A 144179-nucleotide genomic window follows, 5' to 3' on the forward strand; every position below is an offset into this window, starting at 1 on the left:
AGAGTTCCCTGTCACAGCTCTTAATTATGTTGTGCAGAGCTCCAAGCTTATTTAAAGTTGCAGCAGACAAGTATGATTGGTGTGTTTAGGATCAGGGTGATTCACTCAGACACATGAAAACCCATGGCCTGTACTGGCAGGGGGACAGCCCAAGGACAGCTCAAGGTCTGCTGAGGGTAGGCTCTGCTGGTATCAACTGTAGTTATTCCCTTGCTTTATTTAAAGCCAAAAAGAAGAAGCAATTTGAAGGCAGAAGATTTAAAAGAATTACTATTATAAATCAGGGGAAAAAATCCAGCTAAATGGAGAAATCTCTTTTAGGGGCTGCATCTCCTACTGCCCCATCAGCTGTGTTTCAATTTTTTTCCCCAGACAGAAAAATAAGATAGGACCTAAACCAACAATCCCATTATTAACTTGCAATTTATGGCATAGCACAGCTGTCCAAAAGGATGCTGGATTACTGGCTCTGTTTGCTTTTATCTGTCCACATACTGGAATGATTCACTTAATTCAGTATTTCTTAAGTTTTAACTGTGGTCATGCTTTGATAATTGAACTACACCCTGGGAATGGGATACATTTCTGACACCTGGCTATCACACCCTCCACTAAAAAAACACAGCAAAGGTGACATCATGATTTTTTTGGTAAATGATGTAGAGACTCCACATACCTACTGAATGGATGAATCAAGCAATTCACCTTTCATCAAAAACTCTTTAAGATAGCTTTACAGGATTAGTAAACTTCATGGGAAATAACAGATGAAGGGTAAATGTGCTCTCATTTAAGTCAATTGCACTGGCTATGACTGCATCATTACTGGCACCTTTGCAACCACTTTTGTCAGTCCTGAGACTGACTGAAACAGAGTTTCCTGTTCCCCTCTCCTGGCCTGAGAGAATGGCATTAACAGGTCTGTATCGAACAGTGAATGAAGTTCAAAAACATCCCAGAATTTTCCAGGGTCCTTACTACCTGTGGTTACTTGCTTCTACACATGTGATTTGACTTGTTAGCATTTTGATCTTGCTTTTCGTAGAAAAATCTTTGCAGCTTCTAAAATATGGCCGAGTTCATGAACCCTCTGGTACAAATGAGAGATGAAAGCCTGGCCAGGGCAGTTTTCTGGCATCCCAGGGTTTCATGGCAGGTGTAAGCATTGCTAAGTGCAACCAGATGACACTGTAGATGAGCTAGGCTCCCAGAGAAGGCACTTGCACTTTCAGAAAATATTTGGGGAATTCTTAACCCTATATATTTTTTGTAGATGCCTTTCAAGAATGACTTGTTCGCTTGTAACATGAAAGAAACCTTGAAATGGCTTGATAAAGCAAGTTACTTTCACAGTGGTAAACTACCTATACCCGTTTCACCCATTAATACAGACATGTGAGGGGAGGAGGTTTGCCAGAAGCCTGTGCTCTGTTACAGTTCAGGGTTTGGTTTGTTATCCTGTGTAATACCCCAGCCCATCCACTCACAGTGACTACTTCACTAGTCAGAAGGATCAAATGACTGGTTTTGCTTTGCCCTTCCACAGAAAGCAAACTAGAAGAACTTGCTTGTACAAAATGGCTCTATTATTAATATCTTATTTTCCATATCAGGGAATCGAGAGAATTACTGCATTTTGTAGATCAGGCATCCTGATTGCCAGCATCAGCTGCAGTTAATAACCTCAGAAAGATGGCATGGTGTCTTTTGTGCAAGCTGGACATGTACGGTGCTGACTGGACTCAAACACTACTTGAAGAGAACAAAGTGTTCCCAACCTCTTTCCAAAAATAGAAAAGGGAGAGACAATACTCCTTAAGGCATTTGCCAAAATGATAAGGGAGATGAACAGAAACCACTCCCAGCAATACTTCAAGCTCACCAGAATGCTGCTTTACCCATTCCAGTGCTGACACTGCCGATCCCAAACTCTCGGCAGTCCCATCCCACCTGTGCAGGGCAGCAAGCAAGAAACAGCAACATTATATTGCCTGAATTTTGAAATAAAACATTTGAGGGGGGAAAATGTTAGTGAACTTCTGTAGGAAGTGACAGGCTCTTTGATGGTATCACCTACGTAGGCATGCCCGGGCCTGAAACCCCACCTCTCACATGTTGTTGGCTGTACATTTAGGTCACTGAAGTACATCTCCAGGGAGGGGCTGGCTCCTGAAAGCTTCAAGATACATTGCTTCCTGTCTCCCTAATCAGCTGTGCAACAGGGTAAATTTAGAAACAAAAGGCAGCACAGCAGTGCTGGCAAATGTGTTTAATGCACATTAAAACCTGTTCTGGAGAAGTCAGAACAGGTTGTGCATGTCTTCAACTCAGGCTCTGAGCAAAATAATAAATGACTTGCATACATTTAGCACCTTTCATCCTGAGAGAGCCTGCAGTGTTTTACATAATAGGAGTTATCACCTACCCACCCATGAGCAGGCACCTGTGGAAGGCAGGGCAGGCTGCACAGGCCAGATGGGGAACAAGCGTGGTGAAGGGGCAAGAGAAGATGATCATCTCTATTCAAGCACACAGGAGGAATTTAGGTGGGCACATGAAATAGCCAGGTTGGAATTTTGCCAGGAAAACAGTGTATGAAGGAGTGCTTGCTTGGCAGCAAGTACAGTGAATTATTTAATGACCCTGAGCCAAATACAGCATTTCATCTCAACTTACTGAAATTGCTCCCAAACATGTTTATATTCCACAGAGTTCTCTTTCAAGTCTTCTGAAGCTTATTTATTCAAGGGTAGAAGTGCAAATAGCAGAAAGCTACAAGGAAGACTTTCCTCAGTTGGGAAAAAAAGAAAAAAAAAGTGCTGTAGAGCGAAAGTTTTGAGGTGAAGGGGGTGGGAAATATGCCACTCCCTTAAGGGAAATACATACCAGTAAACAAATGATGTGTAAGTCTGCAGGCCATCATTTTTACCACACTGCTTTACACCAGAGAACGTGCAAAAAAGACTGTTCCTTTAGAAAAGACCACACACTTCTTTGGCTGGATTTTTTCCCCTCTTACCCAGTTTGATGCTTTTGTTTTTGCCAAGACTGGTATCTGGGCTTAGCTTCAAGCTCATCAGTACTTCTCCCCTAGAGTTTCAGCCAAAAATACATCTTTTCCACAAAGGCTGGATGATTTTCAGGATGATTTTACTTCTCTGCAGGAGGTTTTTCTCCTACTAAGTGGGAGCTGTGCTCAATCTATTGTATCTTGGCCACATTCAAACTTGTCTTGCTGGTTTAATTCACAGACAAATTGCACACATGCAGTACATTTAGTTAGAAGACAGATAGCAATAAAGCACCCCTTACCACAGTGGAAACATTTTGTCCAGTTTATTAAAGCAGCTGACCTTATTTAAATATGCAAATATTTTCAATAGAAGAAAGGAGGTACCAAACGACAGCTTAAGCAGAGAAATAAAGCTGGACAAATGGAAAGTTTTAGCAACTTATTTAGCAAATAAGATTTTCTTTATGTAATTTTTTGCATTTTTGTGCTATCAGTATAATTGCAGGAGTGACAGGAGTTACTAGCTGATATAAAGAAAGGGCCCAATGATCTGAAACTCTAGGAACCTGCACTTTCTAACCTAGTCCTTGAGCTCTAGCAGTGGCCCCAGCTCTTTGGCTTGGTGCTCAGGAGTGGAGCTCAGAGGTCAGCTCGATCTTTCAGCCACCCTGAGGCCGGGTCAGCTCCATCCCGTTTCTGAGAGACGCTCAGCAAACTTGTTCTTTGAATGCTGCCACAAGAGCCTACTACAGCCTCCTCAGGCACTGCAACCAAACAGCCAGAAGAATAAAAGAAGGTTTTCCTAACCTAAAGTTTACTTTACTCCAATGTAACTTCTCACCCTTTACGCCATGGATAATAGATTCATAGTAGCACTTGCCTTTTACACGAAGTTCATCTTTCCCCATTTAGTCAGCTTTTCTGTAGAAAAACAGCGCAGCTACTTTAATGTTCCTCTCTCACATTTTCCTCATCATCACTGCTTGCCTCTGGACCATGTTCAGTGCCTGTCTCTCATCAAGTGCTGTACGCAAAAGCCTGACCAGCGCTCCAGCTGCTCACTCATATGAACCAGTGCAGGATTCCCTTCTGCCTGTTCTACTGGCATTTGTGCATCCCATGAGAGCATATACATTTATTTGTCAGTTAAATAACAGGTAAGTCAATTTTGTGTCAATCTCCTGAGCCACAAAAACAATTTTATCTATTGAGCTAGTAGGTCCTAATTTAAGATTCCTGTAGCTGACTACTTAGTACATATGTGCATATCTGTCTCAATTGGTTTGTCTCCCTTTTTTCTCCAAACACTTCATTGTCTGATCTTGTCTTATGGCACACTCAAAAAGCCCCTCTGAATTTTGTGTATTTTTAACTACAGTTCCCAAATATGTGCAAAGTATTAGTTCATATAAATGCATAAAATGTAAACATCTCATCTGAGATCTGAGTATTCGGATAACACAGAAAGTATACCATCCATTTTTACAGATGACACAATGAGAAAAAAAAAAACCAGAAGAAAAACAAAAGAAAAGCCTTAGGAGCTTTTCTTTTCTCTTCTGACTCCAGCCACTGGAGTCAGCTCTAGAAGCAGTCAGAGTACTGTTTGACTATTATGGGATATAAAAATCTCCTGTTCGTTTCAGTAGCAAGCTAGGTCCAGTACAAGCACAGCATGGAGTCCGAAGGGCTGATTCAAGATCTAAGGTCACATAATCATAGAATCATTATGGCTGGAAAAGACCTCCAAGATCACTGAGTCCAACCCCCTTGTCAACTAGACCACGGCATTGAGTGCCATGTCCAGCCATTTCTGGTACACCTCCATGGATAGTGCCTCCACTGCTTCCCTGGGTGCTGAGGGGGCACTCCATCCCCTCATCCAGATCATTGATAAAGACATAAAACAGGTCTGGCCCCAGTACTGAGCCCTGGGGAGTGAGGGACTGAGTCCCACTTGTGACTGGCCCCCAGCTGGATGTGACTCCAGTCACCAACTCCGGTCCTCTCTGGGCTTGGCCATCCAGCCAGTTCTTCAGCACCCAGCAAGGAGTGCACCTGTCCGAGCCGTGAGCAGCCAGCTCCTCCAGGAGAATGCTATGGGAAAGGGTTCAAAATCTTTATGCAGCACAGGCACACAACATCCACAGCCTTTCCCTCATCCACAGGCAGGTCAGGTCACCTGGCCATAAAAGGAGATCAGGTTGATCAAGCAAGATCTGCCTTTCCTAATCCCATGCTTCCCAGATTTCTGGCTTCATAAGTATCCTGAGTCTGCTTCAAATGCCTGAACATCTACTAGGCATTTTATGTTCCAGTGCTGCTGCTCTAACAAAGACATACCTAGCAACAAAGTCAGAGCACAGAAGTAGCTACACTCAAGTGCAGAGTAAATCCATGTTAATACATTTTAAAACAGTCTAGGCCCACCCATGGAGGCATCTTAAATCTTTAAAACCAAAACAAAGCCCAGCAACTTCATGGGATCTTAGGGATAGGGAATTAATGAAAAAAAATTCCTAATCTCTATTTAAAGAGAATAGCTCAAGCAAGTAGCACAGTCTGTGCTGTGTATCAGTTAAACGTGGCACTCCATTGTATTAGGCACCCATTAGGGGTTAATCCTTGCTATGAGTAAACTCTTTGCTCTCTAATGTACCAGTTCGTGTCCTGATAGCCACACACACACCTCTCTTTGTGACTGTGCAGTGACAGAATGCACACATACTAGGGTGCAAAGCATGGATTATGCATTAAATGTGAAGGTAAACATCAGTGTAGACAAACCTGACCTGCAGCCAACCTCCCTTCTGTCCCAGCTTAAAAGCAAAACAAGCTCTCTCACAGGGAGCAGAGACTGGCAACCCAACTTCTCTTACCCCAGCTCTTTGCTTTGGGGTTGTTGGCAAGGTGCCTTCAAGTCCCCAGAAGCTGACTACTCAAGACTGGTTTCTTGAGAGGCAGCACAATGGAATAACACATGTGTTCATATTCTCTCATTATTCATTCTGGTTTTCTGATTGAAATTATTCTATGTCACATCTAAAACTCTAAATATTTAAAAATAAGCAACAACCATGCAGACTTTGTAACTGAGATGACACTTTTACTGGTTTTTTTTCCTTGTGAAGCCTAGAATAAATATAATGCTCCTGAGAAACTGAGTTGCCTTTAGGCAGGAAATTAGTGCTTATATATAGAATATCTATATATAGATACACACACATGTAACAATACTCTGTGCCTCTATATATGTATAATGATGCAAGACTTCCCCCCCTTACATTCATGATCATTCAATGTACTTCCACACCTAAAGGGTCACTCTGGCTTCCCAGAAGCAGTTCAACAAGAAAGCTCAACCTAAAAAATAACTAAGGACTTAGGCACAAAAGTTTTCAGGGAAGGAAGAGCTGGTGCATGTTAATGTGTCAGTGGTGACTGTGCACTCTTTTCTACCAAACAGAAGGGAATAGAAGCTAACTGGTGAGCAGCACAGGAGGGCTCACTGGAGTCAGTTCACCCTTCCTACTGAGTGTTCACATGCCAGTAGAAAGCATCATTTGGTACGCATGAATGTATGACCTTCTTATAATGCATTTGTGAGTTTAAACTTGTAGAGTCAGATGCATACCTTAGTGCAAAGATTATATTCATATGTGGTGATGTCACTGAGTAGAAGCCCCAGAATAGCACAGCTTGAGAATGAATTAATAGGAAGCACTTAATGCTTAACCCTCAAAGCATTTTGCAAACATTAACATTTCAGTACTGCCAGGACACAAGTAAAACCATGCACACAGCTTTCCTGGGAAATGGTAAAATGCCTCACTCAAAGGCTCAGCAGGAAGTCAGATGTGCCACTACAAGGTGGGAACTGTCTTTATCCAGGGCAGTGTGTACCCAGGTAGATTGTACCTGACTACATTTTAAAAAACATCTTTACCCTATTTCAGATGTTGCCAGTGCAATCACTTCAATAAGGTAGTCATCTGTTAGATGTTAGTGACATTGAAAATAAAATGCAAGCAAATGTGAAGTGCCAAGACCACCAGATGTCTTCAAACTGAGACATTTCCAAAAGGAGGTCAGAAACACAGCCCTCATGCTGCAGCAGTACATGCCTGCTTCCTTCCTGTTTTCATGAACCTCACCAGCTCCATTACTTCCTTTTCAAGGTGATGATAAAGTAAAATCCACATATTGCAATAGCAAAGCTCACCAGCAGAGATGACAGCTGTGAGGAACCTGATCCTTACTGCAGTCATGGATCTTCATGTAAAACCAGCTTGTTTTCCAAACCATGGCTCACATATGGATGAAAAGAACTTGGATGCAGATACTACTGTTTGGGTGACAGATTTTCTAGCATTCTTGCCACTAAGCTGCAAAGAGAAATTTCTATTTCTTATAGTATTAAATTAAATTAGTATTAATTAGAAAAATCTATATTCACAGAAAGATTACTAGATCCCGAAAGGCTGTTCACAGGAACAAAGACCTTTAAAAGGAGAGTCATGTTTTAAGTGAAATATAAACATTAGAAAAATAAAGGAAGTCACAGTTTCACACACTGGCAAATACAAATCTAAATCCTAGTGCTCTAGAGCAGTTGCTTGAATCACCTGCAGGCAGGGATGAAGGGGGTGGCAGGTACAGGCTGCATTGGTAGGAGGGCCTTAATCAGCCCAGCAGCTGTCACCTTCTGTAGCAGTGACACTTTTCTCAACCACAGACTGAATCTCACCTGTATGGCAAGAGCCATGCTGCCCCAAAGGCTTTGCTTTTGCCAGCAACTTCTTGGACTACACAGCCACCGATAACCACTTTCAGGTTGAACCCCTGGCCAAACCACAAGGTACCTCACAGTTACTGCCATTTGCTGTGAGGTATCACTACCTAAGTCACACAATTTCTTAGCACTGTGGGTTTGGGATTTTGTCAAACACAAATACAACCAGTTACCTCGTTTCCACTGCAGACTCTGACAGTCCAGGATTGCAGCTGAACCTCTCCGAGGTCTCTGGGTCACACTTCAACAGCAGATGATGGGTATGAAAGGGTTACATCGCTGGGCAAAGCCTGAAAATGGCCCCTTGTCAGTCAAGAGCTGAGACAATTGCATTGCACACCTAACAATGAAACTGTGAAAGACTGAATTACTCCATCAGCTTAAAAAACCCATCATGGCCAACACCAGGTTAAATGCTGGGTAGGAGTATTCCCACCCAGGAGGACTGCTGTCCCTGCTCCTGCTAGGACAGCTGGCTGCAGAAGTCAAAGCAATGACACAGCCTCTAACAAGAAGAGGAATCCACTATGGTTCAAAAAAATCACGCTTGCCCATAACCATCCTGTACCAGAAGTTGGGCAGCATCACATTTGGAGTCAGACTGTAATTCTGTGCTATATTACAGTCTTGAAACACGATGGCAGCTGCATTTTAGAACTCTGCTCTCCTCTGGGGACAAACTGCACTTAGTATTACAGTACAGTCAATAGGTGTTAGGAAAGCAAAGCTCACAGATGGTAAATACAATAAATAATTTGGAACACACCAGAGCAGCTCGGAATCGACATATATGACAGGAGGAGAAAGAGCATTTCAGGTGAGATTGAATGTAGCATTTATCTGGAGCTCCAGTTTGTTGTTGCAGAACAGTGAAAAAGAAGCCTCTTGGGCTGCTCCTGACCCCTCCCCTTAAAAAGAAACCTAAGCCAAACAACCCCTCCCCCCCCAATCACACTTGCTAATAGACAGGAAAATTCCATAAAACTACTTTGCCTCTCATGTTCTAAGTGGAGCCAATTTAATATATAATATTCTATCATTAGTGACCAACTGTATTCCCACACAAAGAAAATTAAGTCAGTCTGTGACAGCCTAGATCTATAGCACTCACTGTTACAACCTTTGCATTAAAGACAGAGTATGTCTGGAAAAGTAAAAACCATGAGTTTTCCACAAAATTTGTTAGGCAGCTTTGTCAGATGTGTCAGTATTTATGTGTTTCTCACTCAACATGCTCCCTCAGTGCCTGGAAAAGAACACATTGGCTGTTTTATTTAAGAGGCATTCAGCACTGGGTATGGTAATTGGTACAAAGCTCTACCTCTGTTCTAAAGACAATTTGATTTTTCAGTTTAAGAGCTGGACTCACCATTTCTTGGCAACCAAGATCTCTCATCCCGTACCGACATCTTCCTATTTTGATGATACCTAAGTTTAGAGGGTGCTAACAGATAACCACTTCCTAATGCTAACAGATAACCCCTGTTAGCATTAAGAAGTGGTGGCAACAAAGGTCAAGAAGCCCACCTTTACTCTTAGGAGGAACATATAAACTCTGGATGCTGATACTGTAAACAGAATCAGTGCCCTGGTTTATCTCTGAATGAACCTCTAAAACAGGAGGTGCTACACAGATCATAGCCTGATCTCAATTATTCTGTTGATGATCCAATATGAAAAATGCTTTCTTTGGCTGATAACTGGCACTTGCTTCCTTGGAAGCATATTATTTCTGGCTTACTGAAACAAATACTTTTTATTTTTAACTAAGTGTTGAAAATATTTCAAAGAGAATTGCAAAGTGAGCCTGTAATACCTGGACCAAATATCCTGTTTTGCAGTAATACAGTCTATTTAGGGCTGCCTCAGAAGGTCACTCATACTTCAACTACTGCAATATGTCACCACCTTATAAATGAGAGTGATATCAGCAAACAAAATTGGTACCTTATCATTCCCTGGTATTGGCTGCCTACTCCCAGGTGGAAGGTGTGATGTTACATTTAAATTTAAAGGATTTGGGTGACTAAAGCTGGCTATGAACTCAGAAGTACAAGACAAACTGATAAATCCATCAAGGGCTGTACCCTTAACCAAGAAAACACACAAATTTGCTGAATTCCACAGGGTTGGGGCATTTGGTGCTGAGCCATAACAACTCTGGAACTGCTAAAATGCAAACAGTGTATGACTTTGGCCTTTCCAAATTGCACTACATTAAAAAAAAAAATCCCATCTTTCAGACTGTTATACAGAAGGTCAAAATTAATGAAACCTGTCAAGATATTTTAACCTGAACTCTTCAGGCACTTTCAAGGTATATCATTACATATTTCACAATTCATAAGTCAAAACTTGGAAATGAAAATAGTGTGTCTTTATTGATAGTCTGCCACAAATTAATGCATAAACTTAAGAGTTAGCCAAAAATGTATCTGCCATCCGAACATGGCAAGCATTATCTGCAAAAAGTGGTTGCTTTCTTCTAGTAGATACCCAGATGTCCTGTTACCAGGTCTCACTACAGTGCCATCTGCAATTAAAGTATTGTTTTACACAAGCTGCATGATGCTCACCAGAGTCACTGTCTCTTCATTCCTGCAAGCACACAGATATGTACACTTTAATGTTAAGCCTTTACTGAAGCCAGTGGAACTCATTTGTCTCTCAGGTGAGCTTGCACACCGTATTTGCAGAACTGGAGTTTACAACTACAAAAGCAATGACAAGGGGGACAAGAACAGACGCACTACAATAGGCATTCCAACAATTCAATGCATCTATCTTACTGAAGGAAATCATATCTTTACATACTATTGAATGTTAAAAACGAACAAAGATGTTTAAGCACAAAGTATATATTTATACCAAATAAAACAACTGAAAAAGTATTACATAAAGAAAAATAATGTAACAGAATGTACTTAAGTACCTAGCTTACAGTCATGCTCATATCTAAAAATAACATTGTTAAGTAATATATATAATTTTGGACATAATTCTCTAACATACAACATGATTCTGTGATTCTAAATGTGGAGAGTACTTTTTCCATGATACAGAACACAAATTGTTTTATACAAGCACACCTGCTAATTTGTATAAAAAACATGCTTGTAAGTGAAAAGGTCACTGTAGTACTAATTTACCATGTAGTGTTAATCATGTTGAAATCGTCTCTTCTCCTTTTGCATTGGTGAGCGCCAACACTGAATGGTACAATATTTGATCCATATGGTTCACTGACACTGCAACCTGTTCCCAAGCAGCAGCCCTAGCCGGGTGTTAACAGTACAGCTCTGTACAGCCCCATCTGTCTGCATATAGTGTATTTAAAACTAACAGCTACTACAATTATTACAATGATTTCTGTTTCAATATATACATCAGTATAAAATACTACCCAAAACACTTTTGCATTTCAAACAATTTTAACCACTTCATCAAACAATGCATTCGTAGAATTAAAAAAAAATCCGAATTAATATTGATTGCCAACAGTACAGCATCTCTATGGTATGTTTCCTAATAAGTGAGAGAACGGAAATGTCTTAATTAAAATAAGTATCACAAAACATAATTAATGTTAGAGCTGTTCAAGGATTCCCAGTTTATCAGTATCTACCCTAAGCCATGCTATCCAAGTACAGTATAAGCCATTTAGTGTTTCTACAATGAGAATAAAACATTCAAATATTAAAGCTGTGACAAACACACAAAAGCAAGGAAAGAGAATTTGTTCTGTACTCATTTCTGTTGTAGTGAGGTACAGCATGTCAGGAGCTTGCACTCAGTGCATCAAATCTGGTTTTGTGCATGGACTGGGGAATGACATGCTGCAGAGAGGGACCTGGGGGTTCTGGTTGATGGCAAGTTGGACATGAGCCAGCAGTGCCCTGGCAGCCAGGAGGGCCAACCCTGTCCTGGGGGCATCAGGCACAGCACGGCCAGCTGGGCAAGGGAGGGGATTGTCCTGCTCTGCTCTGGGCTGGGGCAGCCTCACCTCCAGTGCTGGGGGCAGTTCTGGGTGCCACAATATGAGAGGGATATTAAACTACTGGAGAGTGTCCAAAGGAGGGTGAAGGGCCTTGAGGGGAAGCCACTCTTCATGGCTGAGGTCACTTGGTCTGTTCAGCCTGGAGGAGACAAGGGGCGACCTCACTGCAGTCTGCAGCTTCCTCATGAGAGGAAGAGGAGGGACAAGTAAGATCTCTTCACTTTCAAGACCAGGGACAGGACCCAAGGGAATGGCCAGAAGCTGTGTCAGGGGAGGTTTAGGTTGGATATCAGGAAAAGGTTCTTCACCCAGAGGGTGGTTGGGCACTGGAACAGGCTCCCCAGGGAAGTGGTCACAGCACCAGCCTGACAGAGTTCAAGAAGCATTTGGACAACGCTCTCAGGCACATGGTGTGAAGCTTGGGGTGCCTTGTGCAGGGGAAGGAGTTGGACTTGATAATTCTGATGGGTCCCTTCCAACTCAGCTTATTCTGTGATTCTGTATGTGCTACGATACCTGGATACAACTGTGGAAGACAGCTGAAATAAAATCAACTCTGAATTTCCTTGCTGTTGTGGTTTTATGTCAGATCGTTCAAGTTAGGAAAACTTAGTGTCTTTTTCTTTTCCTGAAGGGAGGGAGAGAGAGGAATTCATAATGAATTTAAAAAAATGCTACTAAAATCCCTATCCTGGACACAATAACATTGCTTTAGGAGCTACTGTGTCATTGCACAATATAAGTGGCCTATTACTCACTGAATTATTGGTGTAGCAGAATACATATAATTGTGAATGTGTTTTAAAAATTATTATTTTAAAACTTGCCTGTATCCCATAACAAGCCATAAATTTGTGTTTTTCAAACACTAATACATTTATGTAAAGTAGTAAATGTACATTTCTAGTGGCAAATTTCAAATCTCTGCCTCTGCTGCTTCAGTTTTTAAAACAGGATTTGTTTAAGAGTTTTCATTCTTTACATCATCCTAAACCAGAATTATTTCTGAAGCATAAAAGAAATCCAAACTGCAATAGTAATATCATGGGGTTTTTAATTTGTTTTGCTGATTTGTTCCTAGCTTAAAAAATAATCAGTGTCTTGAGAAAAAATGCAAAACAGTAAACCCCAAAAAATCTCTCCTCAGAGAAGTCCCTGCTAACTGAGAGTTTTTTCCAAAACTAAGTTTCACACTTAACAGTATCTTTATAGTCATGTTATACACCCTTTAAAATAAAGGCTCACTGTTGAGAATGGTGATAGGCCCTTAATTTTAGAGGTGTTAACTGGTGACACTATTTTTCATCAGAAAAAAACTCAAAAGCCCCACAGAAATTCATAGCTTATATTGAAAGTTTGATTCACGCTCATTTTGTTCATTTAAAAATACTCTTTGGAAACTTGTGTCAACTCCTGCAGACAACTTAGTGATACATCTTTTCCTGTTAAAATAAAAATGATTCATATTCACCTCTACCCCATGCTAAACTCTACTACTAATATACACTTCATTACCTGCTCATGTCACCATCTAACACATATCTTTACATTCTTCTACATATAGTGTCCAGGGCTTATTTTTCACCAAACAGAACTAGACAACTATTACAATTATAAGTTTTTATCGAGAAGTTTTTTGGTGTTCTAGCCTTTTCATTGCAACACACAGTGATATTAATAGTTCAGGATTTTTGTCCCTGTTAACTTAAGAGAAACTTTTCATAAATTTTTTTTCCCATTAAGGATTTTAAAATCTGAACTCACTTAAAGATCAAAACTGAAAACCAGAAGCGAGATTAGATGTAATTTTAAAATGGTTCTGCTACTTTAAGATGCATTTAAAATTTGTACACATGACAAAGGACTCTTTAACATTGCTGTAATCAGATTCTAATTCAAAGTCTCGCAAATACACATGAAAAATAAGCCACTGGTCATGAAATCTAATGATTACATTCAAAGCTAGCCTTTAAAAAAATAAAAAAAGTTACAGGCAAAACATACTGGTTTATGTACTCACTAGCTTATCAGGCTACAATAGGCATGGTTTAAGTATAAAAAAAAGCAGACAATTTAGATTTAAATAAGACTGTGTGAAATCAGAAAAAAACCCTTAGATTTCACTATTAAAAAAAACAACCCAGAACACCTATAATTACTTCCCATCCTACAGCTACAGTTAAACCAACTAACAAAAATAATCAAAGTATTTTTGAAAAATGGAAGTTAGGCTAGAGTATGTGGCAACAATCAAAGTTCATATATGTTTCTATGTAAAATGACTCATGATTTACTATAACATAAAATACAAACAAGAGCACTTCGTGGCTAATGCAAGAGCTACTAGTAGGAACACTTAATGCCAAACAGTCTCTTCAGCCCTCCTTTACGTCTTATCTCCAAATCAGTATTGACTTCTTTTGACCAGATACATCATTTTTGGCTTGTCACCCCAGTATGTCATGTTTTACCACTTGCCACAGGCAGCAGGAGACAACTAGCTGAGCAAACTACAAGCAGTGACATGCAGAAATTAACTCTCAAATCTGAGTACTTAGATAAAATGATACGCAAGCGCACACTAGGACAAAAGGAATGGCATTCGTCATCCAAAATAGGCTCATCATCCCTCCCCACCCCCCTCCAACAGTAGTTGCAACAGCAATAGAAAAAGATCAAGAAGATGTCTGTTCTTCAGAGTCAACTGTGAAAAAAAGTCAGCAATATATAACAGCAGCGATGGACAAGGAAGAGCAAACCCAAACAAACTTGCTGAGTATTTGTTCATTTACTTTTTCTGAACACAAGCCAAAGTGCATCACACTGGCTTGTTCTGAACTTCAGATACAGATGTCTTAATCTCCTTAGATCCTTCACAGATTTAGAATTCAGTCTCCCTGAGGCCCCTATAACCAAGTAAGAAAACTCTCTTTATCTAGCTTGGTGGCTGCCAAGACAGATTCCATGTCATTAAGGATGTCAGAGCTCAAAGCCTCTTGCAGACTTGGCATCAGTTCTTCTCCTTCTATATTCATTCCATCTCCTTCCAGTGTCCCAAGGTCCACATTTGTCCCTGGAATGCCTTCAAGGTAGTCTGGGAAACGGTTCTGATGGGATGGTATGTTACTTTGGCCGATACTGTCACCTAGTTATAACACAAAGATGGATATTAAGTATACTGGAAGTACCAAGCCTACAATTTATCAGGACAACTGGTTAAAGGTTAATCATGTACCTCTTGCATCATACAAGCAGCATGACTCACAGAAATCCATCACAAACCCCAAAGATAACTTGGCTGCATGCAGACGTACAAAGAACATGCCTTTGTTTCCAACTTGCACCTACTGACCCAAATCTTACAGATCTTTGATGGCATTTAGCACAATTTAATTTTGACACTTGAAGGAAAAAGACAATACTGAGTCAAATACAGTTTTGGAGTGGTATTAACAACTCTGGATGAGGTACTATTCTTAGCCCTGAACAACATTACTTCAAAAAGCAAACACACTTAAATTCCTTATAAAAACAGGAGTGATACTACTTACGAGCAATTTCCCCATCCTCCCAATACACTTGATTACAAATATATTTTTTCATAAATCTAATGTTTCTATCAGAGAAACAGGGGAAATAGGAAAAGGTAGAAAACAATGCAAAGGGTATCAGAGCTTTTCAGAACTGCTTGTTTTCACGGCAAATGGAGACAAGTGTATTTGGAAAACATGCATTAAAAATGTACACAAACCAGACCTGTATCCATCTCATCAACACTGTTCAGGAAGTCATCTGGGGTTCTGGGTACACTGTAACTGCTCATGCTAAGGCCACTATCTGTGCTTTCATCTCTGGAGTGATATGTTCCACTGTAACAGAAGAAAAGGAGGAAAAAAAATGAGGGTAGAGCACTGAAAAAAAATTAAAATAGATGCTTGTTTTGAACTAATTTATGGCCTTTGAAAACACTGCTACCATGAGAAATCCCCAATTCTAATAAAAAACTGAAGCATTTGTTTGCATGAGACCACCTGGGTTTTATTTTATGCAGACCTTTTCCAATGAAAACCATATTATTTAGATTCAATGAAACTTGATGAGAACATATGTAAGCAGCTTTAAGAAATGGCCTACTGTGTGTTGTGCATAATTTTAGTCTTTTCACACCCACCCAGCTAAAACCTTTCAAAGCATATCAGATAATCAATAATGATTATAAAAATAATAGTAATTATGGTGCACCCTTTTATGTTTCCATAAGGATAAAAAAATACTTCTAACTAATGTTCCCATGTTTAATCAACCACTGAAGTGTATTTTTAGGTCACTGCTGTTATAAATAGTTGGAACTCCTTTAGCAATTCTTCAATTGCTTCCCACTGCTGCATTACTGCTTGTTCAGTCACACATGTCAAGGCAAGAGAGCACCCAAATATAAATCAAACCCTGGTACAGAAGCCATCCTATAAACAAACCCTGCTCAGAATGATCTTGCTGACAGAACAGTTAACCAGACTGATGGCATGGGGCCTTACATGCCTTCACTTTCTTACTTGCCAGCGCAGCAAGCAAGACCAAGAGAGCCAGAGTGGAAAATGTGGGGAGGGGAAGTAGGCCACTGTGTTGAGATTATATAGCATGGTTTTAGAGCAGGGGTCTGCAGGGATCACTGTGTGACACAGCAGGAGGAGCTGATCCCATGTCAGCCAGCTGCTTCCAGGTGTCTCCAAAGTGGCCCAGCTGCCCAAAGCTGAGCCCATCAGTGACGATGGTAGTACTTTGGCATAACATATTTAAGAAGAGGGGAAAAATGCTGAACAGCAGATGGGAGAGAGGAGTGAGAATATGTAAGGGCAACAGCCTGCAGACCCCAGGGTTGGGGCAGGAGGAGGGGCAGGAGGTGCTCCAGGCACCAGAGCAGAGATTCCCCTGCCGCCCTTGGTGGACAGACCATGGTGAAGCAGCTGTGCCCCTGCAGCCTGTGGAGATGCCAGGGGGAGCAGAGATCCACCTGCAGCCCGTGGAGGATCCATGCCAGAGCAGGGAGATGCCTGAAGGAGGCTGTGACCCCGTGGGAGGCCCATGTTGGAGCAGGCTGACAGCACCTGCAGCCCCATGGTGAGAGAAGCCCATGCTGGAGCAGCTTTGCTGGCAGGAGCTGTGACCTGCATAAGCAGTTGTTGAAGGCCATCATTACCTCCCTCCCCCTGCATCCTCTAATATTCAGTATTCACAAAATGTTTTCAAAATCTGTATTTCTTCAGGTTATGTATTCTGAGATTCACTGAGAATCCTTACTGATTTTCCACGTGGCATCCTCAATGAACATCAACTTGATTTACTGTTCAAATTATCATTTGAAGACATACTAATCCTCCTCATGATGTACTTGTGAAGTATATACTATATGCCTTTTTGTCAGGTATGAATAACCAAAAAAATTATGAACAGCTATTCAACATCAGATGCCAGAAGAATGCCTTCAGCTATGTATATAAATATATATATTTGATTCCATGAAGGCAACTTTGCCATACAAGAAAGGAACCTAACAGTTCTTTATAGATAAATCATAAATACTTCTCTGTTTTTAGACTGATTTAAGAACTGAATCACCACACATTCGATACAATCCTAGTAATTAAACTTAAACAATTTGGAACTTCTGTGAACAAAAATCCGGTTTACTTTATGGGACAAACTACTAAAAACAGAACTGAGACTATGCTGAACTAAATCACTCCAGTGGAGAAGGCTTTTTGGCTGTTGGTCTCACACTTGGAATATCCAGCACTTCTCTTCAAATCGCTCCTTAATACACATTTCCTCTTTCTTCAGCAAGGATTTGTTCATTTAGTAGTCACACCACCCAAAATTACCACATGCAACTAAACAGCATTACCCAAAATAGAGTGGATTCTTCTTCAAATAATCATTGTTAAAATATGTGTATACAAAAGAAGAAATACCAATTTAGGAGTTAAACAGAGAACTACCATCACTACCAGTATAAATCTAACCGACAAAAATATATAAACAAGTGTGGCAAATCAAAAGGTGAAATAGTCTAATGAAGTCTGCATTGATGAATATCCATTAAAAAAATAAAAAATCAAATATACCATAATGATGGTAAGTACTGAAGATAGCAGGCAGATTTGATTATGCATTTTAACCACTACTGAGCAATTATCTCAAATTGCTCCAATGTAGTGATTCTCTGAGATTTTTTAATGCTTCTATTATATAGGCAGCAGAAAATATCAAACAACCTAAACTCTGAATAGATAACTCCGGGGCCTAAATTTAGTACTGTCTCACGAGGAACTTTATATACACCCTATAAGGACAGAAAGGAGCATTTCCTAAAGTCTGAACTTTAACTTAAGGAGTATCAACAAGACCTTTAGGTCATAGTCCAAAACTATTGGACTGCTTTCTGAGACAGCAATGCATATTCACAGATGTCCTTTCTTAAAAATCCCTTTCCCTCACCCATATGGCAGAATTAAGTGCAGTGCCACACATGCACCTGCCTAGGAGACAAATTTTCAGACCAAAACACAAATTAAGTTAATCTCAAGTCAAATATAGATTTGCAGTATTTTGTCTGGGGTAAGGGCTACATTAAAAAAAAAAAAATAAACCCAAACATATATGCCACCAGGCAAGCAGTATCTTTTTGTACTTTGCAGTAAATATCAATCTGCCATAAAATTACAGAATGCAAATTTGCCCCTTCTAGCTTTTTCCTCTGTTTCTAGTTAATGGCAAAGATCCATCACTTTATATTTTATGTGTGTAGACTCACAATGGATAAACTGCATCAGCCATTTGAAACCCAAAGACGCATTTCCTTCAGGTCAGAAGACAGGTTTTGAAGATGTGAGGACCTGTATGATGTGTGATGGCAACAGCCTTCCAGCAGTTCAAGCTAGAATTTTACTACATCACATTGATACCATCACCTATCTACAGAGGCTTCTCATACAAGAGCAAGTCAGGTTTAAATTGTCTTGTCTCTTTTATTTCATAGGACAAAGCCAGCACAGTCAAGGCTCACCCAAGAACACCCTACAGGATGAATTCCATGTAGGATTATCCCTCCAAAAAACATCAAGTTTTCTAATCATAATTGTCAGTGTAGGAGATAAATCTGCCCAAAGGGATTACCTAAAATACAGATATCACTTATCTCAAGCTGCAGCAGTGTCTCTAAAGTTGTAATGTTTGGTGGGAAGCATTTGCAAGCTGAAATTTGAACAGTATTTCCAACAAAATAAACATTTCAAGTCAGAGGGATTTGGGAAAAAGTTTTATGAAAGACTAGTCTATATTGTAAGATTCTACATCTTGAATGAAAATACCCACTTCAAAATAATACAGCATTTAAAATGAAACATGCCACTATTTGTAGACCTAACATTAGCAGAGTAAAAATACTGCTAAATACCTGAAGTGGAAGGGAGGGGTGAATGGGGAAACCTTAAAATGAACCTCAAGCTGTAATCCTAAATGTGCCTCACAGTTCATTTGATCTCACAGCGAGCTATTCACAAATTGAGTCAGTAATTTGAAATGACTGTTAGTCAACACATTATGCAGAGGCAAACATGTTATGACTTTGAATAAAAACCTTCCTACAAGTCTGAACAGACTACTTCCTCCCACAGGAGACAGCTTTTAATCTTCAGCTTTTACTAGACTTGCCATTTAAGGAAAGATTCATTTACAGCTGTGGCTCTTGGCACGGACAGATGTTCAAAATAAACTATTACATGTACCAAACAGAATTTTAAATCAAATTTCTTTCCTCTAGTAGCTATTCGTACAAACCTGTTAAGAAAGGGATCAGAACTATTTGTAGTCATTGTTCTCAGTTCCTGAGACATTCCAGGAGATGACACGGGGTTTTGAGATCCACCGTCCTGTTCCATTGTTGGAAGCTGGCTACGGAGAGCCAATTCCTACAACAGCAGGAGAGGGAGAAAGAGAGATCATGTTAGGCATTTGAATGCACTTTCTAGATACATAAACACATGACATTATAGATAATTGATGCTTTTACTGCTTCCAGTAACAAGAGTTAAATGAAATGAAACTAAAGTTTCTGAGGACAAAGCAAGAATCTGTACTGGCTTCAATGAAAACGCAAGTTCCAGCAGCCATGACCATCATTACAGAGACTGCACTGTACATGTATTTATGGATATAAATATCTGTATGCTTACACAAAGATTTTCTAGTTCACTTCAGTATCTTTCTGCTAAGTCTATACTTAAACCAAAACAAGAATTGTTAATACTATCTGACCCCTAATATAACCTGTATAGCTTTGCTAAATTTCTTCAGATTTCTTTTAAATTCTGATTTAGTTCTTGGCTCCCTTTGTACCTTTGAAAGCAAACTTTCAAGTCTTTCCCTAAAAGTTTCCATTCATTCCTCCTGTTTGAGGCATGCATTTGAAATTTCTGACTGATCAGATCCAGGATCCCTATGTAAATTCCGTAACTCCTCAAATTCAGAGTAATTTCTTAGTAAGGCCCAGACACTGCACTTCTGAAGCTACAAACCTAATTGCATATAATTTTTTACCCATCTGAATGTTCACCAGCTTGAATCAAACCATTCACTAGGCTTGTAATTACTAATTGATGAAAGTGTTAACATAAAATGCATCACATTAAGGGCAGATGGAAATAAGCAACATTTGATGTTATTTCCAGTGATCCTTCTCCCCTTTTTAAACAAGTAATACATGAGTTACACATGTGAAAATACAGTAATTTTCTTCAAGCAACTCTATTTAAACATCATCAATGTCCCACCAAGACTGAGCTTTGTTATTGCAGAGACTGATAAATCTATTGACCATCCTGTCAATCGCCATTGCTGGTAGTATGTGACTTCTAGGCTGTGCCTGGGAAGATAATCTCAGGCAAAACCAATCCTGTCAGTCTTGACAATACTTAGTATTTCTCACTTGTAAAATGAGAGATCTTCATCCATTTTCAATGATAAGCTTAAGGACTACTATACTGTAGTCTTTTAGTAAATAAAACTAACTTTGCCCCTATTCTTTTTCCAAGTGATTTCTTTATAAGAAATCTAAGGTTATTTCATTTTATTTCCAGCAGACTGTGTATTGAAGCTTCCCTGCTGACAGGTTTTCTTTTCTTTTCCAATCTTCATATGCTTCACTCTCATTCCTGTGGATTACTATTCTACATATTCCTTTAGGTTTTATGTCTTGTATTAGAAAATTTTCTCACTACAGCTAATTAGATCTCTGCAGAAAGTGTACAAGCATACCAATGGTTTCTGTGTTCATCACTGTGTTCAAGTAAACCTAGCCCTCTGCTCATCAGCACTTATCTGGCCACTGTTCTAACAAACAGTAATAATACTCCATCCCCGTTTTCAGATCACAGGACATTAAACATATTTTAATAATTTCTAAAGGCTTATCCACATGATTTTCAATTGGTTATGTAATAAAAGCAAATGTGAAGCCTATATAATGACCTCTTACTTCACAGCTAAGTTTGCAGCCTTGTATCAGTGACAAGTTACCTGATATACAGGTAGACTCATCCATATCTAAAAAAGAAAGAAAGAAGCGTTCTTTCCTGGAATTTCCCAAACACTGATCTGAAGAAGGTAGAAGGTCTTAGACCAGCTATCCCAGAGACAGCTCAAGAACTGCTCACCCATGTGGTGTGTCCTTTTGCCCTTCCCTCTTGGTTTGATCTGTACATTACATCTTTATTTCTTTGGGCAGCAGTCCCTGATTTGGATGAAGAGGAGGAGCCAAAAGTGCCAGCAGACTGCAGAAGCAGCTTCGTGACACACCAGTGCCACAAAGAGTGGTTACAAGGCAAAGTCTACATGGAGTCATTTCTGTATAGGAACTAAAGTGATATTTTATCTCCTTTGTGTGGCGCCTTTCCAACTGGAATTGCCTCCTGATTCAATAGTTGTGAGGAAGATAAGAAATCCAGATGTCCCCTTTACAAGAGCTATTGACACCAGGAAAGAAAAAAAACCCACAATTTTTCTTCTGTTACTATGAGAAAAAAAATCAGTACAAAGGAACAAGAAATTCAGAAAAACAGTGAAATTACCTTTGTATTTTTCTAAATCCTCAGAGTGTAGGAGAGATTGAAGTTTCATCAATACATAAACTCAAATAGTATGGTAAAAATAAATGTAGCTCAAGATGCTAGCCAGCTAAAACAAAAAAAATCTCATTTCTTTAAAGGCCCACTATAGAGATGTATTAAACCAGGAGAGAGAACTATATTTTGCCTATTCTTTGGCATGTACTATGTAGTGAAACTAGTATTTTTAAAATCAGTACTGCTTTTATCTCTGTTTTAACAACATTGCTAAAAAATGGAAAACTTCAACTATTTTTAACTATTTATAAGTAGCATTACTGCTACTTTTACAGGAGTCAGAAGCACTTTCCCTTCAAAAGAATGTTATTACTCATCTAAGTAATAAATTTATGTCATTCTGGGAGTCTGAAAGAGAAAGGAATTACCAAAAAAGACAAGCTATTGAGAAACAAATACAGGGCAATTTTTAATAATTTTGCAAGACAAGCAGAGTTTCCTAAAGGCCTAAAGAGTATGTTAAGACTATTTTTCCTAAAAGGTATAAAAATGGAAGCTGAAGTTGTGTTGCTTAAAGAACAGTCTTTTCATTTCTCCTTCCTTATAAACCTGTTTTGCAATAAAAAAACGTTGTAGGTTTTCTATACTTAAAAAATGTATGGGAGTGTCCAAGTCTCTCCCAGTTCCAAAACAGAGCAATGTGAACTCAAGGCTTTTAATTCATGCTTTGAAATATGTGCTTTATTAGAAGTATTTAAAGTCTGGAGGCAAAAACAAAACTATGACAAAATCCTGGCTTAGATTTCTATGAATTGATCTCATCCTATTTTTAAAGTATGTCAAACTTGTTTTAAGTACCTCTGGGAAAAGAAAAAAAAGTAGCATTCCTACTGTTAGCAGAAAAGCTGAATTTTAGTTATTACACACACCAAAATGATCTGTCATCTCCTTAAATAATTTTTAAAATAAGGTCAGCACTGTGTAATTTATCTGGCTGACCTCATGCACTTTTTTTTTTTCATAATTCCAGACAGATTAAGTTTTACATTAAGTTACAGGTCATTCACACCATGTTCAAATTAACTTTATAAAACTACCCTTTTAGGAGCATTTTTATCTTCACTGGCTTTTGAGGAAAGGCAGATGTCTTGTGCAACCCACTTATATTCTTACTGTATTAAACCTATGATATGCTAGTCAATTTTACTTGGTATATCCTGATAATTGGTTTTGCAAATTTACTTTAAAGGTGCCAATTTCAACATTTCTGCCCCCAACCATCACTTGACTTTCAAATGATCCATAGGCTTTCCTGGGATGGGACAGAAGTTTTAGGGGAAAGAGGAGACCACAACACTTATGGGCAGACTTACAGTTGCTTCTTCAGATTAAGTGCCTGCATTTTTGTGAGGGCCACAAAGTTCCAGCACACACACAAACAGGGAAGACACGGGGACTGATGGAAGACAAATGAACTCAGCAATGAGGAGCTGGGCAATTTGTGAGGGCTGAGCAGGAAATGGACCGTTCACTGCTTCAGTCACAAAAACCAGCACAGCCAGTGAATGCAGTTCTGATTTACTATACAGACTTTTAAACAAGGTATTTATCCATAAAGATCTACACAAATGAGCAAGCAATACAATTATTTTGTTGATCTGTAAAGCTTAGAAACAAGCTAGAAACGAGCAGTAGATACAGGATCAGCAAGCATATAAAGAGGAACTTATAAATATGTAGTATGCTGATCTCATTAGCAAATACTCTAATATTAGCAGCAAATAAATAAGAAATCTTCCATTCTCAGCACAAGAAAATAATCTGCACAACATCCAAGAATAATGCCATCAGTACCTCGACATTATTCGCCTCTATTTCTTTCCACAGCACACTGTAAGGGAAGAAATCTGTTACTTAACTACCTGTTCAATTTTGTGACATATACAAAACTTGATTGACATCTGCTCTACTTTAGAAATTGCTGACAATCAGATGCTAACTGCAGGAAAATGGAAAGAGAGCTAGTAGGGATGGAGTGAAAGTCAAGTCATGCAGTCTCTTTACTAGGACAGACAGACATTTTTAAGGTTTCACAAATAACTGATGATGATAAGCACAAGTAACTGAACAGATGCTTGGTGTTTTTAAATTTCCTGGATGTATCAACAGTTCTTGCTGATACACAGTAAGTCTGAAAGTTGTAATTTTTGCTACAGGTACCTTTGACCTTTAGAATTTCAGTAAAATACATCCTCATTCAAACCAGAAGAGTCTCTTACAGTGCTTTCTATAAAAAATTAAGCTGAGCAATTAATTATTTGCTCTTTCCAGAAGGTAAGGCTTCCATACACAACACTTGGAATGTTAGTGTCACCACAGGATACTGCAGTTCCATGGCAGAGTGACCACAACCTGGCAGGAACACTGTGGTTACCCAGTACCAAAAAACCTGATCACAGATATAAATACAACCATGGTACTGTACCCAGGCTACATGGGGAAAAATGTCAAGAAGGATCAGGATGTTGGGCTAGATGACCTCCACCAGTCCCTTCTAACCTAGTGATTGTGTGACATGAAAAGTTCAGATACAGTTAAAAGTTAAGGAACATTTCTCAGATGTTTTTAATCCATCCATACAAGAGATTTCATTGGATGCAAGCTTCAAGAATGCCAGTGTTACATAATTTCTTTACAAACGAAAGACCTTGGCAATCCCTCTGTAAAACAGACTTAGCTGTCCCAGAATTAAGAGCACTGAATATATGAAGATTTATTTTTTATTATTCCTTAAAAGAATATACAAAAGTTAGCAAGAGAAGCAATTACTCTGCCACCAAGCACAGCTTTATCATCAGGGAAGCAGGTAATTCCTCCAAACTTTATTAATTTTATTCAAAAAGAAAGAAAGACCTGTCTGCAAGAAAAAGTTGACCAAAGAAATTTTAATTCTTCCTATACATTTTCCAGATTAACTAGGTCAGCTGTGATCTGATCAGATGTACAGACTGGGACTTCAATAGCAGCAGCATCAGAGAAGACAGACTACATTTGCCTCTACAGTACAAGGCCTCAAGAAGCATTTAGAGAACCAGAACCCTGAAGCAGTTCTCTAAGCACTTTCTTCCACCTGTGGCTATTCATTACTTTACTGAGGTGATATGAAAACACAAAAAGTACATTTAGATGGTGTGACACAAATAGTCTAGTATTACAGAACTTTAAAGGTGACATGATTGCCCATTCTTCCACCCAACAGATCTCTCACACACACCTTGACTCATTAGCAAGTGCAGACTAATAAAACTGATGCCAGGCAAGAGGTTCAGTAGGAAGCAAGTCTAAATATAAATGGAATCCTGATTTTTGTATGGCTCCTTGCATTAGTTTCCACTCCAAACAGAGCAGAGTGTGACCAGTACATATACATTTAATGAATTATCAGTATAGTCCCTTTGAGTTTTTGCTGTTTTGTAGGATTTAAAGCCATAATTTCAAGAAGTTCCAAAAACCGCATCTTACACAGTACGGTATGAAACTGATAACAAACTTCTCCATTTCCTGTATTTTTTTGAGTTGGCAACAGGAAGAAATTAGTGGAAGAGTGAACAATGACAGGGCTTCAGGCATAGAAGAAAACACAGAATAGACTTTTGGCATTCTGTAAGAAAAACATCCCCTATGAATGACCTAATTATGCCAGAAGATAAGGTATTTTACTCCACTACTGTGGAGTAGTTCACCTTTGTTTATTCTCTTGTATACCCATTATTCTTGAGGACTTTTTTTCCTCCTCCAGAACAGAATCTAATATTGACTGGTAAGATCATTATGTGGCTAATGCTTTGTTAATTAATCAAATTACTACATCTCAATTAAAATGCTTCTGTTTAAGAGCAGCTCTGGTATTGCCAAACAAGAAAGTATTTATTCCAGGGTGTCAGCACTAAGGTCTGAGGTTCCTATATCTCAGAACCAGTAACATTCAAGGTTGTGGTACTCAGAATGCAACAGTACATCAGTACTCATGGCTTCCAAACAGAGGATACTTTCATTTATTCTGTTTTTCTTGCCTAGTGCATACAGAGGTTTTTCTTAAAAAAACAAAGAACAGTACAAGCTAATATAAATATTGGTACTAAGAATCAGTAGATTAAAATACTGTTATCATTAGTAAACATGAAGTTCTCTGAATATATCCATAAATCCACCCTTCCAGAGATTCATTCTATGTTCAACTTCTTTAGCAACTGAAAGAAGACCACATTAAGCTGTTTATTATACTTCACATTTTGAACAATTGTATTTTGGTCTGAGCTTTTCATAACTATACAGTTGTTTCTTATATGCATGCAAGAGCCAGTTAAACGTCCAAATGGAAAAACTATACTGCATAGCAATTATTTTGTTCCTCTAATCTATTAAGTAATTCTGTTATACTATGCGTGCTTAAAAATCCTAACTATTTCAAGTGACTCTTCATTAAGTGATAACAGATATCCTTCTCTAAGATCATACCTGCTTTAATGAACTCATAAGAACATTCATATGAACAGTACTTAAAAGTCACCAACTACTACCTTAGGTAATTTGCTTCAAACAAACATCTTGATGACATCAGGACTGGAACAGCAGTATCCTCAAGAATGCTAAACAAGAAGGCTGTTTTCAATGTAAAAAGATGTGCAATGAATTCCTTGTTTGCTCTTAAATATTGATATAAAGTTGTGGTAATGGAGCACTCCTAAAAACAGTGTTAGGGCTGTGACCAGAAAAGTGATTCAAAAATGTGCATGGCAGAGGCTGGTTTTTTGTTTGCTGGTTTTGGGTTTTTTCCCCTTCTTTTTTAGAATGTTTTCATGTAGCAAAAAGTTCCCTGCTAGCCTAATTTAATGCTTTCATTTTTCTAATTACGCTGAAACATCAGTTTAGAGCCTACCTGATGTTTTGGAGAATTTGCTGTGCTGGGATTGATATTCCGCAATGCCTAAGAGTAAAAATAAGATGGATAAAAATTACTTTAGCTGCACGGTTTACCTATGCAGGCTGTCTTATAAACACCATCTTGTAGTATCAAGCCCCCAAGACAGGCCAGATGAGACAGGATAAGGGAGTTAAGAACTGTGAAAATCATGACACAGTGAAACAAAACTCACAGTTTTACCAAGGATGCATATTTGACAGACAAGCTTAACTAAGGAGAACAACATGAAGAGAATCGGTTGCCACCTGCTCCAAAGTTAGTCAGGTTCTCAATGACAACTGAGGCAAGAAGACAATTAGAAGGCCTACCTAGACACATGCTAGCACAGGGTAAAATGTCTGTTTGTGGATTAATTGCAAAGCAGAAACAGCAGAAGCCCAGGTGCTTAAGCAGAGAGAAAGTCCTGATGCCACCTTTGCAATGTATTCTTACCTAGAGCACTATAAAAAGTAATGGCTGTAAAGATGACCCATCTTACACCAAGAGATGCTGAAGATTCCTACAAAATAGTCCTTGACTACAAAGGGGATACAGAAGTCAGATTCCAGGACAGAATACCGCAGGTGATGAAGGAAGAGAAAAGCTGTCTTTGAAGACATTAAGATGTTATCCTCTTCTGAAACAAGACCCATCACCCAAAGTGAAAAAGGAAAGATTTTAGAAGGTCTTCCTCAAAGAAAAGATTAGTGCTTTTTCTGCCAGTGTCAAAAACCCAAAGAAATATCTTAAGTATCTAGCACAGATAGTTATAACTATTAAAACACTCAGATTGAACAATTGAAGCAGAAGGCTTAGAGTAAAAAGGAGATCAAGCCCGAATTCCAGTCCAGAGATTGCCAAGTCCAGCCCTACACTTTAATATTTGCTACAGCCATATCCATATAGTAGAAAACACTGAAAGGCATAGTTTGCAGCCTTATTATGAAGTTTGAAATTCTTCAGGATAAGAAAGCCACAGGCTCAAAATGCAGCACAAGTTATTCAGTTGTTTCATGCTCACTCTACTATTGAAGAGGTAAGATTTTGGCAACAAGGCGTTTCCTCAATGTATCTTATATAAACTTTGAAAATACTTCAAAATCCTACAGACTGCAACAGGTTCTAAAACTGAAGATTTTCCTCCACTTAAAAGGGAGAACTAAAGTAGCTGTGGGAAATAACTTTTTGCATGACTTGGAACTCAATGAATAAGAAATATATTATTAGGAGGAATATCCAATCATATCAACAGTCCACACTGTCATCTTTATAGTTTGTGAAGCCTGCTCTGTAAGAGTTTTGTTAAAGGGAGGAATGAGGGAGGAAAGCAAAATTCTTCAGTCTTAAAAAATTAAATACTTTCACCACCAAGCTGATATCAGTAAGAGAATGAATTCAGACCTTTTTAGATCTCAAAGCATTTTGTATAGTCACTGGTCTTTAGGACTTGCTGAAACAACAACTTAGAAAAATCAAAACATAACATACAAAAGAAATAGTGGAAGTAGGTGTCTAACCTGTGGCCTCACCTGCCGAAGCAGTTCTTGATGCTTCAGTCTCAGTCTTTCTTTCTCCATCTGTAGCTGCTGAAGTCTCATCTGCTGCTGCTGATTGGAGCTACTCCCTCCCATTACACCACCCTGGGGACTCTGAGGAGCCAGAGGAGGTGGCTGTTTGACTGGAGCACTTTGGCTGATTCGCTGATTCATGGCTAAGGAACCAAAACAATAAACATTTAAAAAATAAATTCAAACAAATACATGCAACGAAAGTAGTATTCATGAAAGGTATACATTAAAAAAATACAAAATTACAAGGCATGACAGTACAAAACATGCAGCTACATTAATATTCAGAGTGTGAAACATATGCTCATGTGTGAGCAATTGATGTGTGCAAAATTAACACAACAGTCTCATGGTTAAGACCATGTACTTATTCTAAAAGATTCTAAAAACAGTTTAATGGGCTAACTGGTGAAAAATTCAGAAGTGGTAGTAAAAAAATATTTCAAGTCGAATTAGAAAAATCTGTCTTCTTTCTAATAAACTATTCTCACTACAGACATGAACAGTAAATAACTTGCTTTATTCATGTGGAATCCTAGGTGCATTTAATTTGAGAACACACAGAACAACAAACTGGATCATTTCACTTTTACCAAAAACAATTAAAGGCTACCTGTTGTGGTGCAAGGTCATGCAACCAGCATTCACATCCTTGTCACATCACTATTTTAGTGTTAGAGACTTCATTTAGAGCTTCTTGATAAACAAAATTACATTTGTTACAGAAATGGCAGATGAATTATATAGCCATAAATATGGACATCAACATAGAAAACATTTTGCTAGTGCTTCATTTTCTTTTATCCCCCAGAATAATGCATTGCATTTTTCCTGGGCAGCGGAGCCCAAAAATGGAGCTTTGAAAGCATAATGCACAATGAGAACCCATCTTCCCTTCCCCTATAAAAGCAAGGCCTAAGACAATTTTATTTTATAAAATAATACATAACTGGGATGCATGAGGCCTGATTTCTCCCTCACATGACACCAATATGGTTAAAGTCAACAGAGCACTGGAGTTCCCAGAGTGAAAGAGAGGGTGGGAAAAGCTAACTGTATTGCAAGGGCACTATTTTCAGGGGCTTTCAGCTTGGAATTAGCTCTCCATCTCCATGGTGTTCCCTGTAACAGACTGAATCTGTTAACACTCAGTATTCTGCAAAATGCGTTTGCTGAAGCAATGATGGGAGAATGGCAGGGATTTTTTTTTTTCTGGGAATGACAATTATGGTTTACAGAAACTAAGAAAAAAAAGAGAGAGGTTCTTTTAGGATGACAGGGTGAAGTGGGAAAAAAAAATCTGTAGAATTAGTTTGAATTAATGTTTTCATCATATAGAGGATTCCTGGAATACTAATATTTCTAACTACCATAAGAAAGGAGATTTCTCTCATAAAAAAATCTGTATAATCTTTTCACTGAAAAGCCCTTCAGTCTCCACTGAAGTGGAGAAGTGTCTTTGGCGTGTTCAATTTAAGGTAAAGTAGTGCTGTTCTTCTGTTCCAAGAAAGCCAACATATATTTATCACATAATACTAAACCAATTAGAGACCCAACCCTGCAGTCTACCCTTTCAACTAATCCACTGGTCCAGCACAGACTCAGCAGTCTAACGGGCAGAAGGGTCATATTTTCATGAGTCCAGCCAACATAAAATGCTGTAAAATAGCTTACAGTTTTTTGAAACAGTACTTCATGTAGTTACTAGTTAAAGAGCTTCATACATATAATTGCTAATATGATAGAACTTCCTATAAGGTAAGTGAACCTGTGAAGTAGGAATACAAACTGGATCCCAGTACCAAGTAGAAACAATGAGGGCTGCAGTTCAGTTCCAACCTACAAGTCTCATCCTGATGCAGCATGAAAAAGAACCAGTGGGAAAACAACATTCCTGTTGATCAAAGGCTAAAATCAAGCAGTTGATGTTACAAGATATCCAGCATCACTTCACCATCAGAACTGAACTTCAGGACAGAAGGTGACCAGAGTGAGCCAATCAACCAGCTTTGCCACGCGTGCTGTGGTCTCTGGGCCAGTGGCAGGAAGAACAGCCCAAGACACCACCAAGAAACTTAAGCAAAAGTCCTAACACCATCAACACCTGCCCTGTAAGGATGTCGGCAGTGAACATTTAACTACAAGCACCAGGAGCTCCACTGGGCAATATCTGCTGGAAGCTTGACAGCAATTACTCAACCTTCATTTATCAAAGTTGAAGCAAAGTTGAAGCTAGAGAAAACAATGCAAAAAGCAAGGCAGCCCATCTAGCAGCTTTAGATAAGCTAGACAAGATATTGCTGGAGTGGGGAATAGATCTCCTTTCTTTCTTTTCAAATCTGGAACCAGGACCATGCCTTTTGCTCTATATATGTTACTCTCTTTCACAAAATAAGCAGAAATGAAGTTAATAGGGGACAACAGAAAACAGCGTTCTCCTGCTGTTAGTTAATTCTGCAACCCTATCCAAAGTCTGTGCTACCTCTCAGATGTTCCAGGATCCAAACCCTGCTAATAAACAAGATGGAAGGTCAATTACAGTGTAAAGTCAAAAGGGAGAAAAATTCAAAAATTACAATCACCTGAAATGAGCACATTTAAGTTAAAAGCAAACTAGCTTGTAGAATTTAAGTACTCAAAGCTGGAAAATGTCAATTTTCTTTTGGTTAAAAACACTCTCTTTATAGTCTTTAGCTAGTCCTTTTATATATATATAGTCCCTTTATGTAATCATGGTTTCAGAGTCCCACCTCAATGCAGTCCACAGCCAAGTCATGTCACAGATAACCTCATAAAAATGTAATAGTGTCTAACCCTAGTTAAACACTTCAGTGCAGTATCACTAACATTCCTTTAACATGTTATGAATTTGTTTTTCCTGCATGCACCATACAAGTATCTCTTTTCCTCAAAGAGGCAGCTTTGTATTTCCTGCTCATGCCACTTTCTGCTTTTTTTATTTCTGACCATTCTGCCCCATTCTTCTCATCTACTTCTCATCTACTTTGCAATTTTAACTTTAAGAAAGAAATCACGTTTTTTCTGATGTTTTTCATTTTATTCCCTCATCCTAGATCCCCCAAATGTCTTCTAATGTCCACTTTGAAAGCAGTCTTTCTAAGAAAAAGCATATTTAAGCAGAAATATCGTAAGATATTGAGACTTTGGTGTATACTTAAAATACATCAATAAATATTAGGGGATCACTTAATTATATAATTTGATAATTATTTGGAAACTGAATCTAAAATTCCACTATTACTACTACTACTACTATTATTATCATCATCATCATCATCATCATCATCGTATAATTGAAAGGATGTTTCTGAACATTTTATTATTTCAGGAAAGTGCAAAAGACTTCTAATTGATAAGATTTTAAACTGTCCTCAGATTTTTTATATGCGCGAATTCTTTTTAACAGTGAAATTAAACTACAAGTCAGGATATTAGAAGAAGATGCTGCCAACTCAATTTACTGACTTAACATATCCAAGTGAAAAAACCACAACAATAGTATCTATGATTTTTATACACTTTGGTGATTACACAAGCATGCTATCTTCAAGGGAAACTCAAAGAAGAATGTAATTATCTATAATTTTCAACACAGTATTTAATGAAAAAGTGGGGCGGAAACACATCTTGTTTCAAGAGACAGGAAAAAACAGAGGGTTTTAAAGCTTTTTGTTGCTGATTTGCTGTTGAGGTACTTTTGCTTGCTTGTTTTGTTGGTGAGCTTTTTTTTCTTTATACATTCCCAATTCCCCATTACTTACATGGACACGACTGCAGAAATCTGCACTCTAAAGAACATGCTCATTAATGTGATTTCAGATAGCCGATTTTATTTTTTGTACACCTAATGTATTTGTAATGATCCTGACACGCACAGCTCTTATGAAGTAATTCGAATTCAAAGGTGAAGAGCTTCATTTTATCTGTTAGCTAGGACTTACGAGTTTCTAATACATTTTGTTCCTTACCTTCCATGGCTATGGAAAGCATTTAAATAAGGGGCTCTGCACCCACACAGCGGAGGATGCAAAGACCTCACAGGCAGAGCAGGAACAAACAAGTCTTTGTTTCTAGAAGAGGGGGATTTGAGGGAGGAGGAGGGGCAGACAAGTTAAAAAACATGGGCAACTTAAGACAATAAAAAAGATCTTGTCCTAAAATATGGCTTCACAATCTGCAGAATACAGTCAACTGCAATTGCTGCAATACAGCTTTGAGAAAATTACTGGTCTTTAAATGCTACACATTAAATGTTCTACTGTCAGCAGCAGAAATGCCTCTTCTGTACTATACTGGACAATACCTGACAATTCCTGAAAAAAGTTTAGACTGTTGTCGACATACATGAAAAAACCCAAACAACCAAAACCCAAAAAAAGGACGAAGAGAGAGAAGCAATTACCAGGCACTGGTGTTAGAGAGAAAAGGCCAACAAATTTTTAACAACTCAAGCATAAAAGGCAAATTTCTCTCCCAAAATCCTCTGTCAGCTGAAAATCCCAAGTCCCAGGGCAGTGACAGTTTGCAATAACACAGCACCTCTCTCCTATGCAGAATTACATGCAGACATTGCACCCTTAGTGATTAGGACACACAGCTGAATGTTGTTGTTTCTTTCCTACTTATAATTCCACCCTTCAAAGCTAAACCTAATTTTAATCAGCCAATTCAGAGATACTACTTAGCTGAACAAACAACAACAAAAAAAGTTCAGGATGTGACCATACTATAGCTGAGTGTCCTTACTAATAAGAATCAATGTTTTCATTGGGGGAACTAAAGAACTTGTCCCCTTCAGCTCCATTTTGAAACTAGATATTTTGAAACTGTTGTGCATAATTTTTGGCTGTAGTCAGGTTTTAACCTGGTGCTAGTTTGCAACACTTCAACAAAGGCAAAAATCCTCTTTGCTCACATTTAAAAGAGCAATGAAAAAAAAATACCTGTAGGATCTGAAAGAGTCGCAGAAGTAATAAAAAACATGTTCCGAGGGGATTTTTAAGAAAGGCTTTCTACAACAATTTGTTGTTTAATCAGGATGTAAGTCATGTTTCTGCATTGTATTCTTTATAATATATTGCTATGTTACTCTAAGGAAATTCCACTCACAGTTTCATAATGCTGCTGTTATGAAACAACCTAAAAATTAGCAAAATAAAATATTCCATTGCTTTCAGTCTCTGATTAATCTGACAATCCTGGGTCTTAGAATATGGGGGAAACCACAAATAGACTGTTCTCTGGGCTCATTTTGCTGCTTTAAGTGAACAAACAAATCTTAGTGTCTTAGGCAAATAGAAATATTCACAGACTCCTGAGCTGAACTTTTGGTTAAAGCAAGATATATCCAATGAAAATACTATTACAGAATCATGTCCAAACTACAGACTGGTTACTCTGCACTTATCAACTAGTTTCATTCAAATTAAATTAGTATTTTTCTTTTTGTTTTAGTACCACTATCACACTTGCTGGTTAAAACAATATAAATTAAGTTCCTTTTTCTTTGATAAATCTGCCATTGTTTTTGAAGTCTTTCTGTATTGTCAAATGTACATTTGCAGACTGACTTGAGCACCATTAAGACTACAGCCATGCACAGACTCTTGAATCAGTGGTAACTAAACTGGAGTAAAAAGCTGCGTCAGTTCTTTTCCCCCCACAGCAGTAAACAGCAGTGTTTATAAACCACTTTCACTCAATGTATGCCAGTTTCAGAAGAACCAAAATATTCTGGCCAGCCAGAAAAGCAAATATAAATTATATTCAGCAGTAAAGTAAGTAGCTTTTAGGAACTTCAGTGCACACATATAAAACAAAACTCTTTAAATAATGGGGTCTTATTAGAATTCTCTTTTAACTCTCTACATAACTCTTTTTCACTTTTTTTAAAAAAATCAATTTTAATTTTGGAAGGCTAAACGAGTTTTAAATTCCTTCACTTACAGAATGCAACTGACACTGTAAGTATCAGCACTACAGAACCATGTAAGACAGAGTGCACTGGACAGATTATGAGTAGAAACCTGAACTAATGTTGTTTAAATTTAAATTTTATGTATGAAACACTGAAAACTACAGCAAGTGCAGGAATCTGAGCTAAACAAAGCCTCACATGCCTGTCCACTGACTCTCTGGCAAAATATATTTAATGAAAGCTAGTCCACAGGTTAGACCAAAGTTTAATCAGCAAAGAGTCCACATAAGGCTATTAGCTGTGAACAGGTTCACTGTTTAATCACCACATAATACTTCCTGGGTTAACTAACCAAAAGACAAGCTTCTTTACAGTTTCTTATAAAATAATATGTTAACTTTTTTAAATGCAGGTTTCCTTTAATTTGTTTGGGTGGAACAAACCCTATATATACACATCTGCACATCTTCATATTTTTTTTAATTTGTCATATGCCCATCAGAAATAATTAAATAGAAATTACAAAATCCAGTAAAAACTACCGCCAAAAAAAATCAACAGTATACTGTCAAGAAATACTTCTATATAAAAGAAACTACCATCATGTCTCAACACGATTGAATTCAAAGACAAAAAGCCTGATGTCTTTGAATTTTAGATCATATATGATTAGATATAGACCATACAATTACTGTGGGTACATATATTTAGATTACAGTTAATGAATCATGTTCAAAACGATCCACCTTCAACTTTTAATACAGTATGCTCATTAACAGGAAAGTGCAAACTGCTGTGTTAGAAGGATATGAAGGAAAAAGTGTCCCTGTTAGGAGTGCAGTTTCCTTTCATTATCACAGCTGCTTAGCACAACACTACAAGCATGCATTATTTTTACTGGCACCCAGACATCATTAGCAATAAATCTCCTTTCCCAAACAGGATTCAATTACTCTGAAAACAGAACAAACCACAAAACAGGTGTAAACTTACATAAACCTACTGTCCTGATAAATTCTTAAGAAAAGTGTGGGTTTCTCTCTCTTTCATCGTCTAGAAATATTCTACATAAAGTAGGTAACTGCATCCTGACACAACACTTGTGGACAGATTTAGTGATTTCTTCAGTGAACTTCAGTTAAGAGGTAGAAATATATCCTGCTTTCAAACAAACCCAGATTTCACTTTCTGATATAATCATACAACAAATAATTATTTATTGTCATTACCATAAGGAATCACCTGCCTTTTACAAAGGGATGCTTACCAGTGAAATTTCATCTGCCTCTGCAGATTTGCAGCAGGCTTTGACAGAAGTCACTGGTTCACTGAAAACTGATCTTCTTCATCTGTAAACATCTCTGACACACATACCAAAATACAGAAGTCTTTACCCCATCCTAAGTGATCTCCTGAAACTGTTCTTCTGGAAAAACAGAGACAGGCAAGTGAAAAATCTAATACCACTGGACCTTTTTAGATGGAGTCAAATCCTCCTTTGTTTTACAGGGTATATAAAGAGAATATGCCATTGCATTTGCAGACCAAAACTACTTGTGGTCATGCTCTGCTTTTTGTGCAAAAAACTGAAGGCAGATCTGGAACTTAACAAGTCTTAAATGCTACTATGATCAGACACAAAGTCTGGGCTTTTTTTTTTTTTTTTTGACTAGACAAAGGCCAAACCCCAGTTTTCCATTCTATAGCTCCAGTTCTATACTGTCCAAAAATCTGCATCTTGAAAGGCTTCTATAAACTAATTTGAAGGAATTTATATTAAACAAAGTGCTAGATAGGTAAGGAATAAGAAAGCAACACTACGGAATACCTCCTTTTAATTTCAGATACTTAAAAATTAGCAGATGCTCTGAAGCTTAAGCTTTAATTGAATTTCAACCTTGTTGTGTGTTTGCTTGTTTTTCTTTAAACAGAAATGATAAATATATATTTCAATTAAATGTATACTTGACTACGGTGTTTCTGAACAAGCTCTTTTCACTTTTTCAAAGACAGTTTTTATACTACAAAAAAAAGGAAGCTGCAAAACCTGGTGTACCTTCTCTATAATCATGTTATCATCATCACTTTTATTTCATTTTCTAATTGTGCAGTCAAACAGCTACTGTACGGAGGGCCCCTATGGCACTTTTCCTAATGATATTTAACATTGTTTTGCCTTACCTTCCCCCTCATCCAAAATTCATGCAGAACTTCAAAGAACATTATCTCTAAGTGGGAGTGATAAAAGTCATGGCAGTGATTTCAACCTGAGGTCACATATTTTGCTTCATACCCCATTATCACAGCTCCAAGAATTGGAAAACCAGAAGGAAAGAAACTGGGAGTGTGCAAAATCGGTATGACCATAAGTTACAAGCCTTTAAAACCTAAGAAAACTCAAACATTATCTTTTTTTACTCCAATTCCTAGAGACACTTGTCTGACTACTCTACTGGAGCAGTAAGGTCTCCACACCAAACTTAAACCAGCAGAAATCAACTGCCAGTTTCCAGAGTTTTCCCACTTTAACTTCATCTTTGAATTTAGGACCCTCTAAGGGCAAAGTACTTAAGGTTGCATTTCAAAACAAAGTCCTAACATTGGCAAACTTAAATAAGACTTAAAATACCTTTAATGGTATTTGATACAAAAGCCAATTCTTGGAAACTTACAGTAAAAAAGCTAAACAATTTTAAACCTCAACTGGTTCTAGGAAATTTGATTTTATAGGAAAAGCAGATGTTCTACTCCACCAACTCCAGCCACTCTGAATGCATAGCTGACCTGTTTCCTATCCAGATGTTTGAATATCAAGAAAATGCATTATGTTAGCTGAAAGGCTCAAAAATCCAGTAGGATCTGTGAAGACTGACCAATGAACAACAGCAGAAAAGACAAAACGGTCCCAAAAAAAAGTTCAACCCGACAGTCCAATTCCATCAAGGGGAAAAACCCTCTTCTAAATAAAATGAAAAACCAAGGCAATTTGAGGCCTCTTACTTTGAGGCCTCAAAGGCACTGAGAAGGTAGGACAGCATGTTTTTACCACATGCTCCACCAGACAAGAATCCTGCTGACACAAGTCCAAGGACCAACCCCCTCCCATCTCCCTACTCCTTTGATCCCATGTCATCTTTACGACTGCCTGTGCTTGGCATCAGAAGACCCTCCTTTCCTTCTTAGTTCTTTCCTAGATATTAAAGTTTGTGAATTACCCTTACACAAAACTGTTTTAAAGTTGTATTTGTAGACTTGGAGAACGAAAGTCTGAGCCACAGGACTTCACAGACACTTAAATGGTGTAGCTGAGGACCTCTAACCCATTTCAAAGATGTTACACTTGAGTCTTGGAATGAAGTTCTTCAACTTGGAGCGCTCAGGTTTGAGACCCAGCCTACCCAACAGCTATTCTGACAGAGGCTCTTTTTTGATGCATTATTTCTAAAAGTCTGTTGCAAGAAAGAATACATACTAATTACACTCCTTTATTTTTTGTTTAAAAGCATGAATGCTATACCAGAATGCTCCACACCAAATCAGTCCACCTAAAATAATTTTTCCAACTGATTTTCCTTCCACTCACTCTTTTCTAGCCACAATAACGGAAAATTCCAAGCACTATTTAAAAAAGAGCTATATCCACATCTACTAGAGAAAATGAAGATGAATGCAAAGCTTCCATCTGATGAGGAACATACAGAGACATAAAGGCTGTCTACCTGGAAGCTGGGAATTCAGAAGCATAAGAAGGGCAAAAACTCTTCATACCTTCTGCTTCTGAGTACTGGAACAGAGGAGTATGTTTGCACATACCATTGAATAGATTTGTTTTCCTCAATGGTTCTTAAGATTGGTGCAAGTGGCAGAGAGAGACATTAATTCCTTCTTCATTTTCAATCACCGTTAGCATCACTGTAATAACCAAAAGCTTCCACAAGACCAAGATGAATTTATCCTGCTTCTGGAAGTATTAGTAGTCACAAATATTGAAAACCAAGCCCTTATATTAAGGCATGGTGATAAAAAAGGGTTTGGTCATCCTCAGGGGAAAAATACAAACAGAAGTTTCTACCTATATTAAGCACAGAAAGGTAAACTTCTGAGTCATTCACATGCTATTTAGGGTCACAGCACACATTTGCTGAGGATCTCCACATAGTAAATAAATGCAAGCTCAGTAATTTAACTCTGTCAGAGATTTTTTTTGTTTCTTGACTGGAGTGACTTAAGGAGGTCACAAGTAAGAAAGCAACAGGAAAAGAATTTTGTATTTTCTTGGCTCAAATTATAAAAACATAAGCCACAATACAATGTGTACAACTTAGGTTTTCAAGGAAAACTCCTTCAAGCTCAACAGCAACTAGCAGCTTGTCTCTATTTGCCGTCACTCTAGATCAGAAGAGCCCACATGCTTTTTTTTTCCTTTCCTGCCCCTTTCAGTTACACTTGAGCTCTTTGACTGAAAAGGTCTGGAACAGATTAAAAGTCCGACCACAAAATAAAGAGCCTTGGCATATACTCAAGCCTGTCTGGGATACACATACACAGTGGGCCCAAAAAGGGAAGCTATGCAGCAAGAAACCCTTAATCAGTCTTTTGGACATTTCTAACTTCTTTCAGTTTAACTGCACAGCCTTAACATTTGATAGAGTTTCAGTACACACAAGACAAGCAGCTTTTGCCCTTACAGTTGGACCACTATTTACCAGAATACAAAATAGTTGTGAAAAGCAAGATTCGTCTCACTCACAACCTCTGTCTATTAAGGCATTTTCCACACCCCTTTTTAATTCCAGTTAATCTTTAGAAATGACAAAGTAATGCATGAAAAGAAAAAAATGATACTCTGGCAAGACTACCTGAGTAATGTAATTGCAAAAGGCAACACTGATTTTCAAAATGACTGCTTCCTTTTCAGCCTTACTCATATACTAAGTAATTGTGAAGTTGCAAATTACCCACACACTCCTCTTGCAATGTGCAAACAGGTCTGTAGCTCTGGCTGGTGTTAAAGCCAGCATGGACATTTGCCAAAGCTGACACCCCACCTTTGGGCTCAAGTTGCATAGTGGTTCAACCTGTCTACAAACTGGTGAGCAGTTTATAAACAAAGCATGACAATCTGGTGTTCTCCGTAAGTGTAAACGGATGTTGTAAGTAAGCACTCAAGCCTACAAACTAAAATGCAGAATTTCTAGCAGACATTCCAGAAAACAAAACAGAACAGTGACTGTTGAGTTTTGTAGCTCTGTATTTATAAGGCATTCATGGAGTTAATGCCTCTCCCAGAAGGGGCCCACAGTTGTTGTTAGGTCAACCCCTGTAAAGCTTCAAAGGTTTTGCATCCCCTCAGCCTGACCTACTCAGTGATCTGCACACTGTTTTCATTTAGCTGCACTGAGTCCAAAAGTAAAGCCTGAAAACCACAATGATCTCTTCTTTTTTTTTTTTACTCCTACTGTTTTTCCATGGCTCTGGAAAAATAACTAAAATCCAAAGGAGTTGAAAATAGTAAGTAATTGGGAAAACAAATCAAGGGCAAGCTAATAAGGCTGACACCCACAGGTCATGGCTTTACAAAAAACCAGAAATTTTAATGCCATACTAAATACATCTTGGATAATCTATGAAAGTAGTTTAGAGTCTTCATATCATATGTGATTTCTATTCACAGTCATCAGTGTCAATACTTTATTGAAAAGCTTGCAGTTCAGCTCTTCATATAGATCAAAAATATAATTGAAAAAAATCACATAAAAGTTCTGTTTTGTTTAATTTCTCCATCCAGACTTTGTGATCATTAAGTTACTATTTCTATTTCCAAAATTAAATAGTCTTTATCCCACAAAAAGGTTATTACCTTTTATAGTAGGAGCAACAAAACTAGTAATTCCTCATAATTTGTTTAATACAGGAAAGTTTCGTCATGATAATCACTGTGACAAGCTGGAATTATAAGCTGGTATAATTTTCAAGTGTATTTAAACAGCATGAACTATTATTTGACAATGCCCTCTTAAGATAGCACAAAGGAAAGTAAATATTTGTTTAGGAATTAAAAGATTCTACTGCAGTAAAGTTTTGCTAATTTAAAGGGATGAATGAGCTTGTCTGAAACCATCTCAATAAGTAATTTCTGAATGTCACCACTCTGGGGAACTGTATGGATCATGTGGCAAAATACCAACCCGTAGCATTAGAAACTTGGGTAACATACAGTCCTGGAGGATATAAGCTAATAGTATTTATCTTAGCAAAAAAAGCAAAAAGTTATTTAAATAAGGCCTCTACAACTTAAAATATATTTTAATCATACTATAAAAAGTTTTCAAAATATGCCTGCAAAATTAAAGCTGAGTGAACTGAAGCAAATCAAGAATTCTGAATTGAGATGAACTTTTACCAAAGCGTGGGTCAAGCCTTGGGTCTAGCCAAGATGTGGTCTTGTTCTTATGGTTTATGTAGTAAATTTCTCCATCCTGGGTCATAGCTTGTTCCCATCCATCGGGGAGTGGGCCTGCAATATAGAAGGAAGGAGTTGATGGCGGGCTCTTGCTTGCTCCACCTGAAATTGATCTAAAAAAAATTTTAACATTCTACATATATAACAATACATGAAACAGAAGAGTTTCAAGCTTATTTCTGGGATTAAGGGCAAAAAAGTGCTGGGTGGAAAATGAAGGAACAGGAAACACTTCTATCATTTTTATTTAGGATTTGGACTTTAATTTTCAAGTTTGTTTGCATCCTTTCATATGCTTTTGACATATCATTTTGCTATAGCATTCTAGTATAAAACCAGCAATAAGTCAAGCCTGCCAGAATGAAACCAGCATGTGCACCAGGAAAAAGAAGCATAGAATAATTCTACCTTTCACAGAAAAGTTCATCTAGTGATTAAGACACAGCAGCAGGAACAAGCTAACACTGAGGAGATCCTGAAATGATCCTGTCTTTCACAAACAATTAAAAAAAGAAGTGAACAAAACTAATTTGCTCTTTACCTCATACTCTTACTTTCGGTGAAAGCATTCAAAGCTTAAGCAGACAAAAATGCAAACCTGAAGAACAAGGCGGGCAAACAAGCAATGACACAGCAAAGGCAAGGAAACACCATGAGCAGTCACAAAGACACAGGGCTACGAACAGCAGTGCAATGTCTCTACAAGCAGAAAGGCACACACAGGAAAAACTACTTCTAGAAATGGTCAAAGGGAAGTACATAATGATGTTGTAGAGTCCATAGTTGAGGTCTGAACACAGCCTGAGGAATGGTTCCCATATGCTCCCATCAGCAGCTTTCAAGAAACTACCTTTCATTCCTATACCGATCTTAAACCCCTTGTTCCCATCTCTATATGATCACATACAGTCACCCATACTTTGCTTAGACTGAAAACTATTTAAAAAAATAAATATTTATCTCATCTTATCTGGAAGGTGCTTTACAAATACATGATTTTGAATTTTTATGCTCACATTGACATGAACCTTTAAAAATGTCTAAATTAGATAGAGGAAGATCTTCCCCATATTTTAGATTTAAGTACAATCCTCAAATTATACAACAAAAGATTCACTGCACATGTTAAGAATGCAAAAGAAATTAGGATAAATCTGCTGTAGCAGCAAGCCATTGTATTTCAAGTTCTTCTACTCTTAGTCAGCGTAATACAATAATACAACAGCAGAAGCCATCTGGCTGTTAGACTTGGACGAACAGATTATTCCGTATGATGTAAGATACACTAAGTGTACACAAATATCATTATTTCACACATGAGATTCAGGTATAGCCAAAAATATCTGCCCATCCTGTAAATGTCTACTACATCCATCTTCGAACTACATTAGCTCTTGACTGTAACTCTGTCCTGAAGTCATGCTCCTGCTGAAGAATTCAGTCTAAAGCTGGGAGAAGAGGTAGGGAGGATAGATTAGTTTGCTTAATCTCAAAAGATATTCTTGTAGAAATGTCAAAATGAGTAAAAAAATAATTCAATTGCATTCCAGTAATATCCCAAGGCATAATCAGGACAAGAATTTCTTCCAGTGGTCTTTGAAGATCCCTTGCAAACTACATTTCTAATTTAAACATTCATTTTGGCTCCAAAAACAAAGCCTTTCTCTAACAACTTCACCACTCCATCATTAGTGCTACAGATTAATTTCAAGTGAGGAGAAACAGTGAACTCTAGGTATTTTCTTCCCACCTCTACTGCTCTAAGTGTTGCCTCTACAAGTAACGAGTACCTCAGCTTCATCAGAAGCTAGTGAACAGAACAGGCAAGAAAGGGTGACAATACTGCAAATGATGCTTAAAGCCTAAGATACTCACTGTAGAAAAGGACTTGGATGGAGAAATGAGAGCTCCAGTGCTGTATTTTGAATGCTGTGTTTTGTTACCATACCCAAAGACCAGCCAGCTAACCAGTGAGATGTTTTTTGACAAAGCTGGAGCACAGGACCACAGCGACATGCCCCCCATCATCCAACTGTAGAAGTCAATGAAGAATCAAACCCACTCCTTCACTGCTGAGCCAGCATGCTAGCCATGCAGGCAGACCTTCTCACTACCACTCTCCTCAGAGTCCTGCTAAGCCATACATGCCTTGGAGAAACCCAGCAAGAAATGCTTCGTGAACTGCACAGCCAGAAAAACCCTCTTTGGCTACAGGAATAACAAAACCAGCCTTGGGGTGTCAGTCCTGCTGAGCACTGAAATCTGTACTGGTCCAGCATGTTCCTTTGCAGCAAGTAAGAACAAAATGCCTTTGAAGAAGGCTGCCAGGAGCTGATCAGTCCATCCACCTGGTGGAATAATGCTACTTAAGAGATTCAGTGATCTGATGAGTACTAGATTACAACTAGAGACAAACCTGGGCAAGGTTCTCTTTCTAAATAAAAAGCACAGCTGTGGAACAGGACAAAAAGGTCCGTCCATCTGCTCACCCGGCTATCACAGCAGCAAGCCTTCCTTGCTAAGTGCTATGAATGACTGTAGAAGCAGAGCTTTTATCTCTGGAAACTTCTGGCATTAATAATGTAGTTTGCTTCCTTGGACAACAAACTGCTCTCATGTTTCTGCTGTCATCGTTACATACTGAAAAGGCAGTTCAAAAATTGAAATTATTGCCTTCTGCAATTCCTGTTTGGTTTTGTAATTGTGGAGCTAGAAGACATGTCTGGTTTTCTAAAGGGTCACTTGACAAACTCTGTATTTGAGGCAACTACCAGAGGAAAGAACTAAACCCATGCTGAGGAATAGGGGACACATTCACCCAGAGCATCTAGGAAAAGTCCTTTGCAATAACATGCCCATTCATCCACAAAAGGCTGAACAGGAACAGAATTTTTAGTGTTAGATAACCTAGGTCACAACAGCTAAATCCTATATATTGCTGCTGTTCAGACCTTTTCACTAAAATTTCCATGGTTACTGTAGCTCATGTTGTATAGAAACAACAATACTGGGTCTAACCAAAAGTCCATTTAGTCCAGACATCTAGCCTGGGGTGATGGACAGATCCTGTTGGCTGCTGAAAGTAGCCCATTTAGGGACTGTCACATGCCATAAACTTTTAAATAAAGCACCAAGTACATAAAGAGACCTAAAAGGTATAGAGGCTACGAATAGTCACTTGGCCTCACAAGCATGTTGGGCCCTGGAACAGGCTCCTCAGGGACATGGTCATAGCTTCAATCCTGACAGATCTCAAGAAGTGTTTGGACAATGCTCTCAATGGTGTGACTCTTGGGGATGCCCTGCACAGGGCCAGGAGTTGGACTCAATGTTCCTTGCAGGTCCCATCCAAATCAGGAGATTCTGTGATTCTATCACAAGTTATTCCTTGGGCCAATTTCTGTCTGCTTACTAAGTGCCAAAATATTTCTCAAGTACTTCTCCAGTCTCCCCTCAAACTATTGTAAATATTTAGCACAAACAGTATCCCTGTGACATGGTCCCCCTACTAGTTCTGTTTGGTGCCTCCTATGACAACTGAACCCTATCTCAACTGTAAGTTTAGAATTCTGTGAAATAATTTGCACAGGGAGACACAACCCTTCTAGGCAGGGAACTCAGCCTGCACTGTGGTACTTTTGAGGACAAAGTTACAAAAAATTAAATTCTAATTTCTAAATGTAAGCCAGCTTTCCAGAACTACTGGTAAGCCATACCTCTGTAACTAAATATTTATATAATGGTGTAACTTCATATAAATAACATGTAATTTCAAAAGTCTGTGTGCATGTCTCTTTGGTGCATGTCTCCACTTTTTGTGAGTTTTTTTTTAAACTTTCTCATATGCCATGGAATCTGGAATGCAAAGCAGAGCTTGCTGCTGGCAGATAGAAAGCAACTGGAAGAGTAACAAAAGCAAAAATGTAGGAGAGATTTAATCTGTGCTGGGATAAGAAGTGAATCTTGCAAGACTCTACTATTCCTAACACTTATTTTTAAAACAAATGTAAACAAAGCCATATTTTATCAACAGGTCAATGCATATAAGAGGGCATCTGTATCTATCTACCAACTGACTATGCATGGACAACCTGGGAACTAGAATACCTATGTTCAACAACAGGATTCACCTTCACCTCATACAAACACTGATCTCCAAGATCTTTCCCAATCTTTCTCCGTGAAAGCTGAACTTCTTCCCTTCAGTCATTGTGGTTCTAAAACTTCCAAAAATTGTGTCAAAGTCCACAAAATTTACTTTAAGTACACCTTTATCCTGTCAAATTAGTATAAAAAGACACTATTTAAAAAGGGGTGGTTTTTGCAGATGAAGAAAGAAATTAACATTGTCATGCAGATACTTAGAAACTCAAGCTTCAGAATAGACCATAGTGCTGACTGTACACAAAATGGAATTTTGTACAGTCAGCACTATGATGGCTACACAGACACAATCTGCAACTGAAGTGAGCAAGAACCTAAGAGCTAGAACTTGCTTTAGTTATTGGCATATTCCTTCCTACCCACCTGTCCCCTGAGAGTTATGAATTCAAGTGTCCATTTCCTTACCAACATTTAACATGGCACTACAGCCTTACCTTAAGAGACAGTGGAATTACACTAGGTCTACAAACTTTCACTGGGAAACTCAATTCAAAATTGCCACATAAGAATGAAGACAAAAGAGGACAAAGACACATAATCTGCTCCAAAGCTAATTATCTAAGGTCTATGTGCAAGCAGAAAAGGCTAAAGCATGCAGTCCTATCAAGCCTGACTCAAGCATGATTCAGAAAGTAAAAGTATCTGAAGAACAGAAATACACTAATACAATTATCCCATTTCTGTTGTAGCAACTGTAGTTGTATACGAAACAGCCACTGTTTATTTTCAAATGTATAACTTTACCTCAGTAGGAAATGTATAGGAGATGTTCCTAAGAAGAACAGCATACCATTACTACCGCCTTTTTGTTTGTTTGTTTGTTTTAAATCAAGGCAGAAGAAACTGTGTTGTTTAGTTTTGGTTTTTTTTTTCCTGTTCTTTCTGTTTTCCTTTAGGGAAAAATGGTTAGAAACATAATGCAAAAAAATGAGAACAGTTACAATGACTTTTTATATACATGTGGCATGTGTACAAATGAAAGGCTTGTCTCCTTTCTACTACTGAAGTGAAGATGCAATGCTATTTCACATATTAACCAACAGATGCCACCTAACAGAGCACTGTGCTCCTTCCCTGCATACATATGGCCCAAACTATTTTAGTTGATTACTTGTAGCAACTAAGTTAAGAAAGACAGACATAAACCCCCTCACTTTTCACACACTGATGACTTTCTATAAAGGATGTAGCTAACTAACACTCATAGAATAACTCATTCACAAAAGTCATGCCTGGAACAGATATAACTGGTTCAGATGTCCATTAACTTCTTTGAAGAAATGTAATTTGCAGCAAGATACCTAAGTGCCTCAAGAGATGGAATTTCTTAAGTCAGATAACCTAAAGATTTCAATCTCATGCTAAACTACATGTTTCCCATTTTTATATTTTAAAAATCTTTTGACTTGCCCTCATCACATCTTTCCTGAGTTCTTCTTCCCCTATTTATCCAAAAAGACAACAGGTTTATCTCCAATATGCACACATCAGCTTTCACAGTTTTCTTCTCTCTGCATCTTCAGTTTGTTTTCCTGTTCATAGCAACTTCCTTGCTAATGTCAAGAACTCTAATTCTGACTAAATGGTTAAAGCTTCTCAAGGCTGTCACGACAGCTCCCAGAAATCTCTCCTATGTTTCAGCACAGTAACTTGACTCACAGGCTCCTGAGGCAGTACACTAGAACTTGGACAGTAACTTTAAGGGCTAAAATTAATGAGCACCATACAAGGTCTATACAGAAAGGAAAATATTCTCCTTTGTGGCATTTCAGACACTTTTTTGCAAGTCAGTGATCTCCAGCTGTCACAATACTCACACTCGTTTTATCCCAATATCTTTCATGAAAGGCTCTCATGCACTAGGGTATGTTTCGCTGCCAGCAATATTTCATAACAGGAAACTTCTGTCTTTAAGGCCTCAACTTGATTTCTCGAGGATGAATGCCCAAATTAGAACATTAAGTAGTCTTAAATCTGAGTGCCAACATCATGACTGTAAGTTCCACTGTGCTGAAGTGGTACATAGTTACTTGACTTTTCCATTTCTCTCAAAGATTATTCGAGAGGCTACCAAGGAAGCATAAGCCACCATGAACTCAGTAATAAAAAGTAACAAAGCTAGGTATAAGAGACTTTAGTAAAAACAAACAAACAGTCATAATTTAAAGTTTGTACATAAACATTTGCCAGATCAAGTATCAGAATCACATCCAATAAATGCAGATTTGGTATTATTTAATTCAAAGCAGACTTTTGTTAATAGCAAATAAGGGTAACAAGCAAGTGCATCCAAAGTGCCAGTTCCAAGTCATACTACCTCAACTGACTTAAGCTTAAAAAAACCTAACTCCAGATAACATATGATGTATACACAAGGGTTCTGAGTCCTTCATGCACTTTATCAGACTCAGAGCACTTGGGGAAAAAAAGTTTCACAGGATTTTCAGTTGATATTCAACATAGTATCATCTGTGATATTAAAAATAAATGTTCAATGAACTTGCATCCAAGTAAGTGCTTTCTCAAATCACAAGACAACCCACTTGCACTTTTCAACTGTTCTTTACTGCATGAATAACAATATCTATGCAACATCACTCTCTCACATAATTACATCAGGCAATTACATGTAAATGTTCTTTAAAAAATAATCCTTGTGTTCAGATTACTAGCTTCTTTCCAATTTTGTTACCACCCTGTTACAATTTAATAGTACTTTTTTTGCTAAGAACCCTTCATTTCTAAGTACATAAAGTGATTCCTACTTTACTATCAATATTTTTCCCTTTGAATTCTTGGTACAGCAGAAGGTTTGAGGAGTTATCTTAAAATATGTCAATATTGAAACAGCAAGCATCTAGTTTTAGCACAAATAAGCAAAAAGGCAGGACAGACCAAGGGAATTGTTTCCTTTCTCCTATTCTCCCTCCTTTAGAAGTGTCCCTACAAAAACATGCCACCTCTATTGCTGCAGGTTTCCTGGGATTAATTTACACAGAAAATAATCACACTGTTTTATTTTCACATCAGAGCCTGAGACCTTAATTGCTGTGAATCACGACTTCCTGAACTTGAACAGGACTCATTTGTTTCAGGATAATCCAGCCTCCTGGCCTAGCCAGCAAAAAGTTTGATTAACTTCCCCTCTAATACTCAGTCATGAACAGCACAGTTTGGTCACGCCTGTTAATCTTTTGGTATTGTCTGCAGCACATGAATTGCAGCATGAAACAAAGCTGTCTAAACAGACCACAAAAAGCAGCACCAGAGAATAACCCTTGGGAAGTACAGGAACAGCACAGACACACAAAATACAGTCAGACTGTGAGAAAATAAATATAACATGAACCTCAGTGACAGACAGGAGGTGACAAAGCCAGGGCAAGACCAAGCACTCAAACAAGCATGGTACCAAATTTATCTGCTTGCTCTCTGCATAATCAGATGAGAGAGCTCTGAAAACACACAGTAGATTCTATAGCAAGAACAAGAACATTTTACTGCTGTCTAGTGAGAGCCCTCCCCACCCCTGCCCCCAGCCAGCTGAAAAACAATTCTATATTCCAGGAAAAGGCAACAGACTTCCTCCAGTTAGAGCAATAATGACCATGATACTGGATTTTGGAAGTAAGAGAAACACAAGAGGAAAACAAAAACATCTCTGCTTCTAAACAAGACTTTCAAGGTATTTGTTTGATCCATTTAAGGACAACAGGAAAAAATTATATGTTCATATTAAATGCAGGAAATGTAAATAAATGGTGGTATAACATGTCTAGTCAGTGAGCAAAGGGAGGCAGAAGAACACTGTGAAGCACAAAAGCTTTAATGTAAATTGATATTAACTGAATGGAAATTCTGGTCTTCATCAATTTAACAGCACTTTGTGGTCAGAAGAAAATAGAGAAAAATTCTGCTTCCTTACAACTTTGAACCATTCATTTGAAAAAATAAAAACATAAATCAAAGAACTACAGTGTTCTTTTTATTGACAACATAAATATTATACAAATTCTATTATTTCAACTATCAGCCTCTTGCTTCATGAATCAGGCATCAACAAATTTAAAGTTTCAAACCAGGAAGAGTAGAAGTACGTTTATTAAATCTGGACTCCCTCTCCCCCTGATGAGATTAGCCTGTGGTTTACTTGTATGATCTTTTTCATAAATGCAAATTTTGCTTACCTGATGCTGAGTTCATGATGTTCTGCTGCACAGAAGGACTGGTGGGAGCTGTAACATTCATCTGGGAAAGCATGGCCTTCCTAGGATCTTGCCATGTTGTTGTTTGATCAATGTGACTAGGACAAAACAAAGCAAGAGTTAGGACAGTCATGCATTCACAACAATGACCTGCTAGCACAGAAAGTTTAACAACAAAAGGTTAAGCTTGCCAACAACAGCCACATTCAAAACCAAACAAGAACTTTTTGGATTCTCTCCAAGCATCACTGTATGTCAGATTCCCAAACCCTTGCCCTGGCCACCACCAGTTTCCCAACCAACATTTGATTCCTTCTCTCTTTGATCACTTATTTGCCATTTTTAAATGTGACTTCACAGATTTTCAAACCAAGCCAGATATGTCTGGAATCTCAAGCACAGTCCAGTACCTCAGCATGATGAGTTCACATCCAGGGCCTAGGGAGTGGTAATGAACTGGCCAGTATGCAATCATTAGTGTTCCCAAACTTTCTGTGCATAGACCACATCCTCAGATTATCGGGCAGACTACTCTCCTCCCCACTGACACCTGAACAATCCCTCTGTGGTAGCTGAAGTAACCAGTCACAGTAAAGCAGTAATGTGAAAGGAATGTGCAGCTGCCTTTCAACTTCAAGCGAAAAGATGAGGACAGTAGGACTGTCAAGTAACCCACCCAGTCCTCTGCAAAACCCTGGAAGCTTACATTTCTCTGTTTTGAAAAAATGGCAAGTACATTCACGAGTGTCATTCATGGAAGTATTCAATTCAATGGAAATACAAAAGTGTAATCAATCATTATTTTTCTTTTGGAGTATATGATTAGCATGCTTTGCTAATAAGCAGCAGATGCAGTCTATTCATAACAAGCATCAATATTGTCTCGATGCCATTTAACAACATTGCTCTGAGAAGTACATGGGGACAAACATACAACTCCAAATGCACATGAACACTGACAACAAAATTTGTTATCTGATCATTTAGAACTGGTACAAATTAAAAATCATATTCAGGTAGTATTGTTATAAATTAGAATCCAGTGCATTATTAACTTGGTACCATTCATACTTTAAATAAATTATCCTTAAAATTATGCTTTTCTGGATTACATGGAGTGCCCATTGTCATATTCTTCAGCAAAACCACAACAAGTAACAAATTCAGAAGGACATAAAATGAAACAGTAGTCACCAAAATAATTACTTATGTCAAACTACTCACATTCTAATCTTCTGTTACAAGGTAGACATACCACAAACTAGCTGTTAAAGAAGTTTTAACATATGTACATTAACACTGGCTAACCATGCACAAAAGCTATTTCACACCAAAGAGTTACAGACACACCGTAGTAGCTTGTTTAATACAGTGTGTGCTGGTTTTGTCTGGGGTAGAGGTTATTTTCTTTACCATGGCTAGTGCTGGGCTATGTTTTGGATGAATCTGGCCTCCCTCTGATCATCACACCAATAAATTATGTTTGATGGCCGGAGTTAAACCTCAACAAGATACTGTTAAGCACACTGCATCTTTGGGAGCACAGGTTTTCAAATATTCAGCTTCACTGAGAAACATGCCACATACAGCAAGACTTCTTTATTTCTTTTTAAAGCCTATTTATTTATAAAACATGGTGCAACATAGTAAAGACTGCCCTATATATACTGGACTATATATAAACCTTCATACTAGGGAACAATTTTTCACTTTTCTGCTGGTCAGTTTTGCAAAGCAAGGAAAACAGGTAAAGATAATACAGATGTAAAAACACTGCACTGTAATGCTTCACAGACCATGTGTTTAAATTACTGTACCAGCATGTGCTACTCCTCCCTTACATTTCTGATTTGTTATATTTGCTCAACTCAGTTCTGGCAACAGTGGAAACTGGGAAAACACGACTGTACCCATAATAACACATTGAACTATTTCCATTTAACTCATAAAAATCCATGTAGCACTATGAACTAATAAAATGCAAGGTACATAATTTATAGCCTTTGTTTTTATATGCTATTTGAGTGCAGAGTAAGAAATAAAAGGAAAAATGTTTTCTCCCTGCATTACAGAACCATTTCTACAGTTAACTGTAGGAACGCACTAAACAACATTGATCAATTTTTCAAAACACATCAGAACATGGGACAGATTAATGAACTATGGAAGAAGCAGTTTTAGGTGTACCTGCAGGTTGGAGATCAAGGACAGCATTACTGATTCCTCAAGACAGCTTAAGCATCGCACACAACGTACAGTTAGTGTTCATATGGAGTTGTTAACAGGGGTAGCTATTTTAGGCAGTAGCAGCTTCCAGCTTTTCCCTAGCTCAGTATCACTTGAGAAAAGTCAGCATGTTCCTTACGTGACCAGCTGAACTACAATCAGCAGTCTTAGAGCAAAGAGCCATGGAGGAAAATCTTCAAAGTAAGCAAGCTGATTATATTAATATCATACTGACTGTATGACTGGCTCAATAAGGCAAACTTTTTTCCCTCACACTCAGCTCAGTGCTTCATGATCTACATATCCATTTCCTCCATACCTTCCCTCAAAACTTTTCTCCTCAAATTCCATAAAATCACAGTCCTCATACCTTACCTGCTCCATATCCTGAGTGTTTGAATGCTATATACTAAGAAAGCACCCAAAACACTTCACAACAGATCAGTTCTTTCCTATAAATTCCAAATAATGCTCAGCTGATGAAATACGAAGTAGGCAAGCCCCCACTTATATGGATGAAATGTTTAAATAAATCCTAATACTACATGGAGGAATATAGGAATTTATTTCGTTCCTATTCACAGCACATGGACCAGGGTAACTTACTATAAACACCATGTATTTTTAATTATCAAATTAAGTATTGGAACAGGACATTCTACACAAGATCTTTCCCTCTGTTTTGAACAGCAGCACAGAAAAGGTCTCAATGGACATAACAAGAACAGACATCAACACTGCATTATCTTTCCCTACATTAAGTAGATTTTTTTCTTAAAGTACCTGAATTTCATGAAAACCGCCCCAATCCTTACATTAAAGATCTTCAATTTTACATGAGGTTTACCATATCTCAATAAACAATTAGTGTCAACACAAATAAAAGATTAAAAACATTAGCAAATGATATGAAATCAATGTAACCTAAAAATCAGCCAGTAGATGTAGCATGTATTATCAAACTAAAACTTAAAATTCTACCTACTCAGGAATGAGAAACATAGCTCTGTACTGTGTGAACAGAACAAAGTGAGTAAATATTCCTGGAATTAAGTCAACATCTCTAGGATAATCAAGCAATGTAAGACATTTTATCTCACATAATGAATTCTCAAATCTAACATCTATCTGGCAATATTTGTTATTGTTCATTTATGACATGGAGAAGCAAAACTTTAGTAAACTGGACGAGCATAGTAGAAACGAAGGAAATCAGACTGTACCATAAATGTAGGTCTGTGGTAACAGGCCTTAGAAAAACAAAACTAAAACACCCACCACATGCTAAGCATTTGTTAGCAAACATATGTGAATTCTAGTATCAAGAAGAGTGACTGTTCCAAGACACATCAATCACCATCCTCCACCAAAAAGGACCTTCAAAGTGCTGTGCATTATGAAGAGCACAAACTGCATCTCCTTACCCATCTTCAACTTCTACAGCCAAATACAAATTATTTGCATTTTAACAACTTCAAAGAAAATAAAAATGTTCTTATTTTATGTACACAAAGAGAATTTCTGCAGTTACTAAGAATTAGAATTTAATTGAAAGAAATCTTTACTGGCATTAAACACTATCACATGCCTAAGATTTGTCAGATTCAAATTCTAACCTAAGTTTAGAATTTAAATAGAATTTAAGGTCTGGGTTTGTTGTAGTGGTGGTTTGTTTTGTGGTTTGTTTCTTTCTTTTTTTTTTTTTGAGGGAGAAGGGTGTTGAAGACTTAGGTTTCAATTTTTGTTTGTGTTTTTTTAATTTTAAAGTACATTGGAAAAGAAGTAGGATATCTAGATATCTAAAAAGAAAAGGAAATTTACTTTTTATTTTAAGAACCCTTCGGATCCCAGTAGACTAATAAAATAACACCATTCTAAAAACAAAGCCCTTGTACAAAGTGTAATATACCTTCCCATTCATTCTCCAGTTGCTGCACTAAAAAGACACATACTGTTTTGTCAAAAGCCATGCCAGAAACAAACTAAGACACTCAAAGAATTACTTAAATTCTTCAAGAAAGGCTTATTTAAGAGGCCTTCAGTTTTGACATTCTGTAGTATGTACTGCAACTACAGTGTCCCCATTGGCAGCTGCACTTTCCAGGGTATGCTGAGAACTTCATTTGTGTAACAGAATTTCCAGTCATTACAAAATTATGTCTTTCTCACCCTTTCTGCCTTTATTAGCATAGAGTCACCTTATATATGCCACATCATTTATAATTAGAACTTCCTTTTCACAAAAACAGGACTTAGGATTGACATTATTAACATAAGCAGGTCAGAACTGCAAGACTATTTTAAGAGAGTGTGGAATAGAAATGTAATGTTAGTAAGAAAAGCAAAAGAGAATGAACAGACATTCTAATCCTCAGTACAGATAATCATACTGCATGAAATTTCTGCAACAACAACAAAAAAATAAGAGGTCTGATTGACACATAAAAGAATAGATAAGAATAAATAAACCATGCCTTCTCAGTACATTTGGATATGGCTCTTCCTGAAAGGACATTTCAAAAATTTAGTCTCAAACACACAGAAGGACAAGTTTTTCCTAAGTATAAAAGCATCACTGTAAAAAACTATGCAAACATCTCTCCATAATGTAGTGCTTGTGTTTTAACAATCTAGAGAAGATTTATATTTTATGTCTGTTGGAAAGTTATTTTCAGTCTCTAGTGAACTTGAGGTGACTAACCTTGGATTTTGGTTTTCAGATTTTTGGGACTGTTAAGAATTCACTGGAAATCACATTTTATGAAAAGCAAAGCAGGAACACATACCACTGACCACATCAAGATAGACCTCCCAAGGGTGTTGACGTGGCATTGAGTACTTTTTGTGCAACATAAGCAAGTGCACAAATGAAACTAAACTTAATTATGTTCTATTTTCAGTGTGAAATTTAAACTTTTCACTAAATCCCAAATGTCAGCTGCTCCATTGACAAGCATGTCACCTATGATTCTTTTTACGTTAAACTAATGAGATATAGATTTTACTCTTTCATTTTTTCTTTGTTTTCCTAACCAACTAGCTTCTTCAATCCACATAATGCATCCCGTTCTGAAAGGTTTTCTCTTTTTATTTATATTTGTCTATTAACTTTAAGGACTAGTAAAGAGAAGTGTCTCCTCATAAATGCCAGAATTATTTTAGAGCTCTCATCAGTACATTTCAGCACGTCAGGTCTTGATGTGTTTACTGAAATTTAGGTTTCCTAGTGATTCCAGGAGAAACTGTATATTTCTGCTCTTGAAACTATCACAAATTGTCAAAAAAATCAACTAACCTCTTTACCAAATCTTATACAAACTTGTCCTGTGCAGAGGCAGTGTAGGGTACCTCCAAGATACCAACTTATCTGTCATTTTAGCAGGCAAGGAAGAAATCAGAGCATCTACTTCTGCAGAGGCCTGAGCTCTACAGCAGAATACCAGTGTGGTGGTCTGACCATAGGGCAGCTGTCAAAGTGGCAGTATCCACTAATTCAGAAATAGAGCTGGATGCATGCTCCTAAGGAAGTGGCAATATTTGGACGGCTGGAAGGCCTAGATCAGTTTGGCAGGGCTGATGAGCTAGGTAAATTTTCCACAGCTGCATTTAGAAATGGGATGAAAAAGAGGGGTTTGAGTATAAGGGGCCTCGACATGAACTGGTCTAATTACCACTCACAAAAACTGGAGTGCAGCATGCAGAGACTTTTGGGTTATGGCTGCTGATGATCTTAGGATATTTACACACAATGGAGTGGATTCAGCTTTGCCTGAGGATAGAAGGCGTGACATTCTTTGTGCATTGTTATCTTTATCCTATTCAGGGGATTCCAAAATTGGAAAGGATTAAAACATGAATCTAAGTCTTCAGATATATGGGCCATTTTTAATTAGCGGAGCTGACTTTGCAGGTGCTGTAACAAAATTACAGATTTATACTTTAAATACATCATTTGAGATTATTTCAATTCCAAGCAGCAATAGTACAGAGAAAAGCCTGAAGGGGAGAAGAGACAGCTCATTACCTCTACCCTTAGTTCAGTCCTCCATAAACCTTTCCCTGAATTTGCACCATTCTTAGACAAGGATACACTCTTAAACTGACTGCAAACCCTTTAAGGACTTTTCAACTGGCTTTGTGAAAAAAAAATAAATCCAACAATATCCAGCAAAAGAAAAGGCTGGTTACAGAGCAATGAAAATCTCATTTGATGAGAGATTACATTCCACCCATTGCTGGGGAAAGCACTGTTTCTCCACTTGTTTTGTCCATTTATTTGCAATATTTCCTTAGCTTTCAGGACTGTTACAGTCCAATTTCAACAAAAGTACATGGCAGTAAAATTCAGAACTTCCTAATCTCACTGTTTCCCAAAAAGCATCAGAAAAAGCCCCTAAAATTTGCAACAGTTTATCTCTTAAGCATGGTTATGTCTCCAGGCACGGTCTAATTGCCTGAAAGAAACAGAAACATGGATACAATTTTCTGAATATTCCTGCAATACATAAAATGCTGTATTTTTGAGTTTTCCTTATTCTTCCTTCTGCTTGGCAGCCTTAATGCATTAGCTAAACAAAGCTTGTGTTGGCCTACTCCATCTACACCACTGATCATGTTCTCACCAAACTGCACCACAGGCATATAATGCCAGAGAGCACACCAGTAAAATGACAATAGACATTTCTAACCTTCATTCAGCTTGCGAAAGCATAGTTTAAAATTGACATGCAAGCGCTCAGTGTGCAATCCTGTGGTGCCACAGCTGTGATTTCATTAACTGTGAAATAGAACAAAAGCAAAAATAACAGAGGACAAGCATCCTGTTGACCAGGTGGGAAGAGCCTGTCAGAGCTTAAGTTCCTTAACTTCAGTATGAAATAAAACCACATGCTATCCCATGAAATTACAGTCCTAGGCAGCAGAAATTCTTCCAGCAAATTAATGGTTTGAATCTGAACTAGAACAATGCAGTAAGGGAAACTTAAATACATCTGACAAAGCCTAATTCATGAAGAAACAGATTTTGCACACAGTCATTACTAGTCAGACAAGTTCTTCTACAAAACTCTCTGGAATTTATTCCTAAGGTGGTTGAATATTGCAAGATACTAAGAGGTACCAGAAATTCCAGAAAGCATGGCCCACAAAGCTGCAGACACTGATACACAAAATAAAGAGCTTTTACAGATACACAAAACACAGTATTTAGTATTAAGGTATTCAAAGGCAGCCTTCATTAGCACTGGCCTGCCTGCAGACAGTGCACAATACATACATACACCAAGGACTTAAAAACTAAGCTTCCTGTTCTGACTATAAACACCAAGCTGCAGAACAGCACTGCACTTCTTGGGAAGCATTTGCAGACAGCTCCTCACCTCAGAGTGTGTAATGCTAAAATGGATGCGAGGGCAGTAGGCAGCCTGACCACACATTGCATGATTAACAGAAAGAGGTGAATGCATGATATGATGTTCAAAGGTTTGCCAAGGTAGCCCCACTTTTATTTTAATGTGTTCTTGAAACAACTACCTTTTGTCAAAGCCAAAATGGAAGCAATAACATGCTTACTTCTGCACTTATTATTCTTTTTCCTCCTGCCCCTTTTCCTGCCCTGTATTTAAGGACCTCATACAGAAAAGTAGAGCTGGTATCACAATGCTTACAAGTTTTAAAATTGATTCCCAGAAGTATAATTCTTGGATACCACTGTGGATTTCCCAAATAAAATAATTTTCTGAGTTTCAGGAACAAATAAGGAGTAAAAGGACATTTTCATTTCCATTACTTTGAAAACTGTAAGACATAGCAGTATTATAGAGAGTGAAAAGTCCTTGTTTTGCAGTCTTTTTACCAGTTCAATTATTTTCCAAAGTCTATAAAGGATTAAATGCTTTGATCACATTCTCTGTCAACAGATTTATTTAAACTTCCCCTCTCAGTTCTCCAGCAGAAAAAAAAAGCTACTTTTAATGGAAACCTCCCTTTCTTTCTACCCTACCCCCAAAGTGAAGAAGTTTGCTTTTCATAGCTAAGTCACTCAGCATATGAAGAATTAATCTTTTTTTCTCTCCTTAATTTTCAATGAAAGAGATAAAGATACATCACCAAGGAGGGCAAATCTAAAGGAAGAACTGTCTCTGCTGCTATTTCAAGTGAAATTACGGTATTTGTTTGACTTTACAGATACCCTCCTACACTCCTGCTTAGCAAATGCAGAAGGCCTCCCCAAGATGCCTTCTCTAACACTAAAGACAAGATTACACAAACACTAGCTTTCACATTTATTAAGGGAACGCAGATGATTTTCAGAAGTGATGGACCATGGAATACTTTATCACCTTTGTGTACTTTTATCTCTGAGATTCTATCTCATTTCTCTCTCTTAAAAGAAAGCAAGAGGGAAATCAAGTGTTTCTTTGCATGAAGAGAAGCCAGGCAATTTTATGCCCCTCTCAAAACACCCTGCTTTTGTTGCCCGGAGGTTTTCAAGTCAGAGAGGCTTGCCTAAGCATGCTGCAATAAAAGCTGCTATAGCCAGCTGCCTTAGCATCTAAAGGGGGCTGCTCCTGCAATCCTGTCGATTAACCCTGAGGCTAACCACCACTAAGGAAAACAAAATATGAAGATAAAAAGATTCTTTAGGTTGTTTCCTTATTGCTCTAAGTAGGAAGTCTCAGAGGGCAGTGCAAACTGGTTGCTTGAGTGCTCAGACAATGATCACTCCCTGATGGCCTTGACAGGATGAGCTGACTCTTAGGGAACCATTAGGTAGGACCTACTGGAAATGAAGGCACAGCTTTCTGCTACAAAATGAACCTGTTTTTATTTTGCCATTAAAATCATTAACATTGACTTTTCTTTATAATTTATGTTTCAGAGCTCACACTTCACACCTTAAGTCGATCATCTGTTCAGATGCTCTCGGTTTAACTCATACAAATAGTCTTATGGATTATCATTTCCCTCATTTGAGGGCTGCACTTTATTTCATAAAGTACCCCAGTCATCTGCTTCCTTCTTATGACTCTGTTTCAGGGAGAGCTTTTTACTTTTACAATTCAGACAACCACCACGTGCTGCTGAGGTAGGAGGCAATTATTCCTATCCCTAAAGACTCTGCAGCATACTAAGTAAAACAAAGAAGAGAATCTTCCAACAGCAAGTTGCTGCCTGAGTCAGTACTTGTAAGATACCTGCTCAGTCGACCCTAGGCAATCTTGTACACTGTTTTTGCCAGCAGAATATTCTTTTTCCTCCCCCACCCTTCAGCCCCCCGAAGACAGATTTCACAAGTTGCAATCCACCAGAGGCAACAGATTTCTTGACCGCAGATACACCATATTGTCTGAAGGCTATGCTTTGAAAAGTTATTTTTATTTACACATTTAACCTACAGCAGCAAAGGAAATACAGAGTAAAAGCCTGAGAATAAACTAAACTACTTAGTGTATAATTTTAATTATCATTTAAATGTACAGTATACTTAAATATAAGAGCTGTTACATTTATCTTTAAAAATGACCTTAAAATGTTTTTGACCTGAGGCTTTTAAAGCTGCAGGTTCTACATTTCTCTTCACCTTTCAGAAAGAGTTTAAGGAGCATCGGTTTAAGCAGTATTCAAAGGCCCACTGTAAAATAAGCAAAGAAAACTAAAACTAACTTTGAACTCAAATTTCACTGTATGTTTCAGAAGTTATCAACTGGAAATATTAATTTACTTTTTGGTTTATTTTTAAGAATTTGGGTATTCACAGAAATGGAAAGTTTGAAGGGATTACTGGAGGTCATCCAGCCCAACCGCCCTCCTTGAGCAAGTAACAGAGTAATAGCAGAGTCCAGGATCGAACAGAAACTAGAAGTTTGACTGTAAAATCATCATCAGCAAAACAAACCATGGCTTTCTAGCACTTAAAGCCTTAATTTATTTCATTAAATCATCATAATAAATACAAATACCTCAGCATTTATGTATTTGATTTGTAGTAATTTAATTTACTTCCTGAGTATCTTCTTGAACAGAGGGAAATACAAATAGGGATGACAAAATATGCCAAGCACATGATTTTATCTAAAAGCATATCACTTACATTACTAACAGTTCTTAAAGTACTCACAGTTTAGTCTTTGCCAAAATTAGCAACTCCTACGCTTTAATGATAAACATAGGGAAGTACTTATTTAGATGTTGTTCAACCCTTAGATGCAAAACAGATCACAAAGCAAAAATCACAGATATCCTAATTTCACCAAATTTCAGCAGAATTGTAAATTTTGAGGTTCCAAATGAAGCCTATACAACTTGAAGTTATCACCATACCTTAGTATAAATTAATCCCAAATTTATAATCCCTGCAGTCTTCATCTACTAGTTATGAAAATTAGCATTTGTCATTGGGGAGTGGGATGTTGAAGGGATTGTGCTGCTGCCATGAGAGAGGGGGATAAACACTGTTTTTAATTATTGTCATACATTTTTAAAAAACATGTACTCACTAGACTCATATGTCTAGTATTTAAAATCATGCTTACTAGTAACAGGCCTCTCTAAAGATGTGAGTACATCCTACTCACACAAGAGATCAGACTACAGGTCACATACTAATGATTACTACTAACTTCTTTCTCAGAAGACAATTGTGTGGGTTTTTTAATGGCTAACATCATTACAAAATCAAGCTTTCTTTCTAGCATTGCCTCTCCCCACTTTCTAACAGTCGAGCTTAGAGACCTCCTCAGCCCAAATTTTATGCTTGGATAATACAGAGTTTATTTTTCTTCAGGAAGTGAGATCAGTTCTCAATACAAGAACTCCCCTACAGTGTTTGCTCACCATTAGTCAGCACTTCCCTATGACCCATCCCTTTCCTCCACTCCCTTTCAGTTCCAAAAGCTGAAAAGTTCCATTATCGGCTTCCAGCTTTTTTGCCTGCAAATTCACAAACTATTTCAGAAATCCCCTGAGGGTGAAGCAGCTTTTTTTCCTGTGAGTATTGTCACTTTGAACTCTTGGACAAACTGAGTTCCTTTAATCTCTTCTATAAAATAGACTTCCAAGTGTGTTATCACCATCCTATAGGACCACTTTTGTCCATCAACTAGGCAGCCAAAATTGTTTTGAAACTTTCAATTAAAACAAAATTCTAACTGCAAGCTCTGGAGGTTGTCTAGGTTTTGTCTATTTGCTTGGTTTTAGCTCATTCAGTCCTTAGCATATGAAATTCCAAAGACAAAACATATTTGTTTCACAACCCATGTTTGGAAAATATAATGCTCCTGATGTCAGAAGAGCAAATGTGCATATCACATATCAGTAATTTCAACACGTGAGTAATAAGACACAGCTTTTCTGAAATTTAAGCAGTAGATTAGAGAAGACAGTTAATGGAACCATACTGATGCCAGTTTAATGCCAAGCTCTCAGGAAGCAAGCCTGTATAAAGGTTACCTGATACACACCTGCTGGGGCACGGCGCCTAAACTGCACATGAACAACTACAATCCTCAGTGATTCACTGTCACTGCAAACTGCAGCACACATCCGCTCTTGTCCTTTAAACTCACTACTCTAAACTGTCATCTTCCCATCAGAGGATGTGAACAGTACCTGAAGGCAAAGGATGAAGGATATATAAAGAGGAGATTGAAACTCCCAATATATTTTTTAATTCATAATACTTCTTAGACATCCACACTTAGCTTGCTAAAATTGAACACCAAGCTAATATAATCCTTTTGGTCTGCCCCATTCCAATAATCTTTGATATTCATATAAAACGTCTGAACTGTATTTATCAAGGTGAATCAACTGCTTCTAGTGACCATGAAAAGAAAGCTTATTGTAACAGATGTCTTTTTTTCCACGTAATTTTTACATTCTGAATTATGGAAGAAGGAAACAAACCACTCTGCTCTTCAGCTCCAAGTTTCTTAGTTTTGAACTAAGATGCTTGAATAAACCAAAAAGTAAACATTCACTTGGCTAATGCTTTCTAAGTTGTGGTTTAACACTTCATAGTTGCAGGTACTTACACAGCAACTTCCTTCCAGAATTTATCACTCAAAGTTCAGTAGCAAACATTCACTGTTTTATGTTATCTTAAAATTTATTTTGCAATCACTTCATTATCACTACAAAGGTCATAATTTTAAACTTTATCTCAAAACCTTTTAAAAGTAAACTATACAGTAAAAAGAAAAAAATCTATTCCTAGATACTGTGATTCTAGTTGTATAAACTGGGACATTAAACATTCTGGTCACTCTTCTCTGATATCTTATTATCCTTTAAATATATTTTCAGAAATCTATTCCTTTAGAAAATTGTTACAAAATATTTATGTTCAAATTGACCAGAAAAGGACTGTTACATGTCTGACAATGTAACATGCTTCTTTACAAGAAATCTACTTATGTTTTTATGTATATCAAGAACAACAGAGTATACCAAGAGCATAGAATATAATGCAGAAGACATAATAAAGAGGGTCAACCAAGCCCTGGAGTTGACTGGCTGTATTTCAGAGACCCATTTCTTCGTGCTACATTTCACCTCACCTCCAACTTAACTACTCACATATGCTGAGCTTGTCAAGATTGCAATCTTAAGTAACTTGCACTAGTCCTGTAATCTTGCAGTCTATCTGGTAACTCTCCTACTCCACTACAGGAACAGCTGCTTGGAAAGCAAGCATCACCCAAGCAGCCAGATATCCCCTTCTGTGCTAGAGCATGCATGGAGCCGGCTGGGAGCTGCTGCTGCCAACGCCGCTCCCACGTGCGGCAGGAGCAGGGCCTGGGGCACTCCCGCCCCGCCCACAGAGCAGCCAAAACTGCTCCTGGCTGATTCTGTCCATGCAATCAGTGGGGATTTGTCCCTTAAACACAGTAACTGCAGTGACACCATATCAGTGTCAGTACACAGAAGACAAATTAAACCTGCTGACAGACTCATGCTGCTACAATATACTTAGAAAATCATCTGAGATGAGGGATTTCAAACGAATCAATTTCCTGAATATCTTCATGAGATGTTATCTAGCACCTTATCTGAAAATCACTGGATATGTTAAAGTAAAAATGTCCCGCAGGTGAAAGCTGCTGAAGAGCAGTTTGCACTAAAATAAATCACATCCATTAAAAATTAATTTGCATCCTATCCAGAACTGTGCAAGGATCTAATAAACTGTTTAATTACTGAACACCGGTAGCTATTCTGTGAGATAATGACACTCAAGTAATTTCTGTACTTTCATAAAATTGAAGAGGACTACACTTCAAAACAGCAGATGTTGAAACATGGTTTGCCTGATTCTGTAACTGCTATTTATTTATTTATGGTCATGTAAAAAAAACCAACATCACTGTGAACACTTCAGCACAGTACTGGAGGTGATTAATTAGGGAGTGGCAGAGGAAAGGATGAAACATCAAAAGAAAGTGAATACTGTAAGCATAAAAGAATAAACGTCTTGCAGAGGGATCTGGCAATCTTGCAATATCAACTTCTCCCAAGGAGTCAAGCTGCATGAAGAGATGCTGAAGTAACCAAGGAAGGAGGTCAAAATCTGCAAATTTACAAACCACAGGCAGAATTCTTGCTGAGAATGAACCAACTGTTGAATCCACTGGACAGAAATATACTGGTCTGGGAGATTAAACTGGGAGGCATACTCTCACCAGACTTCACCAGGAAGTATTGAATAAAAACATTATGAACCCTCTCCTGTGTGCAGGCAGAAGAAGGACACAGACCACTTAATCTCAGGTGGGAGAATGAACCCAATTTGTTGAGCAGAAAACTACCACAGATGAGCAACACAACATATCAGAATACCAAGAGTAACAGGAGGACACAGACGCATCTGTGTATCAGCGGCAGAAGAGTGAATGAACACACTGGAGAAGAAACACTAAAAGCTGATTTAAAATTCTCCCAATGTTAAGAACAGATTCGATTTTCAATCTGTACAAGCCAAAACATACTTGCAAAACAAAACTACAATTCTTTCTTTAAGCACGTATCTGAAATTCACTGTAAGCATCAACTGAGAAACGGAAAAAAAATAATCAAAAGCTGCAAAGCAGTAAGTTTTACAGTAAAAATATATGCCATCTGCATATAAAAAATGATCACTTCCCAATGTTAGAATTCTTTTTTTAGCATTATGCAATGCTCTTTTGAAAATATTGACCTCCAAGAAATAAGTTTCCTCACTCTCACACTGCAAATTATTAGATGAAATGCTTTTACTTCACCATAACTGGTAAAAACCAAGATTTTCCCTTAGTTTTGAACTGAAGGGTTTTCTAAATATGCAACAAATATTCCAGTATGCTGTAGAAATGTGCACATACTCTATACAAGGGGGTAACACTGTTCTCAGCACAGAGAATGCCAGTACTGACTTAGCAGTTTTTTGCACAAAGCTGCCCATTTGCTCCTTGCGCTCCTTGTTTTTGCTTTGCTGATCAAAGGAGTTGCCAAGGTTTTTCTTTACCATTACAAGCCAGGAAAAATGGCTCTCCTCAGAGAGGCCCCTTGTGAAGGTCACAAAGGTTAGCTCCACAAGACCTGGAGTCTGCTCTGATGCTGGAGTGATTGGCTGGCTTCCCTGCAGTTAATCTGCATTTCCCCTCCTTCACAATAGTGCGCTGGTTATGGAAACTAAATATGAAAGAACTTGGTGGGGGAGGAAAGAATTTCTATGGAGACACATTCTAAAACACTCCCAAGTTCTACTTGTTTTAGCAGCCTGGAAACCTAGCATTCGAAAACAGTTGATTTCTTTCTGGAGAACTCAAAAATTTTAGCCTGAAGCCTCTCTATTTTGAAAGGAAAATGCAAAAATTTTGGGTTTTTTTGGCATTCAAATACATAGACACTAGTCTGCCTTGGTCTGGAAAGAGTTTAAGATGTTTACTTGCCCCATCTCTGGACTTAAACAAGAGGAACCCACATGTCAAACCATCTTAATGAAGACTAAAATGAAGCCAACTAATCCGGATTCAGATTTGTAGCACTTTCCAGCTCCAGAGCAGTATCACACCCAAGACACTTTTTTACTCCTAGGTCCTAAAGTTAAGTCATGAAGACATTTTGAGATACAAAACAATCATTGTGTTTTAGATGGCTGATTAAATACACTTCCCAATTTTTATAAATTCAAACCTACCACTCCACAGGTAGCCACAATTATTCAGGTTTTTCTAATACATAAAAAATTTAACCCATAGTGTATACACTGAAAGCTCTAAGCCACTTCAAAGCATCTACTTCTAGAAAACTGATTCAGTGTTGGTCCAAGTAGGGGAAAGCAGTACAAATTTTGTATCTTGAAGAATGAACTTTCTGAGGCCTCATATTCTGGGGACACAATTTCATACCGCTTTCAATAAAACTTGGATTCTTAGAGTTGCTCAAAAAGCTTTCTTACCATCCCAAAAGGCAAGCCAGGCTCTTTCCTCTCTATATAACTATAGGTGTGAAGTTCTGTCTGCAGTGCCATCACCCATATGTTTGGACAGATGAAGCCAATTAGAATTCAGCCAGTGTGTCTGATGCTGAATCTACCTCTGCAGCTGTTTTGAGTTCATTACATTACCAGGAGTCAAAACTACTTCCAGAATAGTCAAGATGTACAGCCCCACTAACTAGGTATTTCAAGCTGTTTAAGTACTCTCAAGATTTAACAATACCTAGTAAGAGAGAGGCTCATACTACAGTTTCATCTTCCTAGGTGGAATCAACAGACCCCCTCTTCTTAACCAGCTGCCTCTGTTCACAAAACATTAAGGAAAACAAACCCTGTCTATTGGGACACAACAACAAAATACTGAGAATGCCAGAATCCTAAGCTGAAAACAATAAAATATATAATTAAAGAAGGAATATTATAGTTCATATAAAAGCACAGAAATGGAAGTGGGATTTTGACCTTGTTCACCTGTAAAAAGATGTAACAAAAGTAGAGACACCTCACGAGGCCTCCAGAATTACTTCAACAAGTTTAAATGTAGATGTAAGGAGAAATCCATTCAATAGCCATATTGTAATTAAAAGCAAAAAGTATATGTAGGAAAGAGCTGCATCTGATCATCATCAATATTTACTGGAGAAACTTTTAAAGAGGTACAAAAACACAATACCAAATTCCTTTTCTCCTCATTTGCAGGAGAGCTTTTATCACCAATACTTGTCATTTTTTTGTCAGCAGGTATAATGAGGTATAGCACACTTCTGACAAAAAGCTTTATCAAACTTCTCTAGCCTCTTTAGGGATGGGCCACAAAGGCAAGCACACCTAACACCCACCAAACCCAAGCCTTCCTCCACTCTCATACAAATGCTGGGTACACAATGTGCTGGCCAACAGAAAGCACAGACACCAGAACACCTGAGACATTTGCAACACCAACACACTGAAAGTTCACTTAACTTTCGAACTTGCCATGACAATAAAACCCCAGAGGAGAAAGGACTGGGTCAAGAGTCAATAACACATGCTATTTTGCTACCAGGCACATCTTCGACTCTCTCAGTGCAGAACAGAAATTCTTATCCTTCTGACTGATGTTGCTAAGCAGACAAGAAGCCTCCCATGGTACATGTTGTGGTAACATTAAGGCATTTCTCCTGCTTTTGTCATTCAGACAATACAAGGCAAAACCCCCTTCTTATACTACCACCTACCCACACCACACTAGGGGGCTCTGCTGGTGTAATCACATTTTTTGACAAGTATTACTTAATGATTATATAACCCATTCCTATCTAAGGAATTAAATTTATTATCTGAAAAGTGTGGAGCAACATCAGCTTACTGCACCTCCTGCTCTTACAGTCCCCACAGTTAAGAAGAAACAGCTTTGGTCTAAAATATCTAAAATACCCAAAAGTAAAAAGCCAACAGTAGACACTGATAAATGAACAAGAAACCCTCTCCATAAGCAGCAGTAAGACAGGGATACCACTCAAATCTGTAACATGGGAAAAGGCTAAAGTTTAGGACTACAATTTTGTAAGTTTTTATGTTAAAGGTTCAGATTGCTGTAATGCTTTAATAATGACACAACTGGGCCAAGGAATAGATGCACTGTAACCAGCCTCTTTCTGCTGTATGTAATACAGGAAGGACATCCAAGACTATTTGGGTAAGCAACCCCCTTCAAAAACATACTTTATGAAAATGCTGAGTAATTCCCTGAATACAAGACTCAACCAATATAAGAATCTTTGGAGTGTTTATAGGACCGAGTGTCTTACACCAACCCTGCAACTGTAGAGAAGAAATATGCTCAGATCTATCGCCTTTTTTGAGCAAGTTACAGAAAAATTACTACTTACACCTATCTTAAAATTTGAATTGAAAAGGGCTTCATGTATGGCAAAAAGCTTAAATATTTCATTTAACCTTGGTTTCATTTCATTTTATAACTTACGATGTAATCAAGAGGTCAATAAGCTTATAATTTCCAAATTAACAAAACAAACCTCCATAAATTGACATATAACATTAAAGGAAAAGAATACAGACATAAATGGGGATGAAGATCAAAATAATTCAATTTTATGTTTTCCACCTGAGTAATACAGATGTCTCAACTCATGAATATGACACATGACTTCCAAAGTTAGGTTTTTACCATAAAATTTGACAGGCCTTATTTTTTGATTTAGCCTATAACACCAGTGAAGTTCTGTTATTAGTGCAACTTCCAAGATTTTTATACCAGAGCAACTGGACCAAAGCAATCTTTACTATAATTTCATTGTTCATACCAGACATATATCGGTAGAGGTAAACCTAATCTACTAAAAAATGAAAACCCCTTTGTTCCTGATATTTTAAATACAAAGTTTTAAGAGAATGCAGAGGTTTTCCAATAGGAAAGGGGAGCAGGACTAACAACACAACAAAAACATACATGCCCAAATGTTTGCTACAAGATAACTCAACGTCATCCTTGTGAAATGCACTCAGTTTCGGAGCTTGGTCTTTTAAATGTAAGTAGAACAACTTACATTGAAAGGCTGATGGCAGCTATACTTTAAATCAAGGCTAAAATCATCAATGCTTTCATCGTAACAGACTTTTATTTTTAACAGGGATCACATTTGTTACATTCTACCAAAAGGTTTTGAGACTTGTAGAAGTGTAGGGAGGAGACAAGACAAAGCTGGCAGCATTTAACAGTGCAAAATACTGTTTTGTAAGAAGTTACATAGCTTCAACTTTCCAACTGGGGGATCCATTTAGGCACATTACAAATATTACCTGAAAGCATAAGTCTACACTGACAGCTACTAGAATTTCTGTTGCCTGTTTTCATAAATGCAAAGATAAATCTGTTCTGAGATTCATGCTGAAGGAGATTCAGTCTGAATTAATTCTCCACCAAATACAACAGGATTGGGAGAGGGGGTGAAAGAAGAAAAAAAGATTTTTCTAGTACAAAGCTGCATCCAAATCCAGAAGACAAAATCATAAGCAGCAATGAAACCAGGTCTGATGCAAAAGGCACCATCCACTACAAAGACAAGGTTCCTCTCTTTGCTGCCTACTGCAGACAAGAAACCTTTTAGTTTGCCATGATTTTAACAGCAATTTACATCTAGAAGGTGACGAGATAGTGACTGATCACCTCCTGGAAATATTACTTCAGAGGATGATGACTTCAGCTTGAAGGATGATGCTCTATTAAGAAAAGAGCTATGATAATTTAAAGAAATACTTCTTCTAAATGCTATTACTTTTTGCTAGATCAAACAATGAGGTGGTGTATTCAAGCTACTGAGAAGAGGGACAGGTTCAGCAATACTCTTAGTGATTTCTGAGCCATTGGGCCACAAGGTTCCATTTCTATATATGGATAAACAGAAGAAAACAAATAAAAATCATGTGCCCAGCAAAGTCAGGAAGACAGACAACACTTGAGAAAATCAGCCTTACATTGATCCAACACTCCCTAGGCACATAGTATTAGCACCCCAAGACAGTCATCAGAAAGCCTGAAATTCTTTGTGAGTACAGTTGCCCAAAAAACCCTGGTAAAGTGGCAGGGGAAATTATGGCCCACTTTCTAAGCTTACATTTGTTATGAGAGTGCTATTTACAATGTCACATGCTGGAACTTGTTCCCAAGCTAGCTAAACCTACACGCTTAATTGACTCAACAGACAATGCTGCATTGTTAAGACTAATCTCTTCCTACAGGCTACAGTTTCCAAACCATGAAAGTTTTTATACATTTTATTTTTTTCCAGCAGTTCTGAAATCAGAAAACTTCAAAATACACATGCACATACTGACACACACAGTATAACAGCAACTATCACTAAAATTCACATATCCATATGCAAACTGAGTCATCAAAATCTGCAAGTACTTTAAAGAACACAGGAGCCAGTGGGTTTTTAAAGCTCCTATTTCAGACATCCAAGATGGAAAGGACTAAGGAAGAAAAGCCTGGGAGTGTGTTCAAGTCAGCATGAGCAGCAGGTCTCACATCACACTAGATTTTGACTTAGCCACCTTATAAAGTATTTGTTTCAAGTTACTTACCAAGAGTAAGGTTTTGGGAACTTCTAATTAGTTTAAAGTCTGACAAGTTCACAATTAAAAACCAATTTAAACAAAAATTACTGAATGCTGCAGACAGACTAGATTGCAGACAACCTTAGTTTTGCACAGTAAACAAGTTTCATTAAGTAATTCAGCCATGAAAAGAAACTCAAGGTTTTATCAAAATAATTGCTGAATTTTGGAATTTAAGTGATTCAATTACTATTTAATTGAAACAGCAAATTGGTTCAATCACTTTTATAACCACCTTTAGAAAACTGAATTTTGATATCTTAGGATCCATCAAGACATTTTCATTTTAAAATACTCCTTCTGACTCCACCCCACCCTGAAATTGATGAAAAGAAACAACTTAGAGAACACTACTAAATCTTGAAATTTCTTGAATAGCTTTAGGGAAAAATACCAAATAAATTTGAAAAATAATAAAACTATGCCTTCTCAAACTACTGCCAAATGTAAGTGATTAGCAGAACTGAAGTCTTCATAACATCACCAAGCAACTCTGAGAAGAGTTCTTGAGTTCTTTAAGTCAATCGTGATCAGCTGCTCTAAATGCCTATAAACACACACCTAACATTTACCAAAATACAGAGACTAAAAGTCCAGATAAACATTAAGAGGCATCAGTGTACACATGTACTTTTATTTCTCTGTACAGACCTGCTGTTTAATGAGTTCACCTTTGAAATTTTTATAGTTACATAATGAAGATTTGTATTTGAACTCCCTCTTTTTGTTGCTAGTATCTCAACAGGATAGCACTCAACAACCAAAACAATCATCCTCTTTAAACAACACTGCTCCACTGAAAAGACAGCCTCCAAAAGGATATATTTACATATATGCAATGTTCTCGAACAACATGACAGCAGGAATGACATGCTGAGTGAGCACTGCTGATAAAACCTGGTTTAGACAGTCTCCCATGTCTCATGTTTCATTGACTCAAGCTGAAAACAGCCTTCTAAAACACTGGAAGGTTAAATTAACAACCATCACAGCCTTCCTCTATAATGCATCTCCTAATTTTCCCATACCAAGAAGCCATCAGGTTTATACTGTAGGAGGATAAAACAGCTTTGCAAAAACAATGTATGATTCCCTTTAATCTGAAGGGGTTTTTAGGCTGAAGGGCATCTGGTCCCACTTCTTTCACTTTTTTCTGATCTTCACGAAAACACCATTATTCAAGCTGACTGTAAAAATTAAAAGATGTAGATATATGTAGATGTAGATGCAAAATTACTTAAAGCATAAAAAATGGACTCCAAAAAGTCAAACCATGTTGGAAAGATGCTCTTTCAATTGCCACAGGGTCTAATGATATTTTGACAAGACTGCAATTATGCTTCTGTTATAAGAACAGATCTTGTTCTCCACATCTTGCCAGGATAATACTGCTTTTAATTAATGCTTTTGTTGTGAAGTGTTCCCTCAGGCAGTAATAACTTTTATAATAATTTCAGTATGCAGCATGTATTTCCCCACACCATTTACTCAAAATTTCTCATCATTTGGCCTCATGGATAATGCCCAGGCCCTTGCTTCCCAGAAGGCTTCAAAATATGGCTAACCCCTGCCATGCTGAGCAAGACACTGTTAAAACACGTCTTTGCACAATTGTTTTCCTCTGCTTCCCTCAGGAAGAAAGAAACATTACAAGCCTATCAGACTGGCACAACCACAAGAGAACTAAATTTTCTTACAAATATAAGTGCCAGTATCACTTTTAGGAAGCAGCACACATCTTTCTTCTTTTCAAGTAGTTAATACACACTTTTTGTGTACATTTTAAAAAGAGTTGAAACCATTGCCAAAGTGTCAAAAGATGCTGATCTTCAATTCCATCTACTGATCACTAAAACTGGGTAAAACAATATAAGTGCAACTTTTCTTCTTAAAATCCACTGTATAACCCACCTCTCAAACCTGTAAAGTTATGCTAAGGAAGTTCCAGACTAGAATTTCAGTGAACAGGCCATTACTGAGGCTGTGGAACTACAGACAAGTATTTATCTGAAGCTTGAGATAAGTACAGTAATGGGTGGGAAATATTATGAAATCCCTTTCAAGAAAACCCAGGCCTCAATTTAATCCACTCACTGCCTCTTTCTACCACAAACAGCTGTGAAGTAACTTGTTTTTGGTTAAATGCTACTAATTAATGAAACATGACTGTCTAAGTCCACAAGAAGGTGAGAAGTTTCAAACTAATTTCTATATGTCAATTAAAATTGGCTTTACAAGGTGTTTTGATAGATTATATTGACTTGTTAAGTCAATAAACATGCTGCAGGGACTCATTTTTATCTGTCATATGTTCTCTGACCATTTTCAATAGAAGAAATTAAAATATTAAATCTCACTTTCACTGAAATATTCAAACTTTGTGCCTTTTCTTTCCTTAATTAAAGTGGTCTCTGTATTTTAGCAGGTTCAGTTCTCCGAAGTTTGAGACAGTATGTTTAAATGCAACAGTATGTTTATGCCTTCAACATAGGGAAAAATTAATCTTACAATTACAAACAAAATGACAAACATTATTTCCAAATATTTTTCATTACTTTTTATTTCTCTAATAAAACAAATCCAATATTCTGTCTGTTCTCTCAAAAGCAAAATGAATTTCAGAATTCTGTCCCCATTTCAGGCACAAACAGCTTCTCCTGCACAGTCTTTGCATGAATTTACTGGAAATCAACATTTAAGTAGACCACTATTTGTTAAGAATAAATGTACATTTTGTCAACAGCAAAACTAAAGGACTGCATGATTCTTTAGCCTTTATCAAGAAGGTCAGATTAGGTGACAGATGCCTCTAGTGCTTCCAAACTGCCTGGCAGTAGCTGGAAAGTGCACCTATCTGGAAGGGCATCACTTGAATTTTTTTAGCCAGGTTGGATTTGTGTGATTATTCTAAAATCTGATGAACTAGCAAAACCATCAAGTTTTGTGATTGTGATTTGCAAAAGCAGCCAGTAAAAGACTTCTGAGGTTTCCAATGCAACAAAAAATGAAGTTATTTAGTAGGAACTCCATTTAACACACATAAAACCACTCACACAAAAAATAGAACTGTGATTACGTAATTATTTTTAGACTCAAACCTACCACAACATTGAGCTTTTGCAATCTTAACTGCCAATTTCTTTTACACTGCTGACATATTTGCCCAGAAAATAACTACTGATAGACTTAATCAGAGGTCAAATCCAAACCAGTAATAAACACAGGCTTTCTTTATAAATGGCTGAATTACCCCAATCAATAGATTGCCTGGTTGCCTCTGAACAGCAGGCTATAGCATCAATTTAAGAAATTATCCTTTTGACTCCCTTTTCTTTCAGAAGAAGCCTTACTGCATTACTCTATTCCCAATGCTTCTCATAATAAAGCCAAACATAATCTTGGAATTAAAATGGACTCACCAAACAGAAGCAGATTGAATAAAGAGTTGAAATCCTAGACCTCTGGTGATCAATACTATTAATACCAAATCATTAACTAAAGAAGGCAGTATCCAACCTCTAGAAATCTGTAGACTGTCTTCAAATAATCCTACAATCAAAAGGCTTGTACTATGAAACAGAGAAATATCACAAAAGGAAATCAAAGTAATCCATTTTTACTGTCTCTCTCCTGTAGCCACTGGGTGACATTACCACCAATGGCATATCTAGTGCTACTAGAAACAAAAAACAGCTTAAAACCAAAGTGTAAAAAAGTGTGTAACTCAGAACTGAGATTTATTTCTTTCTGATTTTGTCACACTGGCTAAGCTGCATAGTTACTGTTTAAAGACTATTAAAAATCACATGAAATCACTTCAAATACAAAAATTCCCAGAATCAGAACTAACATCTTTAGATATCAGGCACACTTGATAATTTCTGCTTTGAGAGAAATTTCAGGCTATACAAAGTCCTTGACTGAATTTACAAAAAATACTTAAGAGTGTTGTGTTTTTTTTGTTCCAAGGATGTGTCAGCCATTAAAGTTCTGTATTGGGCACTGAGAATTTCAATGGCACTTATTTCTTAAAACATGCTTTTGTGTTACAAGTATGACTTCTGTTTAAAATCAAATTGCATGTATTTTGATCTGTGTATCTGACTATACACATATGGGAGAATAAAAGGTTCACAGATGAGTTGAATACATCTTTCTGTAATGAAACATACACTGAAACTATTTGCTCTATCCTCATATAGTATGAGAATTAATTAAAGCATTCAAAGTTGACTTTAGTTTTACACAGCACAGCAGTTGAACCAAGCTGATCAGCTGGAAGAACAAATCAAAAATCAAAAATCAAAAAGGAGCCATGTGTAGCAAGGAACAGGGTCATTTTTTATTCTGATGTTTGAGATGAACTGCAACTGCAGTAACTATTTACATAAGGAACAAGAAATTTTAGAAAAGGATTGAACTTTAGAAAATTTATAAAACACTACTGTTTACTAACACTTTTAAATGTTTAGTAAAATATCTGAAGACAATAGTACAGGCTTGAATTCTGTGTTAGTATCAGTTCTTCCAGGAAGAAACCATGACAAATTCCTTTAGTAGCAGAGCTGTACCTATTGGCTTCTTGAGGTCAGGACTGAAGGCACTTGAGACGGTGGTTCACGTTCGGACTCAGGTGTTTATTATTTCATATCAGTGAAACAGCCTCCCAACCATGAGTTCTGCACCCTTTCATCACAAAGGCCCAAAATGGCTAACTGTCTCTTGTTACAAGGTCTTTTAAGACTAAACTAGCCAATTAAGAAATGACACCTCGATTATTTGCCCTTTTAACCCAACAACTGATCCCTGGAAGCCTGCAATGCAGACTTTTCTGTCCAATTACAAAACATCACCCAAACCCATGAAGAAGAAGGAAGAAGAAGGTAAAGAAGAACAACCTGCCTCCTCCCTAAAACTTCCATCTTGGTTCATATTTATTTCTATGTTCTAAAACATCAAACTCTAAGTTTTCCACTCTCTGATATTACACACTTCTAACCAACTATACACCCATAATCCCAGTGCTATTAATAAATTTTGGAAGCCTTCTCCACAACCTCGGGTCAAATGCAGTGCTCTCTTGTGGGTCTGTGCCTTTCAGCACAGAAAGTGTAAAATTCTCAGCATCCAGGGTTCCAACATGTACATACATGTTTCTTGTTTTCTTGCTTCCTTACATCAATTCCTGTTGGTCTGACATTCAGTACTCTTCATCACCCTGTTTAGCCTATGGCAACAAAGCAGCCACGTGTATTTTGAGAGAAAAAGACACTGCAGCAAAACCCAACCCATCCCTCCTCTTAGGCGTCCCTACCAAGCCTAAATTTATTATAGGACATAAAGCAGTAGCATGCTAATTTTGTCACTAAAAAGCATAACAGATTGTAATGTATAAGCATGCAATTGTAATTTCAAACTGTCATTATTACTTAAAAGTGAGCTAAATCATTACCTCTTTTATTGCTCCTGTTGAACAGCTTTTCTTTAACATGAAAAAGAAATGAAGAAATGCCAAAACTGTCTTATTTTTAAAGTTCCTTTCGATTTCAGTCTCCCTATAAACCCACCCTCACATTACCTGCTGTATGAATTTGAACCTTGCCCAACATTTCAATTTTGCTGGTAAGTGTGCTTCAAGAACTTGCAACATGTCAAGCAACAAAAAAAGCCCCAACATGTTCAGCAACAAAAACTCCAACCATGAAACAAGAGTGTGGTGTGGATACACTTATGAACAAATTTATGCATTTATCCTTCTTAATAAAGCTTGCATTCTGTGATTTATTCTACTGAAACAGACCTTCAGAACATCCAAGACTTTTGCTTGCACAGGTGTACTTACAACAAAAAGCTTTTGAGAACAGAAAATACTTGTTCTGATTTTACCTGGACTATGAGAAGTCAGAGTTGCAACAGATCTACTTAAAAGTTGAGCTGCTAAGTTCAATAGTTACAGCATTAAATATCCCACTTGGATCTAGTACAAATCACAGTATTTATCAACACCTCACTTTAGAGCTAAACCAGTCAGCTTTTGTAAAAAAAAAAAAAAGAACAAAAACATTTTTCCCCCTCCATTTTATTTTTAGCGCACTTAGATCAAATTGAGTACAGTTTTATGCCAACAAGGCAGATACTCTGGTAGGAGTGTGCTATAGACCACCCAACCAGGATGAAGAAGCAGATGAAATATTCTGTAAGCAGCTGGGAGAAGTCTCACCATCTCGAGTCCTTATTCTCATGGGAGACTTAGACTTACCAGATGTCTGCTGGAAGTACAACACAGCAGAGAGGAAACAGTCCAGGGTATTCCTGGAGTCTGCAAAAGAGACTTCCCTTACAGAGCTGGTGAGGGAGCCAACTAGGGAAAGGGTCCCCTCAGACCAGCTGTTTGTGAGCAGAGGAGGACTGGGGATGGTCAGAGGCCATCTTGGTCATGGCACTCACAAAATGAGAGTTTTCAGTTCTCAAAACAACAACAGGCATCGCTGATGTAGTACTACTAGTACTGCCACCGTGGACTTACGGAAGGCAGATTTTGCTCTGTTTAGGAGCCTGATTGAGAAAGTCTTTTGGAGGGCATCCTAAAGGGCAAAGGAATGCAGGAAGGCTGGACATTCTTCAGGAAGGAAGTATGAAAGGTATGGGAACAGGCCATCCCCATGTGGTAAAAAGACAAGCTGTTGAGGAAGACTGGCCTGGCTGAACAGACAGACCTGGCCAGAAGTAATGATAAAAAGAGTTTGTGATCTTTGGGAGAAGAGGCAGGCAACTCATGAGGACTACAAAGATGTCATAGATTATACAAGGAGAAAATTAGGACCAAAGCACAGCTAGAACTTAAATTGATCACTGCTGCTAAGGGCGATAAAAAAATGTTTCTAAGAAAGTTGCATTAGCAACAAAAGGAGAGCGGAGGAGAATCTCCATTCTTTACGAGAAACAGGGAGAAGCATAGTGACAAAGAATGATGAAATGCCTTATTGCCTTCATTGCCTCAGCTCCTCTTAATAGTAAGACCAGTTGTTCTCAGAGTACCCAGCCCCCTAAGCTAGAAGACTGGGATGGGGAACAGAATGAAACTCCCATAATCCAACAAGAAACAGTCAACAAGCTGCTAGACCACACAGACACGTCTCCGTGGGGCCAAATGGGATCCAACCAAGAGTCCTGAGGGAGGTGGTAGAAATGCCACTTTCCATCATTTACCAGCAGCCCTGGGAACTATGAGGTCCTAGTTGACTAAAGGTCAGGAAATGTGATTCCCATCTATAAGAAGAGACAGAGGAGCTGTGAGAGTAGAGGCCTGTCAGACTAACCTCAGTGCTGGGAAGGCCATGGAACAGATCACCTTGAGTGCCACCACTCAGTTCATGCAGGACAACCTGGGGATCAGGCTCAGCCAGCATAGGTTTGTGAAAGGCAGGTCTGGCCTGACCAACCTGATCTCTTTATATGACCAGGTGACGACCTTCAATGCATGACAGAAAGGCTGTGGCACCATTTCCCACAGCATTCTCCTGGAGAAGCTAGGTGCTTGTGGCTTGCAGGGCTACATCGTTCACGGGATAAAAACTGCTGGGATGTCTGAGTCCAGAGAGGAATTGTGAATGGAGTCACGTCCAGCTGGTACACAGTCACAAGTGGGGGGAGCCCAAGGGCTCAGTATTGGAGCCAGCCCTGTTTAATGTCTTTTCTGATGATGTGGATTAGAGGATCAAGTGTCCACTCAGCAAGTTCACAGATGACACCAAGTTGAGTGGGAGTGTTGATCTGCTGGTGGCTCTGCCGGGCAATCCGGACAGGCTGGATCAATGATGAAAGTTGGTCAATGCCAACTGTATGAGGTTCAACAAGGCCAAGTGCTGGGTCCTGCACCTGGGTTACTGCAACCCCAGGCACTGCTACAGGCTGGGGGAAGTGGCTGGAAAATCGCTCACTAGAAATGGACCTGGGGATGTTCATCAACAGCAGCTGAACATGATCCAGAGTGTGCCCAGGTGGCCCAGAAGGCCGATGGCATCCTGGCCTGGCTCAGCCAGGTGTGGCCAGCAGGAGCAGGGCAGTGACCGTCCCCCTGTACCCAGCACTGCTGAGGCCACAGCTCCAATCCTGTGCTCAGTTCTGGGCCCCTCAGTGCCAGAGAGACATTGAGGGGCTGGAGCGTGTCCAGGGAAGGGCAGCGGAGCTGGGGAAGGGTCTGGAGCACAAGTGCTGTGAGGGGCAGCTGAGGGAGCTGGGGGTGTTCAGCCTGGAGAAAAGGAGGCTCAGGGGGCCCTCAGCACTCTCTGCAGCTGCCTGACAGGAGGGTGTAGCTGGGGGGGGGGTGTGGGGGGGGTCTGGGTGTCAGTCTCTTCTCTCAGGTAACAAGGGACAGGACAAGATGAAATGGCCACATATTGGGCCAGGGAGGTTTATGTTGGGTATCTGGAAAAATTTATTCACTGAAAGGGCTGTCAAACACTGGAACAGGCTGAACGTGAACCACTTCCAGGGAAGTGGTGGAATCACCATCCCTGGAGGTATTTAAAAGACATGGACACATGGCACTTTGTGATGGTGAACACAGCAGTGTCAGGTTAGCAATTGGGCTCCATGATCTCCTCCATTCCAACTTCAATGATTCCAGGATTAAAAGTCACTTGTAGATCAGTCATTAATTTAGCTCAATATGTTTCTTTTCACAGTAACTTTTTAATACCACCTGCACAAAACTTACACTGTTAAAAAACTAAGATTAATATTCTGTTCCCTCAATGAAAGTTAACTATAGTAACATTATTCATTTTTTGCAGATTTTGGATCCTGTTAATGGCTTGAACAGGCTGAAACTTGGTTGAGCACTTGTAGGCTCAAAAATCAACACTTATATGCAGTCACATAAATCCGTCTTCCTCCCAGCACTCCTCCAAAAACCCACACTATTTCAGATCTTCCAGTTAGGCTAGAAGTTTTGGACTGTGATAAATTACAAGGAAACAGAACATTCTATACAAAGGCAACAAAATCTTATTTCAGCTTTATTAGTACATCATCTTTGATAGCACATATCATGTGAGCTAACAGCTCAATTCAATGTTCAACTTTTTTAACTAAAGGAAAAGAAAAACCCCAAACCAAAAACCTCAAAACCACAAGCCAAAAGCAAAAAAAAAGAAAAAAAATCCAACCACAAAACCACCACACACCCTTTGTTGACTTCAGCTGAATTTAGTTCACACATCAATGTGTAACTGCAGCAAAGCCAAGTTTATGCATATTGTTAAAATAAAACCAATCTCAGACCTCAATGAATCAGCTACAGAACACATGCTGGATCACAACAAAGCGCAATACTTATCAAGCATCAAAGTATGCCTTTTTTCTGTATTGTCCTTTTATTTTTAGTTGCCAGCCCTAAGTAACTAAGATGTGTATTGATGAGATTGTGCCACCCTAGTCCAGTTTCAGCGAAGAAAGGTGGTAACTCTACACAGATGGCTGCAATAAACCTTGAAGTTTACAAGCCAAACATGATTGCTAAAAACTCCTTCTCCCCATTATTTTTTGCTGTTTGCCAAGTTCATATTAAGCTAAATATTAATGCATGGGTTTATTTACTAAAAAAAAACCAAAACCACCAAGAATGACCCCTAAAACCCCCATCGAAACTAAACAATTATACAAATTTATCTATACTGTTTCCTTCGTCCCCCACTGATATACCACATACTGGACCAGAAGACTAACATTTTCAGTCAGGCACCAAAGTACACAGTCTTACATCCTGTTTCAGGCTACTCCATTCAGTGAGACCTGTGATTCTATAAACAGAACAAGAGTGCAAATTCCACAAACAGAAGATTATGATCACATACCTACAGGAGTGTACACAAGGGGGATTGGGGGTTTTTCATGGTTTTTGAACCAAATATCTCAAAATACAATTTAAAAAGTGAAATTTTGTACACTTTTTAAACTCACTTCTTGAGGATTGTAGTCAATCAACTTTCTGGATTTTAGATTTACGATTGTTATATTTTTTGAGCATCACCATAGCTGAAATTATGTGCATAAAGATTAACAGAAAAACCTAAAGGGCCCCTTTTCTGGAGGTTCCTAACAGAATATAGATTCAAGACAGACAAGAATAAACATTATGTCTTATTACTCAATTATTCTTGCAATGACTGTGTTTAATATCCACAGTGAACTTACTATGAAGAAGAGTATCAGAAGAAAACTGCTTAGAAGCTTTAGTCAAAAATTTACAAGTAACATTTCAATAAAGCCTTAAAATTTTATGTTATTTCTCCTGTACATATATGTTTATGTTCACCCACCGGGAAGTTCATTAAAATATTGTTTGATTGCATCATAGGGTAAAAGAGTAAAAACAGCATCAGTTGAACCTAAGATATTTTTACTGCAGACAAAACAAAAGGACCAAATGCCCACTAAAGCAGCCCAGAGCAAGGCAATATAGAATTCACTAATTTGTCCACAGGAAATGTTATTTTGAATTGCAGAGACTAGTATTGACAGTAAATGTAAAAAATAAGCAAACTATACAACAAAAAACTAATCCACACTTCCCCCAAAAAACTGAAAACTAAAATCCATAACCTACCACACAACCAAGAAACTCCTCTAAACCCCAATCCCATTCAGTACATCCCAAGCATAAACAAAATACTTCACGGAATAGATGCTTGTTTTGACAAAAAAGTACAGCTAGATTCTGATGTCAGATGGAATGATGCCACATGCATCTATCTTTAGTTCCATCACTGATTTGCTTAATTAACTCTTGGGAAGCATCTACCTCACTTCCTCCTCTGAGCAGCCACACCATGACCTGGATAAGAGAATGAGTTTAGCTGAAAACATATAATCACAGAAAAAGCTGATATATGGCTTATAACATAACTCCACAACAACTATGCATAGCTTCAGCTACAAAACCCAGAAAGACTGTTTCAAACAAAATCTGTAAACAAAGCTTGCTTTCACTCTTCAAACTCCACCTCTTCTAACATCCTTAACCTCATTAGGCTCTGCTGTCTTCCTTACTCACATTCCATCTGCCATGACAAGTTCAACAACCGAAAGGGAAAAATTAAGACTGACTGTAGCACCAAGAACTGGGGAGTACCACTGCTGACAAAACACCATCCCTATGTACCAGTGTGATGAGCTCACATTACAGCCACACTCTGGAATCAGATGAGAAGTCAGCTCTTAAGACTCCTTTCCAAAATCAAACTACATTATAAGACATGTTTTCCCAATGGAAATAAGCTTCTCTCTGTTCTGTCTAGTTTCCTCTTCTCAGTTCTAGCTTACTCAGAAACCCATAATTATAGTACACCAAGAGTACAAATATACAGGATGATTTCATAGACAAGGAGCAATTTCTTCTATTTTGAATAGGATTCCCTGCTATTATGACTTAGCACTCACCATATACATTTAAGAAACCTTGTCATATACTGACTGAAATGTAATTACTGTATTACACATCCAGTCACCTGTCAGAGCTTCATGAAATTTAAAAGAAATTGCATAAATATGATCACAAACTGTAAGCAACAACCAAGAAAACTGATGTATGTTAACCAGGTATTCCAGTAAGGCAGATCCCTGGATGAATTACTGACTACATACCACACTGTAGAGTACAGCACAGACATTTGGAGAACTTACTCAATGTAAGAAGGTCGTGGAATATCACAACACAGGACTAACTTAAGTAAATGAAACAGACCGCAAAAATGTAGTAGGCTGACCCTGGTGGGTCACCAAGTGCCCACCAAAGCTGTGCTATCTCTCCTCTCCTCAGCTGGAGAGAAAATATAACAAAAGGCTCGTGGGCTGAGGTAAGGACAGGGAGAGATCACTCACCAGTTACAGTCACACACAAAACCTGATGCAGGGAAACAAGTTTAATTTATTGCCACTCAAACCAGAGTGGGATAATGAGAAATAAAAACAAAATCTAAAAGTCGCCTTTACCCCACACCTCCTTCTCCCTGAGCTCAGTTTGACTTCTGATTTCTTTACTTTCTCCCTGACATCAGTGCAGGGGGCAGGGAATGGGAGCTGCCGTCAGTCCATCACACACTGTCTACTCAGGGGAAGGGCCCCTGCTCTAGTGTGGGGTCTCTCCCATGGGATGCAGCCCTTCACTAACAGCTCCAACATGAGATCTACCCCTAGGCTGCAGACTGCTCCTGTCTGGGTCCTCCCCACAGCATGGGGCTCCCTTCAGGAACAGGCTGCTCCAGTGTGGATGCCCCATGGGCTCACAAGTCCTGCCAGCAAACCTGCTCCAGTATAGGCTTCTTTCTCCATGCTGCCACAGGTGCTGCCAAAAGCCTGTTACAGCTTCCCACGGGGTCACAGCCTCCTTCAGGCATCCTCTTGGTCTGGCATGTGGTCCTGCAGGGGATGCAGGTGAATCTCTGCATCCCCGTGGACTCCAGGGGCTGCAGGAGCACAGCTGCCTCACCATGGGCTGCAGCAGGAGCTGCAGGGGAATCTTGCCTCCAGAGGCTGGAGCACCCCCTGCCCCTCCTTCTGCACTGACCTTAGTGTATACAGGGCTGTTCCTCTCACATACTCTCACTCCTCTCTTCAGCTATTGCTGTTCTGCAGCAGTATTTTTCCCTTCTTCTTAAATACATTATTCCAGAAGAACTACCTCTGTCACTGATGGCCTTGGCCTTTGCCAGCTTCTTAGAGCCAGATGGCAGTGGCCCTGTGAGACATGGAGGAAGCTTCTAGTAACTTCTCAAAGAAATCATCCCTATAGCCCCCCCCACTATCAAAAGCCTGCTATGCAAACCCAGTATGGCAACGTCCTTAATTGCTTCTTTTTTTAATCATAAGATAATTCCATCAAAAGAATAAACTTTATTTTGGGTAATAGAGAAACTTCAGCCCCTTTACAAAATCACTGTGTCCATCAGGAGCTACATTAGATATTTTGCTGTTCTGCAGAAAAAACATCTTATGGAGGATCATTTTAATAGGAGGAAGGGAGGATGTGGTATCTCCAGCCTTGGATGTTTTCCAGACTTGGCTCAACAGGTCACTTCTGACCTGATTAAGCTTTAGCAACATTTGTGTGCTTTCAGCAGAATGGTTGGAGGGATGACCAACCTTCACTAAGTAATAGGTTAGATAGATAATACTAATGACACTAATGGCTATGGTTGTGAACTTCAGGAGGAAAACAGAGAAAAAACCCAAACTATGTCTAGATTATTTGTTGATTCATGATTCTTTGTACTTCCAGTCAACTTAAGAGCCAAACAGTGCTGAGCTGTCCATGCAGAATAAATCAACCTTTACTGCTGTGAGAAGAAAGCTTCCCCTGAGCTAATTACTCAGGTGTTTTTCAGACTCAAACAACTGTCTCTTATTATTTATTTACTAATTGCTACATTTGAAACAACATATTCGAATCACAAAATCAGTTACAGATGGTTGACAATCTTAAAGAAATCACAATTCTGAAGAGCCAAATACTTCTCTTTTGGTTACTGAACTGTTGTGCCGTGCAGACATACTGCATAGCACATACTGTATCACAGAGCAAAATATGGTATAAGCATCTGGCATTCCGATACTAGGAAGTAAAGCATGGTATTTGCAGAAAATTTAGTAGAATATCAAATGACAGTTTCAAAGCATGGTTGACACTGACATTGTTCAGCATCACTGAAATTGAGTATATGAAGAAACATAAGCCATCTTCCAAATACACTGCCACTACTCACTTCTTTAATCACATTTCCATTCAATTCAAGACCTACATACACTGAGTAGGTTCAGTAAATCTAGTAGATCATTTAGTACATGTGTCCCATCATCCACAAAGTATTTTGTTCTAGAAATGGATCTTGCTTGGGTATTTTAAAGCACATACACATCATTTTATCAGACCAGCATAGTTCCATTTGGAGGAAGCAGCTCCCAAATACCAGCCAGACACAAGTGCAGATGACCTTTCTCTTTCGAGGTGAATGCACCAATGGAAGTATTTGCATCCCAGCGTTTATACAGACGGCTCCCCTTCTGCAGACACAGCAATCACAGTGGGCTTCACAAGTAATCACAGCTTCAGAAACGAATGACTACACAATCTAATTAGGAACAGCAAGTATTGTTGGTTTTTATTAAAACAAACAAAAGGCACTGGACGCAGATAGGTCCTGATATGACACGAAGAAACATACCAGTAAGAAACTATAAAGCAAGCACACAGCACAAGGAAGGAGGAATCAGCAGCTCTTGCACCAGAGATGGGACTCTTGCTAACTTCCACAGGGGCCTATACACCAGAATCCAGCCAAAAGAAAGCAGCTGCAGCACCATAGTTCCCCAATGATACAAATTTACTTTTGGTCAACTGCTAACTGCAAAGAACTGGGGAGAAAAGACAAGTATATAGAGTAAAAGGACAAATGGGTACTTTTTAGATGGAAGGCTCAGAATGGTGAATGCTGGAAAACATCCCTAACCCTTCACTTGAAAAATAACAAACTAGAAAGTGCATGAGTTCAGGATATGAAAAAAAAAGGATGGCAGGGTTAACTGAAAAAATGCTTCTATTCCAGGAAGATCCCGCAGATCTTCAAATTTCAAAAGAAGTAGTTTCCAGAGAAAAAGACAGCAATCTTGAATAGAACTAGAAATATGTACCAACTGTTCATTGTCACATTTAAAGTAAGAACTGAGCACCACTGAATGCAACTAATGGGGGCCAAGCTTAGTAGAGATGGAAGGTGTTTCTTCAAGCAGTGGACAGACAACCAGTGAGACAGACTCCCTGCCAAAGCAAGCAGCCAGTGCTAAAGGGGGCTTCAGGCACAGACAACACAAGTCTTGGAGGACCGTTGGAAGCCAGCAGAGTTCTCAGAGAAGAGTATTTGCTAGAAGAGCAAAGAGATATGCTTGTCCTGCTTAGTCTTTGCAAGGAATTTGCTCCTGACCACTACTAGCAACAGGACAGTTACCTGGACAGGCACCTGGACTCGGTTTGTATAAATGAGGGAGGTTTCAAGTGATGCTGTTAACAAGTTCTCTTACAAAAGCAATGTCAGAAGGGCCCAGCAGTCACTAAGTTTTAAAACTGAACATCTTGAACATCTCAAACACCTCAAGAACATCAAGAAGAGACTTAGGGAGAACAACATAGCTACTTCTACTGCATCCCTACTGCCAGTACTGCTAGTTTTTATCTCCACTTCTATCACGTATCATCTTCTGATTTTTTTCCTTCACCTGATAATTTTAAGTATAGTTTAGATGTGTTACTCAGAAAGATACCTCTATTATAAACAACACAACACTATCATCTGATTCTGCATTGCAGCCTTGCTGTAAGATTCACCTAATCTAAAATGCTGGGCATCAACACAAGCTAAAGAGCCTAATAGATTTGACAAATAAATGTTTTCTTCTTCAGCAAAAATATGCCTCAAATGGTATGCAAGATTTATACTAACCTAAATGAAAACCTACTAGTCTTAATGAAGTGCAAATGAAAGGACTGTGGTATAAAGTACAGTGTGACAGCACCAGCTGCTACTGCACTGCAGGCTGTATATATTAATTTAATACAACTCTTTGGTGTTTGCTTACAATTTGCATCTTCTTTACTCTTCTGCAGCTTGAAGAACAGACAAGATTTTTAGCTGGCAGTCAAGAACTGAACTGCATCCTATACAAGAGAAGAACACCTCTTATCAAAAGTGTATTTTGCAGTTTGACTAGATGAAGAGAGACAGTACGTGCATAAATACCTGCATACAGTAGTTGAGGCTGGTAAGTTTTAATCAACAGTGGGCACGTAACTGAATGGTAGCACTCAGTTTTTATATACTTCAGTAAAATATTCTAAGGTCTCATAAGTTCACGTCCCAGCTGCAGGTAAGGGCTATAATGATTAAATATATTTATCAGGAGAAATCAGAAAGAAGTCATATAAGCTAGTTGAGAAGAAAAAGCACCATGCATGAGCAAAACTGTAGGTCTACTTATACCTTCACCTTTATCTTTCACATAAAGAATTTTACAAAGTTATAGGAAAATTATGCAAAGATCCTGCATCCAAATTATGGCAAAGTAAAAAGCATCAACACCAGAATCTGCTGTATTTCAAATAAATTCCATACAAACACGAATGCACAAAACAAGAACTGAACTGTTTCTTGCGAATATAAAAGACTCCTTCCCATAAACTGATTTATATAAATTCTATCCATGACAAAAACCAGAAATTTTCACTTTATTGCCACTACCTCAATTATTTGGTAAGTTACTTGTTACCTTAGCTTGGAAACCACTTAAAATCCCCCTTAGGTTTCAGAGAGCAAGCATTTTGAGGCCATTTTAAAAAGGTCAAGTTTGCCACAGACAGGAGCCTACACTTCTACTCCAACAAGACTGCAGAGCAAAGGAATCAGTTACAGTTCATCCACAATCTCTGAGTTGCTCACCATCACAGTATACACAGGATTCCAACTGTAGCTGTCAGCAAAAGCTACACAAATAGTTGCACCAGAAGAAAACAAAAGCATCCCCCTTCTGCTTCCCTGCTCCCTACTCCAACACAACACTAAAATGGAAAGTTGGAAAATGGGTACCACAAGGATGAGGCTGATTGACTGATTCTTTTTTCCTGGATATATTACCACATAAAACTGAAATTTAATTCACTAAGAAAACAATGAACTCTCCAACTTCCTCAACAAATTCGCGTAACACAAAGCTGATCATGTCAGGACCCGTCTGACAGCGTAATAAAAAATGGGGACAACTTTGAATTGCAAACAATTTTTAAAAGCATGCAATTAAGACTTCCTTTGACCTTGTTAACAAGGATGCTAAAATGTTAATTCTTAACTAACTGTTTATGCTAAAGTCTGTTTCACATTTTCTCTTCCTTATGCCTAACCAATGTCTAAATTACCAGGATATTGCTAAAAATCCAATAGATCTCTTTCCTGTTATTAGTCATTACAGGAAAAATAAAGACAAAGCCAAACCCTCACAATCATAATGATTAACAGTTCTAATGCTACAAATCTGGAAGTTCCTGCCCTCTGTTACTTACTAATTATTTGGTCCCAAAATCTTAGGTCTGCTTAGTTTTAGAATTAAAATCTCATAAAAAGTGAAAACATGAAATACCAGTTATGAAAGAGAATGCTTACTTCAGTTCAAATGTTATACTCACTGGCCAAAAGTAAGTGATATACATGGTCAGAAATTAAGTGTGCATGTGTTTAGAGGCCAAAGGTATAAAAATAAAGCACAGGTGCATGCTGATGATAACATAATTCTGTCAAAAGCAGCATAACAAAAAGCTCTCAAAAATCTATCCACACATAAACTAGGACACAAGCAATTTTAGCTTAGTCAGGTACTTGTGTACAAATCCATGTAACCACAGAATCTGCTATTAACTGTTTTCATTGAAAACTGGAAATATTTAAAATATTTCACTGTTAAAAGAGTACAATTCATCATGACCCAAAAACCATCACTGAAGTCAATGGACACCTAAAATCCAGTTACAGCACAGTATTACTTTTTTCTGCAAATATGTTTTTCTTATATTTATAAAAAACAGTCTCTAAAGATGACATAGAAGACACTTCAAAGCAACTTTGTCACAGCCTTTAATACATCAGATGATACCTTTTTAAGGATATATATTTCATATCCTTGACTCATGCAAAGTTGGCTGCTCTGAGAGTGATAAAAATTTTGTAAATAAAAATCACTACTGAATTATTTGTTCATTGGACATTTAGGTCTATTAATCATATCAACTACACCAACAGCAACACAGGAAGAAACTTCTCTTTTACTGTATTTTTCACCATTCTAAAGAGACTACATGAAATGCTGCAATCACAGTAATTGCAGAGGACTTGGCAACCAAGCTTTTCAAGTAAGTACAACGAATTAGAAAAAATAACTGAGAAGTAAGATCCAAAAAGAAAATATACCTGTGAATTGCATTTATTTCTTTAATCAAAGAATTCAATTTTGCCTTCAAACCCATGATTCTCTCCTTTCAGATGCTTTATTCAACCATAGATGTCTAACTTGATAACATATCCAGTAAAAACAAAAAAGTTAACTTGCAACAAGGGAATCAGAAAGGTAAGGCAACCTTGAAGTTGTAACACAGTTTAAAACAAATCTGTGTAGTGCAGACAGAATTCCAACAAAGCTCTCAACAAATCAGAACTCACTGGAGATAAACTAGCAATAGTTAATGATTTTTACTTGACTTTCCTATAAAACAATTCAGCATTAAAAAACCTGGCTTCACAACCTCGGTGTAATAATCAGTAACTACACTGAACCCCTAACACTGATCTAAGTTACCAAACAGCATGTCAGAGACTCAACAAAAGAGATCTGGTCTTTCACTGTGACGCAGCAAAGCCTCGTTAGCAAAATTAAAGCAAAGTCCAAGACTGTTTTCAAGACAGCTTCGTCTCCTTAGCAACTGACATGACCGACAGGCAGCACACTGGTAAAAGTCTTACTTTACAAGGCAGCTTTGTATTATTACTTTGACTTAACCAGTAATTTAGAATACTTGCCTGAAACACTGCCTGAAGTAACTTAGCTAAAAGCCAAATAAAACAGCAACAGAGTGAATCCCAGAAAACAGACTCCAAGAAGCACTTCAGGAGGCCATGAAACAGCGACACAGCTTAGTCACGCCTTACAAAAACTTTAGTTCTCCAAATAAAACTCAGTTTTATTTTGCAAAAAGCAACTATGAGGTACTGTTTTCATATTAAAACCAAATTTCCCCCATGCTGTAAATGCCCATTCAAATGCTTAACAAAAAATACAGTTCATCTGGTAAATTTCCCGAAAGAGCCTGACATCAAAATCAGGTTCAGCAAACTGTTTGGGGGACAGTGTCCAGCCAGTACCTGGCATCTATCTATTAACATTCCAATACAACATTCCTCCAAGAATTTTTTCACATCATGCTAACCCCCCCATGCTGTTAAATTCCCCCTAGACACAATTCTGCCATTCTCTGAGGCCAACTACAGGCACCTACCAGAGGACTGCTACTCACAGAAATCTACCATAAATTTCTTGCATTCAAGCAAGTGAAATTTTCTTTATAATTTACATGAGAAACTGAGTCAGGTAAATAACAGCATTTACATAATCACAGCTTGTTGTCATGGGGAGAGGGAAAAATAAAAAGAAAAAAAACACACCTTAAAAAAGGAATATTTACTCAAATAGCAAAAGACAGCAAGTTCCACCCACCATTATTGAGTTTTACTGCATAAGTATATGAGAAGTGTACAAACAATAAATGCAAGTATGTTGGAATGCATAAAAACACAAGGACACAAATTAATATGAGAACTGAGCAGCTATCAGTTTTAAAAGGTTAAACTAAATTTAATTGCATCATCTGCATTTGTTTCCAGCTATGAAGATAAACACATGCAGTGCTCTGGCCACATATAAAAAGACAACGAACATCCCTAGGTTTTGGATGACAGATCTCTGTTGCTGTTTACCACATTTTTGCTTTTCTTTTCTTTGGTTGGTTGCAGAGCAGAGGTGTCTAGTCTTAATGAAGATTGCCTGTAACTAAGACTAGTTTTAACAGTTAATCTTGTACCTCAGCCCTGAGCAACACCTCCTGCTGTCCTGGGCATCACCCGCTTAAGCGCCTGCATCCAGTGCTTACATTCCATATGGGAAAATGTATCTTTGAGAGCAACAAGAACTCTGCTTTACTTTTACACGTGACTTAATTTAGGTCCTGACGTTAAATATTTCAGCACTCTCAGTGCTAATAAGTTACTTTCTCTGAGGGCTTAATCTAAAACCAGACAGAATGAAAAATCCAATTTGCTTGCTGTGTCAGCTTTTAAAAATTTGCAGCTGTTGTGTCACAATTGCAGGGGGAAACTGAGCAAAGTATAAATGGTGGCTTTACGTCTTGAATTTTAAAGCTACTGTTATTTTTTCATTTCCAGAAGGAGAAAGATAAGAGATTAAGAGATGAATCTTTTAAAAGTTGGTATGATTTTACCCAAACATGTCACCGATCAGTTCAACAGCATTTACACATTGGAAGCTTCTTGCAAAAATATGATGTGGTAGTGCTCAGTCTTACCTCATGGGAATTTTCAAATTAAGATGCTTTTATTATTTTACTGCTTTCTATCAAGCAGCAATTTCCATCGTGTAACTGAAGGGTTAAGACTACCTTGTGCTACAAGCCAGATGACTACTAAAAACCCCACTACTGTAATTCTTTGCCATCTTCTGCATACAGGAAAAAAAAGGCAAAAGGATAAGAATCCAGAAGACACTCATCTTGTTTTATATCAAATTCTTGTTTGTCTTTAGAAGTCAAGACCTCAGAAAACAGAAGTAGTTCCACAGCAGTGCAATTATACTCATAGAGCTTAATGCTACAATTCTAACTCAAATTTAACCAGAAGAAATATTTAATATGTAGAACTGCAGAAGTATCTTTCTGTAAATATGAAATTCTGATTAAACCTGTATTCAAATACTCTTCTTATTACTAATCAGAGATACTTTAGTACTTTAATTATAAAAGACTGGTTAAGACTTAGTCACAATTACAGCTTTCACCACAATAAAAAAATTTTCAGATAAACAGTAACATAAAACTGATTTCAAATTTGATTCAGGAGACAGGAAAGCAGTGCTACAAAGCAGTACAAGATACCTAAAGCACATAATCCCAAAATCACATACTACAACGCACAGAGACTATTTTTATGAGAGATATGTGAAAGACAAAAAGTCCTGGGAAGAAGAAAGGTTCAGATCAACAACTAATTAAAAAGAAATCTTAAGAAAGGATTTAATTATTAACTTCCAACCAGGTGCCACAGATGCTGTATTTTGCCCAGTTCTATGTTCTTCTGAAGATAATAAATGTCAATATGCTTATAAATTAAAAATACCCTATTTATGAAAACCATGAGATATGTTTTTAGTTTACCTGAAATCATATTTCAAGTGCTTTTTGGAACAGTCTAATAAAATCACCATGGTACAGCAGGGTACTACTGAATGCATGGATAATGTTGTTTCACCAAACAGAAGGAAATGTGTGCCACTGCTTTCACTGATGCCCAGTCTCAGTGCTAACACAAATGAGGCACATTTGCCCTTATTCTTCCTCAGCCCTTTCAAAGGTATTGAAATGTTCAGTAGAACTGCGAATTTGAAAAAAATGGTCTCATTTTCTTTCATAGGACTCTTCAAAGTAAGAGGCAGAAGGAAGAATACACACGTGGTAGTACTGTGACTGCCTTCCCTTAAATTGGCAAAAACATACCACAGCAAGCTTTCCTTTGAAAGTGTTTTAACTAATGTTTTTCCTTGATACTAATGATACTTGTGACACTAATTTCACTGTGTCGAAATGTTCTGAAACTGACAGTGCCCCCAGTACCATTTTTTCGTGGATCTAGGGAGATCGTTGATCTTTTGAGTATTCTCTTTAACAGTCAAATCATCAATATAAAAATGCAACTGACTTGACATATTACAAATAGAATTTAGCAACCAAAGATCTTCAAAAGCAGTGAAGCCCATCAAAAGCAGTGGCTACAGTTTTGGCTTCCAACAATGTTGCTATTTTACTGACCAGCTTGCTTGAACTATAGAACTACAAGCATAAATCATATTGATGACTCTGAATACGCACTTCACTAAATTAAGGTATTCAATAAAATATGCAGCTGTGGCTGCCACTTTTCCAATGAACACCTTTTGTCCTTGAAAACTAGGATTACTTTGGTGGGGTGGGAAGACCAAGGGGAGCAGAGGATATTGGCATAGTGGGTAGTACCAGTCAGGGGTAAAAACAGGATGCAAGAGAAATTTAACATCATCACTGGATATTTTTTATGTGTGGCACAAGGAAATTTAAAAAAGACAAAACCAAAAATCGTAGCAACAAACTTCCTTGTTGTCTTAACACTAGTTGGTTTTGTAACACCCAAAACCATACCTCCATATGGAGCACATGAGAAATGTGTAACAGTAATCTTTTTTTCTGCCAGATGGATAAACACCTCAAACACACCCACAAATACTAATGAAAACCACCTTGGCCTCCTTCAGGAAGTCATTCAACACTTCACAGAAAAAATAGGAAGTTGTTGATAAACTGCTTGCAAGAACTACTTCCTGTAGGAAAAATAATTACGAGACTTGTTTGCTGGACAATCAGTTAACTTTTCCTCACACTACAACAACAGAAGAAGTATTACACAAGCTCTGTAAGAATTAAGAGCATAACTCTAATTTAAAATGATCCAAGAGTAATTCTAAAACTGAGCAAAATTTGTTTATTCTTTCTGCAAGCTGCTGTCTGCTATTCCCATTGCACATTATCTTTTGCCTCGAGAGCGATTCCCTATCTTTCTGCACAGTTCACCGAAATGTCAAGCAGCAGCTGGCTAACAGGAAGTGGTTAAAAAGCAATGCAATTGACATCACCACACAAACCAAGCTCGGCTTCTTTACTGTATGTTTAAGAATGGGCTACATCAGTGAGAGATGACTCAGATGTGACCACTTACTAACCAGCAAGTCTTAACTTATGAGCTCCACTGAAGGAGCAGTATCACCAAAAAATAGTTTTACCAGCTGTACAGTTAGCAGGCCTTAACCCACTGCTCAAAATCATCACTAAGGGAAAATGAAACTCAGCATTACTACCCATAACAGTGAGATGAATGCTAATAAGTGGAATTCTGGGAAATCATATGTTGAGCATTCATACATAAGGGGGTCCATTTATCCAGATTATTGTCTAATTTACAAGAGTAGTTCTGGTTCAAACCATACAGTACTGCCCTCACCTTCTTTTAATGTGCATGGTTACATGGGGTGTATATATAAAATATCTGGCCAAACAACTCTGTGCATCTATCTCTATAAATACACACACAAACAGATAGTGTATATGGGAGAGAAAATACTAAATTATTTTCATTTCTTTGCACAAATTACTGTGTTTGCAGTACTTGACCCACTGATTAGTGGAAGTGACTGTAATTCCAGAGTGTATTAAGTATGGTACTCAATTTTGTACTACTGTCTTTGTACTGTAGCATATTATGATAACTATAACCATAGGGCTTACTGACATCTGGAAAGAATCTAATATTGTTACCTATTCTGCAAAGATGTTTCTAGAGCCTGATTACCAGACTGTTCACGGAGCAAGTGGAAACAAGGAGTGATGCAGCCAATGAAGAAAAAAAGCTGAATACTTGAAGAGACACTAAAAATCTGCATATGGTAGAAGGAACCACATTAAAGGTGATTTAGAATCAGAAATCTTAGTACACACATTTTGAGCAAATGTTTAAGGTATAACCAGGCAAGATGAGAGCTTTACCAGGCTTGTAGGTGTGAACTAGAACTTACCACTCATCGCTGAAAAAAACCTTTAGTATAAAACTTGCTACTCAAAACTAGTCTTAAATTTCTTTGGGCTTCCTATACATACAGAGCAAACGTTGTGCTAGTACTTTAAATGCTTTTTACAAATCTCAAAAAACTCCAATGAAGTTGGTGGATCTTACCTGCATATAGTATTAAGCAACCTTTTATGAACAAATGTTCTTCAAGTGTGAACAGAGCTGTCCTCATTAGACTCTCCCATACCAAAGTATCACCCAAGGAAAGCCAAAAGGAAACAGCCCATTACACTGTTTAAAATCTCCCGAGGTCAGCATGTGACCCAGCAGGGAGAGGTTCAAAAAGCACAGCCTTTATTTTTTTTCCTAACAACCTGGTTTGTTTCCACTCCTTTCCCCTTCAAGACACATCCTTCACAGCTAGCAGCTCTTTCAATCATTTACTTTGGATGTCTGCTTGAGAACAAACGATCTTGCTCATGCAGATGAGTTTGCCAGACTTATGTGTACTTTCCAGTCTCAGGCTCTTTATTGTTCTTGCTGAAACCTGACCCTTTGAAATGGATATCAGGACACCAAGAAAGGACAAAAAAACTTGCAAAAGAAAAAGGAAAGATTTTTGTGGTAATAATCAAACTGCAGAAAAAGCTTTCCAAGAATAAATCTTTCAGTCTAATCACCTGAACGAGCACAATTAAAAAAATTCATTAGAAGAGCAGGAAGACATTTTTTTGTCTCTTAAACTCTTTCATCTTCTGTAAAATTGACAGCGCTATCAAGAACAAACACTTGTGGCAGTAAAACTTTAAAATCAAATATCTATTTTTCATGCTTCATAAAGAGCTCTCACTAACACAGACAAAACAAAAGTTTGCTTTTCATTTCAAAACTCATTCTGTTCTTTTCTCAAGGTTCAATGAGCTACACTTCTCAAATGGCATAAATTACACAGTTCAAAAAAACCTCCTTGTGCCTGCTGAAGAGCTCATATTCTAGAGCACACTGATCTGTTAAACTTCACCAAAGAAAATATCACATCTTCAAGATGTATAGCTAATGCTTATTTTCACATTTCTAATAGAGAATGACTGTGTTCAAAAGGGAACCTCCAGGCTCAAAAAATTTCAGACAACTACTGCGCCCTCTTTTTGGTTGAAAAAGAAAAGGCTAATTTCTCTGTATGGAAATACCACAGCTACACGAACAAGAAACATTTTTAAGAAGTTCTGCAAGTTCAATTTTCATTGCAGACAATGTATATTTGTTATTATTTTTGAAGCTACAAGCTCAACTATTTCAATCAGATGCAGGTATTAATCACAGGGTTTGAGATGGAAAGGTAGTAATAAATACATTTTTCTTGGCTGAAACAAGTTTGCCATAAGTAACACTGTGTTACCTCTTGCCACCCTGCAAATGACATACAATGGGTTATTTAGAGTCTTGCTGTTAAATAAAACTTCAAAGTATAGTCAAAGTATTTGAGGGCAAGTTATGGTCTTGGTGGGCACATTTTCAGAATGAAGGACAAGTCCCTGTTGTTTTCAAAAACTGCACAGAATAAAAGAAAGTCATTCCTGATGGACTGGGTGTCAAATGGATGGCACATCTAACTGTCTTCACCTATGGAAAAGGTGATACTAATTCCAGTGTGTGGAAAAGATAAAGCTCTAGGAACATGAAACAATGTTAGAAATTCTGAAATTTCCTCTTCATTGCCAGGAATGTAGATGAGTTAATTTACAAACACAAATACAGTAATCAAACAGATATGTTAATTACCTCAGGAAGAGAGAGTAGGCAAAAAACATTTTGGTTGTGTATTTAAACAATTGTCTTTAATCAAAATATTAGAAGTCCTGACATACTGTCACTACAATACTCTCTAAAGTTAACTGTATTTTTACATCTGTATTATTAAAATGAAGTAAAATGTATCTTGACCTGCATGACAACTCTGAAAATATTCAGCAAATCCAAAAGTCTCATTGTTCAAGAACGACTACGCTAATTTCACTGATTTTTTTAGTACACAAAATAATGGATAACATTCTTTAGATAAGATTAAGATAGGACAAATATGCATAGAGTACCATACAGTTTTCAGAAACAGCAGAGTTGATATGTGAGAAATACTGAAGTGGTAGGGTCCCCTACTTAAAAGCACAAGCATGTTTTTAAAAATACAAAAATACATATTCTAAACACAATGAAATTTACTGACATTCTAAGATGGTAAAAACGTATATATCCCAACAAAAAAAAAAAAAAAAAAAAGAGCCAGAGATACAGCTAATTGAAAAGAAATTTTACTTACTTAAGAAAGTATCTCTGTCCAGATGGTGTCTTAGCCATCTCCCAGCCTGGTGGCAAAGGTACATCATCAGGGATCTCAAAAGAAGACTGGCGGAGGTGTTGAGAAGATGGAGCTCCAGGCCCAGTCACTACTCCAGAGGGTGTAAGTGTCCCTGGAGAAACAGCTCCCAGCTGCAGTGATGCTGGAGAGGAATGAGCTCGGACATGCTGTGGGGTCAGGGCTCCTGCTGTCCCGGCATCAGTGCTGGCCTGCCAGGAGTGAAATTATTTTTATTAAGATTCCTATATTTCAGTAGAAGTGCAGCTGTCAGAAGACATTTCGCTTTAAAGGAACATTTCAGGAGAGATTCACAGCTCAGGTTGTTTTAAAGTTCTGCTTGTTTGCCAGTTGTAACTGTTCAAGCAAGCCTCCATGTAGTTTGGTTAAAAACCCCTGTGCAAGTCAAGAAATATTAAGTGTACATGTTGAGAGCCCTGAGTTTTATTTTGAAACTAAAGTTCTTTCTCCTCAGCACAGGGTTAAGAACAAACCTGCCTGCAGTCAGCAGATCTCGTCCAGTGCACTGAGTGGTTTGTGACTGGACTGCACCCACTCCCTACCATCACACCCACTTTCTGCTGGAGGAGTTAATTTCCCACTCTCCTTTGCAAGTGGGGGTGTGGGGATTCAAGTAGATGCACACACCACACACCACACCACCCCCAGACCGTAGGGGTTTAAAAGATCACACAAAGAGAAAAGCAATAGTGAAATGCCAACTGGCAGCAGCCAGTTCCAATGGAGGAAGACTCATTAATTCAACCATTAAAAAAACCTAAACAAGAAGACTGAACATAACATTTCCTAATAACTAGAACTTTTGAGGGTACAAAGAGTCTGTCCATGCTTTATCCAAAGCAAAGATTCAGCAAACAGTTGAACCAGTCAACCAGAAATGACTCACAAACCCATTCACTGGAGTCACCACTCATAAGTACACAGAAAGTCCTTGCCAGGACTAAATACACATCCAACATAGAAAAGGCAGCTCTGAAAACCTGGTTAAAGTAAAATTTGCTTTAAAAAATGTATTTACCAATTAACTGGTTTCATAGACAGACCAGAACAACACTGACACCTATAATGAGATGCATGTATCAGTCCCTGTCACACCCCTCTCTCTACACAAGGTATTACACCATAAGAGGCCCCACTTACACACTCTTACAGTTCTGCTTCGCTCCATCTGTATGCAACCACACATGAAGTTCCATGTGTTCAACTGGAAACAAATCAGTTTGCACTTTCATCCAGACAAAAGAGTGGATTTGCAATATTTAAATTCCTGGGAATCACAGATTTATAGAAAAGAGAGACCTTTCCTTTAAGCTGAATGTGGCACAATTAAACAGAAAGGAAAAATGAAAAAAATCCACAATGAAGCAAATTATTCTCTCTTGCTTTAGCTGGATTTCAATTTAATGTTTTAGGAACCACTGAGTGGTACAAGGAAAAGTGATCCAACCAAATATGCTTTACAGACACGGAATATAAAGCTAAGCCTAAAAGTACAACCAAAAGTTGTACTTTTAGCGCATTTCAATGCACTAAATGCACTTTTAGTGCATTTCAAACACGACAGCTATTTAACTGCAGTTACTGTATTTAACAAGACATAGTGTTAGATGAATGTCTACCCAATGTCTACACAATGGAACCGCAGTGAGATTTGCACAAGCTGGGAGAACACTATACATAAACCTCTTATTCCTTGCTGGATTTCAATATGTTATTAAACGTCTGCAGCTCAGAAGCTAGCAAAACTACAGAAGCAGATCAGCTCCACCCCTTCCAATTTTCTTTTCAGTATTCCTATATGAAGGCCAGACTGCTTTTTCGAGTATTTGGAAAATGAATTAACTCCTAGGCTGGGAGAGTACGTGCCAAGGTTCAGCCTGGAATGAGCTTCTGAAGTCAAGTTATAAATCGTTCAAAACAGAAGTTTAATAATGGAAATGTTGACAGGCCCTTAACAACACGGCACCAGTACACAGCGAGTTTCACCCGTACTGGCTACACAGATAAAGTGACAATAGCCAATAATAAAACTAATTTTATAGCTTAGCAACTAAGTTCATTACTTAATAACACTTGACTAGATATGCACGGTCTCCTCCAAAACGTTGGTTAACAGCAGTAGCTTCCCCTCGTATTCACACCAGCACTCAGGTCTCGGTACAAAAGTCCCTCTGCTCAAACACCAAAAGCTCCCGGAGGCCGAGCGCCGACCCTGCCCCGCATTCCCCACCCCGTTCCTGCTCGGCCCTGCCCCCGCATCGCCCCTTTCCCCCGGCGCTGCCCCGCCCCTTCCCAGCCCTGCCCCGCATCCCTCCCCCGCTCCCTGCGCGGCCCTGCCCGCATCGCTCCCTCCCCCGGCCCGGCCCGGCCCGGCCCAGGGAGGCCCCACGGCTCCGAGCCCCGCTCGCAGGCTGCCGCCGCTGCCCGGGATGCGGCGCTGCGCCCGGCGGACCCTGGACGCCGTCGGACCTGGCGTCTGGCTCGGGAATTAACTTCGGATGTGCGTGCCTGTGTATGTGGGGGGGTTAATCCTACTCAACCCAGCGCCGTGCTGAAATGGTGGAAAAGTCACATCCATATTTACTGTCTGACGGGGCGAGGGGGTGTAGGTTTGGCACCACTTCATCGACCCCTTCCACAGAGGGCAGGGTATTGGACCGCAAAGCGACATTCAAAACGAAGCGTCTTCACCCAAGTTTTAGGGGCTCACCCCCACTGTCGCCCTCCCGGTGAGGCCGAGATAGCCAAGGAGCGGATGTGGAGTTCGAGGCCCCGCTGGAGACCGGGACGGGACCAGCGCTCGCTCGCCCTCCCGCCGCGGCCCCGGCCCCAGCGGCGTCTCGGGACGCGGGAGGCGGCCCTGCCCCAGGGGAAGAACAAATAAAGGGGTGTGGGGGCGGCAGAGAGCGCCCCGACAGCCCCGGCCGGGCGCCCCCCGCCCGCTCGGCCCCGTGGATTCCCGCCCCGGCCCCCTCCCCCACACGCCTCCCCCGGGAGGAGCTCGGCGGCGGGGAGGGGGAGCACGGCCCGACCGGGCCGCCCCCCGCCCGCCCGCGGCGCGGGCCCCTGCCTTCCCTCCCCCTCACCTGGCGGGAGTGGGCCTTGGGCTCGGGGGGCTTGAAGAAGGAGTCGGGCAGTTTCCGCAGTCGCATGGGCAGCGTGTGTGGCACGTTGGCGCCCTTGGGGTTCATCACTGCGTTGAACAGCGCCTCCAAGTCGGTCTCCGAGTCGCCCCGCACATGGACGATCTGGTGCCCCGCCGGAGGGGGCCCCGCACCCGGGGGCTGCGCCGCGCCAGCCGGGGCCCCCGTCACCGGGCCAGGGGGCTGCGGCGGCGGCGGCTGCTGCTGCTGCGAGGCCGGGGGCTGCGCTGCCTGCGGCGGCTGCTGCGTTTGAGGCTGCCCAGGATCCATGGCTCCGTCGGGACCCCCCGGCGCTTCCCTGGCGGGGCTCGGCGGCTCAGAGCCCGGATTCCCAGTCCCGCATGCCCCGCTCCCCGGGCCGCGGGCTCGTCCTGCTGTCGCCGGTGCCTCTCACCCCTCGGTCGGGAAGCCGACCGCCCGCGGCAACTGGCAAAACAACTCTGGCCGTGCGGCGCTTCCCCGAGCCCGGCCCAGCCCGGCCGGCGCCTCTGTCCCGGCGGCGGAAACTAACTCACACAACACACCAAACAAAAGTTCGCAGTTACGCCCGCCCGAATCACTCTCCGCCGGCGGCTCCGCCCCTCCTGAGCCCGCCCGCACCGTATCCGAGCGAGGCAGCCCGTGCTCGCAGCGCTCCTGCGCGCGCCCGCCCGCACCGCCTCCCGCCCGGGGCGCTGCGCGGCCCCCCCGGACCCCGCTCCGCGCCCGCCCGCACCGCCCCCCGCTCCGCGCCCGCCCGCGCCTCTCCCGCCCGCTGCCGCCAACCACAACTTTTTTTTCTCCCTAACTTCTATCCCAACTTCCAGGAGGCCGCTCCGCGAGGGGGTGGGGAGGGGCGGCCGCGCTTCCCTGCCCCCGGCCCGGAGGGAGCATGGGCCCGGGACCACTGCCGCCCGTCCCCTCCCGCGCTTTCTCCCGGTTCCGCAGAGCTTTCACCGACTGCAGAGCCTCCCCTGCAGTTACGCGTCGCGGGTCTGTAAAGCTGGCTCATAAAAATGACGAGACCTCTAGAGAAATAGTTTTTATTAGATAAAACGGGTGAGGGAATGGGGGGAAAGGCCAAGAAAACAGCTTCAAGAACTCTAAATACCGGAAAACTTTTGTCACTAACCACATAGTAACATCTGAGTGAATGGGAAGCACTTCCGAGCACGTCATCAAGGAGCTGAACTTTCCTCGTCAGAAAACTATGCAACCTATACCTGAACCCAACAGAAAGAAGGCAACCTCCATTATAAAACTGGGGACCAGACGGGTTTATAACTAGTTTGTAAATAGGCTTCCACCAAAACAGTGATACAGAATATTCACGTGTCGCTTGCAGGGATCCACAATCAAGTAGGCAAAAGTCTGTTGGTGGCTTTTGCTTGAAGGGTAACACAGGCCATTAGCATCCTGAAAGGAAGAAAAAAAACCAAAACGGTATTAGGGACAATAGGGATATCTGTAAAAGAATTAATAAAATCTGAAGCTAATAATTTTGTTCCAGTTGTAACTGTTCATTGCACAGCAAAATAGAACAAATACACTGCAGTTTATTTAAATGGTATATGTCCCTATGAGGATCCCAACACTACAAAATGCACAGTAATTCTGGTTGGATGTATCAAATAATCTTGAGGTAAATGTAATATTAATATAAAATGTAAAATTAAACATGTAATCATGTGTTTACACAATTAGAGCCTAAAATACAAATGATTAAATATACAACAGCCCATCATGTTTCCTTTGAAAGAGAAAAATAATCACTTACTCTATATTAATACATAAAGCTGTTCCATCCATAATTTTTTTTCACTTAACATTTGCTAATGCATCTGTTCAAGTTGCAATATTTGCATTTAAGCAAAATGCTTATTACAGATCACATTAACAACTTTGGACTACTATTGGAAACATTTTGTGTGCCACTTCTCAGAAAGGGTTTGAAGGGATTCTGGACACCTAGCTGCAAAATCCTGGTTCTGAAAAAAATACATTAAGCTGACAATCAGCAGGGGAACTGGGCTCTTCACATTAACATCCTACGTGTGTACATGTCAATAAAAGCTTCAGTGTTGACAGAGCAGCACAGCTGGACACACTTCAAATCCAGTAGGGATCCAGAAACTAGAGGGAGGGCTTTTTAAAGCGTTGGGTTTTTTAATTTAGTTGGGTTTTTTTATTTAATCAGCGTGGTAATTGAACACGTGAAAGACCAATAAATACGTAGCTGACACTTCCTTTCTTTTAAAACATGTAACAGTTTCCTCCTGCTCCCCAACACCTTTGTACAACAGTTGAAGAGATGTGGGTTCTGTTACACTTTTCTTGCTGGAGGAAAATTGCTACATTGCATATATTAATTTTCTCCGGGAAAATTTTAAACTCACAGACTACAGACTATTCCGGATTTCACATCTTTTGCATTCTTCTGTTGAAGCTGTCTTCCTTTGCATAAAATAATAATGGTCCATAATTTTTGGACCAAGGAAAAATGAAAACTGTAACTCAGTGGTTAAGTCAGTCAGCTGAGAAGGAAAAGAGCTGGGTCCCCATTTCTGCACCAAGGACCATTTATGAATTTTATCCTTTGGCTTTTACTGGCACCCCATTTTCTCCTGCTGTTTTGAAGAGAATGAATCCATAATTAGATGTTCTAGTGTCTTCCTTTGAGGGATTACTCAAACCCCTAAATCTTAAATTAAGCTAAGCACCTCATAAAAGTACTGTTTTAGACAGGTAGAGATTTGATAACGTTTATTCCCAGAATTTTCCAATGGTAGTCAAATGCCACAAGCTAGAAATAGCATTCTATTTTTAAGCAGCACAGCTTACAAGCTCTGCGGCTCCAATTGTAGGATACCTAGCTTTCTTCAGGTGTTTTCTAAGGATACACGTGTAACGAACACTGGATTCTCAACTGCAGTAAGGAGAGCAAATTTTGAGATTTTATAGTGCTCAGCATCAAAAGGCCTTTGGAATTTGATCCAAAAATAACCTAAGCTCATGCATGTAACTGAAGAAAAAAAAAGTAAAAGACAAAATCAACATCAAAATGTGATTGGTAGTTAAACTCTTTTCCCATTGCTACTAAGGATCCCACTCCTGCAGTCTGTGTGGAATTGATGGATGGCAGTTGAGGTTTTGACTGTTTAGATGCAGTGTAAGCCCACTAAAAATTTGTTCAACAACTCAAGAACAAAAACAATATAAGTTCTGGCAATGAGGCATTTCGAGCAATATACCTAACTTGGTATCAGGAAAATATTCAATATAACCTAATGAAATTAAAAGGTTCTTAATTTTAGTCAGTAAAAGAGGTCATAAAAACCCTAAAATGCTTGAGCATAAAGGCTCTGGTATTTACATTCATGCATGTACACAAGTTAAGAATCATACCAATTCCATCTGCAGTGGACTTTGGTTCACACATGCAGGGGGTGTAATGATTGATTTACTGATGTTAGAGTAGGATCATTTTATTTTTTCTTTGTAGCAACACAGCTGATGATTTAAGAATACATATGCATAGCATAAAACAGAAATAAAAATCCTGCTGAACATTTTCAAAACTGCATAATGTAATTAACAATTTTTAAAAATACTTAATAAACTTTGCATTATTCTGATTTCTAAAACTGCCACAGTTTGGGTTCAGGTAAAGAAAGTTCTAAAATAACAGTGAGCACTCCAATACTTAAGCTGTAAAAGTATTTCATTATATGCAAAGCTCCAAAGCTCTCAAGGGTATGTGGAGTTCAAGAGAGTACTTTGTCACAAAATCTAAAATTATTTCTCTTGTGATGCCCAGGTCTATCAGGTCTTGATGCTTAAGAGCTCTACAGACATTTTTAAGAAAGACTTCAACAAATTAGAGGGTTGGACAATCACCAGCCATATGGAGTTGAACAAAGTGCCAGATTCTGCACCTGGGATGGGGCAGCCCTGGATGTACAGACAGACTGAGGAATGAGATGCTGCAGAGAGGGACGTTGGGGTCCTGGTCTGTGGCAAGTTGGACGTGAGCCAGCAGTGCCCTGGCAGCCAGGAGGGCCAACCCTGTCCTGGGGGCATCGGGCACAGCACGGCCAGCTGGGCAAGGGAGGGGATTGTCCTGCTCTGCTCTGGGCTGGGGCAGCCTCACCTCCAGGGCTGGGGGCAGTTCTGGGTGCCACAACATAAAAAAACCATTAAACTATGGGAGAGTGTCCAAAGGAGGGCAATGATGATGGTGAAGGGCCTTGAGGGGAAACCGTATGAAGAGTGGCTGAGGTCCCTTGGTCTCTTCAGCCTGGAGGAGACTGAGGGGAGACCTCACTGCACTCTGCAGCTTCCTTGTAAGGGAAAGAGGAGGGGCAGGCACTGATCTCTGCTCTGTGGTGACCAGGGACAGGACCTGAGGCAACAGCACGAAGCTGACTCAGGGAGGTTTAGGCTGGATATCAGGAAAAGGTTCTTCACCCGGAGGATGGTTGGGCACTGGAACAGGCTCCCCAGGGAAGTGGCCACAGCACCAGCCTGACAGAGGTCAAGAAACGTTTGGACAACACTCTCAGGCACATGGTGTGACTCCTGGGGAAGGTCTTTGCAGGGCCAGGAGTTGGACTTGAGCAACCTTATGGGTCCCATCTAACTCAGCATATTCTGTGATTGTGTGAACTATAACTTAAAACTTTGAAATATTTACATTTCTAATAGTGTGCTTTTTCAGATATGGTTTTAAAATTGTGTTCAGCCATACAAGTCACTTTTACAAGACCAGCTTTTAAAATTACATTTATTTTAAAAATTATTTATCTATTTACATCAGGCTAGGAGGGTATGTCCTTTCCCTCCAGATACAAACCAAGAAAACTTGGCTTAAAAACTGTCAGCTCAACATAAGAATTATAATACTCTACAGTTATTTATCAAATGAACTCAGAAACTAACTCCACTGCAGAAATGTAGTTATTCCTTCAGAGAAACTTTTCATCACAAACATAAGACATTTGTGCTCCAGTAAGTGTTCTTCCTGTAAGTGCCATGTGGAGTGGAGTAGTTTTGATCCACATAACCATCAAAAAGTCTAGACACACTGTTTAAGGCTTTCTGTTTTCCGACAGAAAATTCTTCAGCATGTTCTTTAATAGAAACTGTAATTTCAGAGTTCTTCTTCACCCCACAAATTTTCAGAATGTGCAGTAATGCCCAATTTTCCTCCAAGGATACAAGGAGGATAGCCTGCTCTGCATTAACACTGGATCTTCTTTTGTCTATCTATTTTGTTTACAAAATTTGCTGAAGTTTGGTTGGGGTTTTGTTTGTTTGTTGTTGTTTTCTTTGTAGTACTGATGATATTTAATGTATGGCCAACACAGTTAGGGGAGTTCTTTAATGTCCATCTGCCTAAACACAGAAACCTGCAAAGTTCCCATCAATGCATTTGATTTAGAGATGTGAAAGGAACAGTAATAACAGGAGAACATCCAGTTACCAGGGTTTTGCCTTTTTATTTTTATTACAGTTTGCAACCTAGCAGAAAGATAAATCTTGATACACCCATAAAGTGTTTATTTTCAAAAGCCTTTTATGAATCATACATAGTACTTAAAAGATGATGACCAACAGATGAACAACTGGGCTATTGGCAACCTGCAGGGAAGTTTGTGCACTCTGAAATGACATCAGCTACTGCTGTTGAAAGTCAGTACATTATCTGACATTTAATTATCACATATTCTGGTTGTTCAAGAAGAATTTGAAGTAGTTCATCCTACTCTAACAACTTAATTGACAGATATGCTGAATCTAGTAAACGTGCCAGTTCTCAAACTTATCTTGATGGTAAATGTATGATTTTGCAAGGGAAACAGATAGGAATGAGACTTGACAAGGGAGGGGAAAAGAGGTTAGGAGTCATCCCACTACACCAGCCTTTTTGTATACTAAACTTCCTTGCAGTCTTTACAGAACCAGATACAATACAAGCTATTCATATAGCTCTAGCATAATTTCAAAAAACAGAACCATAGGAAGTCAAGAGTGCATCCTTGATCCTTACTGTTAACTCAAGTTTTATTATTATCTATAATTTTTTCCATTAACTAGTTTTTGGATGACTATTATGACTTCCACTGTAATCCAGTAAACCTATTTTTAGTGAGCTACCAAATAAAACTTAAGCTGGTGGTTACTAATGAACAGTTAGAAAAGAGGATGAGAAACAGGATGAGATCAGAGAAAGAGTTCACGAATAAAGAAGTGACAACTATGGGAAAATAAGCCATTGCAATGGAATATTATATTTTCTTTGTGTAAAAGTACATTAATTATGTTCATGTTATGTATATTACTGTAAAATCCCATATAAAAATTATCAATACTTACATATGCAGACACTCTGAAGACTGTAGAAATAATACATATTTCTTTTGTTTCAGGGTTCTTTTGAACACTGAAATACAGGGGTATAATACATACTTATTATATATCATAAGTACTGATAATTAGACTCTTTAATTTAGTAAATTCATTCTAAACATATACACTGTATCCTTGCTCAAATTTTATGAAGGTCAAATTTATAGCTAAAATTCAACTTATGTCATACTGAGCATGAAAAGTTAGGTGGTCATTGTTAGTTAACATGCTTATTATGACATTTTGCTGAAAAATATTGAATATATCTAGTAATCTGACCTGGTTTCACTGTTCTCAGCTACTAAATCACAGCAATATTACCCAGACCTAGATGATTCCAAATACAGAGTTTTCATTTTGATAGATATGAAAAATTATGCAGCTAAACATTTCATAAAAATCTTTTCATATATTCTTTGAGAAAGGAACCTGCAAAGTGAAATGCATCTTAATACAGACTACAAGAAATAGCAGCAGTACTAGTGAAGAAATACATTCTTTAGCTCATTTTAATTTGTATATAATTATAGTTTAGGTTTATTTTTTCTCCTTTGGAATTTTGTATATGTAGTCAGCTATGCAACTTGGGATGGGATTATTTCTAGACTGTTGTGAAGATTGCCATTTCTTTCATCATATTTACTAATAACACTGAATATTATTGCAAAGAATCCAGGCATCTCAACCTATTTAAAGTATTTTAATATATCATTTTTCTTCAAGTCTGCTTTAAGTGATTCTTACATTTCTTCAGAAATTAGATAATGCAACTGCTATTAATTTATCTAATGTTGTGGATTCCCACTTACATTAACTCACTGTGGAACAGCTGAGGCTTAAAACTTCCATACTTACACGCTTCCAAGAAATGCGCATCTCAAAACCTGCTGTGTCACAAATAGGTTCCACTCCCAAGAAAGGTCCCAGTATAGACAAGTTACAAGAGGATGTGTGAAATACAGCACAGCTGAACACCACACCAGGTCCAAGCTGTGACAGCAGTCCCCTGTTACCAGTGCTTTGGCAAAGCTTCTTTTTGTAAGAACAAAGGAGCCCCAAATCAACCAACAGCACCTTTGGGGATTCAATCTCTGCAGCCAATAAAAGAGATTGACTCTCCAATTAACTGATTTCATCTGTAGAGTAATAACACAGTCGTGTTTGAACCTATACTGTGAGGCTGATCTTCCCTGTGGTCAGTCAGTAATGAGGCTTTCTCAGAACTTTTGTTGCATCTGACATGTTGACATACTCAATGGTGGATGAAGACAGCATTGCTGAAATCAGTAGTGACCCCAGTTGTGTGCCTTCCCACCCCTCCAGAGATGATTGCCTTCCCAGCAGGACAGCTCAGCTACCTCATGACTCAGCTTCTGAGCCACTGCAGTTCACAGACCAGTGCATTAGGCCAAACTAACCCAGATGTCACTTTATGCTGACACACCAGGCTGCAACTGCAGCAGTTCAGAAACTCTTCAACCACCTCTGTGGAAAGAGTGACAACTTTCAGAACAAGACATAGAGGATTAGTGGCATTATTGCGTTCTACCATACATCACCACCCCCAAAAGCAACAGTTGTATTTAAGTTACTCTGTCTTCAGATTCTTCTGTCAGAAAACTATGCTACCAATTTCTGTTCTCTTAATTTTCATGTTTTATATATATATATTTAGGATACCAAAGTAAGAGTTGAAAAATAATGTCTTCCTATTTATTCCATGACCTTGAGAAATTTTCCCCTTGTGGTTTGTTTCCTGTAAGTAATTTTTCAAAATGTTTATTTTCAGTATTGGTTATTTTTTAAGGCAAAAATTTGTGTCTGTTAAAATCAGATGAGATTCTTCCCTTGCTGACTTGAAAGACAACCAAGAGGTTGCCTTTGACAAGCTCATTTGCTCTATCTCTTTATTTCCCCCTGAAAGGTTTTAGAAAAAAACTATCTCGTCCTTTTGAAGAGGATAGTATTTCCTTAAAAATAATGTTAATAGTCCCATGTTCTTTCAAATTGTTAACTTCTAAACTATTCATTGGATATGGTAGTTCATCATTTTAACGTGCATCTATTCTCTTTTTATGAAAAGCAAACATCCTCATGGTCTCTCTATTCACTTTGGCTTTATTTATGTCCTAACCTTACTGGCAATATTTTACCAGGCTTTCCAAACAATAAAAGAACAACGTAATGCTTTCACATACATTCATTCATGATGGGGAAAAGGGCATGGAGATGGAGATTAAGAAAGGAGAAGAAAACAATCATTACTACATGCTACAGCAGCTGTCACCATGGAGAGACAGTCAGAAAAATCAGGGGTTAAGTACAGAGGACAAGATTTACCAACAGAGATTCATAGATTATATTTTAATTAACGAGTTTTTGTTATGTAAATATATCCTTTAAATCAAAATACTACAACAAGGAATAGTGATTTGAAATTATTTAAGTTATACAGGATACAACACTAAACACTAGAATTTTGGATGGATTCAACAGATCACAGACTAATTACCGATGGGATAGTAACAGACTACAAGTTGTGCATTACTTTTCTAGTAAGAATATATCACTCTTTTTGCAAAGAAAAAATGTCTGCCATTTAGCAGCTGTATTTGCAAGTCCCTAGCTTGTAAAATATCTACATTTGTTAATTTCAAAAAATTATTGCATTCTCTCATAATAAAGCAATGTACATAGAAATGCTTTAATAAAATGAAACCTCAAAACCTTTGACACTATTTTGCATGCTACTGCCTTGGAGTTAGAACTCAGGTATGGCCAGGAAAAAAAAAGCTGTAATAAAGGTAAGCAGGGAAAAGCTCATTAACAGGTCTGCTGCTCCCTGCAGTAAAGGCACTTATGTGGAACTCTTCATGCCAAGGCTCTGGCCGATGAGGAATACTGTAACAGGACTAAACAGTGGCAGTTTATACATCCATAAGCTTACTGTTATTGGACTGAATTCATCTGTGGCAGCTAATCTTTCAATGCACATCCTCAGCCAGCAGCTAATGATTATTGAAGTATCCATTTGTTTTTTTTACCAAGCTTTCTGATCCCCAAACATAAAAGTTAAACCTTAAGGACAGTACAGTTTACAAATTTTTTAATACTGTGAAGTTTTTAATATCACTTTATAAAGAATAGAAAGTGTCCAATGCAACTGTAATCCAAGATACAATGAAAACACACAGAGGGTAGCAGTCTAACAAGAATTTAAACAAAACTTGGTATTCAATAGGAATTTGAGGGTGAACTTTTTGGTAAAGAAAATTTAAGAGATTACTACTATAATCAGCAGTCTTTTACTGAAAATAAGAGGCTATAAGAAAGTAATTTTAATTGCTTTATTTTCTGGTGTAATTTGTGCAAGAACGAAGTAACACAGTGGCCAGAAATTAGAAATTAAGTCAAGACTGTCATTAGCGTCCCTATGCAGAGCCTGTCACTGCCTTTTTCTTTCTTAACACAGTGGAAATAAAACAGAACCATAATTTTGGATAAACTGGGAGCAGGGGGAAATGAAACCAAGGAAAAGGCAACTGTGATTCGGAAGGGGGAGGAAAGGTCTGAAATGTCAAGATTAAAAGCTTTTCTCATGGGACTGACAAAGAACTCAATACCAAAGGAGAAAGATAAAAGATTCAGTGAAATGGTAAGTTTTATTTTCAGCTGGTAACCAGTGCTAACACCAGCTCCTCTGGCACTGAGAGACCAGCAGACATTTACAGGCAACAGAGAGACACATGGTAGACAAATTTGGAAGATCAGTTACATCACTTGAAAACTTGGCAAAAAAAACCCCAAAAAAACAAAAAAACCCAAACAGCACAGGAATATACACTTGAAATATTTTCTCCTAAATATTTTATTAAGGACAGAAACCGCACACAAGAGGAAAATACAAAGGGCTAATAGGGAACAGGTTGAGGATACAGAAAAGGTAAACTTTGAAAGCAGGATGAAATTGTGGGAGGATCTTGGCAGAGGCTTTTTTTCTGTTTTAAGTAACAAGAACTATTTCACATCCCTATCAAATTTTACAGCATGAAAAGGAAAAAGAATGGAAAGATGTTTAAGGAGATAGGAAGGTAAAGAAAATGAGTGGCTTAGAACAGAACTTGAACATGTTTAGGATAAAACAACTCCACAGCAAAGGGGAGCAGTAAAGTGAAGGAACTGATTGGATTTGCACTTTGTCCTAGATTAATTCAACAACAGAAGAGCAGAAACAGCTGCAGTCAATGCAGAGTCACCTATGGCCCAGGACTGAAGGAACAAGCAGCTTGATTCAAGTGCAGAATGAACAATATAAAAGAAAAGGGAGGGTAGACTTAAACACTGATGGATCCTTTTATGTCAGATGCTGTGTTTCTGAAGAACCCACTTGATTCTCATCTATGTATGAGATGAAAATACCAAAACTACTCATACTAACAAAAATTTTAGTAGTATCTTTTACAATCTTTATATTCCCATTAGCTTAACTAGGAGTGAGTCTGTATAACCAATAACTGCATTCCATTTCCCAGTAACCAGAACATACAAGTTTTGTCAATCAGAGAAGTCAGCATACGGATATATCAAAGCAGGGCAAAAGTTGTGGTTTTAGTCTGAATCTAAACCTCTGATCAATTACTTCTAATCTCAGTGGAAAAAAACCCCTCACATAAAGTTCCAAACAATTCCATACACCAAACCTGGTAAGCACTGTCTTAACAGCAAGATTCTGTCACCCTTAGTTTTACACTGTGAGAAGTGTATTTGCAGAACTAGGAAGACCAAAATACAACTGTATTAAAAAAATTAAAAATCAGCAGAGATAAAAATATATGGAACTGAAAGTTTCAGCTAATTATTTCAAATTTTAAATCCTAAATTAAAAGCAGTCTAATTGAAAGTAGCCCAAGATCATACAGGCAAGACTTAATTGTTGATATTTTATCAATGGCAGTGGCAACAGTCTGTTTGCAGTACTATGCCATGTTTTCAGCAGATGATTAAAAGTCTCTTTAAAAAAAAAAAGTCTCTTTAAATTGGGAATGACTTATATTATGTGAATGTCCATAATTGCAATATAAAAAATGTTATTATGTAGGACTGATGGAATTAAAATTGCTTATATTTTTGCCACAGAACTACTGCCATTGTTCCATGGCATTTTGATTGTTGGACACAAATAAGCTTGCAAGTGGATTAAATAACAGCCCCATTTTTGAAGCAGTAATGTACAATGAATTTACACAAATCAACACTAAGTGGATATGGATAGTACATGTACACAGTTGTACAAAAAGTGAGTAACACTTACCTCACCAAGTCTTTATAAAAAGCTTTTGTAGTTTCTAAGTATGGGTCAACTGCATCTTCATACTGGCAAAGGGTTCCTCCAATGCAAAAATGCTTAAAAAGACAGAACAGAAATTCCTCACGATCCAATTGTGTGAATAAGTCATAATGGTCCGAATCCTCCAGAAGCAAGACCTTGTGGAACAAGGAAAAAACAAGGAAGTCAAATTGATAAAAATTTATTTAAGATTCAGTTTATAAATAATGCAGCTAGTATGGTCTATGGTACACAGGAGTTATGTCCATGTAAAATATATGAATGAGGGACGGAAATACATATTTCCAAATCCTTCTTCCATTGATGCAATTTGGTTCAAAATTCTTACATATAATATAAAGCAGAATCACTGTCAGATTTATGCCCAAAAGACATAAAGGAATATTTTTCAAGTCTTGTTATTTCACTGGTTGATTATCTGTCATGCTAGTGAAACAAGCAATCTGAAAATAATCTACCTATATTTGATATGTCAATTGCTGTTAATCAATGGGGTAACAGTTTTTGGTAACATTTGCTTTTTCATTTTTAAATTGACACAGTTATTTCACATTTGTAGAGGAATTCTAGGACCTCCCAGAGGAGATCACTCAAACTCCCATCATTCTTTACTGCCGACTCCAGCGAGCCCTGATCTGTAGCCCGGATTAGCCAGCCGTGCATCCAGCTGCTCCATGCGTGTCACCTGCCTTTTGCTGAGACATTATGTGAACACAGAGCACTTGCTAGATTGGTGTCAACACTGGTTCGTGTAAATGTGGACAGGAATTGGAACTCACAATGGCTATAAGACATTTTGAGTCATGTCAGCCAAACTGCAGATGCCAGCCCAGGCAAAGTGGTCAAATTCAGACATGAGCCCACTGTTCTCTGGCCCTCTTTATAACAAAACTGAGTAAAAGGGGGTCAGGGCAACAACTATTCTGGATGGCCACCTCATACATATCCCAACCTCCTTGGCTGAAGCAAGAGAAGACATGGCAGGTAGGAAAGAAACATGGAGTCTTGCAGCCAAGGGCTACCCTCTGACACCAGGAGACAGTTTGGTGCCCCCTACAGTTTTCTGTCCTAAAGCCCTGACTAATTAATTTGAAATTTTAAGCCATTCCTGGATTTTGAGTTATTCTTTCTGCTCTCTTAGTTCTTAGGAGTAGGAATCACCTTTGTTTCAAACCAATGTTAAACCCTCAACTTGCAAATGCTGACACACACATCACTTCCACAGGAAGGAAACTGGGAAGACACTGAAACCCCAACAATCTCTAATTGTAAATATTGCCTCTAACCCTCCTACATAGAATACATTTAATTTTCAGAAAACATTTCACATGTACACAACTTATAGATAAATACACAGTATTTTGAACTGCTAGGCTACAAACTACGTCTGAAATTCAAACATGAGCTTGAGTTCTCACCTTTTCCCAGAACTTTACAAGACAGACCAGTATTTCAGGCCACATCCTGTAACCAGTGTCACTGGTTCAAATACATTGCCTTCAAAGGATTTGCCAAGTGCAAATGAGTGCAACTCTATAATTATTTAGTACTTATGTTGATTATATATACAAGGAAGAGCAAAATCCAGTTCTCCCACACTATGCTTTGCTAATGCTACACAAACATAAGTTTAAAAAATGGTTTTAGCTTATGAAGTCAAAAGAAACACAGTAAAGACATACATTGATTAAAAGGGTGCCACTGTTAGAGATTCTTTTTCAGATAATCTGCTTTCTGACACTTCTACTAGACTATAACAAACAGTTTCACATTGCAGGCCTGTTCAGGAGTTGTATTTAGTAATTTTCCAGTATTATACTGAAAAACTTCCTCTTCCATAGTTCCTCTTGCTTTGGAGAAAATGTATTAAGATGGCTTTCTTTAAATGCCTTCAGATATGATATGATCAGCATTCCTGTCCAAGAAGGCTTCAGGATGTAGCTATTGAATACATTCAATTTCATCCACTACCTGGAAGGCTGGATGAACCTACAGCTCTGAGTATCACAGCATCTTCTTTTGGACCTAACCCTTTGCTTCCCCCTCCTAAGCAAATGAGCAGCTGCATTTCCCCACACACCCCCCAGCACTGACTGCCTGAGACATAGGTGGGTAGAAGAAGGCTTTACCTTTTTCTTCCACCCAAAAATGAAAGAGGGCTCACCTGGAAAATAAATCATTGCTTTTATATATTCAGGCAATGTAGTGCCTCAATTGTTTGCAAACCATGGCTACTGATGCCTGGCTTTACCACTGTCAGAAGAAAAATAGCCTGAAAAATGTGTCCTTATAGCACCTAACAGAGTAGCAAAACTTATAATAAATTATTCATTACTATACTGACCTTCCTTAATTCATCAGAGATAAGAATATCATCATAATAATCATCATAACATTTCACAATAGTTCCAGTTTCTCTAACGATTCCTTCAGAGTACAGCCGATCAAAAAATGACATGGAAATCTGTGTACAGGGTACCACTGTGGCTTCAATTTTTGTCACTTTGGAACCTGAAAGATACAGGAAGCTGGTTGCATGTTTCATGTTTTAAAGAAAACCACACATCATGTAAGTATGACTCAGTCACAGAGTCCCTCAAAAAAAAAAAAAAAAAAAAAAAAGGCAAAAAAAGAAGCCGAACAAAGCTAAGAAGGAAATAAGCGTAAAGAAAACATTAAATTCATCTGAATACTACTTTCCATTAAGGCTCATGTGTCTGCTCCCCCTGTTGGTAAATACCATCAACCGAAACTGGGATAGATGGAGCACCGTGTGAACCCAGCATTGCAGTAGATCACACCCTTAGAAAATCATATTGCCCAGCTTAAGCCTTAAAGCATAGGAGGATATCTGCCAAATTTGGCACGATGAAGTACAGAAGTCAATAGCTGCTAACAGCACCCCACAAAGTGAAAACCAAAATGAACATGGCCTCAAAGAATTTTTGATTTAAGTATTATATTGAACTTTTAAAAAAGTTATTTTGTAGCCACTGTAGGCTTTATTAGGCAGCTATTTCAGAAGATGAAAGAGGTACTATCAGCACTTCCTACATGAATCTGGAGTATTACCTCTGTAATCATTAAATGCAGAATATATTTTTCCATAATTTCTTTCCCACTGCTTGCACATCATCCAAGGCTGGATCCTGTTGCTCACAGACATCTAGTGCCATTTGTGATGCCTGCCCTACAGTATTTTCCTTAAAGAGTTATCAGTCCATAAGGGCACATATCTTCTCTATATACAGTGGTACATCTACAAATCTGTCTGCATGGTGTTGGATAACTTATGGCATCTCAAACAGCATTAGGCCCCATGTGTAAGAAGCTTTGGACTCAGCCCAGTTCTGTCTGCTCTCTGCAGTCCAAGTGTTCAGCCCAAATGTTAGAACATGTTCTCCACCCATCTCCAGGTCTGCCTGAACAACCTTCAAAGCACTTCTGAACAGGAGAGGGGAGGAGAGCACGAGTGAGCATTCACACAAGGGCTCTGTGTCTCAGCAGAGAGAATATTCACAACACTCCAGCTGTCCATGAGTTTATTCTTATCTCTTCTCCTCTGTAGGTTCCCTTGATGGGAGACTGGCCAGCAACATCACAGTATCTAAAGGCTTTTTACCATACAATTAAAGATAAAATTCAGTGCTGTCCTGACAAACTGACCTAAAAGATCACTAAGCAATACTCTTCAGGAAATGTACAAACTTGCCTCTACGTGACAGTATTTCAGGACCAGAAACATGCCAGAAAGGATGCATGAACCATGATGCTTCCAAGAGCACCTATCATTTCATTCCAATCCCAGTATTTGTAAGCTCAGCACAAAGTAAATTTTCTCTTGCTCACACCTGCAGAAAACCTTGGGATTTCTGCCATATACTATTACATAGAGACTACTTATTCATAGGTTATGTAGGGCTGGCATTTTAATACCTAAGCCTGGGCAAACTGTACCACCCAACCAATCAATATCAGGGAAAAAATAAAGAGAAATTATAAATTGATAGCTTGAAAATATGCCTACTTAAGCTAACATAGTAACAGGAAATTTTAATATTATTTTATTGGACCATTGTGATCTCAAGAAAATCTGTTAAAGACAAAAGCACAGCATTTAATTGCTTGGCTTCCTGTCTACCGACAATGGTTATGAAAAAAGGGCACCTCTTGTTAAAGAATAAAAGGTTTAGTGCCTTCACCTACCTATACAGATAGTGACTATACAAAATAATCATATTACATAACCAAGAACAAGTCAGAAAATCATGAATTACAGCTTTACAACCTATGCAAAAAAACCAAACTGATTTCTATTTATTTATTTGTACTTCCTCCCACCTCCTCACTTCCAGTTTCCTCTAGTTCTCCAGCTCCCTTTCACAGGTATTGAATTTTTATTTTATAAGGGATTTATTATGAGACAAATCAGCTTTTATCACATTAACTATTTTAAAATCAACATTAAAACCTGAGTTGACTAACAAACATCAGATGCTAAGTGACTTGAGAAAAATGAAAGATCCAATTACTGAGCTAAAAGTATAGGAAATTTAGATATTTATAGGCTTTCAGTTATAAGGGTTTTTTTGGTGAAAGGGAAGGAGACTTCTGCTCTGAAAAAAGGTTTTATGAAAACTTTAATAATGAAAAAAAAATCAAGAGCTTTGTAATTTATTCAGTAGTTCAGAAAACCAAACTACACATGGAAAAGTTTAAATACACTGGAAGGTCCTACTCTCTATTTGAGAGGTGAGATTTGAAATTCAAAATTTCCTGGACAAGAATGATAGGTTTTAATAACACTATAAAAGTAAGCAGTGAAAAAGGAAGAAGAAATGCCTTGACAACTCTACAAGTGGAAAACAAAGAGCTGAGAAATCCTAAAACAGCTTAAGCTTATTATAACAGCCAGCTCTGGTATATCTATAAAGTGCTCTGGAATATCTATATAGTGCTCCCAGAATACTTTTAAATTAACACATCACATATCTAGTACGGGGCAGATAAACCCTGGATTTGGTATATTTAGAATTCCTTCAAAATCTAAGAAAAATTTTTATGTCAGAAAAATATCTTGTAACTTACTATTTACAAAACAGTTTATATGTAATGCAAGTTCAGTGCTCAGTATCAAAAAATATGGTATTTCAAAAGTAAAAAGTGTAGGTTGATGATTTATGGCTTCATACGACATCTAAAATTCTTTGCAAATTATAACCTATAATAGTACCTTAAAAATTGCTGATTTAATATTCCAGATTTTAAAACCCCATTCTAAAGACAGAAGTTGTTGAAGCTTTAAGCACATATGGCAACTCAAGAATCCTTTTTTAGGCAAATCCTAATATTTTATTTGCACAAATAGATGGTAACTGTACCCCTTTGAAGATAAATTTTCAAGTCTTAATTGAGCTTAAGCAGAGACAGTCCTGCCTCCCTAAGACTGCTGACAGGTGCAAGGACAGCAATGTATCCATGGAAAAATGACTATTTAGTTCTCATTGCAGCTATTTAAAAAACACAAGACTCAATACATAAGTGGGTATGCATCAAATTTGTTCCTTTTGCTGCTTTTATTTTTGAATTATCAGAGTAACAGATGGAATGATGGCTTAAAGCACATCAGAAATATCCAATACTCTGCCATGCAGCCAGAACAAGGTGAAAAAATGTCCCTATTAGGAAAATTGCCCTACAGGCAAAAAAGTTTGGTGTGAGACTAGGTCATTAAGTATCTTTCTGATCAGAGGAAGCAGACTAGAGAATATCCTTGTGTATCATTTACCTAAAATGTTTTATTTCAAGCAATGTTGAAGCTGAAGTCCTTGAAACAATGTATTATTGTGGAATTCTACCAGGACAAAAAACGTAAGTAAAAAGGTGAGAGCAGACTACAGCCTTAAAAAGAAAAAAATTATTATGAAAAAAACCATTACTGTAATGTTTTATTAATTTCCTTTATAATGCTGACATCTTTCTGCAGGTCCATAAATACTTTCTGCCCAGTCTCATGGAGGGCAGGGGTAGGGAATTTTCTGTGGATCTATCTAAACCTACCCTATATTATGCATTCAAATTATCTCCCCCATTAAAAACAAACAAACAAACAAACAAAAAAAACCCCAACATTTTTGTTTGTAACAGAATAAATGTAGTATTTGAATCAATGTAGACTATGTATTTTCTTCAGATTTTCCAAAGGGCAAAATAAGCAAGTTTCCAGTATTTTTTACCAACAGATATGTTGCTTTAAAGTTACTCCACAGTGATAAGCAAACTGGATTAACGTATCAGTGAGCCCGAAGAAGAAAATACTAGAAGATCATTTTTACCTCCTCCCACTCACAGCTAATTCTTACTATATTTTCAAAAAATGCACATGAAGACTAAGTATAGAAAAATGTGCCAACATTCCTCACCAAAAATAGGCAAAGAATGGGAAGATGAAATTTTAAGAGCAAACAGGGTATACCAGCTGTTCAGGATTTAGAAAGGGAACCCTTCCAGTCCTTGGGACAAAATGCTTCACTTCTGTGCGGAGGAAGATTGAGCAGAACCAAGAGTTAAGCTGGGTTACTTGGCAAGAGACCCTCCACTCTTAACACAAGGTATGTAACCTGCTGACCTCCACTACAGGGACTGTCAAGTTGCAGACTAGACAGATAGCCTAAAACAAATCCTGTCTAAAGCAAGAAAAGGTTTACTACTGGTTTAAAATACATCTATTTTCTTTCTGCTTGCCAGAGAAAGAGGTACCTGAAGGGGTATTTGACAGATTTTTTGCATTTTATATATATTTCAAGTGTTTTAACAGTTGGGTGAAGTGTTTGGAAAATCTATTTTTGCTGACAAAAAAGTGGCAATGCCTAGTGTCATTGTATATAGTGGGGAAAACCTATGCCAATTCCAGAGAGCTGAAATGGAAAAGTAAGAAAATTCCCAAAGCTCTGTTAAATATTTACACACAGTAATATTTGTAGACAAACCAAAAGAAATGAGGGATTCCCACTACCCTCTTCTAAGATACTCCTATTAGGGAAAATCACTTTGGCAATATCAGAGATCACATTATGCATAAAACACCATTACATTATCACATGAAATTGCCATGAATTTTTGTGTGCAATTTCAAAGTGGAGCCACAAATTTGCTGTTTGCTTTTGGCCTTCCTGCTTTAGTGTTTCATCTGCATCTCCAGGCCTAATGGAGTGTGTCCAGAAGTTTCTGATTTGGCAACAAAGTTGAAGTGACCCTCACAGCACGGCTGCCAGCAGAGCAACCTGTCCCATGGGGCTCTTCTGTGCCTCCATCAATCACCACAGCTGTACAGAGAGCAGATTTACACGAGCTCAGGGTGTGCTCTACCAATCCTATGCTCTCAACTTTTATTTGTAACAGAGCAATCATCTCAGACCTGTCCCAAGTCAGGCTGCAAGTCTGCCCTTATGTTATCTGCATAAGGTACTATTGTAATTCCACAAATAATGCAGTTGTTTATGTCTGGATACATGATCAGGTCAACTGGATGCTACAAACCCATTTATAAACAGCTTCAGGTGCTTGATTTATGGAACGATGCAGGGGTCAAAAGAAAAAAAGGCATAAAAGGTGACAATTCAGTTATTTTATTCTAGAAGTAGAATCTCTCCCTATTACTTAGTAAAAGAAATAATTCTTTAAGATATTTCAACTAGCTGAAAGCACACATGTATGAACTGTCATTGTGGTAAATTAGAGCAAAATCATTAAAATACAGACTTTTTTATTTAAGATGCATTTATTCTAAATTTACCCAATGTAGTCCATTGTCCTGAAGCTGACAGCAACTTCAAACTGGAGTTCACACTTTGATCATTAAAAAATGCCTGTAATATTCAAATAAGAGAATACAAGTTAATGAAATGAAACAGAAAATCATCATTCATAATGCCTTGGATACTTTCAATACAAATTATAAGGCTCCAATTAGTAAGTAGATCCCATATGATCTACCAGTTTGTGTACTAAGCATCACACCACCAAATCTATCAGTTTGTAACTCAGTGTAGCCAGTGTCTTTTATACATAGAAGATCTCTTCAGGCGCATATTTTTATATGTAGCATTACATTTTTATAATAAAACAGTTTTAGTCCAAGAACACACAAAAATGTATGAAATTCATGGAGGTACAGAAAACTGAGGATGAAAGTTTTATCTCTGCATACAATGTCATTGAAGTTAAAAATGAAATGCCGAGTATGATTTTAAAATTTACTCTTTTTAAATAAATTTGAAGCTTGGAGAAATGTAGAGATACACAAAAATTATTAAACTGATACAGAGTAAGATCTGAAGATTTCAACTTATTGATTTATCAATTAAAAGAAGGAGACATCCATAGTAATGTTGATAGCTGACAAGTTTCCATGAATAGGTAAACCAACTAAGAAAATCCCCACTTACAGAGTGAATAATCACTGAAGAAACTGTGAAGAAAATGAAATCATGGATCTTTCAGTTTCTGGATCACTAAATTTCTTTATCACGCCTCTGGGATACAGAGAGATCAGATATTACATGTAATGGTCCTTTTCTCCCCCATTACTTTACAGCTCTTCAGATTTCATAACTTCACAGCAATATCTTTACATTTTTTAATTCAAAAGAGACAAACATCGAGAGGGTAAATGGGTATTCTGTAAACTTCAATAATTTGAAATGTTTATCAGTGGAAGATTAAATAAATATTGGTGTATCTCTGTGTGAATTTCTTTAAGATATAAAGAGGCTGAATTCTTTATCCAGGATAACAATATAAAACAGACATATAAAATACCAAAGAGTTGTTTTTAAAACAACAGATGTAAAAATCACATAGTTCTTAAAACCACAGGTTCTGTCTGCAAACAGATGAAGAGATTTGACTTAGCAGATGACAGAAATGGAGGACACAAAATCAGCAAGTGATTTGAGTCTCAAAAAGCTGGGAGTTCAAAATTCTAGTATAAAGTAATGGCATTCAATAAATTTCAAAAGTTATATGTCCAGATATGTGGTGCACATGCACATCTAATTGCACTGTGAATTTACTGTGAGAAATTTACTGATAGGTGTGACCATGTACACTGTTTGAAGTCTCACACTAGGTGGACTTCCCAGCAAGAAACCCTGCAGCCAACATCAGCATCCAGTTCAGATTTCCATTCTTGGGAATCCTGAAAGGCTAAATTGTTCCCTCTTAAAGCAGAGTAACATTAGTACAGACTAAAATATTTTTACTGGACAGTACAGTTAACCCACAAATCAGAGACTTGAGCACCACACCTAAATCACCTCCTTTCAAGGAGACAGTGAGCAGGCCAATAGCATTCAACACTGCTAATGTTGAATATAATTTCATGGTGGGGGGGCGGGGGGGAGATCAACTTAAAACACAAAGGATTTAGAACTACCATAAGAAACTCATCCTTTTGATAGGGCTTGAACTGCTGGTCAAAACTGAACGCTTGTGCTGTGATCCTGCCTTGCATGGACCTGAAATGGAAAAATGAGATTAAATATTCTGAAGACATACATAATGCTCTATTCTGACGGATTATACTTTTTTTTTTTTATCCCAATTCTCAGTTACAAGCGCCTCCAACCCTTCGTTGGAGGGCTGGGGCTGCGCTGGAGCCCCGCTGCGAAGCTGAAATAGATCTCGGCTCGCTGTGGGAGGCCAGGACACACGCCTCACACCTCAGAAAGCGCAATTTGCCTGCCTGGAAAATACCAAGGCGACTTCAAATTCAGGGGTTGGGGGAACAAATGAAAAAAAAAAAATTAAAATTGAGAGAAAGCAAGGCGGACCCGCCGCCACTGGAGCGGGCGTCCTGTGGGCGCGGCAATGGCCCCAGCCCTCAGCACGGCCCGCGTGTTCCCCGCCGCCCCCAGACAGAGGCATCCCGCAGCGGGCGCTCCCCCACCATTTGAGGAGCCGGTCCGCGATGTCCCTGTCCTGCAGGCAGGCGAAGGTTTTCTGCGGCAGCGCTCGGAACACGACCTGCCCAGCTCCGCGCCCGCCCTCCGCGGACATCTTGCCGCAGCCCGGCCGTTGCCGCGGAGACGGCGCCGCTCCGGCGCGGAGCCCGGCCCCGCTCGCCAGCGTTCCGCCGCCCGTGAGAGCCGGGGGACTCGGCTGTGCCCCTTCTCTTCGTAGGAAGAGGGACTCGGCTGTCCCCCTTCTCTTCGTAGGAAGAGGGACTCGGCTGTCCCCCTTCTCTTCGTTGTTTGCTTACAAAAGCCCTTAATTCAAAACCAGCCTTCTCCCCTCTCTCCCCGTCTCTGCCCCAGGAAAACTCAGGCTTGCCCAGCAGGCCGAGGCACGGGCTGCCATTGCTGCCTTCGCCGAGGCCAGCCCAGCGCAGAAGCACCGAAACAAACTTGGGAAAGGCCAAAGTTCTGAAGCTTCTGGGGAATCAGGGCTGCTGCTTGCTTCCCAGGATGCAAAGCCATTTGGGAACAGCAAAGCCGTGCTTTCAAACTCTTCCCAGTCGAAATTAAAGGAAAGACCATTGTTATTTCAGGAAATTATTTCCTCAAGTCTAGTAAAGCAAGGGACACCTTGCACAGGTTGGGGAATCTCCTGCCCTTTGCAGGGAAAGCAGTGACAATTTAAGGCTGCTGCACATCTCATGCTATTTCCTTCAGCAGCCTACCCCCTCCAAAGCTTGTGCTTGCTCAGCCACAAATTTCCAAAACTGTAATTTTCCCATTAATCTATTGCTCAGGCTTAGCAGCATTCCCACGTCTGAGAAGTTTGGCAGTGATTTTGTTGGTCTCTAATTATTAAAAAAAATTAATTTAAAAAATTAAAAGTTATGCTGTCCCACATCTTTGATTAGAAGTCAAAACTGCCAGCACACATCACCTGGTCTCATCAGCCTCTAAAAGGCTCTCAAAGATTTAACTTGGGAAACATTCATCAAACAGGCTTGTACCAAAGGAATTCAGAAGAAATTGGCATCATAAACCTGTTAAGAAGCCCTGTGTTAACACAGTTTCAGTAGAATTAATTGCTCACCACAAACTCACTAGATTTTCTAACAGTGCAGTGGGCTGCAGTTCAGCAGACCAAGTTGCTCTATAGCAGCTATGCATGTGAGATTTAAGGAGCTATTCCCCTATATTTTCTCCATTCTGTTTTCTCCAAGCATTTTGCAACACAGTTCTGTGGTTTTGTTCCCCGATAAATTTTGCTCACACCTAAGCAATGAGGGAAAATAAAACTATGGTAATACTTCAAGAACGTCAAATGGTTAAAGATGTTTTTAGTGGTAACTCAGGAGGGGATAAAGAAAAAGTGTGCCTTTCTTCTCAGTGTTTCAATATAATGTAAAGTGGTAGCATGTGATACAAATTATTATAACCTTCTTCTCAACTAGTCTCCACCTACTCCAGCACTACCCTGTCTGTTAAATTCCTCTTGCCACTAATATTATTAGCCGGTGATTAAATAGCCAAAGTGAAAGAACTGGTTTGGGCAGGGAGTGATGTGTAGCAACAACTACCAAACACATAAATTCTTAATTTCAAGTTGTGTGGACTCAAATGCAGGATTTAAAAGCAAAACAAACAAAAGACTGAAAATTTAGGTCTTTATGGAAAAAATCCTACTGATTTTAGTGAGGATTTTATCTGATTAAAGTGTTGAATCAACTAGCATATGCTCAAAACCCCACAGAAATCTAGAGTGTTTAAACACTCTGATGAATCAGGAGTAAGGAAATGAGCAAGGACTTCAGGACTGGCCCAGAGGGATCAGGACAGGAAACTCTAAACTATGGAATTAATTTCTTTAATGTTGTGCCATTTACCTATCATAGATTATGATTCAGTAGTTCCAGTTTAAGCAGTACACAATAATAAAAGCTAAATTGGGACTTTCAGTTTAAACACTGACCTCAGTATCCTCTGATGTCATGAACTACAGCCATGTTCATGGCTGTTGAAGAAAGTCAGGCACAGTCCTCTTTTAAACACAGACATTGAAACTGGTTTTTAAAAACATTGAGGATTTTATCCTCTCACAGAAGACATTTGGAGGGTGGAAAATGTATCTTTCTGCTGTAGAATGAAGTCTGGTTAGTATATACTGTTAAGCAATAGTAGTCACTCCCTTTTAAGCAGACAAATTTTTAGCACTGTTTGTTTTTCACTTATTTTCTTATGGGTGATTGTGAAGAGTTTTACACTGCTGAATAAACTGCAGGCCTTAAGTGCAAAGCAAACAAACCAGCCTTTCCATGGCAAACAAAAATCAAATTACAGAGGACCAGCCCTGTTGTACCTCTGCATAGTGCATCAGTCTTTAAGGCAAAGGTCAGCTGGTGGCAGAGGAGCAGCCTGTTCCAGTTGGGGTGGTAGTGAGGAACCTGAATGGCAGCACCTCCCTCTCTCCCTCCTGCAGAAGTCTTCAGCATTGCTGAGGGATAGTTAAGCCACCTGAATTAGCCAAATGTAGGAGGAAAGGGGTAATTATCAGTCTCTATATTAATCTGTGAAATAAATTAGTCTTTCCAGTGTTAAAATACTGTGGGAGAAGTCTGATGGAGAGTGAATTAAAGTTCATATCCTGCATCCAGTCTGTAATGAGAACTAGAAACACCCATCATAGAAGGCACTGTACATTAAAGTGAAGTTCAGCTCCTGCAGAAGTTTTGTGGGGCATCAATGTCCAGTTCTGGCCATTTACACTGATAAAAGAGGATCAGGTCTATGAGAGACAGAGTCCAATTTGAAGCCAAATAAAAATGTCTGATTAGAATTCTGTGGTATACCTGAATTTCTCTCTTTCTCCACCACCACTCCAAAGATTACTCTTCAATAATTCAAGATTGCAAGGCAGGAGTCATTGTCTGCTCCAGAGTCAGACTCTGGATCCTCAGGTGAGGGCAGGAATTAGCACCTCTGCTTGCTCTGCTTTTTTCTTTTAAAAGACAAGCAACTGGAGGCATCACCCAGGAGGAGGAAGCTCAGGATTTTATCATCTTTCAGCCTGAGGAAAGATGGTAAAGCTTAAAGCTTTTATATCTCAAGTGCCTCAACCACTAGGGCTATTGTCACATCCTGAGTTAACTTGCTGTTGTCCTAGCAAGTGCATTTCAGGATGAGTGTCAGGACCCTACAGAGACTCAGCAGCCACTTTTTGCTAGTGGTAGGCCTGCTGCACTCAAGGCTAACTCTACTGTGACCTTGGATCAGACAGCTGGGTGGGACAGAAGTGTAAGGCACCTCAATGGGACCGTAATCCTCTTGGCTTGGGAGCTGCATTTCAGTCCCAGCTGTTGCCCCAGCTTCTTGTTGGAGCTGCATGGACAGCATGTTTGTGCCTGGCCATAAACCCACCAGTCCTGGGCCTGACCTCAGATTCAACCTGTCTCATCCCTTTAGACTGGTCTGATGATCTGGACTCATGGCTGAACATGGTCACTGTTGCCAGGCCTGCTTTGCTGGTTAGGGTGCTGTGGGATGGAGCTGTGTCAGGGAGGGCACTGCCCTACCAACTTCACTGTCACCCTTGGCTGCCAGCTCAGCTGATTTCACAGAGCAATCCCCTCTTGCAGCTGCCTGACACTCAGTGTGTGGTTAAAAGGTTGCTATATTTATGGCAGATTTGTCCATATTGTCTGTCTTAGTTTAATCATCTTCATATCTCTGAGTGACTGCTCCATTAATCACCTCTGCTTCCAAAGGGTGTGGGGTACATTGGGGTGCATTTATACATGCACTACAGCCTATTATGAGGCTTAATTCAAAACTAATGTGTATATGTAACAGGTAATGTATAGATCTAAAATATGGATAGCTTACAATTTGCATCTTAAAAAGTATTTAGAAATAAGTAGCAAAGAAAATACCTACAGTATTTTAATACCTACAGTAATAGGTATAATAATAGAATATAATAATGTGAGTTTAGGTGTCAAAGCAGCAAGCATTGCAACATCTAGATTTTCATTGGTCCTCAAGAAAGAGACATGAGATGCTGGAGATGCACAGTTAGAGTTAGAATGAGGCCTGAGAAACTCAACACAGGGTGTGTGGAAACCATCCAGGCCTATTTCCCCTTCTCCAAGAGGGAAAGGAAGAGGATTCACACATTTAAGTATCATCTTTCAATTACAATTTATATACTCTCCTGGAGATTCACTGCCTTCTTCAAAGGTTGCTGTCTAAACACTTTCTTTGAATCAGATGTGGGCTGCTGCTACTTTTAAAACAAGCACAAGAAAAAAAGGGATTTTGAGCTGCTAATCCTCTTTTGAAGCAATACATGAGTTTAGCATATACACAACAACTGAGATGCACAGTTTCAAATTCACCTTATGCTTTGAGAGTTCAGCAGTATACCCCATTTCTTCTAGGCCTACAAGCCAAACATATACTTGTGTACACAGTTTACCTGCACAGTTTATGTACAAAAGCTTACAAGGTGTCTGGGTTGTTGGGTCTCAGAAACTACTTCGCTGTGTAGAAAATAATTTTTTACTGTAGTAGTTGGAAAACATAAACATGAATTTGTATCTATAATTTCTTGGTTAAGGACTTTATGAAGGAGGGAATGACTCTGGGGCCTGTTTGAGTTCCAAAAGATTCTTTATTACTTGGATTTAGGCCTGCAAATTCTTCAGAAATCCTATTTTAAAATGTTTTTTACTTATTCTGGCTATTTTTTCCCTTATTATTTGTGTAGCCATACTTCAAGGAGTTCTGTTAAAAATTCCTTTAAAGCATAACAGTTCATCTCCCTGTATGTGCCTAAGCATAGCAGAACCAGGCTACCAGATGTGCTGTTTTTCTCTGGGTGTTTGTAGGAGTGACTGAAGGTCTGGGGGTTGGAAGTTTGATTCAGTTGCTTGAACTTTTTGTCTGCCACTCAAGGAGGCTGGAACACCTTCATGGGGCTGTCAGACGTGACACAACACCTAGAGGAGGCCTATACTTCTCCAGACTGGTGCCTGGAGGTCAGCTGGGAATTCTAAATGGCAGTAGACTTAGAGGTGAGCGCTGACACCTGGGGGTATGTTTCAGGTCCAGAGGCATAATTTTAGGTGTCTACCTGTAGGTCTTTATCGATCAGATAAGCTTCCATTATTATCAAGGGAGATCAAGATCTCAATTTAATTGCAGAGAGAGGCATTTCAGATGCCCAAGGTAGTTTTCAGATTGCCCCAGATACCTCTTTTCTGGTTTTCTGGAATGGCAGCTAGAGGCTCAGTCGACTCTAAACTAGTGGTGTATCTGCCAGCTCCAGAAAGGCCATACCCTTCTTTGTCTCAGATGGGACTAGGTGACTGTGTGCCTGAACTGGGTTCCAACTGTGCTTAGAGCGAACAGATTTATTCAGTTGGTGAGATGAATAAATCTCCATAAGGTGAGCTCAAAACATTCTAAACTCCATAACTGAACAACAAAATTGAAAGCACAACTGTCTCTTCTATTGTAAAATTACTTATTATCCTTCTGGGCTCTGTACACCTTCCTCTCCACCTATACTCTCAAAAAAGCATCTAAGACTATTGTCTTCCCACCAGTATTTTGTACATCCCAGTTTAGCCCCTCTCCTCCAAGAGTCAATTACAACAATCTACAGGATCCTGTCTTTCTCCCTCCCTCCCTTGCTCCCAGCTCTCTCACATTGCGCCCAGCCTTGGGTTACTTTTTTCCTTTTACCCACACTGACCCTCAGAGTTCTTTGTGTCCTCTGCTGCTCTCTATGCCATGGCTTTCAGGTCTCACTCATATGACCTTCACTTTGTGTACCAAAGCCAGGGAGTTGTTGATTTTCCTTATAAAGAGAGGGCAGAAATACATCACCACTATCTTTTCCCCACTTTTTCTTCTCTGAAAAGAGGACACAATATTAGTCCTATATTTAAACATCTTCTTTTTGCATATTTTGTATCAGACTGCTGAAGTACAGATGGTTCTAAGCAGTTCACTAATGTATATTCCTTGAGTGCTTATTCTGTTAATTATTCATCTTGATATTTCTTGGCTCTTCTTACTGAATGGGACTTCACAGGGTTTCCATTTTTGGGGTATCAAATACAAAATTCAGTCAGTAACTGAGGGTTTTACAGGGTGTAATACTGCATTTGAGGAGTTTATTAAAGGTTTCAAGGAGGGAAAAGGAAAACTTCATTCAGAAGCAAACTGTGTTTGCTTATCCAGCAGGATTTATTTACTAATAATATTGTTGAGCTGACTTTGGAGGTGAATGTGTTAAAATGAGCAATGAGCAAGCAAAGGTTTGCCTGCAATATTGATTTAACATTGAGAGGGATGATCATGACAAATCTAAATGAAATTTGACATAAATAGGTTGAAGTTAAGATATTTAGGACCCACAGAGGCCTTGATTTCTCTCCTACATGTATATGAACATGTGTCATGTATGTGAGCTACCCATCAACACATTTCACTTTGAACATTTTGCCTAGTAAAAATTCAGCTACACAGCTGCTGTAAAAGTCAGGAGCTATGAAGGGTTACTGCTTAACTGCTTGGGGTTTTTTCTCATCCAGAGACTGAGGCTAAGGCAAGGAGGGAAGCTATAAATATGTGAGATTTAGAATTTAGCACTGTTGCCTATCAAGACCTCTGTTTTTGGCATCAAATTCAGTCTTTTTCTGGGCTGACAGGCAAAGCAAGTTCTGTTGCTCTCTTAAAAGCTGGATAAGAGATCATGTGACTTTTGCTTTTGTAAAAATAGCTGCTATTGCAAAATCAATTTTTTCCTTTGTCTGTTGTTTATACTGTTTAAACAAAGCTTATGAAGCATTGTAAAATAAGGTACCCAAATGTCATCTTCCTTTCTGTCTGACAAGCATCCTTCATTGCATAATCATGGATCTTAACCTAGGCTGTCTGAGAGACTGGCAATCTAAACCCTGATCCAATCTGGAAGGGTGGAGGAAATGCTCTGGTTTTGGATTTGTCTACTAAATTTATGAGGTTTTTGTTGAACTGCAGTATTTGTTCTTTGACCTTTACAAAATGCTGTATTTGCTTGTGAACTTATTTTAAACCATTAAACTGATCTAAAAATCCTATGCAGATTTTTTTCTTGCTATTGTTTTCAATTATATAGGGAAATCTATACTATCCTATTCTTCCTAGACAGGGGAGGAAAAGGTGGACTCCACTGTGAATTTGCTTCTTCTGGACTTTGCAGAACTGAAGTCAGTTCCCGATGTGACCACAAGCTTCTACTGCAATCTGAGTGATTTGACACTAGACCATAAAGGGCAGAGAAGGTAATGCTGTTGGGCTGTGGTGACCAAGATCCAGATTTTTAGTTGTATGTCTGAGCTGCCACTTTGGAAAGTAACACTCTAAGCAGAAAGATACCTAAACTATCCAACAGGAAACAATATCTGACAAAAGGACAACTTCCATGTGAATGATGAGAACTGAGTCATGCCCTCAAATTGAAGTGTCCCTGGTTTCAGTTAAAAACTCTGGCTGTTAATTGTGTGGCAGAGCATTTTTATGCTCTTCAGCTCAACAAGTATGGCACTTCTACCCAAACAGACACTTTCAGCAGTGAGGCTGATGGACACCTGTCCTATACTGTCCTCTCATCTGGAGGTTATAAAAGGCAATACATGAATGCACATTTCCCCTATGGGTAAAATCCACACAGATGAAAGGAGAAGGGTGACACAGCCACTGTCATTCTTGTTTTATGCAGGATTCTCTCTACCAGGACACCTCAGGGAATGCTTACTGAATTGAGCTTGGGAAGTCACATCAAAGAGGAAAGTCTACACTTTGAATCCTGATAGGTCTAGGACAGATATTCTCTGAAGTCAAGTTTAAGATTGTTTTAGACTTGTCCATAAAAATAAAAAAAATACCAAGAAAAGGTTTTTGGGGCAAAATTTTTCTCCCTTTTAAATTTTCCAGCCAATTATCTTGCTGTTTCCCTTCACAATTATGATTTCTACAGCAGCCAATAGACTACCAGCCAAGACATTTTTTGCTCAAGGTGATGCCAGAACCTCCTGCAATGGAAAAGGCAGATGTTTCATGCAATTTGACTCAATTTTGTTCAATATGAGATAAAGATTCTTCCAGAAACCTGGAAATAATGGGTTCCTTGCTAAGTATCAGGTGCTATGACTGTCCTAGTTCACCTCTACAAATTCAACTCTAGGACAGACAAACATGTCTAGGGACCCAAGCATAATAAGTACAGAGGAACAGAATGCACTCATGTAAATGTCTGAAGCAAAAGGTTCTTGTTATTCTACTTAACCTAAGAGACAGGCTGTAGCAATCAGGAGTAATTGAAGAGTGAGGGTAGCCTTTCAAGGATATCTATTTTGAGAGTACTAAGGCAGCACAGCCTGAAGTCAAATATAGGGTCAATTTAGGAAAATGGTCATTGTCCAAACAAAAATGTCACTTAGTTTAAATGAAAGCTTGACATTTCTACATTTTCTATGGAAGAAACAGGAAACAGGTAAACTTTTTGGTGAAGTTCCAGGAATTCTGCAGTTAGTTCAAACTGTTGGTGGCTCTGGGACTTTTCTTCAGTGTTGCAAAAGACTACAGGGTTCCAGGAGACAGGAAAACCCAACAGCCTCCCAGGGCAGAGCTGAAAATCTAAACCTTGGGTTCCACAGCTTATGATAGAGGTCACCAAGTGTCCAGACCTCTCCCTCAATGCAAGACTGAAGTTCTCATTAGTGTTAGAAATTTTAGGCTCTGAGGACAACAATACAGAGTTTAGGAATCCAGATCTATTTGCACAATAGAGCTATCTTGAGTTCACAGAACAGGGAAGACCCAGGTCCTTATTATTCTACCAGGCAGGAGACTAGGAGGGTTTTTAGTGAGAAGTTTTGGTTTTGATTCATATAAATTGAGATTATGTAATGAAAGTCTGCTTCTCCAGAACTTACAGTTACACAACAGAATAACATGTCAGTGAATGTGATTGCTACATTATCTTTGCAAACTCCTCCTCCTGGATCAGCTGGTGTTTTTCTTGCCTACTTTCTATTCTGAGCTTCTGTATGGTTGCTTTATAGTGTTAAATAGTAGTCTTCTGACAGCATTGAGCTTCAGAATCCACATTGAAGGAGGCAGTTCCTCTCCCCAGATGCAGGTTCAAGACTGAAGGAGAGGTGGAGCTCTTGTTTATGGGCATGAAATGTGTGGCCTAAATCTTGTGTATGTCCTCCGGTAGGAAACCAAATCAGAGAGCTCATCACTTTGTCTGCAGATGCCAGAAGATAAAAGGATATGTCACTAGTTTACTTCTGTAATTTATCTGGTGAGAATAAATATGCACCTGCAAATTGAACAAAAAGGCTGCCACTGATCTACAACTAGAGCAGGATAGTATTCTTGCAAGTGCAGAACATTCTTCTAGAATTTGTCCTTATATTGTCTTCCCCACAAGGTGTTTGCATCTCCTTTCAGTCCTTGATCTTCCAAATTATGCTGTGTAGTTATCAATCCTGGTTTCCTTTTGACTCCTTTCTGAAAGGAGTTAGTTCTGTGAATGAGAAGAGCACCCTCTTAGCTCTCCAAATGAGTGTGCACATCTCAGTTACTAAAACGATACTGTCCCAATGAGGAAATGACAAACTCATTCTAAGATATGACCCAGTGAAGAGTCTCTCTTGTGTTTTGTGCTGCACTGTTTCATTTGAATAAAATAATATGTAAATGCTTTCTTAAAATGTTTCCAAGAAGATATACGTTTTACTTGGAATAGTAAGAAGTCAAACTGAGTCACAAACTATGAAATTGAGGAAAGAAATCCATTCCATCCCCTGCAAAAGACACTGAATTGTCCTTTCGGTTCAGATGATGGGATGAAGAATGAATAGTCTGCTTTTATTCCTTAGCAATGAGTTTGAAAGAGAAATGGCAACATTTTGCTTTTGATTTTAATACTTTCTCTATTTCAATGTCTAAATTAAAATTCCCCTTGCTAGAGCTCAAGCTAAGAAGCGATTCTAAAGTTTTCAACTTACAAACTTAATAATCAGAAGTCCTGGCAGAAGGATGTGAGGTTTTTCTTCTGAGGGATGCATGATTTATAGTGCACAATCTGGCTCACAGCGGGAACAATGGGATCATTGCCATTTTCTCTAAAGCTGCAATTCTCTTCCTATTCATGTTGTAGTTCAGCTGAGGAATATTTAGACTAGAGTGGTAAATGTTTGGGTATTAAGACCCTCTTAGGAAAAAAATGCATAAAGGACATTTAGAGAACTAACATTTAAAGAAATTATTTATATAACAATAGACCAAGAGGTCTTTGCCAAAATATAGACTAATTGTGCCAGACATGTGCATACAATAAAAAAGTTTGTAATCTGGAGGAGAGGTGTAAAGGGTTTTCAAGCTGTATCCAAGACACAGCAAGTAGGGAAAGGTTAACATGCTCTTAATAAACCCATAACTTCCTTCAGAGCTTAATCTATTAAATGCTCTCGGAATAGTACACAATCTGACACTTCACAATTCTATTTAGAGATCTCCATACATTTCAGAAAGCGCTACTTAATTTTCTAGAGAGCTTGTAAGCATTTCCTTATTTCATGAACACAAAGAAATAAAATTATTTTTCTGAAAGGCTTGTGAGAGAATTTCATACATGAACATCTTGAAATGCAAAATGATCACTTTTTGTGGATACTTAGGTTTACAATCTTAATACAAAATTTTACATAACATACTTTTAAAAGTTAGATGTAGAACACATGGAGAGTTTATAAGAGAATATTTAACTGTTCAAGGAATAAACAAGGGATCTCAGGAAGCAATTTTTCATACTGATATATCTTTTTGTTTGTCATCGACAATTAGATCTCTGATGTCAAATATCCTGACAACTGTAATTTTAGCAAATCATCAGGCTCTAAGATGCCATTGCTGTTGCCATTACTGAAACTTGGTGGGTTAAATTCCATGACTGGAGTGTGGCTGTTGATGGCTGCAGGCTGTCTAGGACAGACGGGCAAGGAAGGAGGATCAAAGAGGTTGCCCTCTACACCAAGAGGGGTGTGTGTGATAGAGCAGGAAGAGATCTCTCTGAAGAATTGCCATGAACAGATTGAAAGCTTATGGGTAAGGACCAAGATACTGAGACAAGAGAGGGAACCTCATGGCTGGTAGCCTGATCCAGGGAAGCCCATTAGTGAAGCCTCCTTGCTCCAGCTACAGGAGGTATCACACACAGGCTCTTGTCCTGCTGGGGGACAGTAACATAGACAGAGGGATCAAGTACAACCCCAGCAAGTTTGCAGATGATACCAAGCTGAGTGGCATTGTTGACATGCCTAAGGAATGGGACTCTGTCCAGAGGCACTCTAACAAGCTCAAGAAATGGGCCCATATGAACCTCACAAAGATCAATGAGGCCACATGCAATGACCCAGCAATGTGCATTTGCGGCCAAAAAAGCCAGTCATATCCTGGGCTGCATCCAAAGCAGTGTGGCCAGCAGGGTGAGGGAGGTGATTCTGCCCCTCTGCTCTGCTCTTGTGGAACTCCACTTGCAGTGCTGCAGCCAGCTTTGTAGTCCTCAGCACAGGAAAGGTGTGGACCTGTTGGAGTGGGTCCAGAAAATGGTGACAAAACCAATCCGAGAGCACACAACTGCTCACTCATCCTGTCCTAGTGGGATGGGGAGAGAATCAGAAGAATGCAAATGAGAAAACTCATGGGTTGAGACAAAGGCAGTTTAATATGAAAAGCAAAAGCCACACATAAAAGCAAAACAAGGAATTAATTCACCATTTGCCATGGACAGGCAGGTGTTCAGTCATCTCCAGAAAAGCAGTAACAGTTGTGTGCAACGGTTACTTGGGAAGGTAAACAGCCTCACTCTGACATTCCACCCCTTCCTTCTTCTTCTCCCCACTTTACATACTGAGCATGATGCCATTTGGTCTGGAATATCCATTGGGGCAGTTGGAGTCATCTGTTCTGATTGTGTCCTCTCAACCTCTTGTTCACCCCTTGAGCATCCTCATTGGTGGAATGGGATGAGGAGCAGAAGAGGCCTTGATTCCATAAACCCTTCTCAGCTATGATGAAAACATCTCTATATTATCAACGGATTTTTCAGCATAAATCCAAAGCACAGCCCCATTCAAGCCACTATGAAAAAAAATAACTATCTCAGCCAAAACCAGCGCAACAACCTTTAAAGGTCATGTGCAATGCAAACTGTTCTATGAACCTGTAAAAGAAATTTGATTACATTGGAGCACTGAAGGTCATCATATATATGTAAGGTGGCCCTTGCATAGAAGTATTCAGATGTTAACAGAAAAACTTCAAACTCATTGGCATCAAGTTCCCTAAGGTAATTGAAAACATAGTCACAGTTGGCTTATTCCTGTTCATTATTTGGTTAGCAACCAACTAAAAAGGCTGGCAAGCTACACCTCTTCCTCTCTGGGCAAAAATAAAATGAATGCCCTTCCTAGGATCATGTTTATTTTTAGTGTCTTCCTTTATTTCAGACATTTATTTAGCAAAATCAACATGTTGACTATGTCCTCGTGAAGCCTTGATAGTAAAAGTGAACACTCTCTGCAGCATTATCAGAACAGACAGATTTCTCAGACTCTCATCCTGTCATTGGACAAAAGCCCTCAGCTAGACAATACAACTGCTTGATTTGTGGGAAAGGCAATGTTGAGAGCCATAAACTGGCATTAAATGGAATCAGAATTGTTTGCTCCTTTTCATCTCATTGAACATACAGACTGTTTGGCTGTGTTTATACTGCTGAGTTGATTCAAGCCTTGAAGCTGAATAGCACTGACTGGCTTGTGTCCACACTCCACAGGGTCAGCTCCCTGTAAACTGGCTTCTCTCAGTGACAGCTGAAGGGCTCCAAAACAGAGCCAAGGAGAGCAGTAAGAATTAGCCATGTAACAGTAAGTGTGAATGCCTGAGCTCATTACCTGGTCCCCTTTGGTTTGGAGGTATAGATATTCCCTACAGAAAAAATATCCAGTTGCTGTAAAAACTTGTGACTGGAGTACCAGTGATAATGCATCCATCTGACCAACTCCTTATCCTGCACAGGACCATTCCCAAGAATCACACCATGTGCCTGAGAGCATTGTCCAAATGCTTCTTGAACTCTGTCAGGCTTGGTGCTGTGACCACTTTCCTGGGAGGCTTCTCAGTGGGTCTATAGGAGTAGATGTCAGAGCCTAGAAAGAAGGCTCCTCCTGGAGACTTTCAGGGATATTCATTCTGGAGAAGCAAAGCAGAGAGCTGCTTCTCAAGACCATGGTCACAGCAATCAGGAATCACAAAGAATTCTGTGGAAAGCTGGGCTTACAAGAATCACATGTCCGTTGGTATAGCCTAGGCAGCTGTTCCTGCTTGCACAGAGGAGTTGGTAACCTCTCCTGCATGTATGTACACACACACACAGTATCTGTGTGTCATATACATGGACATACAGATAGAGCTGTGAAATAAAACTAGCACTAGTCCTGTTTGTACAAAACCAGATTGTGCTATGACACCCAGTATAATATTAAAATGCTGCTAAGAAGTCTTCACAACAATGGAGACATTGATTTGCTGTGGTCCTTTTAAGATGTTGCCCTGGGCTGCTATTGGGAAGCTGCTTTGCAGGCTGCCAGATATGTCTTTTTGTTGTGTAACACCAAGGGTGGCTTAGGACATGAGGCCATCTGAAATACTGGTTAGTCTGGGAGAAGCCAAACCCGACATGAGTCACACTCACCCTGCATCTTGGTGCAGTGTGGGGGTGGGACGCAGGCACACACTATCTCCTCCTTTCTGCCCAGCTCTTCGCAGCCCATAAACAACCAACCTTTCTCCAGATTTAACCTTGGGGGTGAACTAACACTCAGGCAGCATGAACAATCAGGAGATAACAGGCACAAAAATCCAGCAGATACCAACAAGATAGTATAGATGTACTTTGTGTTTTCTAAATATGAAATAATATTTTTCCTTTGTGTTTAATCTTCCATCTGGAGTAACTCAAACTTTTATAGCGGAGTTGGTTAGGTTGGATTGGAATAATTATTTAGGTAGTGTTGAAAACTCTGCCTTGAAAGCTTGAGTCTAGAGACTAGTAAGGTGTAATATTAAAACTCCACCAATAGTAAATATTGAACATGCTACTGCTATATATGGATTTCCCTTGATATGCTCACAAGGTGAAATGATATTGAAAATACAGCCAATTGTCCCTTACTGATGGCCAGATTATCTTTGTGGAGGTAAAATCATATCCTAGGCACACAGACATGTGATCTGGCTGACTGATGGAAACTGTAATCCAAATTCACTGGGCAGAATGTCTGAGCCTATGTATTTTATTAGACTCTTAAACTACCTCTATAACTTTCCTCTATAGGAAACAAGTGGGCTTAGAGGGAAAGTGTTTAGGCAGTGACCTGCTGATGGTCTGTGCACTTTAACTGGCAGTGCAGTCCTGGGACTCTTCCCCAATGCCACATTAATAAAGCTACCTGCTGTAGGTGAAAGGAGAGTTTAGCTGTGTGGTTGCAAGCTGTAGCGTTTACTTGTAGTTACTTGTTTCTGGGGCCAGAGAATTGTCTCAGATCCATTTTATTTACTGACAAATATAGCCAAACTGATCCATGCAGAGCCAGCTTAGCTTCTGAACACCCAGTGTCCCATTTGCACTGGACAAATCAGGAATTAGGATGCAGATATCTCAATTTTTCTCATTTTATGTTTGCCATTTACTTTTGGAATTCCAGCACTTAAGTTGCTTGGATGAAGGAGAATTGGCTACAAGTGAACAAAGTTTTGTCTACAGGAAGGTGTTCAGTTTGGCTCAAGATATGCCGCAGGTGCATATACATCGGTGATCATCATGCTTGCATGTTATATGCCCTTTTATATCCAAATTTGGCCATCTCATCTTGAGATCTAGTTTTTTCTAAAACAAAGCACAATATGCCAAGAGGGAAAGTGAAGAAGTCAGTAGACCACTTCCAAGTCTGTCTCCAATGCATGCGTGTCACCTAACTTCTACACAGTGTTTATGGCTGAGCTCATCTGTAACCTTTCTTTCAAGTCTTTTAGAAACAAATAAATATTTTTAGGGACCGATTCATCTTACCTATTTCAGATATGTAGGAACAGGTGGATCTTACCTTAAAATTGCCTGTTTCTCTCCAGTTGTTATAAAGGAAGCACTTGGCAATATTCTCATACGTAATTTCTTCCCATTTACAGGAGATGTACATAGCTTCTAGTTCCTCAGTCTACAATGGTGCCATACAATTATTTGTTGTATTTCTGAATAAATCCATACACAGCAGAAGCAGTCTATCAAGGCATAGCTCTTGCTCGTGTGCAGTTGTCCCCACAGTGGTCAGGCACTGAAGGGTAGGAGCACAGACCTCAGTGGGGTGTAGGTGACACGTGGTGGCCTGGGGAAGGGGGGCAGCTTGGGGGCCCTCCTCAGCACACAGCAAACACAGTGGCCATGGACCTGGTGGGACCTGGGCTCTGCTACAGCTGCAGATTTACAGCGTGGTAAATCTCCGGCTTCTCAGCTGCCAAAGGAAACATGAGTGGCCACAGGAGTCGCGTTCTTTATAGGAAATGAATAAGCACAAAAGGGCCATCTGATACCCCACAGGCTAATGCGTGAGCACTGTCTTATTAAGGACAAAACAGATCTGAGGAATTGGCAGAGATGCCAAATTTAGTACTCCGACTTTTAAAAATATGTTATAACTCCATCTTCTCTAACCCTTTAGATTTTTCTTCTCCAGAAGAAACAAAAAAACCCCTCCAGTAACTTTTAGATTCATTTGGTTTAATATATCTTGCATTTTATAGTACCAGAAGGATTTTAAAATGCTGAATTAATTATGGGCCAGATGTTGTATGCAGGGCCAAGCTAAATTGATAGGACCGTTCAGGGCTGCCACAAAGCTGTGTGTTTGTTGTCAGCTCTCAGGAGAAGGGTAACATAGCTGACAGCTATGGATCATTGAACAAGAATTTTGACTGAGAATATCTGTATGATTCTGAGAGTTATATTGTCTTTAAGTGTTTTCTGCAAAATTTCTATAAAAGATTTATACTTTGGTATTTAGAAACTGAACTAAGCATTGTCATTGGATTATTGGATTCACCTCAATTTGCTGCAATGTGCTCTGTGCATTTATTTCTCTTTTTGGGTGCCATTTAAATGCTTTTGTGCTTGGTTAATAAATCATACCTGAGATTTAAAAATCTTTCCAAAAAATGTTCCATTAAAATGAGTGGGAACTTTGGACCCTGTCCCTAACTTGGACTATTATAATGTTGTACAAATAATTATTCATCTCAGTATACTGAATACTTTCTTTCACCTTCTTTCCTTTCAAAATTAAGAAGAAAAAATACTAGAATTAGAAGAAAAAAAATTAGAATAAGTGCTTCTGATAAGGATTTAATTGCAACATATTTGTTTTGAATTTGGATTTTTATCAATAGCCCAAAATCCAAATTAAAGTATTTTGCAGAGAATAGTCCCCCTTTTCAGAACCATCTTGCTTCTACATTCAAAAGAAAAGTGTCTTCCCATGTTTTCTATATTCCTGGCTCCCTGAAGCAAGCCACAAAACTCAAGCTTTTCCTTGGCTTCCCATTTTGCAGAAGACCCCATGTAAGTGTGCAATCATACTTTTAGCAACATATAATAATAGATATATAATTTAATATATATACACTATAATACTTATTACATATATTGATATAATAATAAAATAATATTGAAAAGTAGCTTTCATAATGCTCCCCTCCATGTGGTACACATCCCCAATGTTTAAAAAACCCATGAGTAACAAATTCTGAGCTATCAGCATGCTGAGTTAGCAGGGACATCTGACTCCCCAAATGGGGTCTGATCTATTTTATCTGACTGTTTTAGAATATAATCGTACTTACACAAATTGGATGTAGCATCTCATGATGATCTCCTTCATTGAAACTTTAAATCAAGATATTTTGTCTTGTTTACAGTTTAATTTACCAATCTTTGGTATGACCAATAGGAAACTTGAAATATGTTTTGGTGGAGCTGCCTGTTTGTGCAAATCCTACTAGCCAAAGAAGGCCACTTGAAAAGATAGATGAAAGGATTTTAGTATTTACTTCTCTTGGAAAAACTGAGCTCAGATGACAGGACCTCAGAAAATAGAGCCGTTAGGTGTTCTGCAGGAAGATGGTACTGACTTTCTTCATGCTGTGCTGGTATTGGGTTGAAAGGATGCTTTTCTTTGGTGTGGGGCCTCTGTTCCTCCATTAATGACAGATTCAGAACAACTTAGAACTGGTCTCAACATTTTTTTATATCAGATGAGGAATAGAAATGAGCCACTCTCAAAACAATTTCAGTACAATTTTCTGTATGATATTCAGGCAAAGCTTATCCTGATGATGTTCTCATCATTTGGGTTGCTATAATGCGAACTACGGAGACTTACAAGCTGTCTGGAGAGGAACTTTTCACAAGGCTATGCAGCCAGAGGCAGCCACAAGAAAAAAAGAAATGGCCTGAAGCTGAAGGAGTGCAATGTTTAGATTAAACATTAAGAAAAATATTCTCTTCTGTGATGGTGGTGAGGCACTTGCGCAGGTTGTCCAGAGTGGTTGTGGACTCCCCATCCCTGGAAGTGTCAAATGCCGCTTGGGATGGGGCTCTGAGTAACCTGGTCTAGTGGAAGGTTTCCTGCCCATGGCAGGAGGTTTGGTGTTAGGTGGTCTTTAAGGCTCCTTCCAATCCAAACTATTCCATGTTTTTTTGATTCTCTGATATTTGTACAGAATCTCTCAAATGACACGTACCCCACAGCATTCTTAGGTGAAAGAAGAGATGAGACTGACTCTGCTACAAGTGCTGATAAAAAGTAAAACAAAACTATGCTCTCTCCGACTCATATGCACAAAGGACAGTTGCATTGGACCTATATGGTCAATAAAGTAATACACTCAGACCACAGCTGTGCTGGAGACAGTTCAGGAGATCTTGCTGTTTAAATTACCATGTGTACCCAAATGGCTTTTGGCAAGCTTTGCACCTTGCTGCAGGGTCTCCTGGGAGTGGTAATGCCATAGTTAGCTGAGTTTGAAACTCTCATCCCTTTCCTCCTCTCCTCTGCAGCCTGCCAAAACTTGGATTCAGAAGCTTCTGGCCCTGCAACCATTTTCCTTAGGTATTGATATGACAGTGGATTTAGTGACACAAACAGAAAAAAAAATAGCCCTAAACTGAGAAGAACACAGGAATATTTTAGTATTTTAGCTGCAATCATAAATCCTAGAGGTATTAATCTGTGTAGCCAGCATATATGTATCTGTGCAGCCACTGTGCAGTGCCAGGAGCAGTTTCCTTGTTGGAAATGGTCCCTGTGTAGTGTTCATTGTTATAGTGCCATTTCCTCACCTTTCCTATCATGTGCTCATGGTCAGAAGAGCATAAAACATCTACCAAATCCCTGAAAACAGGAAAGGTGGGTGAGTACTGAGAGCATACAGGGGCTCTCCCTTTTGTAAGTATGTATTTTCTAACCAATTATTGCTTCTTTGAATGTCCCCTATGTAACAGCCCTTGAGGATAGCCTGGAAAACACTTGTTTTACTTCCAGTGCTGTCCATGACAAGGCTCATGAGTCAGAGCCCTGAGGTGTCTCAGGTCCCAGCCCTGGGTGTTCATTAACTTGTTTTGGGGTTGTGAAGTTCAGCTGAGCCATGGGGATGCAAAGCTCCAGAGCAGGGGAGGATGGACAGATCAGGTCTGTGACACCTTAAGTGACTCAGTTGTTTGACTCAAGAATCTTAAGGGGTTTTTTTCTAACCTAAATGATCCTGTGATTTTAACATGAGCTATCAGAGCTTGTGAACAAGGGACCTAATAGGGGTTCAATGGCACCGAGACTGGACCATGTGGTTGGACCATTGCAAAAGCAGGAGACAGACTCAGGACACAGATATTCATTTATAGAACAATGTAACCTCAGCAGGGTTGGAGAAATATTTTATATTCCTCTTCTCTGTCCTAATTCATTGACATAATGAGGCAGCAAAACTGCTATGACTATTGGTCTGTCTATCTATCTATCTATCTATCTATCTATCTATCTATCTATCTATCTATCTCAGAGTGACTAGAAACCTGGGCTAATGATTTAGTTCTCCAAAGGGTATTAGCCTCTGGAAGATTCAGAATGACATTCATGTATGTTAAGAGGATACATAAGGTAAGGATACACGTCCAGTACCTATCCATATCCAAAGTTTGGTTCTCACCCATGAACAGAAATGCTACTATCTTGAGCTAACAGACTACCTGGGCATCAGTCATTGGTTCAAGGCATTTGAGACTCCAAATCTACTTGTCCCTGAGTGCTCTGAAAATGAGGTACCCAGAGAGTACACGTAACAAATGCAGCTAATGGGGAATACACATTTCAGAGCAAGGTAAGGGGTGGAGGAGCTGGCCCTGGTAGCCTATTCTGGAGGGCTCTAAGACAGTGAGTTTGCCATAATGGTTTGCTCTTACCAGTAGAACCCCTTCTTGTCAAGTTTACCTTTTTTCAAAATCAAAGTATGGGGATCTAATAATGTGTGTCTTCTCATATTGACTGAGTGTGTGAATACAAAATATGATTTAAGAAGACTCACTGTGGAGCTTGTCTCCAAAGCTAAGGACAGAAGCTTTCTCCTAGAGTTCTCCTGTTTGACCTCAGCCCTGCTTTTCTTACTCTGGTGCTATGTCCCCAGAAACTTGGAAAGGGCAGTTTTCAGAGGGCAGGCTGGGTGATGGTGATCCTGCTGCAAGCACTGCACTGGGTGCAAATGGTGATGAGACTAAGAAGGTAAACACAGAAGGCAATTGAAAACTTTTTGTTGTGAAGATTTAACATAGGATTCATTGCTTTAAGCACTGCCTTGTCAGATCATTGCCCTTTGACAGGGCTTTAATAACTGGAATAAAGCAAACTGTCAAGATTGTCTCTCCAGCTCTTTGTAATAGAGTAAGCATAAATGCTAGAAATTAATTGCGAAACTTGTAAAGGAGAACTTTCTTTCTAGAAAGTAAGATTTATGGGAAGTGTGGCTTTTGTGGGAGATAAAGAATAGTTAAAACATTTGGAGGAAAAAAAAAAAAGAAGGAAAATTCACCTTTTTCTATCACTTAACACCAAGCATTCAGCCAAAGGAAAAAAAGTATGGATTAAGCAGAAGACTGCCAAAGTTAGTTAAAGCTTATCATTCACCTATTGCCTAGAAAATGTAATTCATTCCTATCCTAATTATTTCAAATTTGGCCTGTCTGGCGTTCAGTGACAAGTCATTAGCAAGATAGACAAGCTGCTATTGCAGTGCAGTCTGAACTCTTCTGAAAAAACATGCAAAACATTGAAAGGCACAGAAAAAACTGAGCAACATGTTCCTATTTCCCCAGGCTTACCAGAGAGCAAAAGTACAGGACAGGAAGCAAAGATCACCTGAATCCATTTCAAAATGTGTTGGAAAAATTAGGGTGAAAAATTCTGTGCAATTCTCCTGTCACACTGAGGCCAGGAGTTGATGAGAGGATGTTGTATAATTTCATTTAAACTCTACTGGGAGTTCAGGCAGAGGAGACCAAACGGAAGGTCTAGCTACAGATCCACCACAGCATTTAAGGATGACTGTTGCTGTTCATTCATCATGCAAAGACTCAGCTGTTGTGCCTTTACTGGGTCCTGTTGTCACAAACTGAACCCACCAAAGGTGTGCTGTCAATCTGTACAACATCCACTGTCCTCCGTGCCCCTGTACTGCAGAGTGTTTCTCTCCGTGCAGTCTGGCCAATCCATGTTCTTTGCAACAGGAGATGCTATTTAGCAGCAGTTTTCTGTGATGTGCAGCTGGCTACAGTCTGAAGGTTTGCCTGACAAGTTTTTGCTGCCCTGTCTTCTCACCTGCTCTCAGGTGCTTAATGTGTGGAAACTGCCATCAGATTTGGGGTTGAGGGGCCTCTCATCTGACATGTGCATCAGCTGTCTGGGAGAACACAGCTCACGAGAGTATTACTACAGCACTTGATATTTGACAGGACCTTGAATAACAGGTTAATAGAGCTGTGTGCTTATTTATACCAGCAACAGCACAGTAGTCAGTGCAGGTGAAATTGGGAAGTCACATGCCGTGATAATGATAAGCTGTCCATGTTTCACATGAGTATGAGAAAGTGGTGATGACAGCTGTATGGCACTTTGAAGCCAGATGCCTCCTGTATTCCAGATACAGTGCCCTTTAATCTCCTAAGAGCCGTGCTGGATTTTGCTGTGCTCTGCATGACTTCATGTCTTGTGTGACACTCCAAGACAGCCTCCTGCTGAGTTCTCTGAGCAGGATTGGTCTGCATGCTGCAGAGCTGCATTGTGAGCACATACAGACAGGTCAGTCTGTTTTCTAGCATGGTGAGTGTGGAAAAGAACCTTAATTTTCTTTCTACTGGTGATCAGGCCAAATTGCCTGGCAGCATTACTGAAGTATTAATTAATGTGCTGTACATCTTCTTCTGGATGCACAATGACTGCTTGGCTGTCAACAAAGAGCAGGTTCTCAGCACAAAGGCTCTAGGGCAGCAGGAGGGAAAGTAGCTCTCAAGATGTTATTTCACCTTCTGTTGGTTCTTCTGCACTGGAAGAACGTTCTTTTGGTAATTATGGATGATTTGCAAATATTAATTATTTTAGAGTGACTCAACCATGAACAAACATAAATATGTGAAAAGGCATTTTAAGCCATGTCTCCAGAAATCTTTACATGTAATAAGCTTGAGTATGATGTTTCAAATAATCATTCTGAGACTTATTAAGGCCAGAAACATAAGCCTTAGCTAAGTGCAGATTTAGACCACTCTGTATGTGACTAGCTATTTTCCTGAGAACTTTCTGACCTAACTGTGTGACAGAAGCTTTCTTTTTTAAATAACCTTATGAATGTTTGCTGGCATGGCAAAGCAAAAGAACAAGATACAATAGCCTCTTGGTATAAATCTCTGTTAATGAGATCAGGACTAGAAACCTCATTGTTCAACTCACATTCTGTCTGAACACAATCTGCTTCTCAAATTATAAATCAGGGGCAAGACACTGTACCATTGTGTAACCCTACACTCTGGCTCTGGAATGTTTCCTAGTCATAAGAGGATTGTCATCATTTCATTTATGAGAGAACTATCAAACAGGCCTGAGCCATATTTGGTCCACAACCCCCCCTCGAAAGAAGACAAATACCCCTGCTTGCAGCAGGGTATTTTTGCAGCAACAGCACAGAAGCATGCATTATAGTGTGCCACATCCTGGAGTCTGAAAACAAAAGAAAAAAACACTGTCAGAAGCAGTGCTCATTACTAAGAAAACGAATTTGTTTATGCATACCCTATATATCTGTGTGCCTCTATAAAACAAACACACATATGTGTAATAAGATCATTGAGTTGGAAGGTTTAGTTCTGTCTGCAAAGGCGCATTGTGTGCATGAAGCCTCTGCCATCCCAGGAGACCCTACTGCACATTCTGCTTCAGAAAGAAAGAACCATCCCCTCTGACAATCTCAGGCAGACAGAGAGAAGGACTTAGTCACAGGGTGTGGATGGTACAGTCATTTGAAGAGCTCTGAAGGACATAATTGCTTTCACATTTTCATCCAGCTTTCTAACAATCCAAGAAACTGGGGAAGGACTTACTAATTTTTTACTGACTTAGAAGCTGTCTAGGAAATCCCAAGCTCACTCATTGGCTCCATCAAATGTAGGTTGTTAAACAATTAACCTAAACGCACGACCTGCCAGCCAAGTCACCTCTTGTCTTTGGTAGGACTTACTCTACAGGAAGGGAAAGACGTTCACCCGTAGCACCCTGTGTTCTGTCTCCCTAGTTCTGCCTGCTGTTAAGAACAATTTCATGCAAGGTCTGTGTAAATACCATCCTGCAATATCCCCACATTGCTCTGTTCTCCAAAGGGAGACCGTGGGCATGTGCTGACTGGACAGCACAGAAATCAGTGCTGCCCTGTGAATAACCACGAGAGAATAACACCAGCACTCTGACCGAACCACCTCTGAAGGCCGTGTTCCCTAGTGCCAAACCCTTTGCCTACAGCTGAGAACAGAGTTCAGACCTCTTGAACAGATTGTGTAATTTTTGCTTTTTATTAGACAGCCAAACTGAGAAATCAGAAAAGGAAATAACTTCCATGGGCAAGAAATTACCACATTTTTAAGTCTACCTGAAACAAAACACTTCACATAGCTTTTGACTAATCTTATTAATCTAGTCTTAAAATCTTATTTTGAAGTGAAAAGTCAATCTTCTAAATATAAACAGAAATATTTGAACTTTAGTTTTTTTCTTTGATGAAAACTCTGAATATGAATGATTTCAGCAGCATTTCCTTTTTTAGAAAGATATGTTTTCACTTTTTCAGTTTGCTTAATGGCACAACACTTGAATGATCATTGAATAACAGATAGTGGTTCATTCTACTGACATTTTTGCCTAACTGCAGGATGGCACAACCTTCAAGAGATTCAGCATCTTTTAGAGTCTTTTCATGGCAGAAGTAAGAAGATCAAATAAAAACATTACTGAAAATTGTATAAAAAGCATAGAAATTGACCTTTCCTTTCCTTTCCTTTCCTTTCCTTTCCTTTCCTTTCCTTTCCTTTCCTTTCCTTTCCTTTCCTTTCCTTTCCTTTCCTTTCCTTTCCTTTCCTTTCCTTTCCTTTCCTTTCCTTTCCTCTCCTCTCCTCTCCTCTCCTCTCCTCTCCTCTCCTCTCCTCTCCTCTCCTCTCCTCTCCTCTCCTCTCCTCTCCTCTCCTCTCCTCTCCTCTCCTCTCCTCTCCTCTCCTCTCCTCTCCTCTCCTCTCCTCTCCTCTCCTCTCCTCTCCTCTCCTCTCCTCTCCTCTCCTCTCCTCTCCTCTCCTCTCCTCTCCTCTCCTCTCCTCTCCTCTCCTCTCCTCTCCTCTCCTCTCCTCTCCTCTCCTCTCCTCTCCTCTCCTCTCCTCTCCTCTCCTCTCCTCTCCTCTCCTCTCCTCTCCTCTCCTCTCCTCTCCTCTCCTCTCCTCTCCTCTCCTCTCCTCTCCTCTCCTCTCCTCTCCTCTCCTCTCCTCTCCTCTCCTCTCCTCTCCTCTCCTCTCCTCTCCTCTCCTCTCCTCTCCTCTCCTCTCCTCTCCTCTCCTCTCCTCTCCTCTCCTCTCCTCTCCTCTCCTCTCCTCTCCTCTCCTCTCCTCTCCTCTCCTCTCCTCTCCTCTCCTCTCCTCTCCTCTCCTCTCCTCTCCTCTCCTCTCCTCTCCTCTCCTCTCCTCTCCTCTCCTCTCCTCTCCTCTCCTC

The 144179-nt window shown here is 39.0% G+C and overlaps 2 protein-coding genes across 4 annotated transcripts; both read right to left on the minus strand.

The window, feature by feature from the left end:
* Positions 1 to 10160: 10160 nt before the first annotated feature.
* On the minus strand, positions 10161 to 98304 carry YAP1 (Yes1 associated transcriptional regulator). Of its 3 annotated transcripts, XM_058018582.1 has the most exons (9): positions 97978 to 98304; positions 94835 to 95082; positions 49204 to 49319; positions 40793 to 40906; positions 28413 to 28594; positions 26860 to 26907; positions 19639 to 19769; positions 15559 to 15671; positions 10161 to 14947 (listed from the first exon to the last, which is right to left on the minus strand). In XM_058018582.1, the coding sequence occupies exons 1-9, from the start codon at positions 98302 to 98304 to the stop codon at positions 14709 to 14711; spliced, it is 1518 nt and encodes a 505-aa protein (XP_057874565.1). In that variant the 3' UTR covers positions 10161 to 14708. The 3 variants fall into 3 exon arrangements, with proteins under 3 accessions (XP_057874565.1, XP_057874568.1, XP_057874566.1); XM_058018585.1 differs by lacking the exon at positions 26860 to 26907; XM_058018583.1 differs by lacking the exon at positions 26860 to 26907 and having other exon boundaries at positions 28401 to 28594.
* A 746-nt stretch (positions 98305 to 99050) lies between these two features.
* On the minus strand, positions 99051 to 119827 carry CFAP300 (cilia and flagella associated protein 300). The gene is made up of 7 exons (XM_058018313.1): positions 119718 to 119827; positions 119205 to 119286; positions 117564 to 117636; positions 112113 to 112279; positions 109733 to 109905; positions 104389 to 104455; positions 99051 to 99429 (listed from the first exon to the last, which is right to left on the minus strand). The coding sequence occupies exons 1-7, from the start codon at positions 119825 to 119827 to the stop codon at positions 99298 to 99300; spliced, it is 804 nt and encodes a 267-aa protein (XP_057874296.1). The 3' UTR covers positions 99051 to 99297.
* Between the last annotated feature and the right edge of the window lie 24352 nt (positions 119828 to 144179).

This window comes from Melospiza georgiana, chromosome 2 (assembly GCF_028018845.1).
Source record: "Melospiza georgiana isolate bMelGeo1 chromosome 2, bMelGeo1.pri, whole genome shotgun sequence".
Taxonomy (NCBI): Eukaryota; Metazoa; Chordata; class Aves; order Passeriformes; family Passerellidae; genus Melospiza; species Melospiza georgiana.

What these genes read in the sequence shown, in the direction of transcription:
- YAP1 (XM_058018582.1), bottom strand. Translation starts at nt 98,304, where the DNA reads ATGGATCCTGGGCAGCCTCAAACGCAGCAGCCGCCGCAGGCAGCGCAG. An exon ending in GGACAGAGATACTTTCTTAA is followed by an intron (nt 49,320 to 94,834) that starts GTAAGTAAAATT and finishes GTTTTGTCCTAG; the next exon opens with TCACATTGATCAAACAACAA. An exon ending in AAGGCTTGACCCACGCTTTG is followed by an intron (nt 28,595 to 40,792) that starts GTAAAAGTTCAT and finishes TTGGTTCCTTAG; the next exon opens with CCATGAATCAGCGAATCAGC.
- CFAP300 (XM_058018313.1), bottom strand. Translation starts at nt 119,827, where the DNA reads ATGTCCGCGGAGGGCGGGCGCGGAGCTGGGCAGGTCGTGTTCCGAGCG. An exon ending in AGGACAATGGACTACATTGG is followed by an intron (nt 112,280 to 117,563) that starts GTAAATTTAGAA and finishes TGTATCTTTCAG; the next exon opens with GTTCCAAAGTGACAAAAATT. An exon ending in TTTTATAAAGACTTGGTGAG is followed by an intron (nt 104,456 to 109,732) that starts GTAAGTGTTACT and finishes CCTGTATTTCAG; the next exon opens with TGTTCAAAAGAACCCTGAAA.